The following is a 121,896-nucleotide window of genomic DNA, read 5'->3' on the forward strand; positions in this document are numbered from 1 at the left end:
TGCTGTTTTCCCTTCTACTATTCCTTAGAATTATGAATTCTAATATTTCATGATCACTTTCACCTAAAGCTGCCTTGCACTTTCAAATTCTCAACAAGTTACTCCCTATTTGTCAAAATCAAATCTAGAAAAGCCTCTCCCCTAGTCGCTTTCTCCACCTTCTGACATAAAAAATGGTCTCCAATACATTTCAAGAACTTGTTGTCATAGGCGCTGATTCCATGAGTGCTCTGAGGCTGGAGCACCCGTGGAAAAAAATAGTGGATGTTCAGAACCTACCCCCCACAACTGTTTGGCAGCACTCCTGGTCAGCTAATCGGGGGCACTGCCAAACAGCCCTTCCGCAACACTGCCAAACAGCTGATCGGTGGCTTGGGAGGGAGTTTGAGGGAGGGCAGAGGGCAGTGAGCAGGCAGGGGCCTCGGGGAGTGGGTGGAGCGGGAGTGGGAAGAGGTGGAGTGAGGGTGGGACTTCGGGGATGGAGCAGGCGCAGGAATTGGTGGAGCAAGTACAGGGCCTTGGGGGGAGGGGGTGGATCACCTCCTGGGAAAACGAAAAGTTGGCACATAGGCTTGTTGGACCATCTGTGCCCTGCTGTATTATTTTCCCGACAGATGTCTGGATACTTGAGGTCCCCCATCACCACCAAGTCCTTTTATTGGACCAACTTCTGTTGGTGAAAGAAACAAGCTTTTGAGTTACACAGAGCTCTTCTTCAGGTCTGGTGCTGAAGGGTAAGCTGTTCTAAGCCTTCTGTAATTAGAAATGAAAACTAAAGTCTTTTAAAGCCAACAAAAGTCACACTTAAACCGCTACAGTCACACAGTTGCACTGCTGCAGCACTGTAGTGTTTCAATGTAGACACTACCTGTGCCGACAGGAGGGGTGCTCCCACTGACGTAAGTAATCCACCTTCCCAAGAGTCAGTAGCTAGGCTGACGGAATAATTTTTCCGTCGAGCTAGCGCTGTCTACACCAGGGGGATGTAAGTTTCCAGTGTAGACCAGCCCTTAGTCTGATAAGGTTGATTCCCCCCGCCTTTCGCTCCTCCCATGCTTATGGTTTACAAATCTCAATACAATCTAACCCTCAATTGCCCACTTCATTTTTAAGTGGTTTCCTACAGTACGTTTGAACCCTTTATGCTTAACAATGTGTCCCAGTTTGTCATTAGCTTGGACACTCTGGCTCGTAGTTACCTACCCTCCCCAGACCTGAAGAAGAGCTCTGTGGCGCTTGAAAGCTTGTCCTTTCCCCCAACCAAAGTTGGTCCAAAAAAATAGTGTTAGCTCACCTACTTTGTCTTTCTCATATCCTGTGGCCAACTGGCTACAGCAACACTGCAAACACTAATTACTATTGTGCTTTTGAAAAGTTGAGGTGAACTGCAGGTATTTTGTTCTAAACAAGTGGTATGTGAATTACCAGTTTTCAGTGCATTCACTCATAAATTATAATATGTATATACACATAGTCAGTCTGGCTCTAAACATACGCAACTTCCCACTACACATGCAAAACAGGAGCAGGAAATTGGGCTGGGCAGGGGAACTATTTACTTCCTAAATACACACCCCTTGCTCATTAAATGGTTCAAATTTTGGGTCCAAGTACACCGTTCTGAATTTTGCAGAGCAGTACTGATTTCACAGGTCTTCGGAACAGCCAGACTTTCAGGATGTTTGGAGAGCCCAATGTGACTTCAGGTTAGATTCAACATCATTGTGTTACAACATTGCAAGGGAAAGATTTTGGCTCAGATCCTCAGAGATATTAGGCTCCTAACTTCCACTGAAATCAATCAAGTTAGATGGCCAAATATATTTTGAAGATTTGGGCCCTTGTTCCTTAGAGAAAGGGCAGAGCAAAAATGCCTCTATCAAGGGGAGAAGTAATGAGGGTTGCCACTTTTCCCTGCTTGACAAGACAAACTCCTGTATAACAACATGACAACTTAATGTAAGAATGTGGTGCGCCAAACATTGCTGTGTTTATTTTGCTTGATGGCTCAAATTGGTTATTTTCTGATCCTTTAACATCCTGCAAATTAGGATGCCAGATCACAGTTCACAGCTAATGCAGTCCCAGAAATGCAACCCTTCCTTGTTAGTAAAGCCTGTGGAACAATTGCTACACTATTCTGTTTTTCTGTGGAATATGTGAGTTTCCATTTTCTAATGGAATCTTTTTCATTGAGAGAACAACTCTCATCTGTCATAGTTTTATATTTGTTGAAGGACAAGAGGTTGCTGTTGTATTTACCTTGGAACACAGCATATGCATATAAAGCAGTGGTTTTCAAAGTTTTGTACTGGTGACCCCTTTCACACAGCAAGCCTCTGAGTGCAACTCCCCCTTATAAATTAAAAACACTTTTTTATATATTTAACACTATTGTAAATACTGGAGGCAAAGCAAGATTTGGAGTGGAGGCTGACAGCTCGTGACCCCCCATGTAATAACCTCGCGACCGCCTGTGGGGTCCCGATCCCCAGTTTGATAACCCCTGATATAAAGAGGGTGGCAAACCTGTGCTGTTAATGCATTACAGTAGGCTATAGTTGTTGGCAAGGACTGTGCCTAACCAGAATGTTGTAAGGGATGCTCAAGCTTGCAAAACCTACTCTGAACTGCATGGAAAGTTGTGGGTTTCTTTACAGCAGGAAAGAGAGGGTGTAGTTAACTCACTTACAGTTATTGACTTGCTTTGGGTCTCATTAAGGAAAATTGTGGCTGTACTGTTTTAAGTCTGACTGAGATAATGTGAAATTCATGCCAGATTATTAAGTAGTGTGTTGTTCGTTATTTGGAAGCAACAAACAGTGGATTTATTAGATAGTACCATTCAAATTATTTATTTTTCGCTAGGAAAGGGAGACCTAGTTCCTATGAAGGTATACAATTAAAACCTCTGGACTGAGCCTGGCTATTTGCCAAGAAGACCTCTTCATGGTCCTATCAATATGTTTGTCCTTCGTGATCTGCAATAACCCTTCTCCTGGGGGAGACTTGGCTGAGTCATGTCAAATGTCTGATAAGGATTCCATAGAGACTATCAAACAGGAGAGCAAAAAGAAAAGGAGTACTTGTGGCACCTTAGAGACTAACCAATTTATTTGAGCATAAGCTTTCGTGAGCTACAGCTCACTTCATCGGATGCATACTGTGGAAAGTTACTCTGAAACAGGAGAGTGTTAACTCTCTGTGTACACAAGCCACCTTTCAGTGTTGTCTGGCACTGGCAGAGTGTCGTATACCATTTCCTGATTACAGAAACTGTTGATGGGCTGTGAAAATCAAAACTGAGTGCCAGAAAAAGGTCTTCTTTTTTTGTCTTTGCAGGTGTGGAGATCATCATGGACAACTCACCTATACCACTGCCACATTGATAACAGATGTATTTCGTGAAGTTTGTGTTGTCCTTTTCTGAAGCATTTGGTATTGGTCAATGGACTGATCCAAGGTAACAGAAGGGCTGTTAGGATAACCCCATTGTTTGCAACAATGAGACAGTAGGCAGGACTCCACAGAAGATGCTCCCATGTGGCATGTTCCCCATATTCTGCATTCTTTGGGCTGTCCTTTGGGCGATGTGGGCTGGATGTGGCACTTTTCAGAGCCTAATTGCTCTTGGATTGACAGCAGGAAAGGAAAGGAAAACAAGGAGAAAATCCCAGGGGATATCTTTCCACCCAACCAAACAGGGAGAACAAAGAAGTATGATTTTCAATGTATTTTACTGATTTTGTCAGCAATTTGGAACCATAAACTACAGTTTTGACATGTAGTAACTGAAGCCTTACAGATCACCTTTAACAGATATTTTTAATAAGTCAGCAGCTTTTCAAAGAGCATCACTTCAACTTGGTAGATCAGTGTTTCTGAAGCAGTGGGTCATGACCTCAAAGAGGGATAGAAAAGGCAATCAGGGAGCAATAAGGCACTGAAAAATGTATTACAAACTAAAGCAAAGAAAATCTCACCCACACCCCCACAGTCCCCGTACACTCTTGAGTTACCTTCAATACTGAGTTACCTTCAAGACCAAGTAATCTCTTTCAACCGTTCGAAACACACACACAAATAAATGACACAAGCGTATCATTATTACCACCGACACCTTATTTGCTCTTACTTTTATAGCAAATGTAAGGGGGTTGTGAACATTTTTGACTTCGTATAAGTAGTCAACAACCTGAAAAGGTTGAGAAACACTGCAGTGTAACAATGGCAGATAGGTATTGGACACGTATGCATGGCCAATGGCATGTAATTGCAGCCTCTCTCTCCTTGCTGAACCTGTCAGGAAGGTATTTTGAGTATGGGAGGTTAAATTGTGCCTTCAGATTTGCTAGCAATTCCCACTGACTTCAACAGGACTTGCATGTGTGTATCTAAGGACAGAGTTTGTTCCATATAGTGCACCTCTGGGAATCTCCAAGGTACTTTTTTTCAGCTCGTAGTCTCTGAAAGGATGCCTTTCAGCACTGAGACTGTGATCTCACATGACAAAATCAATACTGTTATTAAGGAATAGCAACATGACAAAGTCCACCTGTCCCATGAAAGATTCAATTTACAGTGGTCACATAGCACAATGCACCTGTCACATGAAGCATTCTGGGTATAACAGCACCATGACACAATCCACCTGGTTCAGGAAACATTCCAATTAAGAGTGGTGATGCGACTATTCCACCTGCCACACAAAACATTTTGGGTGCAATAGCAACATGACACAATCCACCCATCACACAAAGCATTCCAGTTACAATGGCCACATGCTTTTCTTATTTTCCAGTATGTACTATGTAACCATATTACCTTGGGCTGTCTTGTACCCATTTGAGCTGTTGGACTGTAAGTTATTTGGGGCAAAGACTTGGTACATTATCTCTGTGTTATCTGTCTACTTATCTGGCCCCCATCATGTAGAATTTGAACAAATATGTACACCCCTACCTTGTAAATATCATGTCTGCTTACAGTGCTATATAACAATAACAGGCAGAATCTGCTACATAGGTTACCTGCGGCAATAGCAAACACTTTACTGAAAAAGAATGCCCTTTACTATGTTTATAAAAGCATCACCTACTTACATGTTTATTGCATACGCATTTGGTAATAATGTCTACAAATACACCATACCAAATACCTCCCTGTGTACTTATCTGGATGACTTCCTGTATTCATATACAAGTTTTTCAAAGTGTCTATATTTAGACAGATGTGGCCTAGGAACTCCAAGGTTCTAATTCTGACTTTGCCACTGACTCACTGTGTGACCTCAGGCAAGTTACTTCACCTCTCTGTGACTCTGTTTCCCCATTTGTAAAGTAGCTCCTAGGCACTTGTAAAGATTAATTATCTAATATTCAGCATGGGGTGTAAAGGAAGGGTGTAATTCTTTCACCCTAATTTGCTGTATTACTAAAACCTCTGGCACACAAGAGAGTGTAAGACAGGAAACCATCACAATGTGTTGCACTGGGAAATCTAAACCTAATAATTTCACTATATGCTGATGATAGACTCTTATATGTTAAATGCTCTCTTTTAGATACTACACATACTCCTAAAAATCATTTACTCCAGTCAGTGGTGACTCTTCTATGTAAATGTGTCTCAAAAACCTTTGGAGAGACTTCCACTGAGATGAATGTCAGGTAAGTATAAATGTTTGGGTATTTGGTTTGCTCAGAGAAATTTAGAGTTGACAGGCAAGATCTTCAAAAGGAGGAGCCTAAATTTAGGTTTCTAAGTCCATATTTAGGGCCCTGAATAAGTAGCCTGATTTTGATACACTGAGCAGCCAGCAGCTCCCCTTAGGAAAGTATGTTCTTTCCCCTTTCTATCGGCTAATAATTGCTTCCTCACCCTATCACACTTCCACTACATTAACAGGTTTCAGAGTAACAGCCGTGTTAGTCTGTATTCGCAAAAAGAAAAGGAGTACTTGTGGCACCTTAGAGACTAACCAGTTTATTTGAGCATGAGCTTTCGTGAGCTACAGCTCACTTCATCAGATACATACCGTGGAAACTGCAGCAGACTTTATATATACACAGAGAATATGAAACAATACCTCCTCCCACCCCACTGTCCTGCTGGTAATAGCTTATCTAAAGTAATCGTCAGGTTAGGCCATTTCCAGCACAAATCCAGGTTTTCTCACCCTCCACCCCCCCACACAAATTCACTCTCCTGCTGGTGATAGCCCATCCAAAGTGACAACTCTTTACACAATGTGCATGATAATGAAGTTAGGCCATTTCCTGCACAAATCCAGGTTCTCTCACTCCCTCACCCCCCTCCAAAAACCCACCCCCATACACACACAGACTCACTCTCCTACTGGTAATAGCTCGTCCAAACTGACCACTCTCCAAGTTTAAATCCAAGTTAAACCAGAACATCTGGGGGGGGGGGGGGGAGGAAAAAACAAGAGGAAATAGGCTACCTTGCATAATGACTTAGCCACTCCCAGTCTCTATTTAAGCCTAAATTAATAGTATCCAGTTTGCAAATGAATTCCAATTCAGCAGTTTCTCGCTGGAGTCTGGATTTGAAGTTTTTTTGTTTTAAGATAGCGACCTTCATGTCTGTGATTGCGTGACCAGAGAGATTGAAGTGTTCTCCGACTGGTTTATGAATGTTATAATTCTTGACATCTGATTTGTGTCCATTTATTCTTTTACGTAGAGACTGTCCAGTTTGACCAATGTACATGGCAGAGGGGCATTGCTGGCACATGATGGCATAAATCACATTGGTGGATGTGCAGGTGAACGAGCCTCTGATAGTGTGGCTGATGTTATTAGGCCCTGTGATGGTGTCCCCTGAATAGATATGTGGGCACAATTGGCAACGGGCTTTGTTGCAAGGATAAGTTCCTGGGTTAGTGGTTCTGTTGTGTGGTATGTGGTTGTTGGTGAGTATTTGCTTCAGGTTGCGGGGCTGTCTGTAGGCAAGGACTGGCCTGTCTCCCAAGATTTGTGAGAGTGTTGGGTCATCCTTTAGGATAGGTTGTAGATCCTTAATAATGCGTTGGAGGGGTTTTAGTTGGGGGCTGAAGGTGACGGCTAGTGGCGTTCTGTTATTTTCTTTGTTAGGCCTGTCCTGTAGTAGGTAACTTCTGGGAACTCTTCTGGCTCTATCAATCTGTTTCTTTACTTCCGCAGGTGGGTATTGTAGTTGTAAGAAAGCTTGACAGAGATCTTGTAGGTGTTTGTCTCTGTCTGAGGGGTTGGAGCAAATGCGGTTGTATCGCAGAGCTTGGCTGTAGACGATGGATCGTGTGGTGTGGTCAGGGTGAAAGCTGGAGGCATGCAGGTAGGAATAGCGGTCAGTAGGTTTCCGGTATAGGGTGGTGTTTATGTGACCATTGTTTATTAGCACTGTAGTGTCCAGGAAGTGGATCTCTTGTGTGGACTGGACCAGGCTGAGGTTGATCAACCTCAGCCTGGTCCAGTCCACACAAGAGATCCACTTCCTGGACACTACAGTGCTAATAAACAATGGTCACATAAACACCACCCTATACCGGAAACCTACTGACCGCTATTCCTACCTGCATGCCTCCAGCTTTCACCCTGACCACACCACACGATCCATCGTCTACAGCCAAGCTCTGCGATACAACCGCATTTGCTCCAACCCCTCAGACAGAGACAAACACCTACAAGATCTCTGTCAAGCTTTCTTACAACTACAATACCCACCTGCGGAAGTAAAGAAACAGATTGATAGAGCCAGAAGAGTTCCCAGAAGTTACCTACTACAGGACAGGCCTAACAAAGAAAATAACAGAACGCCACTAGCCGTCACCTTCAGCCCCCAACTAAAACCCCTCCAACGCATTATTAAGGATCTACAACCTATCCTAAAGGATGACCCAACACTCTCACAAATCTTGGGAGACAGGCCAGTCCTTGCCTACAGACAGCCCCGCAACCTGAAGCAAATACTCACCAACAACCACATACCACACAACAGAACCACTAACCCAGGAACTTATCCTTGCAACAAAGCCCGTTGCCAATTGTGCCCACATATCTATTCAGGGGACACCATCACAGGGCCTAATAACATCAGCCACACTATCAGAGGCTCGTTCACCTGCACATCCACCAATGTGATTTATGCCATCATGTGCCAGCAATGCCCCTCTGCCATGTACATTGGTCAAACTGGACAGTCTCTACGTAAAAGAATAAATGGACACAAATCAGATGTCAAGAATTATAACATTCATAAACCAGTCGGAGAACACTTCAATCTCTCTGGTCACGCAATCACAGACATGAAGGTCGCTATCTTAAAACAAAAAAACTTCAAATCCAGACTCCAGCGAGAAACTGCTGAATTGGAATTCATTTGCAAACTGGATACTATTAATTTAGGCTTAAATAGAGACTGGGAGTGGCTAAGTCATTATGCAAGGTAGCCTATTTCCTCTTGTTTTTTCCTCCCCCCCCCCCCCCCCAGATGTTCTGGTTTAACTTGGATTTAAACTTGGAGAGTGGTCAGTTTGGACGAGCTATTACCAGTAGGAGAGTGAGTCTGTGTGTGTATGGGGGTGGGTTTTTGGAGGGGGGTGAGGGAGTGAGAGAACCTGGATTTGTGCAGGAAATGGCCTAACTTCATTATCATGCACATTGTGTAAAGAGTTGTCACTTTGGATGGGCTATCACCAGCAGGAGAGTGAATTTGTGTGGGGGGGTGGAGGGTGAGAAAACCTGGATTTGTGCTGGAAATGGCCTAACCTGACGATTACTTTAGATAAGCTATTACCAGCAGGACAGTGGGGTGGGAGGAGGTATTGTTTCATATTCTCTGTGTATATATAAAGTCTGCTGCAGTTTCCACGGTATGTATCTGATGAAGTGAGCTGTAGCTCACGAAAGCTCATGCTCAAATAAACTGGTTAGTCTCTAAGGTGCCACAAGTACTCCTTTTCTTTTTACTACATTAACAGAAACATGAATAAAAGATCTGACATGAGATAAGGTGATTAGAACTGCTGTCAGTATTTGGTGTCAAGTGCTCAAGCACTATACATTATTAATAATATAATACAATTTTCTCAAATTTTCCAGGGAAATTTTTTTAGACAGTGGAAAGATTTTAGGATTCAAACTTTGTCAATGTAATGTTATTGGAGAACAATTTAATATCCCCAAAACTCACTTCTTTAAGTTCTTTCTGTTAGGACATTTCCTAGAAGAAGAAACTAAATTGAGAATGTCTGATGTGCCAAATTTTCAATCTTTTGGAGTAGATACTCTCCAGAGTAACCATCACCCAGCAGTAATTCATTTCTGATAGGGAAACATTAAGGGTTAGGATGAAAAAATATTAAGTGAGTGAGGGATTTAAGAACAGTATATACTTATTACAAGTGGTCAGATACCTGTGAACAAGTCCAGAGATCTTCCATGAATAAAGGATATGTGTATTAACAGAACATATGACACAAACAATAAAGACCGCAATGAGAAATGTAACAAGCATCAAGCTGAGACCAGAAGGGAGGATATTCTGTTATTATTAGTATCCGTACAGCAGGATAGATGGTCATGACTTTTACAGACAAATCGAGAAGACAGGAACTGAGGTGTACAGGTTGTAAGGAGCCCCTATGAGGTACTCAGAACTCTCACTGCTATAGAAGTCAATTGGAATTGAGGGCATTGTACACCTTGCAATAAGTACTCAAAACCACACTAGCCCAGATCCTAAAACCTTATGTCCACAGGCATTTCACTTAAATCTGCCATTGTTGTTGTAGCCCAGTGTAGATCCATTGATGGTAGCCACACTGAAAGCACTAGTGCTGACTACTAGCTCTGCATTCATACGGCAAGCAGGGATTAGACAATATGGTGGTGAAAAGGAAGGTGACGAACCTACAGTAGGTTCCACCAGTGGAATTGCATAAGTGGTAATGCAACATTGGAAGATTTTTAAGAAATATGCTAGTGAGGTCACAGCTTCGATTAGCCAAAATGAATCAAAGGATGACAAATAAAGGATTGTGTTGGGAGAAAACTAGACGACTCCAGAGTTACAAAAGTAAGAGATCTTGTGTTCATATCTTGTTGGTTCCTCTTTTTTTTTTTTTTTTTTTAGAAAGTTAAAATATTATAATGTTAGTTTGAGGAAGTCAGTCAGAGGGTAGAGGTGGTGGAATTGAGATTAGCATTGGAAAGCTAGTCAAGAGAAGTGAGTCGTGAGGAGGGATTTGGAGGAGGGGAGTGAGGTTTCATTGAGAAAGGTTAAATCTTTTTTTAGCTGGTGCTGAATATTCCCAATAGTCACAATCCACAAGTCTGTCTCTTCCTTCTCGGTGGGTCAGGCTAAACATCCAGGGAAGTTCTTGAGAAGCTATTCAGTGATGTACTGAAGCAAAGGATTGCAGCCATCTGAAGGAAGGTGGATTAGTGTGTTCTGGAGAAAAAAAAATGAAAATGAGCAGAATTAGTCCAGTCTTTTGATAAAATATGTAGCATGTGCCCAGATATGGGCTAACTGTAGGCCAGCATCTTTGTAATCCTCAGAATTTTGTACATTCAGACTGTGTTATAGAACTAGGGTCCAGAATTGGACTCTTAATCTGCACTCCCTGTTTAAGGCCAGAACTTAACTGTGGAATGCCCCTAAACTGTAGCTTCATGCTATCTAGCATTGCCTGAGTATCTAGTTGTAGTTTTTTGTAGAGATCTATTTTAAAGTTAATAAACAATTTATACAAACAATAATTATTTAGTATTTGGAAAGTGAATATTATGATGAAAAGTGCATTATAAATATTAGGGGGCTTATTCCTTCACCCACTTACTTCCCTGGTCCTTCTCGCATGAACAGAGAGCAACAATACCCGAAGTCCAAAGGTGCAAACAATTCGATGTTTATTGGGGTGAACTTCCAGCAAGCATGATTCCAGTTTCCTTCCTTAGTGTCCCCCTTCGCAGCGCTGACACCACAGAACCTTACACCTGTGTCCCTGTTCCCGTTCCTGCCCTTAGCCAAACATGATTCTAATTTCCTTACTCCCATTCCCTGTTCCCATCGCCCCGCCCCCACCCACTTCCTGATTGACTGCAGACTATATAGTAAAACTTGAGTTCTGCTTAGCTATACCTTAACCAATCATTTTCCTGAAATTTAACTAATCAATCCTAACATATTGTAACATGATTATGTAACCAATTATATCTCACCATCTTAATTAGTTTACACCCAGCAAAATTAATTATACAGCAGACAGAAACAATCACAGAACCAGACAGAGATTATACAGACAAACAATAGCAAAGTGACAAAACAATACAGAAGTGAGGATTTCACATCCCAGGTATTGATAACTGCGTTCTTGCCAGACAGGATGCTATCAAACTAAGTTTCCTTTTACATTTTCTAGGCACTTCCCTTTCTCTGGAGGTGATAGGCACTATCAGGACAGGCTTGTATTCCTAACAGCCCAATAGCACCTTATTTCAATGTGACTAGTTTGGAATGTGAGGATGTGACTGGTCGCTTCCCAGTTTATGGCTGCCTCAGTTGCTTAGCCAAAGGCCTTAGCCTAAGAACAGGGCCGCAGACTGTCACAGTAAGAGAAGACCCTTACACCGGCAGACAGTGATTTTGATTCTTTCTTTTATATCTCTATAACTAGCCAAGTGATAAGAATACATCTAAATTCTCAGAGTACAGGCCTTTACAGACAGGCCTGAATATCTATATCCTAACACTAAATGCAGGCACCACTGAGAATTTAACAGATTTACAGCCAAAAGCACCAACTGAATGTCTAATACCATGTCATGAATTGGAATTCAAGATACAACAGGGACTGGTCCATTATATTGAGATAAGATTAGATTTAGATGGACTTTTCTTCTGATTCTTCTATTAAAACGTTGAATATGTTCTAATATGCTATGACATTCCAGGGTGCAATCCAGACCAGTGGGGGGGCTGTCACCATCTGCCCTGTAACCTGTGGTGCCTCACAATGCTTTACTGCAGTAGATCCCACCTGGGTAGCTCATAAACAGCCTGCCAGCATGCAGGTAATACTCTGAGTGTCTATCTATAGTTGCAGCCTGTCCAATACATGCCCATTACACTCTGGCTTTCACCAGTCTTGATTACCACCTGCAGGATGACCCCAACACACTCCCAGTCCTGGATTTTCCCCAAAAAACATACGTTCTGCACTGTCCAGACCTGTGGTGGACAGAGCATATATATTCTGTCTCTTGCCCCTCTACAAGGATCAAGATACAACTTGCTCTTTTAAATGGACTTACCTACACAGTTCACAACACTGGAATTGTTTTGATTAAAGAATAAAATAAGTTTATTTAACAAAAGAAGATAAGATTTTAAGTGAGTACAAGTAATGAGGCTTTGAGGTCAGAAATGGTTACAAGAAAAATACAGATAAAATACTTCCTATTACTAAACTTAACAAACTAGACTTGGGTCAGGGTGGCATTCTTACCACAAGTTTTTCAGTAGCATTGATGACCAAATTTTACGTCTGGATCTACTCCCAAGGCCCAATGGCTGTTTCTTTTGTCTTCTTAGTTGCAAAAAGAGAAATGGACAGGGAGAAATAACTCAAGGTGTTTTTGCCCCTCACTTTTATAGTTCAGTCACCCTTTGAAATGCATTTTCCTGAGAGTGACCCCTAGATAAAATTCTTTTCAGCTGAGAGCAAGGAGATATGGAGTCTGGTGGGAGAAGAGATGTTATACAGTTGCTGTTCACCTCTGTTTGCTAAGCTGCAGATCTGTTTGTCTCTTGCCTTACCCCCCTTCAATGCCAAAGAATGGCCACTTGATAGGTGACGGCCCATAAGCTTTGATGACATCCGACTAGACAAACTTGTCCTTTGTCTTTGAGAAACAGGTGAACCTACTTCCCAGACTTGTCTGGTAAACACACTTCAGTCGTGATTTCATCTTATGTTCATAACTTTACATGTAATGTTGTTACATACATTTTGCCATATTATTGACCAACAAGTTATTCAGTTTTCAAAGTATACTTTACAAGGCATATTTTGTACAAAGATTAGTGTGCAGGGTGTGAATACATGGTGCATTCCATCATATATGCATTCCTCCAAGAAAAAATAGCACATTGTCTACATTGTCTGGTTTACATAAATTGGATTGTATTGATACATTTACTCTTATTTGCATTGCTAAAATGGAGAGAATGAACTATCTTGTATAGCATGAAAAAGGAGGAGCCATATTGAAACAAAAGGCATGGAAGGAGGCATTATAAGGGATCTTACATAGTATTATATTTAGTTGGAGTAGGAAGTTGGATTGTTTGTCACATGAGGAACAGGACAATGGTGGAGGAATTCTTATTTCCTAATGTGGAGGGATTAGTGTATGGAGTGTGTTGATGTGTGAAATTGACAACCAGATGTCAGGCAATTATTAAAAGGGACACAAATCCACTAACCCCTGTGAGACCACTGATTTCCCCAATAACATTTTTACCTGGAAACAACTGACATTTGGTTTCAAAATGATCCACTTTTTAAGGTTTTGATTTTGTTTATTCTCAAACAAACTGGTCTGTCAAGAAACACTGACTTCCTAATAGGCTATGAAAACTATTTGTGCTGACCAGTCACCTTATCAGGATTTCCACTGCATTGCACTTTTTATTTTAACCTACACTTGTTTTCATTTTCATTGACAGGTGTGTCAATATGATGCACATAGAATAATCATGAGGCTTCAATCCATACCTGCATCTGACTTTATAGTTGCATCTTTCTTCTTTGATTTTTCTATCTTTCATTGTAACTGTGATGTTTGCAACAAGCTGTGGCCCTTACATATACAGCTCCATATCCTGCTCAATGACAAAATTCCCATTCACTTCAATGGGAGCAGGATTGGGCCATGTTAGTCTGATGAGGGAAAGCATTACCTGCAGGGATTAGCAAAACATGATAAGAGAATATTGCATGGCAGAGCTGCTGATCATACAAAGGAAGAAATAAAGCAACATCCCAGCCTTGTGTTAGGTTTTCTCTAACGATGCATAAGAAAAATATCCCATTTAAAATAAATGTGTTGCACTTTTGCCAGAACTCTTGTGCTCCACAGAAGGCAGAATTTTCAAACACTGAATCTAGCTCCTCTGAGTACTGTATAGAAAAAAAGGAACCTTTAGAACTGGGCGAGCAGCACCTTATAGCCTGTCAGTAATGTCTGTTCTTTGCACACCCAGCATTTTATGGTCTTTTTTCAGGAAACATACAGGTGGAGATGTTGAATGCTGTGCCCCAGTTTAATGCTGTAGCCACTGCATGTCTGGACTGTGTGGTAATTCGGCTGCACAGAGAGGATGGCACAAGTACCACAGCCAAAGCAGTGATGCACCTTCATGAGTTCTGTCCTTGAGCTTTTCCCTAAGTCTTTCTTCTTTTGTTCTATGAAGCATCATCATAATAAACAACACATTGTCCAGCACTTTCCATCCAATAATTTCAATGCAGTTTATAAGCATGAATAAATTAAACAATGCAATCCCCCTGTGTGAAGGGTCAGTATAATTAATACCATTCAATAGATGGAGAAATTGAGGCACAGAGGAGGTGAAGATCTTGCACAATCTCACACGTCAGGGATAGAACCTAGTGTCCTGACTCCCCATCCTCTGCTCTAAAAAGCTGATCCAGCTCCTGTTGCAGTCAACATTAAGACTTGCATAAACTGCAGTGGGCTAGATCAGGCTGTGAGATCCCATTCTCACATAAACCTAGATCTGAGCCTATATAGAGAACTGCATACAAATGATGAGAGATGGGATGTAATGAAAAGCAAGTGATCACAGTGACATTTTGCACATATCTTGTTAGTTGTATGATTTTTGTTTGGATGAGATTTTGAAGGGGATAATTCTCAATTACCCAACTTGTTCACACTTCCCTGAAAAAAGTGAGATTTGAGGAGACTGAATGTGGTTGCATGCAGGCTTGGAGGAGTTTCAGTAGTTGGGGGCCCCTGTGGAGGAAAGCCTAGAGCTGATGAGGGTGGGAGACAAGCATAATAATGAGAGATGGTCATGTGGCTTGGGTGGAGTGAAAAGGGTAAAAAGGGAACAAAAAGAGCAGGTGATAGAATGAGGGGCATGCAATGTATTATTGCAGAATATAATTGTATTGCTGATGCATACGTGAGACTTTCAAAGGACTGTATAAACATCAGCTAATTAACAGCGTGGATGTATCTATTTTATCCATCATATCTGTCCTTATCCATCTTTTCTATCCCACTAATCTGCCTGGTCACTCATCTATCCATGGTAGGATGACCAGACAGCAAGTGTAGAAAATCGAGACGGGGGTGGGGAGTAATAGGAGCCTAAACCATGGTATTTCTAGTGTGCCCTTAACCCCAATGACTAAAGGCTTGGTGACATAGGGAACTTCACCAGCATGCTGGTACTGCCCTAGTTATGCAGTGTAACTACCCCTGGGCGGACACATTTCGGGGTGCATCCACGTGGGCAGGGATACCACTATAGCTATGGTGGTGCAACTGCACCCCTGTAGCTGGGCCCTCAACTTCCCCCAGGCCCTTGCAAAAGTTGCAGTGGTTGCTCTTCCCGGAGGGCCAAACCCCCCCACCGCCCGAGAAGGGACGAGGAACCCCGTGCCGGGCAGGCCTGCCACAGCGGGCTGAGCCGTGCGGGGCACTGGGCCGGGAGCATGCCCTCGGGCGGGCGGCTCCAGGGCACCGCGGGAATCCACGTGCCTCTCGCCGAGGGCCCAGGCCCCAGGATGTGCACGTGACACGGAGAAGGCGGGGCTGACTCCGACGCTCCACTCAAGGGCCTGGAATCCAAGATGGCCACCCAGGTGACGCCAAGACGACCGTGCTTGGACATGTGACGCGGGTCCAGCGGGCGACTGCCCCTCGCCCTATCCCGTGCGTGCTGACGTCACAGCGCTGGATGGTCCCGTGACCGGAAGCTGGCCAGGGAGAGGCGGAAGTGAAAGCGGAGAGGCTGTTGGCCCCATTAAAGCGGAGCCGAAGGGAGCGGAGGAGGAAGCGAGGCTTGGAGCAGGTGTCGCGGGGCTATTGAGTGCGGTGAGTGGCCGAGTTGGCAGGGCTGTGGGGCTCTCTTCTTTCCGGGGCAGGGAGGTGGGCCTAGGACCGGGGCCTACGGGCTGCTTCCCCCCTCGCTCGCACTGGGGCTTTGTGCGGGGGGACGACGGAGGCTGGAGGGGGTCCTCTTGGGAGGGGCTGGCGGGGAGGCTGTGACTGGGCGGAGGCAGCGGGCTCTCGCCGGGGTTTGTGTTGGGGGCAGTGTGTTGCTGGCGCCGGGAGCGTCGGCCCGGCGCTGCGAGCGAAGGAGGTAGCGGAGCTCGCTCCCGAATCGGAGCGGGCGGGGGGGCAGCTGCTCTCTCCCCCTTCTCTCTCCTCCCCTTCCCCCCCCCACGTCTTCTCAGCCTCGGGGAAGGCAGCCGGCTCCACCCTACTCTCTCTGAGGACGGAGAGGCAGAAGGTCCCGGTATCTAGCTCTAAAGCGAGAGGAGGGGCCCTGGGAGGCGGTGGCAGCGGGGCTCCTCCCTTGTTGGAGGAGGAGGGGGAGCGGGCCTGTGAGGGGGGCTTTCTCTTCCCAGCTGCGGGGACTAATGGGTGGGAGTTGATGGACCCGGAAGCTTATTCCTTTGTGTCTCATGCTGTGCCAGAGGAAGGGGCTCTTCCCTGATACTGGGATTCTCGTGATTGAGAACTCACTGAGCTCGGCGTTGTGGGGCTGACAGAAGTGGCGTGTATGAGGACTGAGACAGGCTTAAGAATTTCTTTCTTTCTCTCAGCCCTCCTGTGTAACAATGAAGCTTTCTTAATGCTTCAGAATCACTAATAAGAAAACTGATGTTTTGGATATAAACCTTTCCTGATCAATATGGATGCTGTAGCTAAGTTTAGTTCTTTTTTGTGGAAGAGGCTATTCCCTTCAGCCTTTCTAGCTGTCTGTATTGTTCATGTGTATTGTGGTCTCCATGAAAATCAGTAAGAGCTCAATTAGGATTCAGGATGAAATTTATGATAGGAAAGGTGTGTTTGTTTTTTTTTCCCTCTTTGGTCACACATAGCTACCATATTTTGTCATCAGATTCCTGCAAAGACTCTGGAGAGAAGAGGGGGACAGCTAGAGGCTAAGAATATGTGATCTTCATAAAGAAATACTATGATTTGCTTGACATATTACTCAGTGGACATAATTATCTTACTAGCAGACTGCCCTTAGTATAATTAATAACAGGACAACACAGACAGCTGAATAGGCTGGCAGTTATTGTGCAAGTAACTTCTTTGCATGTGTAAAGACTGATCCAATGATAGAAAGAATTAAACTAGATGCTAAAGTGCTGTAGACTGCAATAGTATCTTATGGGGGTAAATTAAGCATGATGCAATGCTAAACTTTTTAAAATATATAGAAGTTAATGAGGGACTTAAATATGAATGAATACCTAACTACTAGCATAATGTATTGGTTTAGCTGTATCTTAAAACAAATTCTGATCATACTGACTTGTTACTAGCTTTTTAGCTCAAGGCTAGTTAGTTGGAGTGTGTGTATATACACACACGTCTAAAACTCTTTAAGACAAAGTGCCTTGGTAAGACATAAAAACTTAAGTCAAACAAAGGCCAGCATGTTTAACTGTCTCCTTTGCATAACTTTTTGAAAACTTTTCCTGGTGGAACAAAGCTGCTATAACATAAGGGACTGTGTGCAAACATGTCAACTGAAAACAAGGTGTCACACATTTCTCCTGAACAAGAAGGAAGCTTTTTTGTATGAGAATTATAAGGGTTAAAGACTTAAATAAGACTGAAATATCCGTTTTTATGTCACTAACAACTCTATTGCGATAATGTGTCTATAGTGAACTGCTACCAAACACTAACAACTCTTCTGTGCTATGCAAATTGCAACTCAATCTCTTTCTTGATAAAGAAACGTAGATGGGGTAATAAAAAAAAGTACATAACCCAACCCGCTCTACTAGAGTATCTGAATTCATTTGTCAGGTTATGGCTTTAAGTAATTTTAGAACTAGGAGTCTTGAAGGTGCCACCAGACTCCTTAGTGTTTTTGAAGATACAGACTAACACGGCTACCCCTGATACTTAACATAGAACTCTTGTTTACAGCCAAGACAGCTAGTATTTGATTTAAATGCTTTACATCTCAGCTTGGCCTGTGCACTTTAAGCATGGCTGTCTGGAGTGTACTAACTCTTGTTTATAATCTGTTGGAGTGAAGTTTGGTTAAAGTAGGTAGGCTACTGTGTATTCACTGTTTAAATCAGTAGTTCTGCCATGCCCTCATAGGAAGAACGCATATTCTGTCTTTCCCTTGTGACTTCAGCAGCTGACTAAACACATGACTTGCTATCAACAAACTAATAATACTTTGTCTAGATTTGGTGGATACTTTGCATTCTGAACTTTTCCTAATAAAGTATAATGCTTAAGCACTTAAAATGTAATCCCAAACTTCTCTTCCACTTGCACTGTTATAGTCTAATGCCATTCCAGGCTTCTAGTTCAGAAAGGTACAAGATTGGATTAAGTTGTAAAGCCATACAACAGTCTTTAGCTTTGCCAACAAATAATCTACTGCAACTGCAGAATCTAATATATGAAGATCTTCAGAAATTGTAATCAATTAGGATGATCAAGAAACACTTCTCAGACTCTTAAAGTACAATATAACAGATATGCTTAAGGCAGAACACTAGTGTATTTTTAAGCCATGCTTCACAATATCTAATGTAACTGGTCACACTGGAACAGCTCTGAAATAAATCTAACTAGATTCTCCACAGCTGTTGGGGTTTTTTGGTGTGTGTTTCTTTGGTAAGTCAAAGTGGGTTCTGTAGCTCAATACCTATTTGCTTTTGGACCATACTCAAATGTCCAAGGACAAGAGTGCTTTTGGACTCTGAACTTCAGTAGCAATTTTTATTACATCGTCTTGTGTGGACATCTCATGTGACTACCTGTTGGGAACAAATTTATGGACAAAACTTCTTTGGGGAGAGCCCATTGTTGTGTGACACGATATAGATAGCTTCAGTTTCTAACTTGTATTAGACTCTATCTCTCCTCCTGGGGTAGAGGAGAATGTCTCTTCCTAGTAAATTAAGTTGCAGAATATTTGCAAATGTCATGCTGTGAAACTTTACCAGTCCAAAGGTAAGACACTGTAAGATGCAATTAAGTGGGGTGTACACAAGACTGCCTACTTAACTGCTATTGGAAGCAGTTGTTCTGACAGACCCAAATTGTTTTGATGTAGGTGGCCTACAAAGCCTGGTCTAAAACTAAAGATTAAGGAATAAGGCAAAGGATGCCACCATACTAAGATGCAAGGAAAAAAAACTACTGATTCTCTAGAATGGTGGTGGATTACTGTGTAGCAGGATGCCAAGAAACTTTAGCCTATAGTCAAAGCCCAAACTATACAAAAGTGCATCAGTTTAATTAAACTATTTTGGAATCTGTTGTTAAAAGGTGAAGTTTACACACAATGTTAAAGTCCAACATAGCTATGCTGGTTATATTTCCTCCTACCCATTCATACCCCTGGCTGATAGAGCTATGCTGACCTAACCTCCAGGGTAGAGACAGATAAGAATGCCTCCACTAACCTAAGTACTTTTGCTCAAGGATGGTGTTTTTACACCAACTGGAAAACCTCCCTTCAGTCAGCATAGATAGCTACGCTGCCGTAATATAGACAGTCTATACTGGCATAGTTTCTGTAGTACAGACATAACTTTTAGTCTATAACCTACAGTATACAGACTCTGGTCTAGCTCAGGCTTTTTTGCCAAAACTTGGTGTTTATCACTGGGTCCCATTACCAGTGGTAGAATTCTTTCCTAGGTCAAAAAGCTCAGGGCTGTGACTTGCAGAAAGTAACACTCTTCCCACCTCTCCCTAAAAAGCTTGCTTTCATTATGCAGCCAAAGTAGGAAACATCAAGTGCAGCTTAAATTCAGTAGCCTGTACCAAGGAAAGCATGGTGCAGACAAACACTGGAGCAGTTGCAGTTCAGGTACAAGACTCTGAATTGACATGAGTGGCAGAAGCCATAGAGCATTAATGGCTGTGCACAGTAGACAACCTAGCATGCATTTTGGTGGTGGTAGTGGTCTTCAGGCGCTGGCTTTACAGTTAAAAACTGTGCCCTAATCTAGCTAGCCAATGGCAAAGCTTCCTGAGGAACAGGCACTTAGCATATGAAGAATACGCTACTTCTAAAAACATTGACTTCAAACACAACAATATATTGGTAATCACTACTGTCAACTATTGTTTAGTGCTTTCTTTCCATCTGTGGTCTTCTAAAACAATGATCTCTTAGCCACCTGCCTCTGTCAAGGCTAAACTTAATTTTTTCCTGTTTAGAGAATAGCCATTTTAAATTTAGCCTGGTCAACTTAAAGATTTTGTCTGTCTGGTCCTGTTAATTGCATAGTTAAAACTGACAGTTGATAAAATACTATCTTGCAGCTAAATGCTGGAATAGGGCATCTTTAAACAGTTGGAAGCATGACTTATTGGAAGCTGAAACCTGTCGTAGAGGAACAAGTACATTTCTAAACTCTGGCTAAGAAAACCTAGTCAAGACAACGTACAGGCACAGGAACCAGTATGTTTCTAAGAAATACAGACAGCATGTTTTTGTCACATGTTGGATTTTCTTCCCTGATGTTCCCTAATTCAGACATCCTTGCTGATCTTGTGCTCCTTTTTTGAGCAAGCAGCTCTTAAGGTTCACTTTGCTGCTACATTTTCTGCTCAGCACAGATCTGCCTCAGTGATGTCATTGTTGCTGTTAGCCTAGTGTTCCTGTGAGACTGCTCTATCGCTTCTACAGCCAGGAATGAAAAGTTCTATGCATGAGGCAAGCTGTTTCTCAAACAGTGCTTTTGCTAATGCATACTTGCAGTGATGGTGAGGAAAGCAAGACTTTGTCAAGGCTACAGAAATGTCAGTTTATAGCTAATCTCATGACCTTGGGTTTTGTCACTGGGGAACCTTTTCTTAGGGAGCACTAGCTATTCTCTCAGTATAATCTTCATAAATGCAGCTTTCAGTGAGACAAGATTAAAGTAAACCTTGTACAAAACTACAACATAAATCCCCCTACAAACTATTTGGGGATGGTAAATGAGGTTTTTTTGTCTTTTGCCTGTACATTTTTATAAGGGATGTTTTTACATTGATTACCTCTTTATGGCAACAGTTTGCCTCAAAGACGATGTAGGGATCAAAGCAGTTGAGTTCCTGTCTCACTGCAGCAGTTTGAGTAGCTACAGTCCAAGTTTCAAGTAACGGGCCTCACCACAGATAATGGAGCCACAGGGCCAGAAGATGAAACTGGCACACTACTAGCACTGCACTTTGTGTGCACACACTACCTGTCTTCAGCCTCTCGGATTCCCTGATGAAGTGCAGCCTTCCATGTAGCCTGTTAGTGGCATCTGCCCATGCTGCTTGCAAATGTGTTTGAACCAGAGCTTAGTCAGCCCGGCGGTCCTGGAGCATCTGCAGGTCTCCATGCAAAAGATCCTTTGGAGTGACTAATACAACATTTTATGTAGCTACACTTGTAGCTTTCTCTAGGGTTTGGGTTATATGACCCATATTTAATTAGCTATTAATACTAATAGCTGAAATATTCATCTGATTTGAGATGGGCATGCATGTTTTTTGTGAGGTTTTTTTAACATTACTGACAAATGGTGGCCATGTTTTCCTAGGAAAACATTACAAATTCCTTGTGGTACCAGATTTGAGTGAATAAACTTGAGGGAGCTGATTTGGGCCTGTAAATATAAGCAGTAAGAAACTGAACTGACAAACACCGAGGTTTAATTTGGCTAATTTAAAATAAGCATTCCTGGTAGTCTGTGTTATATAGCAGAAAGTGTTAATGAAGGTTCTGTTACAGAATCTTACAATTTTTAAGCAGTACATTTTATACTTGTGTACTAGGCTTTAGACAGGTTGGTTTATTTGGCTTTGGAAGGGACCGGATAACAATATTTCCATTCTTATTAGTTTTTATTGTACAAGTTCTTAGATGCAGTTAATAAATATATCTTAGTACTGTGACTTATAAGGGAAAAAAATCAAATGAAGAAATGGGTAGCTGCTAGTTACCTAAGAACAAGATGCCTTCTGTTATGGCTGGGTCTCAATCATTCTCATTTAGCTAAATTGAATGCTTGGTTTTGGCTTTTTGCCAAAGTGTCTTGCATTGGAGCACACTTCTGCTGCACCTGAGCTAGTGGGGTGAGATTAGTAAAGCTGCATAGAATTAAACTGATTTACAAAGTAAATGACTCTGAAGCTAAAGATTTCTTTTCAGTAAGAAGTTACAGCTGTCCTTGTTCTGATATGTTAATCTTATGTCACTGGACCATTTCACATTAAGTTGCCTTGGCTGGCTCCAAACCTGACTACTTTCAGGAAAAATAAGTAGGACAAAACCTTAACTGTCAGTGTAGTAACTCTTCTGGTGTAGCTGCAGGTTCAGTTTTGTATAGCTGGCCTCCAGATCCCTTGAAGGATACAAGATTACTCTTCTGAATAAATATAGTGTCCATGTCTTCCTCTGTTGCTTCATACTGCAGTAACTCCCCTGGTTCAAGTGACCCAGAGCAGGGCTTCTCTAGAATATACACAATGCAGCAAGGGTAGACCATTTAATATCAGGGTGTGGTATCTTACTCCACAGACTGGTAGAATGAGAGGTAGACACCCAAGTAAAAAAAAGCCACTGCTGCTTAATTATACATTTGTTTCCCAGACAAACTCCTTCCTCTTCTAATTAAGAAGGGTTAGAGGGAGGGGAGAAGAACAGTGAGTAACTTGAAGGTGATGTGAAGAGGAGTCAGTGCCCTCACTTCTGTCTAGGTGTTCCATGCTCATCACTGTGGATCTGAGTACCTTATTTGCTTTGGAAACACTGTTCAGATCTTCTTGATGTCTCACTTCTACTTCCTACCATTAGAAACCTCAGTGTTTTGTAATGCTATCTTTGAGGCTTTCTTGAAATACTCATATGTATTTGCAGCCGTCTCTTCCCTTGAAGACTCATTGGATATGCCTTTGCTAACAATAGCTTGCTTAACTCAAAGGCCTGAGTCATAAATGGAAGGAATCACCTTTATTTCTCTCTCCAGTCAGGTTTCACTATTTAGTTGGATTCTAGTCTTTAAGATAGAGGTAGACAACCCATGCATGTCATTGGTAGGCAGGCCAGCACAGTTTTAAGACCCTCTAGGGCCTCCTTTGTAGCATAGAGGTTAAATAGAAATTTCTTCTGTCATACTTCCACTCTTAAGGTACTATGCAGTGTTGGAAATCTAGAGGCTAAACTGGAAAGAAATCCAATTCCTTTGCAATAGATAAACACTTGTTAAACATCTCAGCAACTTTAATTCTCTGTAGTGTCAGCCTTCAACTCATAAAACTTTCCCACTGATGCTACCAGTTAATTTCTTCTAGTGAAGAAACTAGTGTTGACATGGCAGGTGGTGGTGAACACTCTATTGTCTAATGCCACCTAAACACCAGGTTTTAACCCTCATGTTGGCACTCCTGCAGCCTTGTCTAATCTAGAAAGGGATATCCTATTTTCCATGGTGGTAATACCAACTGGTATAGGCAAGACCCTAGTGATGCTCTGAGGACAACTCTAATCTAGCCTTAAGGATGGATAGGGGCTCAGTCTCAGTCATTTTAGTGTTTGGTTCTGATTCGGCCGGTCTTGGGGCTTGTCCATCTGGGCAAGTGATACTAGAATAAGCTAAGGTGTGAATTTAAACCAATATAGCTTTACCTGCATAATTCTCATGTAAGCACTTATTCCAGTGTGACTTTTTTGTCTCTGGGGAAGGGGTTTAAGCTGAACCAAAAAAGGCCACTCTTGTACTAGAATAAATGCCCACATGGGAGTGATGCTGGTAAATCTTCCTGCATAGAGAACACCATTAGCAGTAAACTTGACTCACGGCTTGGTCTCAAGATCCAGAAATGCATTCAGGAAACACTTTTCTCCCACATCTTGTAAGACTTGTGGGAAGTGGAGTCACTTCAGGTACTAAGGTGAGGGGTTTTGTAGAATACCCATTGAAGCAAAAAGCAGGTATTGGGTGCATCGTGAATGGAAGATTCCACTGGCACCTGATCTCTTTAAGCGTTCTGCAGGAGGAGGAGAAAAATGCCACCACCTGGTGGCATGGCAATGTACTGAGCAAGAACACTGCTGGTGAGGCTGACACTTAACCTAAAACTTCCTAGCAGTTTATTTTGGGAACAAGGATGGGGACTTATTTGAAATTAGCTTCCCCACTAGTTCAAGGACCTGGAGAATGGGGAAGATAATCTCTTCTCACTAGAGGTAATCCAGGAGAAGGAGCTATCAAGGACTAGGAATAACATTGGAGGAGGGGGTGGAATCCTAGCACCTTTTCCTTCTAAGCAGCTGGGGCGAGGCTTCTCATTAGGTGTTCCTCATAAGGGGAGGCAAGGGTGGGGATGGGGTATGGCAACCCTTATCTAATATCAGAGTTTGTGCGTAGCCTTGCTAAAATTGCTCATTCTGTGTACCCATCCTAAAATTGCAAAGACTCTCCCTCACCCTTGTAAGATTCTTCTCCCATCAGGGAATGTCTATGCTGCAATTGGGAAAAAAAAAAAAAGCACTGAGGCTTGGAGCCAAGATCAGCTGGCTTGGGCTAAGGCTGCAGGGCTAAAAATTGCAGTGTAAACATTTGGGCTTAGGCTGGATCCAGGCTTGAGACCCTTCTCTCTTCTCTTCCCTTCCCCCCGCCCTTGTGGGGTCTCAGAATCTGGGCTCCAGACCAAGTCCAAACCTCCACGCTGCAATGTTTATCCCTGGAAGTCTGAGTCAGCTGACCTGGGCAATGGGTCTCGTACTGCAGTGTAGAAGTACTCTATCTTTTTGCCTCTGGCATATTCCATCTCATTGACTGAGACCTTTGAAATCTTGTTTGAAAACCCCCTGTAAAAGTTGTGCTGATAGACATCCCTTGCTGAAGAAAATCTTCTATGGTGGCTTTCTTCAAAAGGAGTAGCTTTTATTGGTATTAACAATCCTAAGGATAGCAGTTGTAAATTTTTTGGATATCAGGCAAGGCTGACTTACAGCATTTGCTTTCACAGTGAGGGAGTTTCAGGTGATTAAACATGCTGAGCCCACACATGATGCTGTAATTTCAGGCTGTGCAACAGCCTGAGACAAGTACTGCTTCTATGGACACCAAAGGGAGGGAGCAATGGCAGTAGGGGAAAACACAAGGCCAGGAGGAAATAAAAATGTAATTGGCAATCTGAGTCAACATGTACAGAAACCAATCTGACAAAGGGACACCAACTTACATTATCCTGTAAACCAGCAAATTTCCCTGTTTAACTCAGTGTTTTTTGTTTTTTAATCTAATGTCTCAAGATTTAGTTTTTTGGGTTGGACAAGTCTGTCTAGTCAATTTCACTTCCAGGTTCAATGTTGAAATGTTTACAGTATCTCCAGTTTTTTCCCCCTGTCCTTTTGGATTGCAAACACTCTTATTGGACTTGAGCCTTTAGGCTCAATTTTAGATTTAATGTCCCTAAAACTGCCAAATGCTTCATTCAAGCTTTCACTTTTACACTTGTCCATAATCCATAAGGTTATGATTTTGTCACTTCTTTTAGTAAGTCACAGGCAATAACCAGAGGTTCACAGAAGCCCATGATCTGTCTGACTTTTACTAAAAATGAGAGGGGGCACAGCTGATTTTTTTTGGCGGGGGAGGAATGACTAAAGCCCAAACAGAAGCGGGGGGCACAATTCCCAGCACCCACAGTGGCTGGGCACAGAAAATGTCATGGAGATCTCTGAAGACACAGTCCATGACCTCAGACATAATCTTATCCTTAATCCACAGTTTTAACAAACATGCTCTATGGTGCAGTTTTATATTTGACTCTAAAATAACTCAGACTTTTGTGCACAGCTAATATTGACCCCCACCCACACTGTATTTGGAGGGCAGCAGAAAGTATATTTGAGCCATGATATAATTTTGTTTCTAAACTTTCACAACTTTGAGACTAATCACAGGTGCCACGTCCTCAAGAATTCTGTAAACTTCAAATCCTGGGTGTCAGTTACAGGGTTAACTGCACCTCTTCTCTTCTGGTTTCTTCAAGTACATCCCCCTGGGGCCTCACACTGAAGTCTCTCGATATGTAGTCACCTGATTTCCACACCAGGCTGCAGCTGCAGTCCCCTATGCATCAATGATTTTTATCTTGGCAGGTCTGACTTGTGTCTAGGACCTAGGGTTCTAGTCCCCTGTGACAGTGGTGTGTAGTAATGAAACAGACTTCTTAAAGCATAGTATTTAGAAGCAAAGCATTTTGGAGAAAGTGGATCTTAAGTCAGCCTGTATGCAGGGCTACTTTATCTACTTACTGTCTACCACTCCTTGACGGTCACCCGATAGGCCGACAGCCTAAAGCAGAGGTGGGCAAACTTTTTGGGCTGAGGCCCACATCTGGGTGGGGAAATTGTATGCAGGGCCAGGGCAGGGGAGTGTGGGGTGTGGGAGGGGGTGCAGCAGGGGGCTCAGGAGGTTGGGGTGCAGACTGCAGGAGGGAGCTCAGGGCAGGGAATGTGCAGGAGGGGTTCAGGCTCCAGCCTGTCACCACTTACCTAAAGCAGCTCCAGGGTGGCAGCAGCAGCACCACTCTCAGAAGTGGCCAGCACCATGTCCCTGCATGGCCCCTGGGGGAGGAAGGGGCACAGGGCTCCATGTGCTGCCCTTGCCATGCCTAAGTACCTCCCCCAAAGCTCCCATTGGCCATGGTTCCCCATTCCTGGCCAATAGGAGCTGCAGGGGTGGTGCCTGGAGGCAAGGGCAATGCACTAAGACCTGGTTCTCCCCCCCCCCCCATGGTGCCAGCCACTTCTGAGAGCAGCAGGAGGCCTGTGGCACCATGGGGGGGCAATCCCGTGAGGCAGATCCAAAGCTCTGAGGGGCCAGATCTGGACTGCAGGCCATAGTTTGCCCACCCCAGTCTAAAGTCAGGTTTGTGTGTCTCTCTCTCCCCACAACCTATGCCATCTGTCTCCTCCTGAGATGGTGCTTTGACTGCTTTGTCCTCTTGATCTCTAGTCTCCTGGCCTGGCAAAGCAGCCTTGCAGCTTCTGACTGGAGCCTGGAAGTTAAGCCATTGTCCTGTAGCTCCCCCCAGTGTAAGTTGATTTTTCTATCACTATTGTGTTGTCATGCTTGCCTTTTCCTATCAGTCCCCTGTCCCACCCCCTTCCCCCATTAAGCTAGTTTAATGTTTGTACGGGAAAGTCTAAATGTAATTTTATGAATACTATTTGTATATTTGGTATTAGATGGAACTGCTATGTATCTCTAACTTGTACACAAACATCAGTACTTGCTATTTGGTATATGGCAAATAACTATCAAAACAGAATAGTGAATCAAGTCTCTTCCTAGTAAAGCAGGAAATTAAAGTTAAATGTGTTTGAGTACTAGATAAGACACCCTGCCTCAAGGAACTTACTAGATACTTGCGAGTAATTCTCTTGGAACCCTTGAAAAAGCTACACTTTAGCATGCCTTACCCATGATGTACAGACAAACTGACACAAGTAGTTGTCCAAAGTGAAAAACCTAGTCCTGGCTCCCATCCTGGCCTCTAACTACTGGACTCCATGATCTCTTCAGGATATAATATACTGAGAAATAAATAACATCTTAAAGTAATGTTGTAGCCATGTTGAAAACTTGTCCCTTCCACTCACAGAAGTATCAGCTCACCCACATTGACTAAGATGACATTCCTTTAAATGTCCACAAGAAACTGGCCACTGGATTGACTTAAGATAGTGTGGCTGAATCATAAGTTACAATGGCTTCATTGCTGCATCTTTTCTGAGTATTGGCTTCTGAAACCTGGTTGGTGGAACCCTGAAGGATGTTTTACTCTCTGTAAAACAAAGCACTCCAGCAGCATGTCTTGCTATCAGCATTTCAAAAGCTGATAGGAAACTGAGGCTCTAGACTAACTGAAAATTGCAGTAGTTTTAACCTTTCTCCCAAAACAAGTCCACTGATCACTTGTTGACCCATGAGGAGCTGACTGGTCACATGGTGCTAGCTGCTCATTTTCAGCTGTATCTATGGGTGTCTAATCTGCAAAGAGGCTGGCTGCTCCTTGTTTCCAATTTCCTCTTTTTGGGACTGGAGCTGCCAGCTACCAATGGGCAGGGGGGGAAGAGCACACTAAAGGGAACAAAACAGATGGGTAGTAATATTTGAGAGGGGAGGTAGTCTTTGAAACACTGAATTAAAATGTGGCCCATATCAAATCTTAAACCCAACTTGGTGAAGCTTCTCAAATTATCAGCTTTCTCAAAACATGCTTGATTCATATTTTTGTGCTCCTGCTCATCAAGAGGTCTATCTTTGAAGTCCTAACTAGCAAAAGGACACTCAATTCTACAGAAACACACAGTCCACTTAAAATGCCATTAACACTTCCTGTAATTTGGGAGACTTAATTACTTTCATATACATCTGACAGGAAGCTGCCATCTGTTATTGCTACTATACAGATACATCTGAATGCATAGACACCATCTGAGGTGCTGTACAAGCATAGTGAGTTCCTCAAGGATGGTACTAAATACTTAAGTGTTTGAAGAAAAGCTCAAAGTGAGGTAGTTTTGTGGTAACCATGGCATAGTAAACACTTTGCTTGTTGTTTAAGTTTAAGGAGCACTTCTGCCATCCAAACAGTAGCTGTTAACTGACTTAAATGTAAACTCAGGAGCCTCCAAAAGAAAGCTCTATCTTTTGGCTTTAGTTAAATGTGTAATTGTAATGGCATAACTTGTTCCATAAGGGAAACTAAGTCTAACTGTTGTAAATGATGCCTGGAGGGTACTTGCAGATGAACAGAAGGCATTTCCTTAACATGCCTGCAAGAAGTGTTTTTTGCTCTGTGGACCTCTGGACAACGTTTTCAAGGTAGCTTATAATCCATTTAAAAGTACTCTGTATGCACAGTGACTCAATAGGGTCAAGGAATGTTTGCCTGGCCAGAGATCTCTAATGCCTGAGTCATAACAGAATAAGCAAGGCTGTACCTAATGCTTAACTATGACATGCTATTCTGGGCGGCCAATTAACTGCATCCCTTACTGCATCAAATCATGTCATGTGGATCTGCTCATTCAGTTAGATTTCTTGTATTGGGCTCTCCACTTAATGGCATCAAAACTGGATTGGTCATAATGGATACCACATCCTGCCCAAAACCTCTAAATGCATGGGTCAGACTAGCTGCTGTCTTTTTAACAAACAACCAGTTAATTAGTTCAATCACTAAATTTGCTTAATCTCTAAACCATGTCTGGTTTAGGTCACACTAACCACCTAACATGGTTAAATTCTGCTGCAACAATGTGTGGTGGTAAAGGTTTGTCCTTTGACTGAACAGCTACCATCAAGTCTAGTTCTGATATCTAGTGTCAAATGAGCATCTGAACTTCAGATGTAATTTTTATTCACCAAAAGGTCACAATTTGCATTGGTTGGTATATGTTGAACCCATGGTGGACTTTACTTCCGACAGCACATTTCAGAATAGAAAAAGGCACTTCAGTTAACCCACCAAGTAGAAGTATTAAATTCCTGAGAAATTGCTTTCTTAGCTACCCAGTTAGCAGCAAAGTTATGCTGTTCTCTTGAAGTATTATAAATAGACCTCTTTCATGGGGGGAGGTGACCAGGCCTCTGGATATCTTGCCACTTCTAGGATGGAGTAGTGGGAAGTTGTCACATTTCAAGCTGAAAGAATGCTTCAGGACCATGGGTGTCTACTTAGCTTAGATCTTTTATTCACAAAATCCATACATACTCTTTCCACTTTAATTTCTCAAACTACTTTCCTTCATGCAGAATGTCATGACTGGTGAGTAATAGAAATCTCTTGAAGTGGATACCATCCTCTAAATGTTTAGCTCAACTTCTGAGAGGGAAAACAAAGACATTTCCCTACACTAGCCCTGGAGTGGAAGAGTTTCAGTATAAGCCTTGACTGCAAACATTTGCTTGTGAGGTTTTATTGGATCACTTACTGAAATACTAACTTCAAATAACCTGGCATAATTCCCAATTACTCTGCTACCAGGACATCTGCTGGGTCAAAGATCCCATAGTATTCCTCTACAAGAGCAGAGGTGTTTTGCTGGGCTGTTCTGGCCACATCAGCCAGGATGGATACCTGTACCGCTGTGCTTCCTAGCTAACAGAGCACTAATTAAATAGACTACCTATTACACTAGCTTCCTCTTAACTCTGTCCATTTTATTCAGAGGTATCAAAGAGAACACTTGTACTGTTCAATCTGCCCCACACATTATGATGGTCCTTTTTTCCTCTGCTGTTTAACACTTGCTCACCCACTATTTTCTGCATCCTAGCCACACACCTAGAACTTAAAATTTACCAGAAGATTCATAGTCAGATGGCTTAAATGCTCTTTGCCACCACTGAAGATATAGTTGGGGAGCAACTACCTTCCCTCTTTCTGTTGGCTGGCAGGGGGCAGGTAAGGGTTCAAACTGCTCTGGTTCTAACCCTTGTATGATCATCTCTACTAGTAATGCCCAAGGCTATCTTTTCCACACTCTGCAGAAGGGACAAGCACTGTTCCACTTTCAACCTCAGAGCTTCCTAGCTATTGTCATGAATGTCCCTGCTACTCTGCCCTCCATTTTTGGGCTGTTCTTGGCAGTATTTTCAGTTTCTCCACACTTCTACTGCTTGGAGTGGAAAACTGACAAACTGGTAACTTTGCAGGTTGGCAACACTACAAGCAACAAAATCCCTGGGACTCTTTTCAGACCTTAAGACAACAGCAGTGCATTAATTACACAGGTCCCAATTGAGAGCTTAGACTTGGCTGGAGCTGATAGCTTTCCCAGGAGAGTGCTTATTCCTTGCCCTGAAGATGAACTTTTCAAGCCCCCTCATATTCTAGGGCTGAGGCTCTCAACCATTCCAGATTACTGGACCCCTTTCAGAAGTCTGTCTTACATACCCCAAGTTTCACCTCACTTAAACTAGTTGCTTATAAAAATATGAAAGTGTTACAGCACACTATTACTGAAAAATTGCTCTCATTTTTATCATAGAATCAACTTGAATATAAATATTGTGTGCAGCAGAATCAACAAAGTAACTGTCTGTATGAAATTTTAGTTTGTACCGACTTCACTAGTGCTTTTTAAGTAGCCTGTTCTAAAACTAGACAAATACCTAGATGAGTTGCTGTACCATCTGGAAGACTTCTGCTTACCCCCGAGTGTATACATACCTCTTGGTGAGAACCACTGTTCTGGGGGAAACAGCCTCCTCACAGTAGTACAAGGCAGACTCATCAAACATCAGTGTGCACTACACCTGTTAGACAGTAGACTACTGTAAAGGTAACTGATATGGATGTTTTGGGGCACTGCCATGTCTCAGCTTGTGCATCCATCCAGTTGATTATCAAGTAACTTAAGAGTGTTAAGTGAAAGTTAGAGAGGTTATGTGAGCATCTCTAGGGCATCTTTTTAATTTGATGTAGAGATGCATGTTTAAACAGCTGGTCCTGTCCCTGAGGACTGGAAACAAAAGGAAATAGTCACAATGGTATCATCTCATGCTGCCTCTTGACAATTGCAGAAGAATTTCTAATAAGTTGCACTTTAAATAAGCACTTATATTTCCTCTAATGACTATTACTACAGAATGGTATATACTGATTGGAGTTGGAAGAACACAACTTCCTAGGTAACTTCTAACTCTTCTTGGGAACTATCCAACAGTTTTAGCTATAAAGCTCATCTGGCTTTTCTGAAATCAGAACTGGTAAAGACACAGCTCTGCTCCTTGCCTGGCTAGTAGGTTTGAGCTATGGGGTTTTGTTTTTTGAGGAGGGAGCACTGGGAGACTGAGAATGTAGATGCCTGGATTATGCACATTTCAGTGTGGTTTTTAGATTTAGCCTCCAAGGCTGCTGGATCAACCTGTGCTCTTGGGAGGAGGGAGAACTTCCTAAGTCATGAATAAGGCAAAGGATTCTTGTTTAGAGTACCTAGTTTCCCTAGCAAAGATTAAGCCACCAGAAAGGAATGCTGCTGACTGGTTTAGTGACTGACAGGAGTTTTCAGATGGTCTCCAAGAATGGCTGGCTGGAGCCAGTAGTGCAAGAAATGTGAATATGCTCTCCTACAAGATAGTAACACTATTAGACTTTCTTCTAATGAGTCATTTAGCTCTAATTCCTCACTAGGAGGGTCTACACATTTGGTATAAAAAAATTGGTATTCAACTTTTCACAGCTATCAGGCTAGAAATGTTATCTAGACTGGATAAATAGTCCAATTGCCCAATGTAAGAATCTCTCTTCTTTGGCCTGCATAGGTATTCTGAAACTAACTTGCTTATCCGGCCAGCAGTCATCTTATAGAACAAGACTTGCAGACAAAGTTTTCAGGAAGCTGCTTTAGAATAGCAATTGATAGTTCTTCCATTTCTACTATAAACATACAGCAGACTGTCTCTTGTACGCTCTAGTTCTCTAAAGGTAGCAGGTTCCTGGAACCTACTACCACTGACTTGTTTTACCAATCTTACATAGTGGTACACCTAATCTGAACTGGTTTAGGTTTAACAGGTTCCCTTTAGTAAAGGGACTAGTTCATGCTATGCTTACCTTTGCTTTGACTAAACAAACACCAATTCATCTGATTTGGGTAACTGGCTGACCAACATGGAGCACAGGCTGAGGAGATCTTCTGGAGAGGAAGAGAATCCCTAAGGATTTGCCACTATAGCTGAATTGGCACTCTCTCCTTGCACAGATGCAGCTTATGCTGGCTTTTAGTGGTGTAGATTATACCAGTTCCCCAAACAAAAGCTTCTACCAGCAAGAGTGCTTGTGCTGGTATAACTGAGTCTCCATCAGGGCTCTTCCCAACATAGTTATATCTGTGGGGTGGCTCTTCACTAGTAAGTGCACTCTCTCCTTCTCTTCCCCCTCCCCACACCACACCTGCTAGACCAGCAAAACTAAGCCTAGACAAGGCCTAAACTAGAGCAAGTCTGCAAAACTACTCTCCAAATGAACATGCTCTTGACAATACCCTCAACAACCTTCCTGCATTTTTGAATACAAAAAACCTACTTGTCTTTGAGGCTATTTCTACACTGGCAATTGAACAACACCTCTCCTCTTTAAGAGGTGGTAAACCTCTTCTCTTCTTCCCCCACCCCAAAAGACAACATTTTGATAAGTGCCAATGTGAACAGCGCATTATCAGGAGCATGCTCCTACTGACAACACACCCTGCTTGTTGTGGGTGGAAGTTGTGGGGGGGGGGGGGGGGTTGTCAGTCAGCTCTGGCAGGAGAGCTGGCAAACAGCAGCTACGCTGCCTGACTTGTAGCAGCACAACCATGTCACTAAAAGCTGTGTAGTGTAGACCTATCCAGTGGGAGAGACTACACTGTGTTTTGGGTTTTGGTTGTCCTTGGGTGGAGGGGCACTTTGCTGCTTGAAGTGCTTTAACAAAGCTTTGGTTCTGAGGCTCTCCATAGCTTTGAGTAGATTAATGATTGATGGTGAAAGTCTATTTGAATGCATGTTTCACTAAAGTGAAGGTAGTTTAAGAAGCTGCACCTTCACAATCATCTGCCACAGATTTAAAAGATAACACAAATATCCTAAAGCCTATGTTAATACTAAAGGCACAATATCAAATTTAGCTTGGAATAGCCTTTGTAAAATCTCTCAAACCTTTTGGAAGAATGAATGTCCCATAGAAGGCTTTCCATAATAGCTTTTCCATAACACTACAGCACTGGTATGAGAACCTGCTTAAGCATGCAACTCCTTCCATATGAGGATGTCTTGCAATGGGACAAACTCAGTAAATTTGAGAAGAGAATTGAGGTTAATTGCCCAGTATTGTACAAGAAGTCTGTAGCAGAGCCAGTAAATAGAACTTGGTCCTATGCATTAATTCTACAACATTCCATTGTAATAAAACAAACTAGCCTGTACTTACCCAATGCCACAGGATACAAGGGAGCATCCCTCATAGACCAAGGGTCTCTACTGACCTGCCCACAAACTGCTTAAGGCAGGGTGGCCAGCCTGAGAAGGAGCCAGGATTTACCAATGTACATTGCCAAAGAGCCACCGTAATACATCAGCAGCCCTGCTGATCAGCACCTCCCTGCTCCCTCCCCACACTTCCCAATCAGCTGTTGCATGGTGTGCAGGAGGCTCTTGGGGGGGAGGAGGGAGGGAACACCAGGCTCATGGGAAGGGGGGTAGGGCATGTAGCCAAGCCAGGGGTTGAGCAGTGAGCACCCCTCAGCACAATGGAAAGTTGGTGCCTAGACAAGGAGCTGCATATTGACTTCTGAACTATATGTGGATCTGGAGTCGCAGGTTAGCCACCTCTGGCTTAAGAGGCTTCACAAACTAGATTCAATCAGCCAGATGGCTTGTGAAAGGCAGCATGAGCTCAGTTTAGCCTACTGAAAAAAAGGCTTTTGTAATTAGCTTGGAAAGTAGGGATAGTAGTTCTGGATCAATGGACACCGGCCTGGAAACAAAACTTGCTGATAAGAGATCAGGGCAGCAGAAAAAGTTGCTCCCTAGACAGCAGGCTGTCTAACCTGAGGGCCTTGCTTTCAAGAGATCTAAGCTAGTCACGCTTTCTCTGGGCTAAGCCAGAAGTCATCTTAAGTTTAAATTCAGATGTTTAAAGTGGAACTAAAACAAGGATTATTGTATTAACAGTCTCACAGGTATCCCCAAAGACAAGAGAACTTCCTCCTAAGGTGCAGAAGGGTGAAGTTTCTAGAAGCTATGCCTCTTCAGTCTTGGACATAGACAGGTGCCTGTTCCAAGTGAATTGTATCCCCATTAGGCTGTGGCCCAAGCAAGGGGAGAAACAGACTGAGGAAGACAGCACAGTTGGGAGGGGCTGTCAAGATCATCTATACCAGTGTTTAAAATCTCCTTTCATACACCATGGCAGCTCCACCAATCATTCTGTAGAAACTGCAAAGCAAATCTGGTGTAACCCAAATAAGGTAGAGCCACCTGTTACTGCCATGAACAATAAATGGAGCACAGGAATTTTGATGGTCAAGGCAATAAAGCCACAGTTCTGTACCCTCTTCGTGCTCTCCTGGCCTGCTTGTAGCAATCAAACACCAAACCTGGTCAAAGGCTGAAATTCAGTGCACCAGGCACTGACTACATCTGAGTTCAGATGGGTTCCGTATGGCTTAGCTATAGCTTTCTAAAGCTGTCAGTTCATGTTTATGAATAAAGGACCCAGCTGCTCAGGCACAAGTAGCAGTGATGAGTGCAGTCTTCAAAGAATGGATATTGGCTTAATGTCCTGATCGGAATATAGCAGGACTGTGTCCATGCACAGGGTACTCAGAACTGTCATTTTCTTAGAAAGATGAAGCACATCTTAATCTTTTTTTTTTTTCTCCCACCAAGCAAGAGGGATTTGTCAGCTGCAAAACTCAGTGCTACAGATCTCAACGCTCACTGTTCCATATAGCTTGCTACCTTCCTGGGCACCAGAGCCATAATACTCAGCAGTTACTTCAGACTGGTGTAGATGAAGTTTGAATGGAAACATTCTAGAATATGCAACTGAACTTGATACCCTGTTGAGTCTAGCATTCTAGATGGTCAGTCCCTTAAAATGTCAATTTCAGTTTGGCAGTTGATATTAAAACACTTTGCATCAGAACTTCACTTTGCCACTTTGAGCAATACAGCCTCCTGATCATTGAAATGCCAATCCTGACTAGTACTTAATTTCTGAAGGTGAGGTGTCAGCCTAGCAGTTCCTATGTTGTCCAAAGCAATTCATAACATCTTCAATAGCAGAACTGGAGGGCTCCTAATAGAGCAGTAAGTCAAGTCACTCTACAGCTAGAGTGTATACATAACTTTCTAAGTTACTGGGAGCTCTACAAACACCACTTACTCTACACACTAATACATCTGAAGTGGCAAAAGCTGCCTCTAAATGCCAGGAAAGTGTATTGGCAGTGATGCTGAACTTTCCAGTAAGAGTGAAACTAACTGTATAAATTTGTTTACTTGTAGAATTTACTTTCAATTTTTTGAAAACTCTTTCCTCTTCCTAGAGAAGTGAGACTCAACAGTAATTGAGAGCACACCAGTAAGACTACTTTGTACATGAATCTTTACAGAGATTCAAGTGGCTTTAGAAACCAAAATTGGCTTTAGCCTAAACTGTGCCATACAGTTGGTTCTCTGCAAGCTGGTACTTCAGGGTACTGTCACCATTCTGAGGTGAAGAAAGTTGGGTGGACTATAAGGCTTGAAAAATCAAATTTAAAAATCAGTATCATGAGTGAAAGTTCAGATTTCACATGGCTGCCAACTGCTGCAGTTTTCCAATGAAGGGAGGTGGAAGCCAGCATCCCAGCTTCCACCTCCCTGCTGTGGCTGTTTGGGGGGCACAGCAGCCAGCCCTATCCTTGGGGTGGAGCAATGATTCATCTCCAGGCTGACTTGTCTGACCTCGTTTGGGCAAGGGATCAAGTCCTAGCTCACTCAATGTTCAGCTCCAGCCCAGCGGCTGCTGTCAAGCCAGCAGGGGTTGGGGGGGGTGGGCTGGGAATGGTGCCACACAGCAGCACCCATGAGACCCAAAGACACCACGGAGCTCAGCCTGAGCTCCATTGTTACTAGTCAGCACAATAGCAAGCACCACTGCCATTTGTAACATAAGTAGGTGTCATGGGGGATCAAGGTTGGGGGATGGCTCCTGGTCTTAACTCCTTGCTAGCTGTTGTAGCAGTGTCTTCCTGGGTGTGACCAGGGGTAGGGGCAGCAACTCCTAACAGTCACACTGTCAGGGCTACTGGACAGCGCTGTATAGTGAGGTACCCCCTGGCCTGCAGCCCCTTTCTCCCCCAGGATTGGACCAACCAAATCCATGACTGGCCCCCGCCCCACAAGTAGCTGGGGCCTCATGGGGAGGTGGAAGCAGGGATGCCTGCTTGTCTCCTTGCTGGGCACGGAGGAAATGACAGTATTGGGCTAACATTTTCTTGCAGTCCATGAAATTGTTACTTACACAGGGCCTTGATTGTAAGGCACACAAGTCTGTTTGCATAGTGCTGCTGAGTGGTGTCAACAAGAGTAAACCCCTCTCTTGCTAAGAGTATTAAGCAGTTGACTGCTGGTCAATGGCAAATGACATCAATGACTGCTCTTCAAACTCTTCTTCCAAATAAACTCTAAAAATCACTCCTGTCACTTGTGAGGAGTCCAAATCTCAGGTCCATCCCACATTTGTCTCTAATGAATTATACCATGACCTGTTCCCTACATTGAGAACTGTGTGATTAAGACTGGATCAGAATCTGCTGTGACACTTACTAGAATGATTGATTCAATGCAAGCAGTTAACCCCAACAGAGCATCCTTGCCCTGAAAAGGGCATAATTGGATGAGGGGGAAAGGAGCTCTAAAACTGGATGAAACATGAAGATGAGTAACTTTAAAGTTTAGCTTAAAGTACTCCTTTTTTTCCCTCTCTAGAAAACCTATTGAGAAATGTATAGGCCTTGGCAGAATGCTGAAATGGTGAATTATGGGGTGCCCTCTGGCTTTGTGGGACCAATAAACATGTGATTGTTCTGCAGCAGTTAGACTTTCTATAAACACAAAGCAGTACTGAATCTGCTTAAACTGGTTTAACCCAGACTTCTTTATATTGTGCTAGGCCCTACTAAGCCTATAATCTAGATGAGATAACAGGTGGATGTAGACAGATGGGGAGCACAAGGAACTGTGGTATACAGACAAGCTCAAAATGGCAACAGTGAGCATGCCCCCATCTGTGCTGTGCTGAGAGCAACATTAAAAATGCCATTAAGGCCCCTAAGCTAAATATATAGTACAATCCCATCAATACTGGGCAACCAATGAGAGCAGTGGAGCTAGAGCAGTATCTAAACTTGGGTCCTCAAACTTCTTCTAGCCTAGTGAAGAGGACCTCAGAAGCAGAATTTCTATCAACTGTTCAGCTCAACAGTCAGTTACTCCAAGTACACTATAGTGTATTAAAAACATGATGCCACAGCTGACTCTTCTAAGAAGCTTACAGTGGGGGGAGTCCCTTTCAGTAAATTGACCCTTAGCAACCATTTTTGCTAAAACTTTTTTAAACATATTTTAAATGAAATTGAAACATTCTTGCATGCTAGGATTTGGTTTTTAATTGCATTGGATTCTCATTGTAGGTGAGGGGATGGGTGTGTTTTTGGTTTTGGTTTTTTGCAGAGCGGTTTGTAACCACTTTTCCTAGCCTTAGCATAGGCTGCTCCTATTGAGTTCCATTGCTCAGTGCCCCACACATCCTAGTGATCTAGACTACTAGTACTGTTTCTATCAGGATGTTCAACTGGAAAGTTCACCATCTCAGTTCTCTTGCTATTGCATGTGTCCTCTAACCTTACTCTAGAACACCTAATACTTCCCTCTTTGCATGACTTACCTAGAAATAGAACTCTAATCTGTACTGTCTGTGGTCTCTCAAGGAGACTTGACAGGGACAAGAAGCCCCCCTCTAACTGGTGCCATTAGGCTACACTAGCTAAGCTCAGCACTACCAGGTGAGTCAGTTTGGGCCAACATGTCCAAAAGAAGCCAGACTGGATAGTCTTATAAAACGTAGTGGGGGCTGTAGCTCAGTCTACTAGCAGAGGTGGGCAGATGGTCTATGCCTCACCATTTATACGAAGTTTATGGCAATCAAAGAGGCCTAAACCAATGAGCAACCACTAATTAGTAACTTGGTGGCCAAGTATTAATTGTACTCTAAAGCTCCAGAAGTCTCTGGTTGCATTTAAAACTTTCAGGGATATAGGATGTTTAAGCTTGGAGAGTTTCAATTCCAGGTTAACTACTTGACTTAGTTTGATAACAATGTGCAGTCATTTCCTCATCAGAATGATGGGAACTCTTCTCTTTCCTTTTAGTTTGAAAGATGACTTCTAGGAAGAAAGTGTTACTGAAAGTCATTATCCTTGGAGACTCTGGGTAAGTGGAGGAGCCTTTAATAACTTAATGTAAACAACTTGTGTCCGGCTGAAGTGTCCCATAATGTGGCTTGCAAATGCTTGTCCTTCCCTAGGTTGGATCAGTGAAGTATTGGAGTGAGATGGATATTTGAGTTGTGGAAAGCAGCTGACTACTATACTGCCTTTATGGCTTTAAGGACACTTGACAGCCCCTTGTTCCCAGTGTTTGTCCCCAATTCCGTATTTAGAAATACTGGCAATCTACCGTATTGCCGAAGCTTCTATGGTAACTCAACTTGGTAAAAATCTTCTAAATCTGCATTTAGAAATCTGAAGTCTTATTCCTGGGAGTCTCCTAAAGCTTTTACCATCTCATTGGACAATGAGGAATTGGGTCCTAAAACAATTAATACTAAATATACTGTGCTAGCCACTCCCTTGTTATCTGGGAGTAATGAACAATACACAAGTGATACCTTGAGCAAAGATGTTAATTTCAGCTTCCTGTTAATCAGTGAAGCAGATGCTTCTTTGTTCTTGGATTTACTGCACAAACAGTAATTTGACCCTGAGTCTCATCAGATAAACAAATCTGTCATGCCACCACATACAGCAAGTTGCTGAACAGAACACTTGGTAGCCTTGAGGGAGTGGTGGTAACCTCTAAGCTGGTATATCTGGGAGAATCTCCACTCCCTAGGCTACTTCACTAAGCAAAGTATGTTAAGGTCTTATGTCTCCACTGGACATGATGAAGTTATTTGGCTACTGTAGCAATACCATTCAAACTGCTTTGTTCATCATGTTAGATTCCATTAGCTGTTTTCACTTCATAACCTGAAGGGACTTGAGGTGTGAGAGCAGTATAGCTACTTTCTATTGGAAGCCAATCCCTGCCACTTGTCTGAAGGCCTAAAATCATGTCTGGGGGGGTCCCTTTGTGGTGGGTACTATCTCAACATCCAGTGCACTCCTTTCTGAAGAATAGAATCTTCAAACTGGCACACCTTCCCAGGGCAGGGGAGAGGTACAACAAGCCTATGGGGGGTGGCTGCAGCATGGGGCTGTCTGGGCCAGGGCAGCAGAATCCACAGGAGTCTCCAGTGGACACAGACAGGAGAGCTGCCCTGCTCCAGTTGCAGTCTGCTAGATTTCATACATACACTCCCTGCTGCTGCCCTCACTTGGACACCTGTGGCCACAGCTCTGAATATTTCCCTTCTGCTGCATGGGGCTAAAGAGCCCTGGTCTGCCCCAAGTGGTTCTTTGGGGATGGGCACCAGCCAAGTCCTGCTGCTGCTCCAGGCATGAGCTACCCACTCACTCCCCAGTGTTTCTCTGTCCCTGGGAAAACTTTCCCTGTGGAGGGAGGGGATGATGCAGCAAAAGTTTAGCAGTGTCTGTCCTAAAGGAAAAAGAAAAGGAGTACTTGTGGCACCTTAGAGACTAACCAATTTATTTGAGCATGAGCTACAGCTCACTTTATCGGATGCATACCGTGGAAACTGCAGTAAACATTATATACACACAGACCATGAAACAATACCAGCAGGACAGTGGGGTGGGAGGGGGTATTGTTTCATGGTCTGTGTGTATATAATGTCTACTGCAGTTTCCACGGTATGCATCTGATGAAGTGAGCTGTAGCTCACGAAAGCTCATGCTCAAATAAATTGGTTAGTCTCTAAGGTGCCACAAGTATTCCTTTTCTTTTTGCGAATACAGACTAACACGGCTGTTACTCTGAAACCTGTCCTAAAGGAACACTTCCAAAAGTGCTTGCAATTATTCCCTTTCCTCATCAGAACCAAATGGGCTGGTTGAGCTTACACAGCCTGAGAAAATCTCTCTAGCTCAAGGAGCTTCATAGTCACTTCTCCCATCCACAATAATGCAAGTGTCTTCTAAATGTCCCGCTCGCTGTGATCAGGCATTTGGTCAACATACTTCGGAGTGAAGGTCCTGGTGCCTTAATCCTGATATTAAATAAAGCAAAAACGCTTGGACTGAATCGCTTATCGGTAGCAAAATGCTGTCTGCAGAAATTATTTCTTGATTAGTCTTGCCTCATTTTGTCTCTTCCTACAGGGTGGGGAAAACCTCACTCATGAACCAGTATGTGAACAAGAAATTCAGTAACCAATACAAAGCTACAATAGGAGCGGACTTCCTGACAAAGGAGGTGATGGTGGATGATAGATTAGTCACAATGCAGGTAAGGATAGCAACTGAGCTGCTAGCATCTCATCTCTTGTTTACTTGCCCATTTTAAGAGGCTTTCACAGCTCAGATGTAAAGTGCTCAGGAGTGGGCAGAAGTACACATTCATGCCAAATATAAGCAGCTGAGGTCCAGCATTTCTGTGCTCAACTTCACAGTAATTCCCTGCATGTTGGCTCAGGATTGAATTAACTGCAGGTGACCCTTAACCATAATGATCCTACAAATATCTATGCTGGCTCCTTGGATCTTTGCATTTCTTAGCTACTCTTCTCCCTTTGGCCATCAGTTTCTAACCACCTCCGATATTAAATGCAGCTCCTCAGTTGCATTTAAGGGACAGAGGGAGAAGCCTTTCTCTACATCTTGTCCCTTGAGAAAGTAAAGACCAGGGGAAGGCCTCAAGCTGAGGCCTTCACATGGTGGGGAGTTCTGAAGGCTGGCTACAGCCAGCCAAAACAGAAGGCCTAGTGGCCAAGCAGAGTACAAGGGTGGCATGAAGAAGACACTATCCTGGGCTAAGATCCAAGAACTTTAGTTCAAGATACAGTTAGCCCTCTTAAATGGGAGGTATCCTCACTTATCCAGTTATCAACTGAATAAATCTTTCCCTCATGGGAGGGAGGAGAAGGCAGAGTACTTGTAGAGCCAGGCATGAAAGGCCCTTTGAAGGAATTACTCCTTTCTCTAGCAGACTGCAGATTAGTCACATAAGTCTAACCTTCTGATTGTAAGACCCTGTCTTCAGTGGCCTAGAAAGTAAGTTGAGGAGACTTATTTACCAGCAGTTCAAGCCAAAATAGCTTCCCATCCTACATGGAGGAGCAGTGTAAGCAGGACTATCTATGCAGCCTAATAACACCAGTGCTTAGTTGCTTTGGGTGTTCAAACACTGCTTTATTTGTGTATGGGACACTTATAGAGCTGTTGGGTAGTATTACCACCAGGTCCTGGGCTGGAACACTGTCCACTTGGTTCCTTAAACACACTAATACAAGGATGCCCCAAGAGTAGGATAGCATGTCTAGCCTTCTAGTGTATGCAGACCCTTAATGTTCTAGGCTAGAACACTACTGTGGTCAGAGTGACTGGCCATGACATGTTTGCTTTTTTCATACACACAACCTAGGCCAGTGGTACACCAACTTTTCCAGTCTTCCTTCTCCCCCTCCCCCTGTACCACCACCAACATTAACAGAATCTGTCTGTACCCCTCCTCCACTACTGCACAGCCAAGGCTTCCTCAGCAGCAGAGCTTGGGCTGAAGGCAGAGCTGGGGATGGGGGAGGAGCGAGACTGGAGGTGAAGCATGACTAGAAGCCTGGCACTCCCTCCCCACTCCCTGTGAAGGTTGGCCCAGGCCCTGCTTCCTGTCTTCCAAATGTTCCTCTGCACCTCCCTAAGGAGGCCTACCCCCACAGTTTGAGGATTATTGACCTGGGCCCCTGACAGGGGGTGGGGGCTAAGAGGGAGTGTGCAGTAGATTTTGAAACAATCGGGGTGATGGGTGGACTATCTTCTAGAATAGAACACAACTGGCTTAACTCTTCCCATACCCACTGATCAGGAATATTGATATCTGGTAACAGAATTGCTAGGTCACTAGTCCAGTCTCTAATACTGGTAACTAAACTGGATCTTCTGTAGGAAGATTCAGTAAATCCCCCCCACCCTTTTGCTGAGGGGAAGCCCTTCCCTAGTGTCAGCTAGTGATTGGCTTACACTCTGAAGCATGAAGACTTGTACCCCTTAACTTCCTATTCTGATGATTTTTATTGACTTTGGGTAAGCTTCTCCAATTCTAATCTCTTCTTCAGATCTAAAGAGCTATCAAAGGGAAATATCTACTGGAAACTCTAGTGTTCTGTTGAAATACTCCAGGGGGTAGCCCTCTAGTATGGCTGCTCTGCTGTGGACAACCTGGCCACCCAACCTCAAATGGGCTAAAGCACAGAACTGCCATCATGCTTGACTTTTCCCAACTTTGCTGCAGATTTTGCTGTTTCTTACACAAAAGGGAGTGGGGCAGGGAAGACTTCCCAGGACTCACTTTAACAAACTGCTGTTGAACTTCAGCTTGCAATTAAACTCAAACCAGCTGCAGACAGGAATTCTAAATGATCAGAACTTCCAGCTGTCTTGGGGAAACAAGAAATTGATTGAGTCTGACTGGAAATCACTCTAGGAGCAGGGGGGGGAGGAATTGAATGGTAGGATATTAGTGCATAGAATTCCTGACCACATCACATTGGCTTGTAGGGAAACTACTAGCTTGTAGAGTTGTCTTAGCTTGTTTTTTGCTGGTTGCTTACCTATTGGTAGGGTTGAAGTACATGGTGAAACTTGTAAAAGATATACATGAACATATGAAAGCACTACTGCATTCTCAAACCTAACACATCTGTCTGAAAAGCCTCAGGGGAAACTTGCCTTCCAAATAGGATTCAATGTTGCTCAGATCTAGACTCACTGTGGCTGCCTACTCCTGTATCTCTTGTAACAGTGTGATACAGATGGCTTTTGAAAGCCAGGATATGTATAATCTCTTGACTATCCAATCCCAAAATGTCACTTAGTTTAAACTTTCTTGATGCACTGGTCTAAATTTGAGACAGGATTCAGAAGTTTGATACAATTCTGAAACTGCAGTAGTCTTGCCTCCTACAAGGAGCTAAGGGCCTTTAGGAAGGGCCCGTTTTGCTCAGCTTATAGTGACTTCTTGCACACACCATATGTGCAGGAGATGTAAGGGAAAGTCCCTAATTTCTCTCAACCAGCCTCATGGCAGTGTTGAGGACTGCAGAATTCCAAGGGGCATTGGATAAACAAATATGCTAGATCCCCCAATTTAAATGGCACTAGAGCTGCCCCAAGACCCATGTCAAGTCCAGTAAGTAACTTCTGTACTAACTTGTCCCTCTGCTTTTTCTATAGATAAGAAAGGTTGGCAGAATTCCAAGGGGCATTGGATAAACAAATATGCTAGATCCCCCAATTTAAATGGCACTAGAGCTGCCCCAAGACCCATGTCAAGTCCAGTAAGTAACTTCTGTACTAACTTGTCCCTCTGCTTTTTCTATAGATATGGGATACAGCAGGACAGGAACGGTTTCAGTCTCTGGGTGTGGCCTTCTACAGAGGAGCAGACTGCTGCGTGCTGGTATTCGATGTGACAGCTCCAAATACATTTAAAACCCTAGACAGCTGGAGGGACGAGTTTCTCATTCAGGCCAGTCCAAGAGATCCTGAGAACTTCCCTTTTGTTGTGTTGGGAAACAAGATTGACCTAGAAAACAGACAAGTAAGTCTCAGTAGCTTTCAAGAAAGGCCACTGTATCAGAGAGCTTGTCGGGATAATTCTAAGAGGCAGCTTAGTCTTGTCCAAAGCATCAGGGCAGCTTAGAGTCACCGCTAACACTGTTTAACCTGGGCCCTTGTGAAGAGGGCTACCCATCTGTCCTCAACAGAGCCATGCATACATTCCCTTGGAGAGAAGGGGCATAACATTAGAGGAAACATGAGGCAGTGGTTCAAGAAGTGCAGCACAGATGCTAGTTGAGTCTTATTTAGCTGCTCCAAGCCATCTCAAAGACTTACTCCATGCAGTTCCAGGTCACCTCTGGCTTGGTGAAAATGTTGCTGGTCTGTCTTGCGTGCTGTGTGGAGGAAAGGGGTGTCCATTGTGACTGTAGGGTTCATAATATACCTAAAGCGGAGGCTTCCTCTGAGGAATCGGGGGCAGGAGGGGATGGGCAAACCTCCTTCAGAATACCCTCAAGCAAAAGTTCAATCTCTGCACTGAAATCCCAGCCATTATCAAGCAACTCACTGGGTTTTCTAAAGCAGTTCTCTTGCATGTTGCCCATGCAGTGAAAGTTAGGACGTACATTGTAACATCCAGCATATACCTGACCCTTTGAGTCCCAAGGGTTGGGGGCAGTTGGACTATGCAGATGACTCCATAGTTCTTGGAGAACTGATACCAAAGTGCTAGACAGTGGAGTTAATCTAGCTGCATTCTAAACAAAATATCTGTCACTTGCTCCAGCTGTAGCAAAATCTTACTGCAGTTAGGATTCAAACTGTGTACCAAATTCTCCACTTGACGACCAACACTGGCAGAGTGCTCTTTGCATAGATCAGGGGTGGCCAGCCTGAGAAGGAGCCAGAATTTACCAATGGACATTGCCAGAGACAGTAATATGTTAGCAGCACCCACATCAGCTCTTCTCCTCCCCCCCGGTGCTTCTCCTTCCCTCCCTGCACCTCCTGAGCATCTGTTTCGTGGTGTGCAGGAGGCTTGGGGGGGAGTAGCAAGGGCATGGCAGCCTCAGGGAAGGGGTGGAGTGGGGGCAGGGCCTTTGGCAGAGCCAAGGGTTGAGCAATGAGCACCCCTTGGCACACTGGAAAATTGGCACCTGTAGCTCCAGCCCCAGAGTCAGTGCCTATACAAGGAGCCACATATTAACTTCTGAAGAGCTGCGTGTGGCCTTGGAGCCACAGGTTGGCCACCCTGCCATAGATGAAGGTGGTGATTGTTCCCTGTTCCTCATACAGGTTACCACAAAACGAGCACAGGCCTGGTGCTACAGCAAAAATAACATCCCTTACTTTGAAACCAGTGCCAAGGAGGCCATTAATGTGGAACAAGCTTTCCAGACAATTGCACGAAATGCACTTAAACAGGTATGATATGAAGAAATATCTAGCACCCTCTAGTGGCTTTCCAGTCAACTCTGCAACCAGAATCTAAGCTGTTCATGTTGCATTTAAGCTAATGACACTTGCAGGAGACGTGCTGAATTTGACTTCTCTGCATCAGTATCTGCCCCTTCCCAAAGGAGTGTGCCAAGTCAGCACTTGCCATCTTTGGTGTCTTCCAGACTTGGTGTCATTTCCCTACTCCTCCTTCAGGCAATCCTCTTCCCAGCAGAAAGCCACCTTCCCCAATAGCAATCTAACACTCCACACTACCCGCTTCCCTCAGTGGTGCAGACCTAGCTGAGAACAAGTAAAATCTATAACTAGTGACTCTCTTCTCTTTTCTTAGGAAACAGAGGTGGAGCTTTACAACGAATTCCCTGAACCCATCAAACTAGACAAGAATGACCGAGCAAAGGCCACTGCAGAGTCCTGCAGCTGCTGAGATGGAGATGGAGGGGTTGAGCACAGTCCTTCACAAACAGATCACACTTAGGCCTTCAAACACACAGCCCCTCTTCTGTGTAAAAACAAATGAAATAAACTCCCATCTCCAGCTGCCAAAATCCTCCCCATCTACCATGAGCAACTGTAAGCCCATTCCCTTACACAGAACTCATCCATGTCCCTACATCCTTCCACATCACTTCATGGTAACAGGCCTTTCTCTTAGTTTAAAATGGAAATTCTTATGTAAGTTTGGAACGTAAGCTAATTCAGGTGTCCAATGGAAAGACTGTTTACAGGTAATCTGTGTAACAATTGACATACATTTTTAACTGTCTTGTGTTCCCCTGTGAAGGCTGCAACTGGAAAGGCTGATTACCCATAGTTCATCGCAAGCTCAGCACTCAGTCTAATTAGGTTGAGTTTTGTATGTATCTCTGTTAATGCTTGTTACTTTTAACTAATCAGATCTTTTTACAGTATCCATGTATTATGTAATGCTTCTTTAGGAAAAATCTTATAGTACATGTTAATATATGCAACCAATTAAAAATGTATAAATTAGTGTAAAATTCTTGAATTACATGTTTAAGTACTGAAACACAGATTCACTAGAAAGTGAGGAGGACTCTGAAATGCAGTGTGCTAGCAACAAAGTCTAGATAGAGGCAGTATTCTGTACAGTAGAAGCAAGAATTATGTAAACCTTTTTATTGACTTTGAGAGCAGAAAAAAGCTTCATCTCCTGGAAAATCTGTCTGGCTTCCTTGTCTCTAAATTTTCAGAGGATGTGCATACTGGATTATTGGATGCAAAAAATTAAATACAGCTATCAAATGTTCATCTTGTTTGTTCACCTTCCCTGTCCACTAACTTTTTTGCATTCTTTGCAGAACATTAAAGTCTGAGGTGTTCCAGTAACTCCCACCTTTGTGGAAGGAGCTCATCTTTCCCTTTCCTGGGTTGAGGTGGTGATCCCTTGACAAATGACCTGGAATATAAATCTTTCCTCCCCTTGTGCCAACCACTAATCTGGAATTTTTGGTATGGGGAAAAACTTGGTTGTCCCCTCCGTTTCCTCCTCTTTTCCCTAGTCTTTGTTCTTGCATTTGTAGCTTGCTTCAATGGAACACTTCTACCCGTTTTCCAGAGGTCTACATTCTAGTACGTAGGCTAAGCGGTTGTGACAAACATGATGCCAATAAACTTAACAAGAACAAAACTTGGTGGTGGTTTTCCTCCCTGTTTCTGATTATCTTCCCTATTAAACTGTCTCCCATGCTCTGTAATGGGAACTCATGGAACTAAATTAAAGTGAGCCCTTCCTAAATGAAGGGCCTTGTCTCCCACCCTTTATTTCCTCTCTATAGAGAAGAAAAATCAGCAATGATCTCTGTAGCTTTAAACTCTTGAATAATGGAAATGAGCAGGCCTTCTAACTGCTTGATAAAACTCCTAGAAAAGGCTTGAGAGGAGCTGTTGTCTAGAGACTTCAGCAAATGATGGAACAGGTTACAGGGAAGCTCCAGCTCTAATTGTCCACTTGCTGTACAGCAGATGAAGCAGAGTTCTCTTCATTGTACCCCTGGTGTCCAGTCCTCCTTGGAGCCCTAGGCAGTTCCTGTAAGATCATGTTTGCATTAACATAACATGATTGGCTGATACGCAATCCCTGCATGATGGTGGTGCTCTGCAGAGCAAGTGGTGTCTAACTGCTACACCCAGGCACTCTTCTGTCTGCAGGAAGAAGTGTTGCACTACACTTCAGTGCTGTGGAATCTCCTTGACACTCCCCTCTCCTGCCATCTTTGCATGGACTGTTAGCCACAGTACTAGCCTACTGTTAAAGACAGATGACCCAAGTCAAGGTCTTGGGAGTGGGGGGGGAATAGGGAAGGGCAACCCAGATCTACTACCAGCTCCAACTGACTTTTCTCTGCTTCAATATCTACAAGGTCTCAAATGCCACCATTGGCTTTTTACACTGACTAATAAGAGAACCCACACTAGGGTTAAAGTGAACGTTCTAAGCTTTGGCAGCTGGTCACAATACTCAAGTTGCAGAGGGAGGACTATGGCTTAATATAGCAAGCAAATGTAGTGTGGTGGAAGAACTCTTTTTGTTGGGGAGAGGGAAGGCTATATCCCTTTTCCCCCTGCTTTACAGATAAAGTCTGGACCAAATAAAACTGTTTGTGTGGTGAGGAGAGAGGCCAGTGTCAAGGCACCCTTAGTTAATCCTAAACAGCCCAGAGCACACCCCTGCCTCCTGTAGCTAGCAGCATTTAAAGCAAAGCTGCTGGCTGGAGCTCACTTCTGGTGTAGGAAGCCTCTTAACCCTACATCCAACTCATCTGCACAGTGAGACAGCATCCCCCCTCCACAACTTTGCCTGCTGGTGCACTATTTTTAACTTGGAGACTGAGGGACTCCTTCAGAACTCTAAGCATCTTCTCCTTTCTAGGATGGCTAGAAGTGTGCTACAGGCCACTCCACAATTCCTCTTAATCCATTACAGTACTTAAATTCTCTGAGAGCCTGTGATGGTGCACAGCTCTCTCCTGCTGCTCTTTTCCATAGTGCTGAGTGCTGCAGTGGCAGCACCCGTGCCCACCTTACTTGGTAGAACAGCAAGGATTCTGCTGGCATCTAAAGACTAACATTTATTTGGGCATAAGCCTTTGGGTTTAAAAAACCCATTTCAGATGTGTGGTGTGAAAATGACAGATGCAGGTGTAAATATACTGGCACACGAAGAGAAGGGTACAGGCTAACATGCTACCTCTTTGATACTTTACTTGGTAGTGTAGACTGCACTGGCTACATACAAGGGCCATCTGTTCTATGTCCTCTACAGCAGGCACCTTATGTGCTAAAGAGCCTTCAGGTGGACCTAGACCAAGGTGTCCTGGGCTCAGGATGCAACTTGTTTCATAGCAGAGTCAAAAGGCAGAAGAATGAAGCGAATCTCTTCTCTCAGCACCTTATGGCCTGGCTGATGGCGGCAGCCCAGTGTTACAACAACAAATACGTTGCAAAGGCTTTAGGCTGGTCTGGGGGCTTTCAAAATACAGGCCCTTCATGGGCAAGAGCTACTGCTGTTAAGTCAAAGTAACTATTAAACAGTCCTGCTGACTGCCACGTGTTCCTTTCTAAAATCTTCCCTGGTCTCAGGCATGTTCTGCTAAGCCCAGCCTTCCTGCATCTCTCCAAATCCCACTTCAAACCATCTCTGTCTCAATGTCTTTCCTCTCAGTACTACCTTTGCTTTAATTTAGTCTCTAATATTTACATTGCTTTGCATAATCTAGACTCTGTGGGTGCTAGGTAAGTCAGCTTCTGGCTAGGCTAATTTCTCTGCCCTGAAAAAAGCAAGACTTTTTGCCCAATGAGTGGGAACGTAACCATGAGATGCGCTCAATAGGTTATGCAGCCCAGCAAATGTTTTTGAATACTTGTGGGGCTGCTGACTGCCTGTAATACAGTGTTAGACACTTGCCTAGTCTATTGAAATGTAATTGCTGATCAGCAATGGGAAGGGCATGTGCAGCTGTTCATGCGCACAAATAGCAGAAGTGCTGTTGGGCCATGACCTCCAACCCTGGGCTGGGCCTGGAGAAAGGGGCTAAGGGATGCAAGTGATAAGGCTTGCTTGGAATGAGCAGCTGCATGTCCTTTCAGTTGCTAATAGATGACACTGAAGTTAAAACTACCTCAATTGAGTTATTTTTCAAATAACTCAGGAGCCCTCTTATGTGGGTCTCTCCTTAGTCTCAAATTAGATTCTGCTGTCTCATTTGAATGCCAAGGGCATTTCAACCTCCCTGAACCACATTGTACACTGTGGTTGGTCATAGATTTAAGTCCAGAAGGCACCAAAGAGAGCTTTTCAATAATGCTTCACTGTTTGATTTATTACTTGTATTGTAATAGCATCTGCTAGCCTGTTTGTATCAGGGTTTCATTGTGCTAAGTGCTGTACAAATATAGGAAGACTTTGCTCCCATGCTGCTCGGGACAGGGATTAGCTCATTCAGCCCCTCTCAAGCACTTGAATAGTATTTGATACTGCTTCTAGTCTAAAGAAACAAGCCTCTTCTGTAGTTCTGCTAGTGTGGAGAAAAGGGCAGCGATTGGCACACCTAAACGGCTACCTTCCTCTATTCTAGTTCCTGATGCCTCAGTCCTTAATAAACCAAAGTTCAGATCTGCACTCAGACACCTATTTTACCATGTACAGTTTAACATTTGATTTAGTGCCATGTTTGGATGGGGAAGCACTCTTAAATGTTGGGTCATGGGTGGAGTTGATCAATAGCCAGACCTCCCAGGGCTGCTTCATTTGTGAGCAACCTGTGCAACAGTGACATACATTAGGTGGAGTGAATGATTTATAGATCTGGAGCAACAATCTCTACTTTATTTGCCCAGTGCTGCTGTGATTTGCTGGTGGCCTTGAATTAGAAACCAACACTGAGGAGAATCGGAACGTGTGGAAAGCTCCAACGTCCAACAAATATATGAGAGAATTTCTAGGGGTCATCACTCATGTGTGCCAGCCTAGAAGGAAGCAATGCTTCTGAGTTGTTGGGGGGGGGGGGGGGGAAGAAGTTTGGTTTGAGGACAGGTACATGTAATTTAGGTTTTCTGAAGAAGAGGATTGGTGAGGAGGAAAATGATTCTGATCTCAGCTGTAATATGGGAGACAAAGTTACACTCCATTAAGCTGCCATCCACAGAACAGTTGTCTCTATGCTAGCCCCGAAGTTTTGTAAGAACAGCTGTTAGCAGCCATCTAGCACAGTTTCTGTAGTATAGCTGTGTTATGCTTTAAACGCAATCCAGGACCATAAAGGTCAGTGAAGCTGTGTCTAAGAGATTTTCAGCTGTAGTGTGAATCCTAAAGTGCCAATCCACAAATGGCCCAGCAACAGTTTCAATCCAGTTTGGCTGGCTGGCTGAGGACAGGGCCTATAAGGGTATGTTTACACTGCAGCTGGAAGTGAGCCTCCTAGCCCATGTCAACAGACTTCCACTGGTTTGGCTTGAGCTAGCACATTAATAATAGCAGCGTGTGGACACTGTAGCTCCAGCAGAGACTTGGGTTAGTCACCTGATCTTCGACCCACAGGGTCCGGTGGGCTAGCAAGCCTGAGCTGCTTCCTGAACCACAACATCCATGCTACTATTTCTAGTGTGATAACTTGAGCTGAGCTAGTCTGTGTACCCAGGCTGGGAGGCTCACTTCTCAGTGCAGTGTAGACATAGCCTGAGGGTTTGTGTATGCCAGACTTTGTACTATTCACTGCCCATGAGTATGCCAGCTGGGAAGTTTTTGTGACCAGCTGATGGGTTGAATGGGCTGCATTTGGTCCCTAACTCTCTGAGCTTCCTTTGCTTATAAAAGAGCAACTCCGTAAATCTTACTGTGCTGGTATTTGCTGCTAGGGCTGCCATTCTTGTGGTTTCACAAAAGTCTTGCAATAGAGTTTTTCTTAAAGCCTTAGGTCTGGAGTGATGCAGTTAATGTGAGAATCTCTTACATTGCAATACCACGTTTCTAACCCTCATGGTTGTGAGGGCAAGCCTGGAAATGTGACTCAAGTGTATCCCAGTGACTGGGTGATCTGGCGATGGACTATGGGGGTAGGCGTCCCTGCCCTTTAAGCACCTGAGGTGTGCAGGGTGCCAGTGTGTTGCCACACTGGTGTTAAAGGAGGTTTTCAGGAGAGTTAAGCTAGCTCAGTTGAGCTAACTCTATTGGAAAACAAAAACACCCAATTGTTTCCCTAGGCCAGACAGGGCTGTAGAAGGTGGTCATTAGACTGAGCTGGGCAGTGGTGGCCCTTCCCTATTGTATCATGGTATCCCCCAAGGTGGCTGAACATGTCCTGTCGTGGCCCTCTAAAGATACAAACACTGAGTGAGTGGATTAGCCAAATGCAGCTAAAACCTGATGCTTCAAATATCAGAGGTGGCCCAGGTCCTGGTCCCACAACTGTGGCACAGGAAGTGGGGCTGACACTGCTTGGCTTGGCCTGTTGGCTAGGCTGAGAAGGCCTGGGCAAATAGCAGGCTGCTATGCCAAGTCACTTTTTCTAGTCATTTACCAGCTTCTGGCTGACACAAGCAGATAAAGGAAAAGGCTCAGTACTGGGAGGGCGCAGGCAAGACTCCATCATCCATCTGCTCTCATATGCACCATGGGGCCTGCACAGCGGACGGGGAGCCAGGAGACAGGGATGTTATTCCTAGCAGGGTAAGTCTCTGTGCTTCAGTGTCCTCTGTGGCATGCCACAATCACCCCACAACAGGCTGTCCAGGTGAATTCATTGATGGCAGTGAAGTGCTTTGAAGATTACTATATTATGCTAACCAGTGCTCGGACTCCCTCCCTTCATGACTCAAACACGGAGATCTGACTCCACCAGTAGGCTGGGATTCTGGGGATCTCAATCCAAACCAAACTCCAGGGCTCTATGCCAGCATCACCACTGTGTGGACAGGCCCTTAGTGGCTTGCAGGCAATGGGAGGGGAAGTCTCAGGAAATCCAAAGGCCTGTCTCCCTGCCTGCCACGTTCAGATGCTGCTAAAGGGCAAGGCATAGAAGCAGCAACAGCTTGGCTTGTGCAAGGAGGATTTGGAGAGGCTGTGAAGGAAGTGCAGGCCTAGCAGCAGGAAGCCCTGAGGGGGAGCAGGGGCAGGAAGGGGCTAGAGCAAAAGGAGAAGCCAAAGGGCCCTGGGAGAAAGGAAACCCGTGAGAGCCCCTGTCCCCCAGGCAGGTCAGTGCAGCTCTGGGGGAGGGAAGTGGAATTGCTGCTCCTGGGCCTGCGGATGGGGGGGGCGCCAGGAATTGCAGCTTGACCCTTTAGCTATAAAACTACACCCACGCCCCCGGGGCAGGTGAATTCGCTGCCCTACGGGCATGAGAGAGCAGGGCTCCGGCCACGGGCGATGCTGCTCTGGAGATAGACGGGTGAGCCGATGCCGGATCGCAGCCCCGGCACAGCTTCCCACTGCTCCCTCCCTGAGGCAGCTGGGTCGCGGCGGGGTGGAGGCGCGCCGGCGCCACGGGGGTAGCGTTCCTGCCCTTTAAGCCCACTGTGGTGAGCTGAGGCGTTCGCATCCCGCCTGCTGCCGCTGCTCCCCCCAGTCCTCTGCTTCGGGGCTTCCCAGCTCCCGCACCGCCTCATGCGTAGTCACGAGCCAGTGTTCCACCGCCATGGAGACGGTGACGTCACAATGCCTGGGGACCCAGGTGGCCAATGCACAACCTTCCAGCCTCCTCGGTGGTTTGAGTGTCAGCGGAGGGGCACAGGAACACCCGGCTGGGTCTGGGCACAGCCACAGGGCTGTTCCCCAGCTCAGCGCTGAGTGCCTGGCTCAGAGCAGCTCAGCAACTGGGTATCTGGAGAAGGGAGTTTTTAGCAGCTCCCAGGGCGGGAAGGGAGAATCCTGCCTGAGATGAATAGCTTTTGCCGGTTATGTTAATCTGTAGGGAGGGCACTAGATAATATTTCTACCAGCTTAAAGGGATTTTCAAACAGCTATTTATGTCTCTTGGCCTCCCGGGAGGTGGGTAGATATTATAGCCCCATTTTCCAGATGGGGAACTTGAGGCACAGCGAGGTTGAGTGACTTGCCCACGCAGAGTCAGTCAGCAACAGAACTATAACTGAGCAGTCCTGACTCCCAGGCCCCCGCTCTAACAACTAGACCATTGCCAGTTGATGATGGCTGCACCTCTTCCTCTGGGTGCTACCGTTTGATACTGTGGGTGGGTGAATCCCAAGAAGTTCACACTGAACTCAACTCTCAACCTGCATCACAACATCCGTGGTGCAGGGATTGGAAGCTAGTGCTCCTGAACTCCATCACCTGAGTAGCAGTAACAGGAAGGGGTCAGCCACCTGGTGAAGTAGCCAGCTCAAAAGAGCCCTTTGCTCTGGGAACCCATTCCTAGAGTGCAGGGCGGAGAGAGACTCACATATTTCCATCCTGTGCACCAGGACTGCAGGCTTTTCTTGCAGGCAGCATCCTATTGCCATGTTTGTGGGACTCAAACTCCATGTCTGGGTTCAGTCTGATGGAATCCAGTGTGACTAGCGCTTTCAGTCTGAGACTTTGATGTAAACATTTCAGCCATCCCCTCCCAATTAGCTTTTCTCCTCTATCCTTTTCTTTGGCATGAAGCAGATACTTGAGCTGCCGCCAGATATTGTTTAGGGTACTGTCCTGCTAGCCAGCCAATTATTTGTATTGCAGTAGTGCCTAGATGCTCCAGCTGAGATCAGGGCCCTATTGTGTTAGGCACTGCACACACACACACACATAGCTACAATCCCTGCCCGAAAGAGCTAACTATCTCAGCAGACAAGCTGGAAAAAGGAAGGATTATGATGGGGGGAAACTGAAGTTTAGAGAAGTTAAGGTCCAGATCTACAAAATGACATACTTAGGCATTGCAACACTAAGTGTTGCGATGCCTAACTTTTAGGCAACTAACAAATCACTGGTACAACAATGGGCTCCACAAACCCTGAGTTAGCCACCTGGGCTCCCTATACAATGAATGGGAAAAGTCAAGCAGCTTAGAAGGTGAGCCAGGCAACCCGCATGCTAGAGGCGGCTGCCTAAATTAGCCACTGGGAGATGTTGATGAGAGGGGTGTGTCCTAAACTCTGTCCCTCACAGGGTCTTCTCTTCTGCCCTTAAGTCAAGTCCAGGCTGCAGGGAGGTGCCTGTTTTTGCTTGTGAATCACGGCGTCAGAGGGCTTAGGTACCTTAGCCATTTGTTACGAAAATGAGTGAGGCTCCTCTCTCATTCATAGGTGCTGGAACTAGGGGGTGGTGCTGCACCCCCCCTGGCTTGAAGTGGTTTCAATCATATATTGGTTTTACAGGTTAAAGTGGTTTCTATCATTCACAGGGTTTACAGTTTGGTTCAATGGCTCTCAGCGCCCCCACTGTACAAATTGTTCCAGCACCCTTGCTCTCATGCCACACAAAGTGGCAGGGGGAGGAGGATCATCCTTATAATTTATGTCAGTGATTAGGGTATTCACATGTGATGTGGGAAACCCTCAGTTCAGATTCCCCTGCTGCCTGATGAGAATGGATCTCCCACCTGGACTACAGAGGGATTCTCACTCTTTCTCTGGCCCAATTAATATTTAATTATTCAGTTAGTTTATTTAATTAAAGTGGAACAACTTCAATTGTAGAGATAGAGGGAGACACATCAGACCATTCCATAGCCCAGGCGCTAGGGTACTCACCTGAAATCTGGCAGATCCCCATTCAAACCTCTTCTCACCTGGCAGAGTGGGACTTGAACTGGGGATCTCCCACAAACTGGGTTTGGGTGGGCCCAAACCACTGGTGTACAAGTTATAAGGGAGGTCATTGCCTTGTCTCCCCACAAACATGGCTGTTTTGCGTGGAGTTAGGTGGCCTCTGAGCATGCCTACTGGCTCAGGCCCCACAGGCAAGCTAGGTGCTCCTCTAACAATCTTCCCCGATTTGTGGGCCTCAGGGAGGAGCGAGGCATCCAGATGCCTCAAGGGAGGCAGCAGTGCACATCCCCAGGTGCAGAAAGATATGTGCTGAGAGAACTTTTACAGTGGAAAGGTAAAAAGAAAAGGAGTACTAGTGGCACCTTAGAGACTAACCAATTTATTTGAGCATAAGCTTTCGTGAGCTACAGCTCAATTCATCGGAAAGGTAGGTGCCTATAGGCCTCCGTGTCGGCCATGTGGGGGTTTGTGGAGTGCAGTAGTGCCTAAAATAGGAACTTTGCCACCGACCTGCTGAATGCAAGTTAATCAGGCCCAGATCCACAAAGGGACAAAGGGGGACAAAGGGGCCTGAGTCAGGAACTGAACCCAAAACTTAGTCCCAGTCTAAAGCCTTAACTGCAAACCCATCATTCTTCTCTTTAGGCTTTTGATTACTTATTATTGTTGATGCAACATGGACAGAGTGAGCAAGGATCTGCTAATCATTTCAGTTCTGGCTCCCATCTCAGGTTACTATTGCCCATACAGAATGTCTGCTGAGCAAACCCTAGCAGTACTGGATTGTCCCCATTTTCTTCTCTGTCCCTCCTGCTACTGCCATGAACAGTGGGCAGTGTTAGCAGACCCCCAGCCTCTGGCATTTTTACTTCCATGTCCTCTAACTGGCACAGGGTACATCCAGATAACAGGATGATAAATGCTGTTCAGCCAGGCCTTGTGGTCCACAAGTGCCTGGGACTGCCTCTTCACTTGGATAACTGCATAATTAAGGACAAATCTAAATCTAAATCGAGTTGCTAAGATTCCCCATAGTCAATTCCATTGTTATTGAGAGTCTGTGCTAACTGCTTTTGTTTGGGAGCACTGAAGTGGGAGCTGGGTTTACGGCCTGATAAGGCATTTATTTCCCACTTTCTAGCTGGGCTCAAAGGGCAATTGAGGGGACTTAGTAGAGAAGTCTGGGTGTGTATATAGGATATAGCTGTGCTGCCTTCAGCTGATAATTGTGGGTTTTGGCACATGCCCATTTTTAAGTGGCTCCATCTCTGCTGGGCTGTGGTGGAGGAGAGCTTATTAAATACGCATTTTCACCGTACATGAAAGAAACGGATTGATAGCTCAGGAGGCTGAGTCAGAGGTAGCACTAGAATCTGGGAAGGGAAATTGCAGAGTCTTGGTACGTCACGACCCATTTTCCTGGCCTCTCTGAAAAATCTTCACACATGCAAGGCATGGAGCCAGAGATGCTGGTCTCTGTAGATGCCTGGTTTCTGCCACAGTCACAGATAATGCACCCAATCCTGCAGGATGCAGAGTCCATTTACTTCAATGCACGCAGGACCGGGGGGCAGTGGCTAATAAGAGCTGAGTGCATTCACACAGGATGAGGTTGAAAATAGCCATGTCAAATGTCAGAACAATCAGCTGTCACCGCCCCCCGGATTGTCAGGAGTTGAAGGTTGGGGCACAGATCATGGGAAATGTCATTTCTCCCAGATTTGCAGTGAGGTCGTTGGGGATTGGTCCTGCTTTGAGCAGGGGGTTGGACTAGATGCCCTCCTGAGGTCCCTTCCAACCCTGATAGCCTATGATTCTATAATTTGCTCTGTGATTGTAATGTAACACTATTCTGACAAGCTATGGTCGTAATCAGAGCTCAGTTATTAGTAATACTTTGCTTTTCTTTAGTGGCCCCCCCACTAGGAACTGTCAAAGTATGTCACGAACATGTAATAATAATATTTAACTCCTACATAGTAGTTTTCATGACTAGAGCGCCAAGTGCTTTACATCCTTATCCCCATTTTACAGATAGGGAAAGTAAGGCAAAAGGTGGTGAAATGGCTTGACCAAGGTCGCCCAAGAAACCAGTTGCAGAGGTGTTCTGAATCCCAGCTCCGTATGCTGCCTCCCTTGTGTGTATGACTTCAACTACCAATGAACTATTTTTAATCTGTAGTGTACAAACAGGGAAACTGAGGGATGGAGGTTAAGGATCAGCTTTTCAGAGACTGTGAGCACCACAGCTCCAAATGGAGTCAATGGAAGCTGCAGCTTCTTAGATGCAAGCTGAGTACCTGGAAATCAAGGCACACAAAATTAATGGCTGCTTTGAAGAGAGAGAGAGTGTGTGTGTGTGTGTTTTGACCCCATAATTTTTCAGAGGGATATGACAGCTAAATAAACGCTGTCAGGGTTGGAACTTGATATACAAGAGCTTTACTGATGTTCACCAGTTCCCAGGGATGCTACCAGGCTTAATTCATTAGTATTTGTAAAGGAAGTGATCCTGCACTAATTGGCTAGAGAATGTATTTAGCATTATTAGCCCAGCAACAGATATCTTAGGGACATTTCCCACCAGCTTACTTTTGCCTCTTCGGCCCCATATTTCTTCAGCCATGGCTGAAACAGGGCCTAAGAAGCTCTGGTGCCAAGGGCACAGGCTGTGAGGGGGGCCCTTCTCTAATGCCCCTGCCCTTAAGGCGTACACATCTCCGACTTATGGGAGAAAGGGACCTCAGCTCTCAGACACAGACTCACAGGCTGTCCCCCACAAGCTCCGTCAGACTAAGCACAGATCCATTTATCCCTAACCTGTTGTGGGATGCAGGGCTCAACAAAGCTTCACTTTATCTGGAGACAAGTAAGGGGAGGGGGGGAGGGAGGCCAGCAGTGGCAGTGGCTGAGCCTGGCTGCTCTCCTGCTTCACTTTTGGACAGTACCAGTCTGTGTATGATGGGGCATCATCTGAGATCTGATGCCTCATACAGTAGTGTGCTGCATTCAATCACAGCAAGAACAAAGGTAGGAGGGCAGCAGGTACAGCAGACCAAGCCTGAGATAGCTGAGTCCATCAGAGAATTAGAATTTGCTATGGAAAGAGAGAGGGGGAAAGTGCAATGGGAACTACAGGAAAGAAGGCTGGGTTTAAGGGAAAAGATTTTTTTTTTGGCGGCGGGGGGGGGGGGGGTGTTTCTATGTGCAGAGGAGAGTGGAGCGGAGGTGAGGCAGGTGGTGGGTGGCTGTCCCCTGACAGCAGAGAAGGGAGCAGAGATCGGTGGTGGGGGAGGCAGGGGAGGTGTGTGGGCGGGGGGGGGGGAGGAGGGCACAGATGGGAAGGGAGTGGGGAAGGCGGTGGGGCAGATGGGAATGGTTGTGTGTGGGGGGCAAACATGACAGAGACATAAGGCAGTGGTGGAGGCAGTGTGAGGGGCTGACAGGAAGGGTGGGGTTAAAGGGAGAAGATGTGGGGGAGAGGGGATGGGGCAAGGGAGTGGAGGAGGTAGTGGGGAAGAGGGAAGGGAGGCAATGGGGGGCAGATGGGAAGTGGGGAGAGAGGAAGGGGGCAGACAGGAAGCGGGAGTGGAAGGGAGAGGGTGTTGGGGGCAGATGGGAATGGGAAAGGGAGATGGGGGAGATGGTGGGGCAGAAAGGCAGGGGCGGGGGTGGAAGGGAAGGGAGCGATGGTGTGGGGGGTAGATAGGAAGGGAGTGGGGAGAGGCGGGGGGGGGGGGAAGAATTATCAGTATTTGTCCCGCTGCTGGAGTGAGTGGCGGGCTTTGGGGGACCGGACGCTCCTCCTCCCATGTACAGGGGGTTCTGGGGGTGGGGGTGCAGCTGAGGAGCGAGGGACGCAGGTTTCCCTTGGCCCCCCCGTTTCCAGACTAGAAGTGGGGCTGACAAGACGGGCGTTCCGGCGGGACCTCCCCCAGTTTTGGCAGCAGCGGAGGGGAATCGCCGCTTTCCCCAGACAAGACTCTGAGCCGCTGTAACTCCGCACCGCCCTGCCCCGCGCACCGACTGACGCCCACCTGCAGGGGCGGCGGGCGGGGAACAGAGCTGCAGCCCCCGCGCCCCCCCCCCACCACTGGTCCCCCCCCCCTCGTGGCATGGGGGCATCGCTCAGCGGCCCGCTCCGGATTCTGGTCACCGCATCGTCCCCTGCCCAGGTGGCTCGGGGGCGGGCTTGGGCGGCGGATGCGGGCAGCCTGCAAAGAGCCGCCCGCCCCGCTGCACACACGCCCCTTCCTGCGGGGGAGGCGGTGGACAGTGCCGGTGATGTTCTGCCCTCCCGCGGCCCTAGCCCTCTACATCACCCCGGCCCTGCGCCCGCTCCTGACCCGGACAGAGGCGGAGGTGCCCCAGGGCCTGATCCCCCCGGCGGGGGATTGGCTGCTGCTGGATACGCAGGGTCAGTGACCCGCTCCCCAGGACAGACGAGGGGGCGTCGCCCCCTCCCAAGGTGACCCAGGAGGCAGCGATCTGGCGGGGAGATTTGGACATTGCCCGCCCACCATCCCCTGCCCCACGCTGACACAAAGGGCTCAGCTCCGCCCGCCAGAGTTTGTTTCTTAAAATATTTTTTTTGGTGGGTGGAAGAAGGGGCATGAATTGTGATGAAATTTTGGGATGGGAATGGCGGGGGAAATCCAGCCGCCCCCCCACGGGGAGCCGCCGGGGACGGGAGGGGCGCGATCTTTTCCTGCGCGGTCCCCCTTGCCACTGCAGCGCCATCGGGGAGCCCGCACACAAGCTCCGGGCTGCCGGGGGGCATGCATGTCGCCCCTTCCAGTGGGCATGGGGCAGCAGTATGCACAGACACCCGTGCGAGGGGCGCGATGTGTGTATGGGGGGTTAACCCCTCTTTCCAGAGCGACACGCCTGAGAGCTCCCCCTCTTTCCGCAAGTCCCCAACGATAAAACCCTTCGCCGCACCCCCCCCCCCCTCCCCGAGATTATCTGGGACGCAGCCCCCGGCCCTGCACACGCAGCCCGCCCTATAGCAATGATCGAGGGCTCCTGCCTCCCCGAACCCCTGTATTTTAATATAGGTCTAAGCAGCGCCTGCCGGGGGGGGGGGGGAATCTAACCACCCCAGACACAAATTGGGTGACACCGCTCAACCGCCCGGTGGGGTCCCTCTAGCAGCGGGGTCCTGGCCGCGGAGATCCCTGGCGTCTCAGAACCTCGGCCCCTCCATATCGGGCGGGGACCCCCCTGGAAGCGTCTCGCTTGCTCCGTGTTGCTGCTGCCGACCACGTGAGGGCGTCCAGTGTGTTAGTTACAACAAATTATCCCTGGGACAGAAAAGCCGCCAGGGATCCCCGCCGCCCGCAGAGGGGACCCAGCCCAAGACCCCCCTCTTCGCTACCCGGCCTGTGGGATAGTGCGGCTGGATAAGTCCTCCTGGGAGGCCCAGACCCCCCTATTCGGGGCGCCCCCCTCCTCTGTCTCTCCCCAGCATAGGGTGTGCTCTTTAAATCGCTTCTCGGGGACCTTTCTCGGGCCCAGGGAGCCCCGGCTGCAGGGCAGCGGGGTCAGGCACCGTCAGGAGCAGGGTTTTGTGGGGCCGCCTCAGCGCTGGGTTGTAGGACCTGGGAGCTAGAGCCCCGCAAAGGGGCTGCAAGAAGCACAAGTTGGAGCTGGCCCTGGCCCAGGCTGTTGTTGTTCTCAACGTGGTCCGCTCATTGTGCATATAAAGGGCTGCCTCGGAGCCCGCCCAGGCAGCCAGGCGGATTGCAGCTCTGAGCTGGAGCGGAGCGAGCGGCCCGCGCCTGGTGCTTCCCCACTGACGCCTGCGCTAGCGAGCAACCAGCCAGCTCGGCCGGGGCGGTCCCAAGCAGCGGCCGCGAGTCCGTGCACTGATTAGCTGCGGCATCGATCGGCGTCTTCCCTGCAATCTGAGCAGTCCCAGCCAGCATGTCGGTGGAGCTGGAAGAAGCCGACCTGCCTCTGACTGAGGCGGAGGAAGCGCCCCTGGCCCCGGAGAAGAAAGGTGGCGCCAAAAAAGCGAAGGGCGGGGGCTCGTCCCTGTCTCCCTCCAAAAAGAAGAAAAACAACAAGAAGAAGAACCAGCCGGGCAAGTACAGCCAGCTGGTGGTGGAGACGATCCGCAAGCTGGGCGAGCGCAATGGCTCCTCGCTAGCCAAGATCTACAATGAGGCCAAGAAGGTGTCCTGGTTCGACCAGCAGAACGGGCGGACCTACCTGAAATACTCCATCAAGGCGCTGGTGCAGAACGACACCCTGCTCCAGGTCAAGGGCACCGGCGCCAACGGCTCCTTCAAGCTCAACAGGAAGAAGCTGGAAGGGGGCAGCGAGGGGAGCGCTGGCAGCAGCGCCCCCAAGTCCCACAAGAAGGCTGCAGCCTCCACCTCCCGGAGGGCGGACAAGAAACCGGCCCCCAAGAGCAAGAAGCCCGAGAAGAAATCTCACAAGAAAGGAGCCAGCAGCGCAGCCGCCAGGAAAGACAAGGGCAAAGCCAAGAAGGCTGCCAAGAAAGCCGCCTCCCCGGGGGGCAAAAAGGTCAAGAAGTCTGCAAAGCCCAAGGCGCTGAAGAGCAGGAAGGCATAAAGGGGGGGGGGCAGGGCGCCCCCATCGCCCCACCACGCTGGGGCGGGGAGAGAGAACATTTCCCCACCCTTCACCCCACCCCCCCTCCAGCTCCCCAGCCATCCAGGGCTTTGAGCCCCAAGACAGACTCTGATGTGAGGACAGACCCAGGTTATCCGCGTTGTATTTGTATTGCCGGCCTCGCTCTGTAGCCGTCGCCGCGGGCAGGGAAACGGGGGTTAGGGCTGCCCCAGCCTCGCAGCCCGTCACCCTTGTTTTCTTACTTGGCACCCCCCCCCCCCCCGCAGGTTTCTGCTCGCCGCAGCCCCATATTTACAGGGCTAGGTCCCGCCCCCCCCCCCGTTTCCATAGTAGCTATTTTTCATGAGCGTCCTCGCTTTTATGTTCCCTGCTCCACCCCCGGTAGGGGGCGATGCCACGTGGGTCCCCACGGGTCCCGGCACCGCTGCCCTGTTGCGGGGGGGTGGTCTTTTGGCCTACTTTAGAATTTTTCGAACAGTGACCACGCCCTCTATTGGTTCTCGCCCTGGCGCCATGGAAACGGCCAGTTAGGCGCCAGTTCGCTATAATGGCGCCTGGGTAGCTCTTAAAGGGCACCTCCCCCCCGTTCGGTGAGCCGCATCACGGCGTGCGGGCAGTGCCTGTGCGGAGCCAAGCGGGGCGAGGAGCTGCCCCAGCAGCGGGGCTGTCGCAGCCTTGGACCCATGTTGCGGGGTGACGCTGGTTGTGCGCGTGGCGGGGGGGGCGGCCTTGCCCATTGCGGCCCTCCGCCCCCACACGGTGTACCACGTGTTCGGGATTCAGAGTCAATGGCCTTTTTTGTTGTTGGTCAATAAATTGTTCAAACCTTTGGTTTGTTTTCTCCGTCTGTGCGGAGGGGAGGGGACGGGCGCGGTGAGCGTGCTCGGGGGGTGGACCGCTGCTTAGCTGCGGGGGAATGGGAGCGGGGGGCCGTACTGAGGCTTAGCGGGGGGGGGGGGGGAATGGGCTCGGGGAGCGGATCGGTGCTTAGCGGGGGCGGAGGGAAAAGGCTCAGGGAGCGGATCGGTGCTTAGCGGGGGGGGGAATGGGCTCGGGGAGCGTATCGGTGCTTAGCGGGGGGGGGGGGAATGGGCTCGGGGAGCGTATCGGTGCTTAGCGGGGGGGGGGGGAATGGGCTCGGGGAGCGTATCGGTGCTTAGCGGGGGGGGGGGGAATGGGCTCGGGGAGCGAACCGGCGCTTAGCGGGGGGGGGAATGGGCTCGGGGAGCGTATCGGTGCTTAGCGGGGGGGGGGAAATGGGCTCGGGGAGCGGATCGGTGCTTAGCGGGGGGGGGGGAATGGGCTCGGGGAGCGGATCGGTGCTTAGCGCGGGGGGGCGGAATGGGCTCGGGGAGCGAACCGGCGCTTAGCGGGGGAGGGGAGGCGAATGGGCTCGGGGAGCGAACCGGCGCTTAGCGGGGGGGGGGGGGAATGGGCTCGGGGAGCGTATCGGTGGTTAGCGGGGGGGGGGGGAATGGGCTCGGGGAGCGTATCGGTGGTTAGCGGGGGAGGGGGGGGAATGGGCTCGGGGAGCGAACCGGCGCTTAGCGGGGGAGGGGGGGGGAATGGGCTCGGGGAGCGTATCGGTGCTTAGCGGGGGGGGGGGGGGAATGGGCTCGGGGAGCGTATCGGTGCTTAGCGCGGGGGGGGCGGAATGGGCTCGGGGAGCGAACCGGCGCTTAGCGGGGGAGGGGGGGGAATGGGCTCGGGGAGCGAACCGGCGCTTAGCGGGGGAGGGGAGGCGAATGGGCTCGGGGAGCGAACCGGCGCTTAGCGGGGGGGGGGGGAATGGGCTTGGGGAGCGTATCGGTGCTTAGCGGGGGAGGGGGGGGAATGGGCTCGGGGAGCGAACCGGCGCTGAGCTGGGGGGGCTCTGGGAAATTTGGCGGGAGCGGGTTGATGCACTTGGCGCGTCCCAGCGCTGCAGGGGAGACTGTCGGTGGGTGGGGTGGGGAGAAGGCGGCTGCATGTGTGGGGCCAGCAGCCCCGGTCTGTACGCCGAGCATGGGGAAAACAGCCTGGGGGGGGGGGTAGGCCCTGCCCCTCCCTATGTTCTATCCATGCGGGGGGGGGCGGGGCTGTCTGTGTCACGGTGCAGGTTCGAGCTCTCCTCCTCTGGTGCCCCCCTCTCCTGGGGTGCGGAGCTTGTCCCCCTACGGCTCCTGCTTGAGCGTCCTGTCCCAGCTAGCTCGAGGCTGGTGTGAACCGGTTTAAATCTCTGCCCTGCCTGCCGGAGCCAGCCGGACCATTTCTTCCCCTGGGTCGGGTCCCGTCCCCTTCTCTCCGACGCAGGAGCTCCCCCTACGATAGAAACGAGTGACCCTGCTCTGCCCCCTACCCTGTCCAGCTAGGCCTGGAGCAGCTGGCTGGTGCCAGGGGCTTTTGGGTCCTGGGGGGGCAGCTGCTGTCAGCTGTGAGCACCTTGCAGTGGCTGTGTCCTGGGCTGTGGGTTCAGCTCTCCACCCCTCCCACTGTCATTGGAGCTGTTTGCTCTCAGGGAGTGTAAGAGTAGGGCACTCGCCTACACTATGCTCCTCTCACTGGCCAGACAGGGGAGCAAGGGCAACAGCAGCAGCCCTGAGTTTCAGCCCTAGGCTTAGCTGTTTGTTTGTTTTTAATGTTTATATTATTTCACAGCTATCTCCTACTTGATCGGAGAAGAAAAACAACACATACTCTTTCTCTCCCTCCCCCCAACTACTTTTTCCCTAGGGGTGATGGTTGCCAACACTCCCAGAATCAGGCTCCATCAGCTGGAGGCTACTGAAGCCAAAACTTTAGGCCACTAAAATTCCAGTGGCACAGCAGGGCGCAGAGGCTCCCTGCCTGCCCACCTGCCCTGGCACCGCTCCTGGAAGTGGCTAGTACAGCTCTGCAGCCCCTAGGGGTGGGGGAGATGAGTCAGGGCACTACCCCACCCTGAGCATCAACTCTGCAGCTCCCATTGGCTGGGAACTTTGACCAATGGGAGCTGTGCCAACCACTTCTGGGAGTAGCATAGGGCTAGGGCAGGCAGGGAGCCTGCCTTAGCTCTGCTGCATCTCTAAGAGGGGCCACCCAGAGTAAGCACTGCCCAGCCAGTGCCTGCATCCCACTCCCCTACCCCACTGAAAGTGAGTGAGGGGGTGGGAGGGAGAGAAACAGGGCAAGGGTGTTTGCACACTCTTTAATTACACAAAAAGAAAAAAGGAGTACTTGTGGCACCTTGAGACTATAGCACTGTAGCGTCCAGGAAGTGGATCTCTTGTGTGGACTGTTCCAGGCTGAGGTTGATGGTGGGATGGAAATCATGGTGGAATTCCTTAAGGGCTTCTTTTCCGTGGGTCCAGCTGATGATGTCATCAGTGTAGCGCAAGTAGAGTAGGGGCACAAAGCATAAGGTGCCACAAGTACTCCTTTTCTTTTTGTGAATACAGACTAACACAGCTGCTACTCTGAAACCTGTAATTACACAAAGCCAACCCCTTCCCCCAAGGCTCCATCCCCATCCCTTTTCTTTCCGAGCACCCCCATGCCTGTCCTCCCCCTCCCTCCTAGCACTTCCTGCACACAGCTGAATAACTGTTCCAAGGCTGCAGGAAGTACTGGAAGGGAGGGGGAAGAGTTGAGCAGCAGGGCCAAAGGCCCCAGACATGACTCTCAGACTCCCGTTTGAGAACTGCAGTGCTAAAGCCTCAAAAGGATGGCTGGGTCTGAGGCAAAGCTGCTCTTTGGCATAGGTGCCTGTACAGCACAGATCGTTAGGCCCTTACTTGCGCCACGTTTATCTCAACTACAAACTACTGAAAAGAGGGCCTAGGCTCAATGGTCAGAAAGAGCCCACGTGCTTCCAGCCCTTCACTCACTGTAAAGTAGGATGACACCATTGCCTGAGAGGGGAGTAGGTCAAGTTTAGTGACACTTTAGAGTAGTTCGTGCAGCTCTGCTCCCCAGGTGGGACAGGTAGGAAGAGAATATCCTCCCCCTGGTGCCAACCCCCACTCCCACCAGGTACCTGCACAGAATCCCAAATCTCCAGCCCCTTATCTACACCAACATTTGTGGCACAGCAGGAGCATAAATGCAGCATGGCTGGACAATGTAAAACAAAGGCTACTACACAGAAGGTTGTTCACATTCACCTTTAATTCAATTAAAGAGAGGTAAAGCCCAAGCTGACTTGACTGCTGGATAATGCAGCAGCCCCACTACCACCATCTTCAGCTCAGTAAACTGTATGCCTTTATGTTCTAAGCACAGCTTTGTATACCTGGGAATAATCTTTAAAAAACTAGGGCTTAGATTCACACCCATGCTCCCTTCCCACAGCAGCATCATACTCTGCTAAGCCTAGGGGCAGACGTCACAGTAAGCATAACTTCTTATCCTTGTAAAGAGTTCACCCAGCAGCCACACAGTAAAGTGGGGCCTGATGCCCTTTCCTCATTACTTTTAAGCAGGTTTCAGAGTAACAGCCGTGTTAGTCTGTATTCGCAAAAAGAAAAGGAGTACTTGTGGCACCTTAGAGACTAACCAATTTATTTGAGCATAAGCTTTCGTGAGCTACAGCTCACTTCATCAGATGAGCTGTAGCTCACAAAAGCTTATGCTCAAACAAATTGGTTAGTCTCTAAGGTGCCACAAGTCCTCCTTTTCTTTTTACTTTTAAGAAAGACTTTACAACTGTAACAGCCAATATGGCAACATTTGGATTTGTCCTCTACACTACCATACATGTACAGTATTTGCCTACATGGTCCCCATCAAATTGAGTGGAATGGATTGTAGCTTGACTTCACTACCTCTATAGTTGTGTCTTCACAGGCTATGTTTTAAGACTTAGCCTATGCATCTTACTCAGTACTTTTGCACTTCACTGATTAATGGTTCAGTGTAACAGACTCATTATTCCTCATAAAACATCAAGGACATCCATACAAAGTTTCTTAGTTTGGAGCCCAGGAACAACACAGAATGGTTTTTCTATGCATTTTTCTTTTGGTAAGGTACAGGCAGCTTGACATTTAGTCTACAGCTGGCCATTTACACCCAACACCAGTAAGGTTGTTTAAATGTGACTTTTCAGAGATATAAGCCAATTGCTTCAACCTCTCCCTTCAGGAGCAGAGCCAGAGCACCTAAAGAGGGAAAGCCAGAGAGCATAAGTAGCAAGCTTTAAGCATCTCCCTTCCTATACTATAACAAGGCAGAAGAATTGATGCACAGGAAGAACTGCACTCATCTCTTGCTATAGCACTGCTGCCTCCTCCTCCTATCTACTTGGGTTTTTAATCATGGCACCCGGGAAGATTTCATTCCAGCCCTTTTATCCCAGATCCTTTCTGAGCGGCAGTCTACAGAAGCTGTAATAAAATGCAGAAAAAATAAAAAGTGGGTGGGAGATATCTAGGAAACAGAAAAGATGAGTGCAGGACACCTACCCCAAATCTTATGTCCAACTCTCATAAAATTTGGGGTTACATGACCTCTACCACATCAAGAATATACTGCAACAAGCAACCACCTTGCATACTGTAAGAGGGACAGCTGTGCACTATTACCGTAGAATATACACTTGTATACAAAAGTAGGTTCTAGTCAGGACAGACTGGTCTAGGAAAGGAGTGCGAGAAAGCAAAATGAAAAGGCCTCGTAGTGTGGCTAGCAGAAGAAAAGTCTCTTACCTCTAGCACTTCAAATGGGTATCTATGGTCTCCTGTAAATAAGTGTCTTCCCTTGCTATAAGCTCCAGGCAAAAAGGGAGCCAGTAATCATTAAGTGAAGGGAAGCACAGTGTTTGTGTCAGTAGTCAGAACTTGTTTGAGTGTAACAAGCTTTCAGGATCTAAGGATCCTACTAGAATCTGGTTTAGGAAAGACTGTGGGATAAAAATCTTCAGAGGCCAGCTCCTGCAGCCAAGTGTTCCTGGAAATTAGTAGCACACCCTTCTTTTGATTATGAGTGATAAGGGCAGAAATTTTTCATTAGAAATTCATCTCCTTTCTAACCTGGAAGACTATAGTGACCAGAGGCCGAGCAACATTACAAGAGTCAAGAGAACAAGAGGGATTTTTAGGTAGACCACTGAAAGTTCTGTGATTTGAGTTTATTTTTATTTAGGCCTGTTTAACTCTGATCAAAATTTTGGAGAAAACATATTAAGGATTCAGCAACCCTATTCCTGGTCAAGTAAGAGGTAAGGAGCTCACAATATCCACCCAAGATGTTTTTCCTCAAAACCAGGGGAACCAGATGAAATATTCCTGATATTTAAGGGCTAGTGTACAGGGGAAAGTTGCACCAGTTCAACTTTAAACATTTTTAACTAGTGTAGTTAAGCCAATACAAACCTCTACATGTTCACTTAGTCTTGTTTGAGAGTGGCTTATTGCACTTTAAACTTAACAGACTAACTAAAAATCAAAAGAAGTCACTCTTACACCAAAATAAGCATGTCCACAGAGAGGTTTACAGTGGTTTAAAATTCACATATTAGGTTATGCTGCTACAGCTTCCCCATGTACACCTAGAAAGCCACATGAGAAAGCAGCAATAATTTAAAGACAAGCCACTCCAACTCCCCTCCCAGCCCACCTGTCAGGCCATTCCTGTATAATATATAGAAGGGAAAAAGCCTAAGAGGCAATGCAAACCCAGTTTAAAAAACAAAAATAAAACCTTTGTGATTCATCTTTGTGAACTTAGTCATCACTCTTTTCTGCCAAAAAGCCCTAGCAGGCAAGTGTGTCATAAAAAGGACTGGATGGCTTCCTGACTAGGCACTCATTTCATCTCTACATCACTGCTTTAAATCTAGCCAAGGTTAGTAGTAGTTGTAGAAAAAAAGGTTATCTGATAACAGACCAATGAGCCCTTGGAAATAAGCTCAGAGTTAGTACTTTCAGTCCAGTTCATAGTTTTATTATTTGTGTTCCTGACTGGAACCCCACAGTTCTAGGCAATGTGTGTGTGACAGCCCTTGCTCCAAAGAACTTATAATCTAAAAAGATTTGAAGTTCTGGGCCGTCAACAGAAAAGCAGAGCTCGCTGGATGTACAGCATAATTCCTTTCCAGTTTCTCCTTCACTTAACGACCCTGCCAGTTTCCCTAGTGTCATAATGACTAAGGGCCCCTGATTAAAGCCATATAGGAAATCAGTAGAAACACACCCACACACACCCACCCCCGCTAGGCATCAGCAAACATTGGGAAAAGGCCTAGGCGCTTACCTCACAGGAGCAATCCTCAGCAGAGGCTGCACTCCCCCCACACCTGTAGCAGTGGTTCCTCTAGGCAAGGGCAGGCCCATTGATAGGACTGCACAGAGAAGACAGTTACTGCAGTTACACATGGAAACCCAAGTCATGGGTCAGAACTCCATTGTGCTAGGCCTTGTACCAACAGAACAAAGAGTTTACTGTATAAAGACAAGAGACAGCAGCTGGAGACAGACAGGGGAAGCACAAAGAAACTATACAAAACTTGCACCATCACTGGCCATGGTGTATACAATCTGTGGGCAGACAGAACTGCAGTCTGCTACACTATTGGAGCACAGAGGCCAAGAAAGTGACTAGGTGAAAATCACCCTTCCTAACTCAGTGTAGCTACTCCCCTTATGTCAGAGCCCTCTGATTTACAGTCACAACTCGTGCTCCTTGTGGAGCAACTACACAGAAGGGGTGTGTGTGTGTGTGAATTCTATTCTATCAAAGCTATCAGCTAAATTCTGATTACAGAATATTTGTAATTGACATGCAGAAGAACACAGCTTGATTTTCAAATCCCAGGTGGAGTTGCAAGGCTAGTGGATATAAACCTGCAATCACGGAGAAGTTAACACACAAGAGATTTGCTAGGTTAAGTCAGTCTCTTCAGTCCAGTCTACTAATGCAGCTTTCACTTTTATTACCATCTGCCAAGGTTATTGTGGTGCTATAAAAGCACCACATTTAGAAGCAGGTCTGGGGTAGTTTCCTTAGTCACTAGGGCCCAAATCCTCAAAGGATTACAGTGGCAGTTGGGTGCCTGAACACAATGGGAACTAGGCACCTAAATACCTTTGAGGATCTCAACCAGGCAGTCAATGGTCCACCAATTATTTGACTATAGTCAAATATGGTCAAGTATTCCAGCAAGAATGCCCTGGTATAGGCACCAGACTACCTTTTAGACTGTTTTGCATTCTCCCCCCCCCCCCCCCCGAGTTAAAATAATTTGGGCTTATCCTTAAATAGTTATGCCTAGTAAGTTATCGGAGACCATGAAGTCTTACTGTTTTAATAAATTAGTGCTTTCAAATATTTGACTTACCCAACCCTAATCTGGGCCCAGATGACAACACAACTTTTTGCAGAATTAAAAGGACATTATTAATTTGAAATCTAATCAGTTTTAGAAGAGTTAGAAGCAGTTTCAGTTGCCAGACCTCTCCAATTCCCTTCCGATAATTTGTATTTTTCCTGTTAATAGAACTTTTCTTCTCCCATGTTGCTATGCAAAATAGCTTCCTGCATGTATTTGTGGGTAACTGTGCATAAAACGCTGCCAAATGCCCAAGGCAGACTAAAGGAAATTGAGGAAAACATTCTCTCCCCTCTTTGAGCAATAAAGAAGATCTCATGGCAGGCTACCAGTTGAAGTCACAATACTATAAAAATCTGACAGTTAAAAAAAAGTAGAAGTTTTTAAAGTAGGTTTGGATTCCAAACCTTGCACAGTATTGTTATTTGGACTAGTGCGGACTGGGATGGAGTTTAAATACCCACAAGTAAAGTGTACCTACCTATGCTAAAGCCAAACCCCAGCTAATAAAAAAACAAAATCACCTGCTTTTATCAACTATAATAAATATATCTGTTAAGAACACATCGGCCTGGCTTCCACTGGATGCAGGGCACAAGAGAAACTAAAACTCTTTCCTAAATTGAAATAGCCAAATAGATGGCTAGTCATGCACTTCTGACACTTACCTAGAATTTGACAGAAGACCCAGCAGTGGGTAATGTTTTCATTACTGCCTTTCTTCCTCCATTGCCAGGTTTCTAACCCCCATTCCTTCAATTGTTTGTTACACACATGTGGCATCCTATCCTAAACTGTACGCTCTTTACAGCGGAGACAACCTTATTTGTGTTTGTATAGTGCTCAGAGCGAAGGGGCCCCAATCCTTACTGGTGCTAGTGGCATACAAATAATTAAGTTCCTCAATATCTTCTATTTACAGGCTCTTTAAAAGACAACCACTGTTTTCCCCCCCCAGCTTGCCTGCATCCTCTCCAGGGGTGCTGGAACAATTTGTACAGTGGGGGTGCTGAGAGCCATTGAACCAAACTGTAAACACTGCATAGGATGAAAACCACTTCAGGTGCTGCACCCCCTGGCTTATGGTCCTCTCCCCCTGCACCCTTCTCCACCCCCGCCCCCACTTTTTCAATTTCCTCCCCATCCATGGAAGAGAAAATCAGGAATACAAGTCTTTGCAGAATCACATCCTAGATGTCTCCTGGCATATATATTGTGAGCTCTCCACCTAAGTACAAGTGGAAAAAGGTATATGAAACTTAGCTCCTGTGCAGTGTCTCAAGCTTATCATCAGCCAGCTGAGTAAGTGTTCCAGTCCAGCTTTGCTTTTCCTTGCAGGTGACACCTTCTGAGGGAGATTCAAGTTTCTTTGCATTTGCCTCATTGGCTGGGTCATCAAGTGACTCTACATTACCAGCAGCGGGGAGAAAAATTTGGAGGATGACTATTATGTTTGTTCACACAGACAGGCAAGGGGATCAATCTGGAGTGAAAAAAGTAAACATAACGTCTATGGCAACGGACTGGGATTGCTGGACTAAATCAGATCTCTTTCCCCATCCCTCCCAGGAAGACAGAATCCAAATACAAAAAGTTACTGACATAAAAATATCAGCCTGTTTCCTCAGATATGACAATTCCAATGCAAGCAAAAGTTAGGTGATGTGGTGATAACAGACAGCAAATTTGACATACATTCAATACTGAACCAGTTTAATCAGATTTTGGGTTTGCATTGTTCTTTTTTTCAGTATCACAAGTTCTGCATTTTCTAAGAAATACAAAGCAATCTCCTTTGAGTCGTACAGAATGCTGGTCCTAGAGAAACAAAAGAACACAAGACACTAAGATAGAGACATTTTAGAATCTCCATTCTCTAAACAGCGATTTGTATCAAAAGAAAAATACCTAATTCTCTCCCTCATCCACCCCAGTATGGCCTAATGCTCAGTTTACAGAAGGAAAAAATCCAAGTTGGTCCCATGCAACAGCAGTAAGATACAGCTGCCCAGAAACAAAACGGTTTCCCCCAGGCCTGAGGAGGGGTGAAACCACAGAATATCCCAGACAGCCAGTATCATATCAAGTTTACGTCTCCATTATCACTAAATCAATACTCTAGTAACATACCTTTTCCACATTCTACAATGGAGTGAAAAACCTCTTCATAAAACCACTTACAGGCATCCAAATTCATCTATTCTAGGGAATATAACTGAATCAGAGCAAGTTACTTCATCTACAAAATTAAGAGCTGATTTGATAGGTGGAACACATGCTATTACAGCACAGACACAGTTGTCCATTGCACTTTAAGAAGATTATGAAGTTCCACTGTCCAACAGCCTAGACACTGCTACATGCACATGATTCTATCAACCTTCCACATAAACAAGCTGCCCTCACAATAAGGAACAAGATTGCTCTTTATACCAATTTCTATAAGATCACAGCTACTATGTGTCACAGGGACTGCTAGGCTGACTTTCATGCTCATACATTATCCAAATAGCCATTTAATAAACCACCACATTAACTATATATTTGCTTTATGTAAATTATAGGTTTTTAAAAAAAAGAAACATTAATCCATTAAGGAGGACTACAGTTAACAGATGTATAACTAGCACTTCATTTTAAGAACCAGAAGTAGTGATGAACAAAAACACTGCATGTCATTATAAAGTGCAATTAGGGTACAAGTGCTAAGTTCTCAATAAAAATAAGAGGTTCTGCAACATAAAGCTATTAATCGGATCAAGAAAAAAAAGGGGGGGGGACCAATGGCAGCTTCCATTCCCTGCCAACGGTCAACTCATGACCTTGTAATGCTCTTTTAGAGTATTTTCAAGTGCACCCTTTCCCCCAAACCATACAGGACCACACTAATGAGAAATAACTAATCCTACTAGTCCACTGAGTGCATGAACTCAGCCAAACAGCTACAATAAGGTGACTTTGCAAGAAGGGATTCAAAACGTAACCGGAGACCCAAGTTAGGGCTCCTTTACAATTGATGACATTTTTGCTTATACCACTGGACAAAACAAGACTTGGTATCTGAATGACTAGTTCCTCCCAGAAACACACTTTTTTCACATTTGGAAAGTCTCCTGGCCTCACCACCCTCCTTGTACTTACTAAGTCCATTTCTGATCACATTTATGGGGATGTGCAGCAACAGCAGGTAAAATTATCACCCTCCTCAACTTCCCTACCTCCTGCGTGGAGCAAGGTGAGAAAGTAAAGTAGATCATTCGTGCAAAAGTTAAGCAATAGGGAGAGATCACCCTCCATGATTCTCCCACCCCCAAACAATATCCAGGTAGAATACAAAGGAAACACATGGTATCTTCGGTTACATCCACAAACACAACATAAATAAAAAGAGCATCGACCAAGCCCAGTCTCTTCCTGCTCCAGGCTGGAGCTTTCACTGTGCAAAATATTTTCCTTTGCAGTTAGTTACACCTTCCCAAAGGGAAAAAGAAAAAAGAAGGGGGGGGGGGGAAGAGAGAGAGAATCAATTCTTCCTTCTCCCAAACACTTCTTCCCACGGAATGTGAGCAGGTCCAGAACAGCAAGCCACCAACCCCACAGATGCTGCTCTGAGAACAGAGTTGTTGACCAGCAACCCTGGAAGGATAGCTTTGCAGCCGAACAGTCCAGAAAGCAACCTAGAAGTACCAGGCAGGGTGCTGGCACCTGGGCAAGGGCTTTTTTATTCTTATTATTACTATTTCAAATTCAAACTGCTTCCTTCCTTCGTTTCATACCTCCCTCCTTGCTGGGGGCTGGAGAGGAAGAGAAAGAATCACAGGCTCATTATCATTCTGTAATAAGAGCTACGACCTCCCCTGCTGCCGGACGGCAAAGCTAGCACATGGGGGGCAGGAGGGCAGTGCCCCCCGGCAGCAATGGGGGGGGGCCGGGGGGGAGAGCGGGCACACGGAGAGGATACGAGGGGAACGCCAAGGTTGGCTGCACCGCATCGCGGATCGATTGACTTCCTGGGCATGCGGGTGGCTCGGGGCTCATTTCTTGGAGCTCTGGGTCTTCTTGGGCAGCAGCACGGCCTGGATGTTGGGCAAGACGCCGCCCTGGGCGATGGTCACCCCGCCCAGCAGCTTGTTGAGCTCCTCGTCGTTGCGGATGGCGAGCTGCAGGTGCCGGGGGATGATCCGGGTCTTCTTGTTGTCCCGGGCGGCGTTGCCGGCCAGCTCCAGGATTTCCGCCGACAGGTACTCGAGCACGGCAGCCAAGTAGACGGGTGCCCCGGCCCCGACCCGCTCCGCGTAGTTGCCCTTCCTCAGGAGCCGGTGCACGCGGCCCACCGGGAACTGCAGGCCGGCCCGGGAGGAGCGCGACTTGGCCTTGGCTCGCGCTTTGCCGCCGGATTTCCCTCGGCCGGACATGGCGGGGGGGACGCGGCGCACAGGGAGCAGGGGCCGATCCCGGCGGCTGCCGGCCGGGAGGAGAGGCGCCGCGCCGGTCCCAGGGCCTGGGGAGAGGGGGAGGGACACAACAGCGTTACAACGCGCAGGCCGCGGGGCACTACCCGCCCCGAGGGACCGCCCCGGGAGCCGCTCGCCAGGGCTACAACGTGCCCGGGCTGCAGCGCCGAGAGGCCCGGCGGGGCCGCCGACCTGCACCCAGCCCGTGACATGCCCCCGCCTGCAGCCCCCAGCGAACCGCCCGCGCAGCAGCCATGCGCAGCTATTAAAATAAACCCTACGGAGGCTGAAACCCAAGGCAGAGCCCTGGCCCTCACCTCTACACTGAGCCCGATCCGCCCTGCCAGACGCCCGCAGCTGCAATGACAATAATGCTCGTAGCCGCGAGCGGATATAAATCCAAGCCCAGGCGGCCGGCCGCTTCCCATTGGCGGCCGCGGGAGTCGACCAGGCTCCCATTGGCGGATATTCCGATCCCTGATTTGCATAGGGCTCGCAACGCCCTATGCTCGGATTCGGATGAGGGTGGAGTGGCAGTCGAGACGCTGGCTGGGCCGTCCGCAAAGGGAGCTGCTGGTGAAGCATATTAATGTGCAGCAACAGCAGCTATAAGGAGACGGGATCTTTGACTGCCTCACAAAGCGATGCACCAGGGAAAGGATATTTCTTCCCCTGCTTCGGCTATAGTGCTTTAAGTAGTCACGTGTCGCTAGTCTTCTTTGGCCCCTGATCTGCTCCATATGAGGCTCCACGCTTGAATTCACCTTCCAGTCCCGCTGTAAACACCAGTACCTTGCACTGCACTGTGCCCCAATAGCTCTGGGGCTCATGGCTGAGCCTCTCTCTTTTTATGTACAATATTCCCCTCTCTTCTTGCCCATATCACTTGGGTATTGGATTGGGGCAGCAGGGGTGTCACAGGCAAGAAAAATATCTCCCCCCCTCATTGTTATGACAAATGTGGGCAGGTAGCTTTTGTGCCAGGGCAAATGACTACTGCTCCTGTCTTCCAGAACAGGGCACCCTAGCTGTGTAAGCATGGAACTAAGAAGGAGGAAGCCTCAAATTCTAATTGCAAATCTAATACTGCCTCACTCTAGCCTTTGGCACCACTTTACCTCTCTGAGCATCAGCTTCCACAGCTTTAAGACTTTCCCCAGGGCTGCTATGAAGGGTATTTATGGACATAAGGCCCACATATACATGTGGACCACTTAACCGTGAATTAAATGTTTATAAAACATTTGGAAGGGCTGTATCAGTGTTAAATGCTCTACTAGGAATAAACATCAGACACAAACCTGGCTGTATGATCCAGACTCTGGCCCCCGTTCAACTGTGCTATTCCGACCCACCATCAATTTTGGGTTGCTCCAAACTCCAGGCTTATGCTCATGATCAATACAAGTGCTAACGTGGGTTGAAGCACACCCAATGGAAGGGGAAGCAACCCGCCATCAGGTGCCTATGTTACGGTAAAAAGAGGAATGTGTAGATTACCAGTTTTAACAGCTGTAAGTACCACCACTGGTACCTGTCCTGCTCCTGCTCAGGGATGAAGAGCTTCTGCCTGCAAAGCAGCAGGACTCTGAAATTGAGTGTTTTTTTAAAGGTGTGCCAATATAATGACACTGTAGACCACAAATAGAAGGGCAGCCAGTAGATCACTGTCTTCCTACTTGAGCAAGCTGTATTTCCCCTAGGGGAGTGCCACAGAGGAGCAAGCAGTCTCTTACCTTCTCAAATATTCTCAATAAAATCAAGGACAATCAGCAAAATACAGGGGATCCCAGTTCTCTTGTTGGAGATCCCAATATTGGTAGGGCAGATCTGCTATCCAATAATCCTTAGGTTGTGTTTACATTAGCCCTTTTTCCTGCAAATAAATCCCACCATTTCTAATACTGGTGTAATTCCATCACTGGGAGTCCTAGTGTACAGCAGCTGCATCATCATATAAATCTACATGACACGGTGGTTAAAACCCTAGTTGCCACTGCTTCTACCAACTTTTTCTATATTAGGGCTCCCATTTTGCTACCACCTGTGGGGGAGTGTGAAACTTTTCAGAGAAAGGGCTAGTGGAGACATGGCCACATTGTCCGTCTTTGATCAAACCGATAATGCCACTAGCTGCCCTTCTAGAAAAAGGCCTATTGTCTCACCGTGCAAACACCTAAGGAAAATCTCATTTCATTTCAGTCTCCTGCTACCGTAACAGGATGGGCCTTTTCCTTTCCCAAAACTAATAAATTTCCCTGTCTATTGGCAATGGGTTTGCAAGCCCCTGGTTTTAGTGCTAGGTTTTATACTCGCATGTAAAAAGAAAAATTCCTCATTCCTGAGAGACCAGCACTAAGAAAAACGATACACTTGTTTTCTGAGGTTACTGACACAGCTGTTGACATAACTGGGAGGGGGGGGATTAGGCCTGCAGAACTGGCATTTGGCTTTCAACAGAAGGGCTTCATTTGAAGTATATGAGCTTCAGGATGAGATTATGGTACCAAGTATGTTCATTAAAAAAAATTTTTTAACAGTTTCTGAATGGAGACACATTTGATTTGGAAATAGATATAAGTTTAAAGGTGTTATTTAGAGAGAACAGTATATAAATATAAAGATAGTTATTTAGTGATAACACTTCCAGTGCTTTCTACCTGCAAAATGCTCTACACATAATCAGCCCTTATGAGTGTTAGGGGGAAGGATTATTCCGCATTTTACAGATGGGAAAATTGAGGCAGAGAGGGATTATGAGTGGCCCAAGGCAATAAAAGAGTATTAGGAAGAGGATTAGAATTCAGGTATTCCTGATTGCCAGGTCTATATTCACCTCATGCCTCCCTCCATAGTAGCAACAGTGAGTTTTACAACAATTAAATGCATGCTTGTGACTTTTTGTAGAGTCTGTTCTGTAATGGTTGCTGTCTACAGGCACTACACTGAAGAGGGGCAGCGAAATCATTCTGCTGAGAGAAGAAATGACTTGGCACGGGAAGAAATCTATTTCTCACTTTCTGCATGTTGCTTGCTGAAGCACATAGATGGTGCTGAGACAAGAGTTTCAGGGACCACAAATCCAGCCCTCTGATTCTTCCAGAGTCTGGAATGGGACTGAAATTAGATAATACATTATTTTGTCTTGAAAGATTAATGATGGCAGTAATAGGGAAATAGACTGCAAAACTGTTTCTGGATAGTTTACATTAAGCATAGACAAGGGGAAACCCTAAATCCACCCAAACTACCGATCAGCTAGCAGGAGACATTCCCTAGCTCCTCCAAGGTGTCAGAAATGGGGCTCAATGGAGCATTTCCCAATGAATGTAATGTAACGGGTTACCGTAAGGTTCTGATATATCTTGGGATACAGTTTGATATCTTTAAAAGAACTCATTTCCTTGCCGTATGGATTTGGTTCTCCCCCATTTAATGGTATCTTACCATACTCCTGTTCGACACTCCAAAGGCTGCTGCTCAACCGCCCATCCCTCAAAACTCTCCACAGCAGCTAAGAAGCATCTATGGAGCTCCCTTAGAACAAATCATTTCTGAGTGGAGCCATCAATCTGCCTTCTGAGAATATTTTAATTTGTAAATAAACTCTTACCTCTTCAGGAACTTTAGCCAGCCAAAAGTCTTACAGCTCACTGTACTCTATGAAGTCTCTTTTTGCAAGGGTAAGGAAGACACATTATTCACATTGCTTGTGGAGTGGATGATTATGGATTGATAACAAGTATAGAGAGACAGATACACACAAGGACACATCACAACAAGCCAACTGATCGCTTTTTATTTTCTACAAACTACTATTTCAAACACAAATAAGTGATGCTCTCCAGAGAGCACCCACATGCTAAGGTCTTTGCTCTAACATTTGACTCTCACTGTTTGTTCAAGTCCCAGACCAAAGACAAAAAAATACTTTTGTACTTTAGTGACAGTCCAGTGATCTACCTACTCAAACGAGTGATTGTTCCCTCTCTGGATCAAGGATTCAGAAAATACTCTCTAAATCTTAAAATCCTATTAACAAAAAGATTGCACAAACACTATGGCCAAGACAAGTTTTCCCACACCACTCCCCACAAAAAATAATAAAGCTAAGAGTTATGGCTGCCACAGAAGACAGATTAAACCCAGTAATTCCCAGGAACCTGCTCTCTAAGGTCATGCCAACACATTAAAGCTTGTTTTTCAGTAGTACTGAGTACCTGCAGCTTCTATTGACTTCATTTGGAGCTGTGGGTGCTCAGCACTTCTGAATATCAGGACTTTCTCTTTAAATTTACCAGTGTTGCTACTGTCAATGTGAGGTCTGGTGTAGACAATATGCTGCCATTTTTACCATTGTGTCATCTAACCCTGCTCTGAGCAAGGTTAGACAACACTGGTTAAAATACTGATTCATGCCTACATTATAACTACATTGTAACAGTGGGAAATTTGAGGGGATATTTCTAGTGGCTTCCATAATATTATAATACCACTGGGGAATGGTTTTCAAAGCAGCCCTTGACAATAGCACACAGACTCCTTAAAGGCAGGTCAGCCTGTCAGAAATGGGACAGACAATGAGCATGGAAAAGAATTTAAAGGTAAGGCCACTTTTTAGCTTTCACCAGCAAAACTGACTTAACAAGGCATTTCTCTCTTACTCATACCCCTCCCCATTTCCATAATAGAATGCTTCCTCAGTTTTAAAAGGCACCTGTACCTATGGCACTTGCTTCCAGGATCCTGAACATCCTCCTTTCCGCATATGACATCAGGATCCCACTGTTCTGGAACCCTTATGCAGAGGCCCATACATGTTGCTGTGCCGACACAAAGCAAGGCAGTGTTAGCCCAGAATTTCCTGGCCTTGGGAATGGGTCTCTGTCTCTGATTTAAATTCTAGTTTAACATAGGTTCTTTTTTTCATTTTTCAGCTGCAGAAGTTCTCAAGCATCAAAAGTGTCCAAAATAATCTGTATAGAACAGACTATCTAGGAGAATTAACACACAGGAGAACCAGCTGAATACAATGACAGGAAAGAATTCCATGCAGTTTTTCTGTTCCTCACCCAATGGGAAGAGCATGGATTGCATTTAAGTGCCTCTCTCACATGTATTTGATCCATAGACATTCCCAAGGCAGGTCAGTGCCAACCACTGGGTTGCAGTGAAAAAGTTGGTGGGAGGTGAGCATTGCACATTAAATCTATGTCCCTGCTAGTGGAAGACAAGAAAGAAAGTTTTAAAAACCAAACACTGCTCTCCTGAATCAGTAAACCATCAGCACAAGAAGGGCAACAAGCTACAAAATCACATCAGTGCTAAAGAGATCACGTTAAAATGCTCAATGCAACAGGTCACAGGAGTCTCAGTACCAGTCTGCAGGATCTAACAAGCTAACACGCTGCATCTACTTAGGAACTCAGAACTGAAAGTCAGTTCATTGAGTTTTGGGCTTCTTTGCACAAGGATCCCCCTCTTCCTTCTTCAGCCACTGGTGCATTAAGCCTGCACTGGTTCTCTTGGGTGCAGCAATTTGAATGAACTGGCTGGACCATCTGGGCAAATCACCTTCCTCTTTCTTGGGAGACTTGTTTTTCACCCAATCCAACATCATTTTGCTGCTAGTGCTGACTTTGGTTTCCTGTGAGGACAAATTACAATAAGAAAAATAAGAACCACAGAAATAGCTGGTCATATATGCAAGGCACATCAGAAAATGCCCACATGGGTACCAAGTCAATGAGCTGGGTCCAGTTTCAGAATGGGGAAGATGCAGCAGCAGCATCACTCCCTACAGTTACACAGCCTTGCAGAAAGTTCCCGTGGAAGTCCCAGTCGGATTAATCCTAAATGCCATTCAGGAAAGAATATACCATATTAAGCAGAGTGATCCCGACACTATACATCATGGTTTATTTCTGGAAGAGCAGGAAAAGGAATGGGAATCCTTGAGGGGCCTTCACTGCAGTGACCCTCTCTCCAACTGAGGATGGATGGCTACCTTTGGGAACATAAGAACAGCCATACCAGGTCAGATCATAGATCCATCTAGCCCAGTATCCTGTCTTCTGACAGTGGCCAATGCCAGGTGCCACAGAGGGAATGAACAGAACGGGTGATCCGTCCCCTGTCACCCATTCCCAACTTCTAACAAACAGAGGCTAGGAACATCATCCCTGTCCATCCTGGCTAATAGCCATTGATGGACCTATCCTCCATGAACTTATCTAGGTTTTTTTTGAACCGTGTTATAGACTTGGCATTCACAACATCCTCTGGCAAGGAGTTCCACAGGTTGACTGTGTGTTGTGTGAAAAAATACTTCCTTTTATTTGTTCTAAACCTGCTGCCTATTAATTTCATTTGGTGACCCCTAGTTCTTGTGTTATGAGGAGTACATAACACTCCCTTATTTGGGAGTCTCTCAGAGCCATCCTGAATCAGTTAGAAGGGGTAGATCAAGAATCTTACATGGCATAATCTACCTCTCATCCTCAGGCACTGAGTGAGCTGCCAGCCGCTAATAAACAGCTAAACAAAACATGTGATTTATTCTCTTATATTCTGTGGCATGCCCCACCCCATTTGTTAAACTTTTGACTACCTTATTTTTTATTGCATTTGTAGCCCATTTCACAACTTTGATGCATGATTTGCATGCATGATTCGCATGCATGATTCATCCTGTCATATAAGATAATAAATTTGCATGCTAGGATCTGCAATCTGTATTTACATTTTACTTCAAACATTCTATTTTCCCTTTTGTCACTAACAACAAAAACAGCACCCCCAAGCCTGGTGCCCCCTAAGCCTGGCACCCCAGGGGGTCGCCTGAGTCACCTGCCCCTAAATCTGGCCCTGAGTCTACAGCCTCCATTTTCTCCTCTGTAAAAGGCCCTTCCAGGCTGAACAATCTATGCATCTATGAAAATGGGTATAAATTATCTACCTCGCGGGCAGGATTAATTCATTAATGTTTGTAAAGAGCAGCAAAACCCTCAGCTACAAAGTTAGACAGAGGACAAAGTACTATTCTATTTATTATTATTAAACAGTATTATGGAGGGAAGTGTGATTTGTGTCAACCACCAGATCTCACCGTCTTTGGTCCCAACCCAATGGGAGCGAGGCATTCTGGTGTATTGTTTCTGGAATTGTTTACTATAGTGGAAACCGGGTGGAAAGCAATGTTCTCTGTGGAGTGGATGAGCCTAAGGGCTTCCTGTGTTGATACCTCTGTAAAGTCCAACCATTTCCTGACGGCCTCATCCCCATCCAGGATAGCTGGCATCCTAAACATGGGAGGAGATGCAGAAATCTTAAGTCCACATAGAGACACACAACTTATCCGCCACGTGGCAGGACTGAGTGATTTGGGTGAAAGCCAAACTAAGATCCAGAATTAACATAATCCAGATTCCAGCTATCTGGGGATACACTGTGTTGGCAATAACTATTAGCACGTTAACAACTGGCTTGAAGGCACACAGACCTAATTTCTGAAGACGTGAGGAAAGGACTAAGCAATACAATGTTTTTCTTTGAGGCAAACAGTGTACTAACTTCACCAAAGCAGCCTGCTTCCCCAGAGGAGGCAAAGGGTCTGTCAATCACTAGGCAGGCCTATGAGCAATTTAATTCTTATTGCTACCAGCAAGGAGCCAAACACAGTGATTTATGGCAAGGGCAAGATTCAGTGACCTGAAAAAAGTCAGTAATGTTCTAATGTACTTCTCTAGGGGGATCAGGTAGAAAGAGCATGGAAGAATTTCTGGCCTATATGTTCTTGGCCACCAAGGCTATGTATGTAGGGGAATACAGTCACACTACCTGCTCCACACAGCACAGAAGTAAAAGGAAGGTTTTCTGCCACACACTCGCCACTAATCTCTGCCCCCCTAAACTTTACAATCCACAGCCAGTCATTCTCACTTGCCTGTTATGGATATCACTTAAGCCTTTAGACGCATCTACTGTGATAATGGTGTAGGTGTATAATGCATCCCCTCCATCAGGGGGCTCCCAGCAATCGAAAATCCCAGCCATGGTGAGTAACCTCCAGCCTTTCCACTCTTCATCATCATCCTTCCCATCTGCCTGGAAAATAAAGATACAGAATGATCACAATCTTTCCTAATCTCCTTCCTATATTATGTAATTTCAATACAAAGATATTTAAAGGCTATCTGATGCCTCACAGAAAACACACAAAACCAGTGTAGTTCAGCTACCCATGCCTCATCTGCTATTTTAATTACTCTTCCCTATTTCTAGGGCTGTTTACACAAAAACTTTATTAGGAACTTCATCTTGCATTGATACTTTTCCCCCCTCTCAAAGTCATATTCTCCACCTGTGCATTGTACACTGTTACTTTGGAAATGATTGTGAGGTCACAGGAGATGAGAAAGGATAAGCAACAGTAGCAGATAAGATCTTCGATGTAACAGATTACATTTCCATGAAAAAATAAATAACGAAAGCACAACAGGCCGAAAAGAGTTTCTGAGATTATTCAGAACTCTGTTCTGTGAAATTTTACCAAGGGCCATTGACTTCAATGGGAGCTCTTTGTGCTCAGCACTTCTAAGGATCAAGCCTTCCGTCAGAAGAGTGATGGGAAGCACACTGTAGATCAAAAGGCCATGCACAGACTGCAGCTTTGGGTGTACCATCACATATTACAGCAACAGTTCCAAACATAAGAGAAGCTAATCTTTCTGCATTTCAGGGCTTTAATATACAGGGGATGACTACGTGACAGCGGGACATCTTCCATCACTGCCAAAGCCCTCTTTCCACCTGCCTGGAAGTTAGGCCTCACCATATATTTAAGCTGCACTGCTTCCAATATCCTATGCCTGAACCTCAATCATGAACACAGCTGGAGTGAGCAGGAATTTATAAAATAAACATGTTTTTCTTCAGGATAAGTGACAACTAATTAATATTTCTAAAGCCTTTTCAAATCAGAAAGTGCTATATCTCATTGCTGAGTATTAAAACAACATTGTTGCTGGGAATCCAGTACCATTTCTTGCTTGGGCTGTGGGAAGTAAATGAAATAGGGCTGCTTCTTTCCATTGTGCTGCTGCCATTCATAGAATCCATCTGCCAGCACTACACAGCGCCTGCCCTTTACCAGAGGTCCCTTTGGAAAGAGAAGATTTGACCACGTCACAAATCAGAGCAGATGGCAGCTTGGAAGGTATTAAAATAAAAGGGTTGTTGGAGTGGGAGAAGGAGGGGAGGATAAGGCCATGGTTGAAGTATAGGGAACACATTTCTTTATAACACTTTTTGTATTCTATAACTGATCCTCAAATGCATAGACATTAAAGCTGTAGGTCCACACTGGGGTTCTGTTCACATAAAACTATGCTCTGCTATCAGGGTTTATGCCACCATTAAAAGCTCTTGATGAAGTTAGAGCCTTATTATGTAGATAATTCCTGTATATGTGTTTTATACATAGTAATCTGATAGTGTCCCATAACCACCTAAGAATTAAAATACATTAATACATGGTGGTGGCAGCATGAGAACTCCACACTAGCACAAGATGGAAATCTAGTCATTCTATTCCACTCCATTCAGGAAGTCTGATTTAGTTTTAAATATGTCACTGTAGTAATTGGCACTCTGTCTACTCCCTTTCATTAATATCAATGGGAGATAGGCACCTAACTACCCACCACACACCAAAATTAAGTTGGAGGTATTCTACAAGTAATACTCAGGGTAATTCTGAGAGTCTCTAATTCACTGAAGGTTATGAGCAGTAAGACAAAATAATCCTTCATGTTCTCACCTTCCATAATTTAGAGCGTGACAGAACCCCCTCTTATAGACTCCCACCAAACAGTACACCCACCTACCGGCTGAGGGGGGCAGGATAAGTCTACCTATGGAGCTCCTTGTGCTGCTGCTCAATTGGCTTAACAGACAAGCTTTCTATTAATTTTAAGTAGTATTTTATTCCCAAAGCTTTCTTTCTATAGAACCAATGTCTTTGTTTTCTCCAGCCTGAACTGTACTTGAACCAAATAGCACGTTATCTTAAGGCCACCTGGTCAAATACAGCATGCGAAAAGCTATCGTTTGTTGGGTTCTTCTGTTTCAATGAAACTGAGATGCTAGGTTTTACAGTGTGTCACTCAGAAGGATTTATTTTCTGTGCAACAGGGTGGTGGTGGCCAATTCTTGTTAGGAAGAGGCTTAGATCTCTGGTTTACAAGTCATTAGTAGCACTGCTAGGAGCTGATGATTATAAAATCTTCCCTCTCTCAAGACTCATTAAAAGCAATAATATTGTAAACTTACCTTGTAGGAGGGTTTCTCCATCATGGTTTCGCTGCAACAGTTGGAGGTTTTATACTGCATTTTGGAAGGGTCAGCTTCTCTAAACCAGGCTGGGACCAGTCCCCAGCGCATAGCCGCAAGGACACGCTCAGAAGAGTCAGCATCCTTTCACATAAAATAGAAAAGCACCTCATGCCAGTGCACAAGACAGGAGCAGACAGCAAATTACAAAGTAATCAGAGCATATTGTAGCTCTCTGCCTTCTCCATTATATAGTGGAGACTACAACAGATCACAGCAAACTCACTCACTACAACTAGTGGCAGAGAGCCTAACAAGAAAAGAGGAGCTTACAGATAACTTATTAAAGTAATATCTTACATTTTAAGAAGAAAGGTTACTTTCTGACAAGAAAGAAACTTTTAGTTGCTGTTCTGCTAGTTACTTTTCTTGGCAATTCTATCACTTCTGTTTTGTATGGGTGTGAGAATATACTCAGTGCTGATACGTGACTGCAACCGAAAAATGATTCAAAAGTAATCAGTAATTATTACTCCTATGAGAAAGTCATTGAAAATACGCAAGGGATTAATTTTCAGACCCAGCAATATGCAATATGGCTATTTTTCAAAAATAAATATAAACACCACTGGTTATAAGGAACATTCACTATATAATACAATATTTGCGTACAATAGTAAATTTGCAATTTTTACTTCACTAATACTATTCAGAGATCTTCCACTCTAAGCATATTATACATTCTGTCCTACCGAAAAAAGTCCCAGCAACATCATCATCTTAGGGCCTTCCCCAATGTAATGAATAATTATAAAAGGACATTGTTAGGTTCCTTAATCTTTTTTATTTAAAAAAAAAAAAAATTCTTACAAATGTTACAAACAATAACTTTGTTTTAATAATCTGATCATTTTTAAAGTCTAACTTACTTTCACTGTTCACATTTTTGCATTTTTTCTCAGTTTGGACAATGGAAACAGACTGTGGGTTTCACTTCTGCTTCTAGTCAAATTCACTTTCTGATTCTCAGGTGCCAGCCAAAAGCTGCAATGTTTGGGTGGCTAATACCACAGGAAAATGGTTTGTTAAAAAAAATGTTCCCAATGAACAAAACTACACAGAAACATTTCTATTGGCCTTGAGTTTTGTAAAACCTTTCAGGCCTACAAGCAGAATAGAAAGCAGCAAAGAAAAGCACAAATCCAATTGTTTCTGCTTCAACATTGTAAATAAAGTGTGTCACACTGTTCCCAAATAGTGAATAAGCATGGAAAGTAGTTTAATAAAGACAACTGTATGATCAGATGTTTGCTTGTGCTCATAGTTAGGCCTCTGGTATGCTTGAGACCACTACCTATCATACTGGCCAATACCATCTCATTGTTTCCTTGTACTCCTCCATCAGTCTGCCTACGCCCATCTGTTGTCTCTGGTCTTACACACTGATTGTAAGTTCCTTGGGACAGGGACCATCTTTTCTTGTTCTATGTTTGTATAGCACCTAGCATAATGGGGTCCTGGTCCATAAATGGGGCTCCTAAGCACTACAGTAATACAAATAATAAATAGATATGTTTCAAGCACCATCTTTTTCTGCTTTGTGATCTCATCAGCTATTGCAGGAGAATTGTGGAATTTTAAGTATAGTATTTAAGCAGAAAAGTAAATGAGGAAGTAGTTTTCAAATGCTGTGCAGGTGTATTGGGTTAGAATGATAAAGTGTTAATATTTTTAATTTTCACCTTTAAACATTTCTGGTTCTACAAATCTAAGTAGTTGTAACAAATACCTAATTCCTGACATTTCAGCAGAACTTAAAATACCTTTTTACTGTAGAAGTAGGAACACATACGGCACTACTAATACAGCAATCATGTGTACTGAAAAGCCTGAAGTGTCAGTATGAATTCCTGCAAAGCACATACTAGCAGTAGGAGTCTGGAAATACAGAACTAGAATTAAACTACTAAGGCTTGGAGAGACCGAAAACTGTAATGCTCCAAAATATAAAGATATTTATATCAAACTGGTCAAGTACAGTTGTGAAATATACAGTTAGCTCCCTTCAAACTACAAGTCATTGTATAGGATGCACCATAATGCGTGCTAAGTATTTTGTTTTGCTTGAAGGTTACCTTCTCGAAGTGTCGTCGGGAAACCAGAACAGGGCTGTTGGACTGGGGATTCTTGTTGTAGGAGGGGCTGTATTTATCAGCATCTCTCCATTCAGGTTGTCTTGTTCTACCATGGTTATCACGGTACACACAGGCCCGACGGATACGATCTGCTCCCAGAGCGCAGGCCGTGCGCCCACACATTCTTCACAAGTTTCCTAAAAGAAGAGGACATTATATGCTGTGGAACAATGGCCTCAAATCTGATTTCAGGTGACAAAGCATGAACACATTTCACCTTCACACTGGACACAAAAGGAGCTATTTACTACATGCACGTCTTCCCCTACCACTCAACCCCTTGTCCACTCTATGGCAAAGTGTCAGGGCTTTATTATTTACAGAGCCCAAAAGTGTGCTGGATATTGTAAAAAAGCCACTAAGACTTAAATAATCTAAGTAAACATACAATGAACAGATGAGAGAACAAGAAGCGAGTGATTGAAGTGTCATATTTAATGCACACCACGTAGTTCGATGGGCATTCCCCCATACCTTTCCCCCCATCTATGATGTTAACACTTCTTTCAGTGGGATGACTAAGGATTGCAGTTGAGTAATATTCAGTGGAGCAAGGGAGGCTGGGAAGACGCATGCTCAAAGTTATCTTTAATTGTTACATGGTGCTTAGATAGAAGAAATAGGTGCCCTGGAAAAAAAACAAGACAGATTGGTGTTCCTGCCCACTATGTCCACTGAAACAGACCCCTGGACACAGGCTGGGGGAAGCCCTTTGTTCCCCTGTATTTACTTTAACCATACATCTCAATCTACAGGAACCAGTAAGTCAGGGGAGGCCCCAGGCAGCACAGCTCTGGGAAAGGGGGAGTGGGAATCTCTACTCTGGGTCACTGGTTGTTGGACTGGGGTCTCTCACTGTAAGAGTGATTTGAGGGCCTGCATGGTGGAACATGGAAAAGGGGGTCCCCTGCCCAGAGAGAGAGGGATTTGGGGACCGCTGCCCAGAGGGAGGTGGTCAGGGGACTGAGAGGGGTTGCTGGTGTGGGGAGGGGGAATTGTAAGGGAGTTCCTGGCTGGGAAGGGGGCTGCAGCGCTCCTTGCCTGGGAGCTGTGGGGCTTCCTGGTGGGGGGAAAAGGGGCTGGAAGAGCTCCCTTCCGGGGGAGGGAGGCTGCAGGGGTCTCCGGTGAGGGGTTGTTGGGGGGGGGGTTTCTGCCCAGGGACTGAGGGGTCTCCGGTGAGGGGCTGTCGGGGGGGGGTTCCCGCTCAGGGACTGAGGGGGTCGCCGGTGAGGGGCTGTCGGGAGGGGGGGCGGTTCCCGCCCAGGGACTGAGGGGGTCTCCGGTGAGGGGCTGTCGGGAGGGGGGGCGGTTCCCGCCCAGGGACTGAGGGGGTCTCCGGTGAGGGACTGTCGGGGGGGGGCGGTTCCCGCCCAGGGACTGAGGGGGTCTCCGGTGAGGGACTGTCGGGAGGGGAGGGAGTTCCCGCCCAGGGACTGAGGGGGTCTCTGGTGAGGGGCTGTCGGGAGGAGGGGTTTCCCGCCCAGGGACTGAGGGAGACTGACTGCGGGGAGGGGGGCTGCCCAGGGGTATGCTGGCCCCATGGTGAGTTTCTATTGGGCCCGCTCCGTCGCCCAGCCCAGGGTGGGTCCCGCTCCCGCTCACCCGGCCGTTACCGACACCTCAGCCCGCCCGCTGCAGCCGCCAACAGCCCGGGGGGGGTGGGGGGCGGGTCCCAGCCGCCGTCTGTGAGTGGGCGGCGATGGGCACGTGACGGGGGTGCTGCCGGCCCCCGCCAGGCTCTGACCCGGGCACGCGGCCTGCTCCACTGACTGGCGACGGAGCGGGGCGCGCGCGCGCCTCTGGTCCCGGCTGGCTCCGCTCGCCAGGGGGTGAGCGCGGGCGCAGCCCCGCCGCAGCCAGGCTTCTCCCTGCCCGCGGGCCCGGGCCCGGGCCCGGGCCCAGCCCCAACTCCCCGGGGCCGGGGCCCGCCGCAGAGAGGGCTGGGGCTTTGCCGGGCCGGGTAGGGGGGAACTAGACGGCAAAGGTGAAAAATCGGGAGGAGGGGGGCTAATAGGAGCCTATATAAGAAAAATACCCAAATATTGGGACTGTCCCTATAAAATCGGGACATCTGGTCACCCTAGGGCTGGAGGAAGGGCCGCGTTTGGGGGCTGTCCAGGGCGGGGAGGGAAAACAGGGGCACAGGCACCTCTACCTGCCTTCTCTCTCTCCAGCTGTAGGCCCCCAGCTCTGCTCCGCTGCGGGGCTCTGGGCACAGCCGGGATGCACTTGACAGTCACAAACCTGCCCCCAGTCGTGCTCTGCACAGGCACCCTGTGCAAAGGACCGTGTAACCCCCTCAGTCAGGCCGAGCTGGTGAGGCCATATCATCAACCGCCCGAGCTGGCGGAATGAGTGTTCCTGGCTCCCTGCCCTTCTGTCAGCTGCACATCTCTGGCAAAGACCCTTCCCAACCAAACCATGGCCTCCGCTCATGGCCAGGGTCTGTGTCCGCAGGACACGTGGTCAGCTACCCACTCAGCCTTGTGTTTTGCTGCAATTCCCCTAGTGCTGCAAGACGGGAAATAGGACCACTCTAGTAAGAGGAGACACAGAGTTCATTCTCCTAGCTGACAGACTACTGCAGAAGCCTCAGGGCTAGCACTGTGGGTTGCACAGGTGCATGTGTTGCCCTATAGTGGCCAAAGCCTCAGGACCAGGAGAGACAAAGGTTTGTTTAAAACAAAAACACAAAAGTGGGAGGCTCATGCAGAAGGTGATGAGTAAGGAGAACTCCTTGAGTATTAGCACAGGATATGGTGAGCCCCTCCAATAGGGCGGTGGGAGAAGTGAACAGAAGAGGCAATGACAAAAATAGGTGCTACCCTAGATAATCACTCTGTTAAAGCATGCAAGACCGGCATTGTCTATGACAATCTCCCTACCAGTTGCACATGCCTTGTCAGTCTTGCAGGAATGAGTTGGTGCAATTAGGCCAATAATAAATTATGTAAATTCCATCAGGATCTTTTAATACTTTGTTTAATGTTACATTATATGGTGACACTTTGCATAAAAAAATACAGGCAGAGTAGAACAAAGATCAATTACACATGCTAGAAGCAGACATCTCTCCTGTTTTCCCCTTAACTCACAAGTTAACCAAAATGATGACTCCAGAGAGGAATGACAACAGCTCTGGTTGATATATTACACGCTGTTTGATGTTACACATCACCATATTGCTTCTTTCATATTCAAAAATCTAACTGGTCACATTTCCTCAGGATACTTACAGCACACCAAAAATCACATAATCCTCTACCACTTATACAGTACGCTTTCAGGGTTAGATCTAAGAACAACTGAAAAACCAGTTACTGATAACTACGGGAATGTGAACAGCCAAACCAGTTATACACAGACAGCGTGTTCAATTGATTTACACTTTATAGAGACTATTTCCTTCTGACAGGGTTATGCAAAACTAGAGCTAGGCACTTATTTCCCATTCTTTGACTGAATATAATTGCAAGCCAGCCAATCCCAACCCACTGTGTTGAAGGGTAAGTACCCTGGGAGAAGATCAACCTGTCATTTTCCATGAAGATGATAGCGGAAGACAGCCAAGTTCTATAGCCTGCGGGAGAGGGAATAGTATTATTTTATTTATTTACCGTGTCCTGTTTTTAAGGGTCTTTTAAAGACAAATATACTAGCAAAATTAGTGATAATTAAAAGCACACTAATTTCAGATTCCAAGTGACTTAATGGGTTTGATACAGCATTACCATGATAGGAATGGTTAAAAAAGGCTTCATTGGAAACACAGGACCTCCAGACTGCAGAGTCCAGAAACTTGGTACTAAATGGGCTGATTCTTCAGAGGGGTTTATAGATTTAAGTGAAACTGAATGCTTCCTAAAACCTCCTATCAGGGCATAAAAACACCACAATTTTATTTAGAAAAACCCAAATAACTATCCTAGTTTTACTAATGATAAAAAGCTGCTGTAGTGAATGTGATTCCAATTCAGTGTCCAGAACAGAGGGGAACCAAGAAAACCAAGAGCATTCTCCCTTTATGTCAGAGTGCAGTCTCAGAAAGATAGTTTAGCCAACCGAGGCCATGATTACGTCCACAGGAAGCTCTTCTCCACTGCGGGCTGTGACCTGCATTGTTACAATGTCTGTTAGGACAAGACGAGAACGCACCAAGAGGTCATGGCCACCCCGAAACACACCTGGAAACAGAGAAGAGAAGAGGGAAGAGAATAAAGTGCTTGAATGCCACTCGCTCATCCATCAAATTCTAAGGATACTCATGTGGCTGGAGCAAGGTCCACTCTCCAAAGAGCATCAGCAGAACATAGTCCAAAAAATCCCCAATGCAGCTGGATAGTTAAAAACCCCACAGTAGCACATTATAGTACCCGGATGAGTTAGTCACTAGTATAAATCTTTCAAAACCCGACGGAAACACAAATTACATTTATATTTTAGACTCAAATGGGGAGAAGATCAAGACATTTCTGATAGCACCATCAGTTTCTCACCCAGTATGCATTTTAGTTTAACATCTAGAATTACATTCAATTTGTTGCTCAAGTCCTCCTTGCATCTCCCATAGGATACCTCAGTTCACCTCATTCTGGAAATCCAGGGACTCCCACAAAGGTGGGGGTAACAGCTTCCTGAAGATCATGCAGGGCAGTTCTGAACTCAATTCAAACCATCCCAAGGGATTGGGCTTGTCCCCAATCCCTATCCCCAAGTAATTCTTCTGATCCCAACATTATCAGCTGCCTGAATTTGAAGGGATGAGGAGCACAACAGAACAGGTCAATGAGTGTTATATGAGGCTGTAGCAACTGGGCGATAGGCTGTGTACTAGCTGGGCTAACATCCTGAACACTACTATTCAGTCTCAAAACAGACAAATCCCTGTGTATCCCCGGGGTCGCCAAGAGTGCCACATAAGGTGGGGCAGAGATCCCAAAGGAGAATCCCAACAGCTTACCTGCCAGGTACAATGTGTGAGAGTTCTTGTTGTCTGGCACTTTATCCGATCGCTCACACGGCTGCATCCCCAGGAACTTCACAATATTACTGACTGCCTCTGTTAAAAGAAACAACAGAGCATCAGTTTCATGGGTTTATTTAACATCATTATTTTAACAGTGTCCAAAGGTATAGCAAGGCCCTACTCCCAATACAGAGAAGAGATGTGGTCTCTGCCCGAAGGGGCTTAGAAAGTAGCTCTTCACAGCAGAGAGAGCCTCCATATGTGTTAGTACAGGGCCCAGCTCAGCGGGGCCCTGATCTTGAGAGAGATCTTTGGATACTAATGCAATACAAATCATAAATAATAATTTTGTACATGACACAGCAAGGGTGCATGGGTAACAAAGGTGAGCAGGAAGGAGGATATGGACAGCATCAAGATGACTGCACAGTAACTCAGCAAGGATAGTGCACAGCAGTGGTAGAAATTATTTGAGGAGATAAAAGTGGATAAAATGAAGGAGGAGACAATGAGCTTCTTTCAGGCCTTGCAGGAGACATGGGTCTTCAGGAGGGATTTAAAATAAGAGAGCGTTGTAGCTTTGAGTACCAGTTCAGGGAGGGTATTCCGTGCATGAGGTGACATGGAAGACAGCACAGAAATAGCCAAAGAGACAATGGACAGCAAATTAAGGATTAATCCCCATCAGGCACTGCCGATTAAAGGGAGCAACACAAAACTGCATGATGAAGGCCCAATATAAAAGTACCCCCAGAAGCTGTCACCCCAACAGACTTCAATGGGCTTTGGAAGAGGCCCAGATAGAGTCTTTAAAATTAATAAACTGAGTGTGAGGATGAGAACAAGAGAGGTCATTTCAGGATCCCTCCTCCTCAGCTTCATATTATATCTATGGTTTACTCCTCCTTCCTACTTCTGGGCCCTAAGGTGCAGCCTAACTCCTCCTGTGCAAGGATGGCTAGAGTTAAGGCTGAACCATGTTCCAGCTTCTTGAAAAGGGTGTTGCTCAAGACCAGTGTGAGGTGCTCCCTTCCTTCCTCATACGCCATTCCCAGTCCCCAAAGGCTCAGGATACTCAGAATGTAGGATGTGTTTCCATCACAACAATGACCAAACTAACATGGTTTCTTTTGAAATTAAAAGCAGCTTTTTGTCATGAAAGGCCAATACTGTGCACAACAAGACACATCCAATTCTATGAACCTACACCAGAGATGAATTTGGCCCATCACAATCTTACTCAGAAAGAGGTCTGTATTGGACCTTAGACCTGAACTACGACTCCAATTTCAGGGTGTAGAACTAGACGCCCAAAGGAGCCTCCAGCAGACCAAAGGGAGCCACAGCTCTAAGGGTATATCTATATTGCAGCTGGGAGGTGTGATTTCTGCATAGGCAGCCTGACTTTGGCTAGCTCAGCTCAAGCTAGTGCGCAAAAAATAGCAGTATGGATGTTGCAGCAGTGGCCATGGCTTAGGCTAGCCTCTCAAGCTCAGACCCAGGGGGGTAGGGGGGCCTGGACTTGGGCAGCTAGCCCAAGCCACCACCAGTGCTGCAACATCCACGCTGCTAGTTTTAGCATGCTAACTTGAGCTGAGCTAGTGCGGAGTCTGTCTACCTGTGCTGGGAATCACATCTCCCTGCTGCAGTGCAGACATACTCTAAAAGGCCAGAGTTCAGACTGCCTCTTCCAAGCAGGTAAATGCTAGGAGTTCTGTGGGGCTCAGAGACTTCCTTACCTTCCAATGTTTTAATGGTGGATAAAGTGAAGGTCTCTTCCTTTTCAAAGTCATCACCCACCTCGTCCCAGGCTGCTCCAAAGTTTGGCTTCAGAACCCTCTGGATGTGATCAGCTACCGTTACCTCAATGTCTTCAAGCTGATAGAGAAAGAAAGTTTGACAGAAATAAGATAGTTCTTGTTGGGGGAAAGCTATAGACTTGGCTCACTGCAATCGAGTAAAGACTGTGACATTTACTTTTGATCACGGATTTTCTCAGAAATTAGCTTCCTGTCTCCCTTCTGATTTATTTGAGCAATGATATTTTGGTACAATCTGTTTTGATTGGGTATTGGAGTTGGAAGAGCTTTCAGCTCTTCCATGCCCAGGGTTTTATGATGGGACTTCCCATTCCGAGCACAGCTCTCAACCTGCCAAAGATCAAAATGTTTGAGAAAGATCCAAAAGAAGGGACCACACACAAATAAAATTTAACCAAATAGAGGCAGGTGCTTGGACTAATGCAAGGTTTACATTTCTGGAATACTGAGAAACTTCTCTATATTTTGCATCCCAGCTCATCATTTCTGAGATCAGTAACGCACAGTGAGAACCTCATGTCCAAGAAGAACTGACCTCAGAGTCCATAATGGAGAAGGGTACATGCCTGCATCTGAGACCTTCTCAGGAAGTATCATAGCTGATACAATCCACCACTGAACGTTAGGCGAGCTGAGCCGTTGGTGTGGCCACATTTATGGGAGGTGGAACTTGCCTCATCAGATAAGCCCATCTCTCCAGTGCATATACACCTGGAAACACTCCTCTGCAGGGGTATGATCAAGATCCCCTCATAATTCTAGTTTAATTAATGGATGGACTCTGGTTGCTATTTAAAATTGCTCAAGTGCCGTAGCAGAGAGGGATGAGTGTCTCGTATAACCTGGCACAGAGTAGGGTCTAGCGTCCTTTGGAAAATCCTCTCTGTTCCCTCTGCTTGGACAAAGCTCCACCAGCTCTTACTACAGCTCATGCTGACTTACTGCCCAGTAGTTGCTACAATCAGATACTCAACAGTGTCTGGTGAGGAAGGGGCAGGGAAATACAGGAGCCAACAGAACAGGTTAAGGTTCAGACACATCACATCTTCTACTCCAAAAGGCAAACAAAGTCACCCTGTGTGAAGCGACCAAATCTGTTGGCTAAGCTCAAGATAACTTTTAGCTCCCAATGAGCAACAGAGACCTCGGCACAAAGATTGGTTTTGTGCTCAAAAGCTGTCTGGATATAGCAGTAGGCTCAGACAGAAGCCCTTACACAGAACCCTAATACAGCCCTTGTCTCACTGCCAAAAGGAAGGAGCCAAGGTTCCCTTCCAGGCTCAAGAGCCAGCAATGGAATTTTCCTGGTACCAGAGTCAGACTCTGGCCTATGAAGTGCAACGCATTCAGTGCAAGAGCTGGCCGAACAGCCTCCATTCATTAAAGCAGCTACCGTGTTGGTGGAGCCCACTGTCCTGTTCTGAGCATTGACAGGTTATTTTTAAAGTCAAAAGCACTTGTTCAAGAACAGAAGGAGCTTTATTTACCCTCCAACAGAGAGTTCTAGTTCACAGGAGGGCTGCCCAGGCTGCCCAAGGCATGAGTAGGAACCATGCCAGCTATTCCACACAGCTTTGACAACACCCTTCATTCCTGACGCGTGACACAGCATGCTAACCTAGGGCAACCCAACCTGAGGGAGACACCACAGCCTCTATAAAGACAGATGTCCAGTGTATCCATGTATGTGCATGAAGAGTACTCATAGGAAGGTACTCCAGGTTAGGTAGAGTAAACCACCTGTCCATGCTAAGATTTTACAGCTTATGAAACTCAGAGCTACATTAAATTTGTGTCTTGGTCCCAACAATCAGAAGAGCAGCTGCAGAGACTGGGGAAACTCATGACAAGGAACTTCCATCTCTCCATGGGAGGAACCCCACACCCCTCTTTACAGGAAGTGCCCAAAGCTTCTGTGGCCAGATTACATTTCAGAGGAACAGGCTATTGGTGCACAGAAAATTCAAGGGAAACAAAAGCCCCTGGACCTACTGAAGCTCCAGGTGTCAGATCCTTACCACGTACTCATCCTCATAGCCTTCATCGTCGGCTTCGCCAGTGTTTAGGTCACAATCCTTGACGGTGAATTTCATCATGCAGCTGAATGTACAGGCCACTGGGGAGCGAGGTGGCAAAGGAAAGGCTCACGTTACCATCTGACATGCATTTCTCTTCATGGGCAGGAGCGTGGTGCAGTGTTCAAAATAGGGGACCGGAAGAGTTCTGGGTTCTATCCTCAGTTCTGCCACTGAGTTGCTGTGTGAACTTGGTTGCTGTGTGAACCTGAGTTGCTGTGAAGAACTTCCCCTCTTTGTGCTTCAGTTTCCCAAATGTGAAATGTATACAATCTATCTATTTAGATTTAGTAAATGATTATAGATACAGTGGGCTGTGAGAATTGTTTGTAAAACACTGAGATCCTTAGATTAAGTTTTATTATTCTTCATGGGATGATCTCAAATAACTTTAGGAATGCTCATTAAATAAGCCTCACTGCCCCTGTGAGATACTCAAGATATTATCTAGGAGTCACTTCACCTACCACTGAAATGCTGTCACCTCTGCATTGCAACACAACAGCTGATTAATACTTCTTTACAAATTAAGACAGGTAGTGATGAACCATCCCAGACGAAACAAACTACCCAGTGAACAAAAAAAGAGGTATAGCAGTCATCAGTTGTGTTACTACAAAGAAAACTAAATGAGACTGAAGCATGGAGAGAGGCCATTTCACTTTCTGATCGGTGAGGGCATAAGTGAGCTGGAGACTCAGCCGTACCCATTCTAGAAGGCATTCCAACTTCTATCTACCTACTGTAGGTACTTATGTGGCCCCCGTTCCCATAGTGTCTGAGTGCACTACAAACATCTTATAACATCCCAGGGAGATAGAGCAGTATTATTATCCCAGTTTCACACATGGAGAACTAAAGCACAGAGACACTAAGTGATATCTGTGGCAGAGCAGGGAACTAAATCCCAGTCTTCTGAGTCCCAGGCTAGTGCCCTCACCACCAGACCATCCTTCCTTTCTTTAGAAGTTGCCTGAGCAATCTCATCTTTGAGTCATAATATCCATTAAGGGTAGTGGTAAGGGCATTTCCAGTGCAACGGGTGTCCCAGGCCTATGCTGCAGGGGAAAGACAACTACTTTTAAGAAATTAGATTAGGCAAGGAAGGAATTTAGGCTCTGTTAGTGTGGGACCCTCCAAATGTAGCTCCCACAGACCTCGTCAGTAGCCAGCATCACATTAATTGTTACGTTCACGCCAAGCAGTCTTCCTAGTGTCTGAGAAGAAGGGAGACAAAGAGCTGTGCACAGCCTCACTCTGAAATGCTCTGAAGCAAGTTAACCTAGGAGAAGAAGTGGGAAGAATTCTTCCAGGAGGGGAGCCTTGAAAGGCTGTATCGCACAGAGTGGTGAAAAGAAACAGTACTCAGTGCTGTTGGATGGTGTGCTCACTTACCAGCTATAGTAAATGGCTTGTACATGGGGCAGAGGGTGTGGGGAACACAGTATGGGTTATTTAAGGGGAATGGCAATCTACGAGGACAAGCTGCTTACCTGCTGTGGGGTCCTCTTCAGGCAGCGCCACCAGCGTGTAGCAGATACCAGGCTGGTTATACAATAGGCTTTTGGCAGGTATGTAGCCAATGACCTCATACCCCTCTGTCGGCTCCATCTGTACCGTGACGTTCTCCAGGATCTGATCATTCAGTGTATTTGTACAATCAAACTACACAGGGAAAGAAAGGGAAGCAACAGCTTGAAGCCATTAATGATGGACATAATAGGAGATAGTGATTCAGGCAGAGGACTTGCTCAGTATGAATTTTAACACTGACCGCCTTTTGCAATATCTAAATACAAACCTAAATACAAACTCTGTTCTACTGGATGTTGACTTGTGAAGTCAAAAGACCTTCCTGTGAAGGTTTATTTAGACATGTACCACGTAGAGAAGCTGGCATTTCTACTTTTTCAGCTGAGAAGTTAAAAACCCCAATGGATGCAGAAACCTCTGTAAACATTTAATAGGAAAAGAAATTTAAAATAAAAACACACTGGCCTAGTGGCTCGATCTTAGCCTTCTGCCTGAGAGGAATAGAGGGTAGTTCGTCTCTTTCAGTACAGTATTGTATCTTAGTGCTTTGTGCAGGGCAGTTTTAAATGTCTCCAGAAAGACAGCTTTCCATCACTTCCCCAGGGAAAGTATTCTAAGATCTTCACTATAAGGAAGGTTAGATTGACATATATATAGCCTACATTTTCCTTCCTCAAAATTTATTACAAGTGCAGTATTTCAGAGCTGAGCTGGAGGTGGCCCTTCTAATGGCTAGAGCAGAGGAGGGGGAAATCAGGACACCTGGCTTCTATTTAGGCTCTGCCACTGACTCATTATGTGACCTCAGGCAAGTCACTTCACCTCTCTGTGTGTTTACGTGAGTGTAAAATGGATGTAGATAATGCATGTGTCTCTGTAAAGAATTTCGAGAGCCTCTGTAAAAGGAGTTAGGTAAGCATAAAATATGCACACTCTTCATAAACTAACTAGCTGCAAAACTCCACATGCCCTTGGCCACTTGGAGTCTCAGATGCCCAGGTGAAAAGTTGCACATGCATTATAAAGAATGCCTCAGACATAGCAGGAACGTGCCTAGGGCATAGCCAAGCAATACAGAGGGAGTATATATATTATTCATGGCTTAAATGAGTATAAGTCCTCTCTCCTCTTGACCTATCTTTCTGTTGTAACCTTTTCACACTGTCAAATTAAGGAAGCTCCACCCTTTCTTGACCCTGACTCTGAGGCCTCTGGTTGAGGAACATTTCCCTCCCACCCCATAAACAAAGTAGCCCTCCACAGTCCACATACACACTATGAATGAGAACAGCACCACCTAGTGACTGTGTACACGCTTTAGATCAGAGGTGGGCAAACTATGGCCCGCGGGCCACATCTGACCCGCGGGACCGTCCTGCCCAACTACTGAACTCCCTGCCGGGGAGGTTTACCCCTCACCCCTCCCCTGCAGCCACGCCGCCGCGTGGGCAGCGGGGCTGTGTGCTCCTGCAGCGCAGAGCGGCAGCATTTCTAGCTCCAGCTGGGCGGCGCAGTTGCCAGACATGCTGCTCTGAGCAGCATGGTAAAGGGGTGGGTAAGGGGCAGGGGATCCCAGGGAGCAGTCAGGGGACAGGGAGCGGTTGGATGGGGAAGAGGACAGGGAATGGGGGGAGGTTACATGAAGGGGGTCCCAGGCGGTGGTCCCGGAAGGGGGCGGTCAGGGGACAAAGAGCGGGGAGGGAGGCAGGGGGCTGGATAGGGGGCAGGGGCCAGGCTGTTTGGGGAGGCACAGCCTTCCCTACCCTGCCCTCCATACAGTTTTGTACCCCAATGTGGCCCTTGGGCCAAAAAGTTTGCCCACCCCTGGTTTAGATATACAATATGCATACATGCTTAGGTTAAATTCAGATTACTTGGGCCCAGAGTATGGAAGAAGCGGTCTCAATACCATTTACCTCTGCTACATATTATGAACTAAACAAGACACACCACTGGGAAGAAACAGCCCAGTGGGTAATTAACAATTAGGAGATTATTTTCACAACCCTGTAGCAGCATCCTACACACCTGGAACACCATGTGGTTGACAAATGTGTGCTTGGTGCAACGGATCACGTACTCAGTCTCAGATTCTGTAAGAGCCACAGGCTCTGGAGAGGACTTGAAGAGCGGGCCCAGCCCTTTGAACTCTGGGATAGCTGCCAGTTGCTCTAAAACAGAGTTAACAGAAAGAAACACTTCTTTTTCCGAACTCCCAGGTGTCAGATAGCAGGTCTCATTCAGAGGCTCTAAGAAGCACCTGTTAAGTCACCTGAAAGTGTTTTAGTAAAGAGCTACCAGCAACTAAATATATTAATTAGGGCATTAAAATCTAGCACCAAATTATTTCTTTGGACATGCCACCCATTCACTTAAGTAGAAGCCAGACACGAGCATGCCCTGAAGGTAGAGCTGGATCCCAAATATCATATGAGTGAAAGTGCCCAGAACTTAGAGAGATTTCAAAGCTCAATTAACTCCTGCTCATCTCTGTAATAAAATCACTGATCCAATACTGTGCAAAGGGATAGATTCAGGGTGAATGTGACCACTCTGACAGGAGCAGTGAAGGGCCCCAAACCTGGTCCCAAGGTGTGCATGAGCAGGGGGAACATGAAAGAAAGCAAAACACCACACACATACAGGAATTAGGGGCTTAGATCAGCCAATCTCCAAGGCCTGGTATTGATCGGTTTTTGAGTGCACACATTCACCATTCCTGCTGCATTTATAACCTGCAAAATCAGAAGTATTCTTGGCCCTTCAAGTTTGGAATCCCCTCCAGATGAGGGGCATAGGAATTGCCATATTGGTTAAGTGTAGTGGCGCATCTAGTCCCGTATTCTATCAGTGGCTAGTATCAGAAACGTCAGCAGATATGCAAGAAAAACTGCTGTGGGCACTTGTGAGATAACCTGCCCTCAGGAGAAGATCCCCTAACCATAACACCACTCATTAGAAGTTGCTTGAAGCACAACGGTCTATTTCCCTTTCATGAGGGTCAACTCAGATGGTGAAAGACTACAGGATTTAGGCAGGCTCAACAAATCACATGACCGCTACGTCCGCATCTCTTCCCCCTACACAAGGTTAATGAGAGATGTCCCACATTCTGCTTACCTTGGAATATTTCTTGCCTTGTTGCTGCCACTTTCTCTGGCTGTTTGACCACAGTGATAGGAATACTTTCTGCAGGGACAGAAGCAAAACAGGATAGAGAAATGAATTGAGAAGATCACAAGCTCACATGCAGAAAACATCTTGATTGGGACTCCTATAGAATATGAAGGAAGCCCATTTTTTGTCTTGCTACAGACTCCATTACTCTCACCCCCAAGTAATGCATCCTATTGTACTCAAAGTCCTAACCTTCACTTCCAAAATAGCTTTGGAACAACAGTAGCTTCAGTGAGGATTATGAGCAATTACTATTATTAGCAGGAGGATTACAACAGAATCCTAATCTGGGAGCAACTGAATTTACAGCATGGACTTTACAGAAAATAAACACCCCAAAATTCAAACAAGATGGATCTTAACAGTTCATAGCATCACACAAGCTGGAGAGAAAGACGCCCATGAGGTCCCATACAGTCCATCTCCTGAGGGGATGTTGGAAGCAATCAGCTTTAATACTGGAGAGGACCGCCCCCTGTTATTCCGTGGGTACCTGTTCTTTGTTCTGTGATGAGAGCAGTTGCCAAAGGAACAGATTTCAGGTCAAAGGGTTTCTCAGAGGGTTCCAGGGTATACTGCTGCAGTGCCCTCTCCAGGCCAGGAATAGATACTGTCAAGCCTGAGGAAAGAAGGGAGATCACTGAAGTTAAAGCAAACACCAACTCTGTGAGCCATTGAGTCAGAGTCCAACTAAAATCTCTATCTCTGCTCTTCTTAATTGGCTAGTGCTGTAGAAAGCATACGTATCCAGTGTTCATGCACTGGACACACTGAATCCAGTATTTCTGAAAATACTATGAGGACATTTATGCAAATGATTATCATCCCCAGAGCAAACCTGTACGCTACAAACATCTGGAACACTTTTGGCAATTCTATTGTAACCACATTCCTCAGGGCCTGAATCTGGGTCTCTGATGCACAGCCATCACTGCACTACAGCCTGAGAAGTCAGCCACCCTACGGCATTCATACGAGCAGATTTGGAAAGGATAGCTGAAATGCATGTGTCCTTCACATCAAGAGGTAACCTACCAAATGTCTTTACCTGCCCTTACCATTCATGCAATTACTGGACAATTGACAGATTTATGACAGTCTGAAGGATGTTCAAGCTCCCTGGAACCAGTCTGTTCCCTAGGGACCTTGGGTAAAAAACATGCAGCTTTATTCTGAAAAGCCTCCACATTACCATTCAGGATGTAGCCAGCATTGAGAGCTTTCTGCTTCTGCTCCAGGACATTTAGGTAGAACGTGGCTCTGTCTCTCACTTCATTATCATCATCCATCACGCACCTGAAGGCAAGCCAAAACCCAGCTGTGAGCACTGTGAATGTATGCAGAGGACTGATCTACCTTGGTGGTGGCCTAAAGAAACTGAAAATATGCACTGTAGAATAGAGTTAGTTGTGGCACTGGTGATCATACTAATACGGCAATAAATAAATAAATAGTTCACCTCCCTCTGACAGCCATTCTGGGCTTCTCAGATTAATTTTGTGGCACTGAATGCAACAGCAATATTAGAACCTGCCATGGGAGGCAGTGTTCTATATACCCGATAGTGGCTCTAGGACTCTGCACCCAAAATACTGTGCCAGTCCACAAGTCTGATTACGTTCTCTCAAGTGGGTCAGGAGCTCCAATATGTCAAGAAAATCCCAGGTTTGTCCAAACATTTAAATTCTTTGGCAGAATCTCTGAAATGTCTGCTAGGACAGAGCGCAGACTATGTAGCTCACCTTTTCAATAACACTAAGATGCTGGGTAACACATCCTCGTTCTGGGCTCCAAATTTAGCCAGCGCACTTACTGCACCTGTAGCAACAGCAAGGAAAACAGGATCAGCTGGCAAAGTTAGCAACTGGAAGTTCCCTCTGTTTTGTGATCTCACTTTAATGCAACAGTTTTACAGACAAAAGACAAAACGAACAGCAAATTTTTTTTTTAAGTTAATCAGAAGCAGGAAGCCTTCCAAAACAATCAGACGATACAAATTACTCAAGATAGTTAAGTCCAAAGCAGACTGTGAAGAGTTACAAAGGGATCTCACAAAACTGGGTGAGGGCAACAAAATGGCAGATGAAATGCAATGGTGATAAATGCAAAGTAATGCACATTGGAAATCATAATACCAACTATACATACAAAATTATGGGATCTAAATTAGCTGTTATCACTCAGGAAAGATCTCGGAGTCATCATGGATAGTTCTCTGAAAACATCTGCTTAGTGTGCAGCAGCAATAAAAAAAGCTAATGTTATTATCTATCCCTTTCCTAATGGCTCATAAGAGAGAAAATACCATAATGCCACTATATAAATCCATGCTATACCCACACCTTGAATACTGCATGCAGTTCTGGTCTATCCATCTCAAAAAAGATGCATTAGAATTAGAAAAAGTATAGAGAAGGGCAACAAAAATGACTCTGTGAGGAGAGATTAAAAAGACTAAGACTGTTCAGCTTGCAAAAGAGTTGACTGAGGAGGGACATGATAGAGGTCTATAAAATCATGAATGATGTGGAGAGAATGGGGAAGTGTTATTTACCCCTTCATGTAACAAGAACTGGTGGTCACCCAATGAAAGTAATAGGCAGCAGTTTTAACAAACATAAGGAAGTAGTTTTTCACACAGTGCACAAACAACCTGTTGCCAGGGAATGCTGTATAAGCCAAAAGTATAACAGGGTTAAAAAAAGAATTAGATAAGTTCATGGAGGATAGGTCTATCAATGGTTACTAACCAAGATGTTCAGGGATGCAACCCCATGCTTTGGGTGTCCCTAAGCCCCTAACTACTAGAAGCTGGGACTGGGATGGATCACTCGATAAACTGCCCTGTTCTATTCACTCCCGCTGAAGCATCTGGCACCAGCCACTGTTGTAACACAGGATACTGGGCTAGATAGACCATTGCTCTGACCCACTGTGGCCATTCTTATGTAGAACACAGAGCCAGGCATAGTTCAGCAAAGTGCTGGCAAATCTTCCTCCACCCATCTCAACCAAAACCTGCCCACTGTGTATTCTTCTACATGGAGACCAGCACTCCTGCTAAGGGATGTTGGAGTTTTCTTACTATGGACAAAGGGTTGTTAGGGACTAAGCCAAGTGCCAAACTGTATTTGAACTCATTCCACAGAAGGTAAAAAGCAAGTGGATTAGCCCACTGAGACCCCTTTACTTGAAGTTCAGTCACAGAAATTTACTCAACCTTGAAGGACATGTATCTTTCTACGCCTGCACCTTACCTGCACGGACCTCCTCATGCTCCAAGACGACCCTGTTGTAGATGAAGCGAATGTATTTTGAAGGGTTATTGGTCTTGGGTCCTTCCTGCCCCAGCAGGTGGAGGATACGGGTGGCCAGGACAGTGAACTCGCAGTCCTCAATGAACTCGCACAGGTGAGACAGGCCAGTCTCTTTGCTCTCAGAGTTTTCCTCAATGATGCTGATGATGCAGTCCACAATGGCTCGCTTGTACTCAAAACCGCCCTATGCAGCAAAGGCCAGTGAGAAAATTCAAAGGAGGCCAGAAGTTCTAACTGGGAATGTTAACCAGCCAGGGAGGGATTTAGTTAGACAGAGACATCCGTGACTGCTGTGTTTGAAAGGAACTGGGTAGCAACACTGCCCCACTCTGTTAGGTCTGCTCAGTGCACTGGGCCACTTCCAGCTACTTCCACGTGTGTACTGCACCTCAAAAAAATTGCACTGCCAGAACCATACTGGGTCCAGCTCTTATAAACATGATGAGAATTGGAAGCACATCACAGCCCTTAGTTTTTCAATGGGACTTTGGAGTTACTTCTGTGCTTACTTAGGAGCTGCTAATATTCAAGGTCTCTGTGCAGCTCACTCCAATTAGAAAACAATTACAAACACTCCAATTAAAAAAGCAAGCCTTAAAGAAGGGGCTGCAGCTGAAGGGTTTACATCCCTTTTAAGAAAAGCCCCATTTTGAGCCACTCTGCTGCTAGAATCATTACATAAAACAACCATATGGGGGGAAAAATAATCCCTCTTCCCACACCAGACAACCAAGTATGAATCACAAAGGCAATACATTAGGTATCAAATCAACCACTGCAGGGCCAATCAAATACAATACATTGGGGGGGGGGGAAGATGAAAGATCAGTATCTCCCCGGCATACCCTGCAACTAGCTACTAAATACACATAAGATTACCTTTAGATGTTACTTACTCATGTTCATTCTGAACAACGGGGGATTAAACAGAGTGATGTCCTCTTATAATTTACATGCATAATTGTGGGTGCTCTGAATATATTAGGAGCTACATTGGATGAAAGAGCCATAAAATTGAGTGGTCTGAACTCTGAAACCATATTTCAAAATTATACCAGCCACCCAGGCACAATCTGCACAAATGGAATATTCTATTTTCAAAGTACAAGATAAGAGGTCTTGGTATGATCCAAAATGGGAAAATTTAATAGGCAGAACATGATCATCATAACTGACAGTGTTAATGCCAGCTGGGTAGCAGGCATATGTGGAGTCCTGAGTGCTATAGGAGATTATTTAGAAAGGGTTTCAGAAAATCTCTAACAGTGCCTTTATGAAATTCTGTATCTGAAGGCACACAGAGAATGGCTTCAGGTATGATCCCTCATTGCAACAGCAGGGGGAGCAGAACTAAAATAGTTTTAGGTCATCTGATAATGGATTTTTGACACAAGACAAGGCTTCTTAGAATGTAATGTCAAAATACAATGGGCAACAACAGAAGCTGGTTCAATGTTATGCAGACATGTAATGCCAGTGGATCTCCTGTTACATGCATTTGCTCTGAAAGTTAATAAAGCCCAGCAGCAGAATCCCACTCATGCTTCAAATCAGATCATGGAAACATTGATAAATAGTTTTTGATGTCACTTTGCAGACAATTGTCACATATCAAGCTGGCCATTTCTACTAACCATGCTTACACTGGGATTGCAAGCTTTTCACCTGCTACATAGCACTTGCCATATGGCACTGAATACGACAGGGCCTCATTCTGAAGGGGGCCTCTAGGTGCTACTGCAATACAAATAAATAATAACACAAAGTAGCTGGCCAGTAGCCTTACCTCTTCCCGGAGCATAGTGAAGAGGAAATTCATGAGGACTGCATGCTTACGTGGGTACTTCTGACACAAGGCACTGATAGCCTGCACCACCACAACCTGACCAGGTTTAGAAACAGTGCATTTAACAAGGAGAATTCTGTCTTATTTCAATTTGTTTTTTTCTCCCCTCCACATGAATTTTAAGCTGGACTGAGAAGCCCAGGAGACCATAGCTCTCTCTTCATCTACAAGATGGGTAGCATGCACTGGAGAAGCAGCCACAGGGATGAGAGGGGACTCCTCTCTCCATGCACTAGTTAGTCCCTGGAGAAGGCTGGTAATAGGGCCCATTGGAATAGGGATTTAATTACTATGGGTAGTCTCCAGAACAGAGCCTACTAATGGCAGCAAGTTACAGAGACTGTGGGATACTTTGGGGATAGGTCAATACCATCATCCCCTTGCACTCAAGTCTCCAGCAGATCTGCAGTCCAGTCTCTGGAAGTGAAAGAGTGGTATAACCTAACCCAGATTTCAGAAGGCAAGCGTACACAGAGAAAGACAAAGGCCCAGTACAGTTCTCACTGTGGGACACCTTCCATACCTTGAACTCATCTGAGATTTCTGACATGAAGGAGGAGATCTGCTTCATGAGCCGGTCAATGCTGCTCTCACTGCCTGTTTTCAGCAGCGTGGTGATAGCCAGCGTAGCGATGCTGCGGTTGGAATCGGTCACTAGGTTCTCCAGGTCCAGGTTACAGGCAGTCACAGCAGATGGGTGCTTCATGGCAACCTAGTGAGGAGAAACAATGGAATTAACTGACTACATGGAAAGGGCCCAGCTGACAGAACCAAATGCTATACAGACCCTATACAGCACTCAACCTGTCTACCAAACCAAATATAACAGGTTCTAAGAAGCCATCCCAGATAAGTAACTCACCTGAGGGCAAAGTTATCAGCTCTGTTCTCCCAAAGAAATATGCCACCCTGCTGAAAGACAGACATTGGTAGCATGGCCTTTAAATGCTGTGTGTCCATTTTCCTGCTCTCCATTTATTAAGGCTCAGGCCCTATCCATTGCCACACAGGAAGCCAGAAGTCCCTGCAGGGGCTCTGAACTTCAGTTCTCCAGGGACCTCAGCTCTGTACAGTCTTTGGAGCCAGGCTCAGACCAGCCACTACACAGACTCTGTAGCTCTTCCCTTTGGAATTGAAGGGAGCAAAGTAAAGGCTATGAAAGGCTGCTCCAGCCCTTGCACTAGAACAAAAGTTGCTATGAGGACAGGGTGAGGAGGAGTGTAAGGATTTGGTCCCAGTCGCTTAACAAGGAGCTGCTTCATCCTAAGGAAAGACTTGGAGGCGTTGAGGGAAATGCAGTACTGCACAACACCTGAGATTCACTGTCACTAGAGACCACTAGTCAGTGTGATTTGTTTTTCTTGTCTGATGTGTTCCTGGATGTTTTTATTTTGCACAGAAAGCAACGAAATAGAAACTCTGGTTTCCTGATTTCAAAATACTTGCGAACTGTGTGTGGGACAGGAAGGGAGGAGAGTAAGAATGATAGAAATCCAATCTTTACATAGCCTGGCCCCCTTTTTCTTCTTTGGACCCTGGACCTGGGGGGGGTGGGGGAGGGGTCTGGACCTCACCATCCAGGGGAGGTGAAAGATATTCAAACTCCTAGAACACTGAATCTTACCTTGTTGAGGGTGCGGACAGCTGCATATCTAAGAGCTGCTTTCGGGGAGCTGCAGAACAACTGTAACACTGAAACAGCATCAAATGTAGACATTGAGAAATCGATGAACCAGGAGTGCCCCACACCCCGCACAAAAAGATTCTGATTCACTGTTAGAACAACAGTGAGCAGGAAATAATTGGAAGCTCCCTGGATTTACTCTCTCAGAAACATAGGGACCCATGGAAGGTTAGCTAGTCCAGTGGTTTTCAACGTGTGGGCCGCAGACACCTGGGGGCCCACAGACAACACCTAAGGTGTCTGCGAAAGGTTGTCGTTACCATAGAACAGTGGTTTTCTACATGTGATCCACTGACTATGTCTAAGATTTCCAAAGGGGATCATGTTTCCATTTGAAATTGAAAATCACTGAGCTAGTCCGTCTCCCTCCATTCCTTAACATCACTAAAAGGTGTTCATCAAGCCATGATTCGGAAATTTCTATCTCCATTCCCTAGTCGATCTTCCCATTGAACCTTTATTTCAACTGCTACTTAAACCCATTTTTTCTTGTTACAATTTAAATCCCATTCTATTCCATGTGTTGTTGGCCAACAAAGAACACGGTTATTGCAGATGCAGATCTCCTACACACACCTTCCCCAGAGCCCAAATGCATCATCTCAGTGAGCATCTGAACTCCATGGGGCTGGGAAGCTAGAGCTCCCAGGTTGCTTCAGAATCCAGGTCTCTCACAGAGCTGCTGGCATGTCACAAGGTAAAAGGATTTTTGTTGTTGTTGCTAATTACAATGAGCCTGCATTGTAGAGACACAGACCCTAGAACAATCCACACTGAATGCAGCAGGCAAACACTTTCTAACATCAGCAAAGATATATACAGGCAATAATGACATCTCAACAAGCTTGAGTACTGATAAAGGCCTTACATCGCAGGGTAGCCAGCAAATGCAATTGTCATAGGCCCACAATCCCCCAGTTACACCCTTAAATAGCACTAGAATTACCAGACACGGCAGGTGCCAGCTCCTTGGCATTGCAGCTAGGCAAGTTAACAATGGCAGAAGCAGCTTCATAGACCACCATCTCGTGTTTGTTTCTTAAGCAGTTCTCAATGAAATCAAACAAGGGGCTGTCATGGCTAGGAGACAAAGTCAAGAAATTAAAAAGAGCCTTAAGCACTGGGAGGACAGAATGGGCTGGCAGAGAAGGAATGGCTCTCGGAGCTACTAGAAGTTGCATTTTATGAAAAAGAAATATGACTGTAATCAGTCTGTGTTCAGCTAAGGCTCTGTAGTTGTCACTATGCTGCACTAATTTGCATTGCAAGGATAGAACTGAGACCCTCCTACTCCAAAAGCATAGACCCCTCCCTGATGAACTAAAGGGGAATTTCCATTAGCTGTTAGACATATAGGGCTCATGACAATCAATAGTGCAGTTCTGGTGCTATCCAGAAGAGGGCAATGATACATACACACTAGCCACTTAATTACAATATGATATGGAAAATCAAATGAAAGATTTCAATGAAGTGTGAGAACCATACACAAGGGGATAGCATAAACATGGAAGCAAAGTGTCAGATCACCAAACACCTGGATTAGACACAGATTGTCCAGTTACAAAATAAAAGTGACAGGGAATCACCTCCCACTCCCTTTTCTGTACTATGTTTTAACTATTAATAAAAGGAAAGGGGTTGCATCATGTTATATGTTATTTCTTAAAGGTTTAAACAAAACCAGATAACAGGACAAGCCTGTAAGAGGAGATTCCTCAGATCCCATTTTTTAAGTCTTCCAATATGGCAACACAACTTCCTCACCTTCCAGCCTCTTCCTCCAGCAATTTGCTGGCCACTCGGATCATCATACAGTAGGCAAAGGGCGACTTCAGGCCATGACGCATGAACTTGCTGAGCATCTTGTTGACTGCCAGACGGTCATTCTTACGCACGTGGTAGAGTAAGCCGAGGGCATGATACTGCGCATATTAGCAAAGGAGAAAAGAAAGGGATTCACAAACCACATGCTATGTTATTTATGCATTTACTCATCTATGGCCCAGAGATTGTACAACTGAGCTTGGAGAATACCAAAACCCCTGATCTGCTGCATGTACCCTAGGGTTTCTTACCTGCACCATGATATTGTCACTGGAAGCTGCTTCCTGAGCTTCATTCACCCAACGTTTTACCACGTCGAAGCTGGTCTTCAGCAGATGCTGTGGGCACAGAATAACGCACAAGAAAAGAGTCCATCAAGGTCCAGGATAAACTAATATGAATCAGCAAATCACAAAAACAGCAACAACCCCCATCTTCCTCAGCTTGGGTTCTGGAGAGACAATGATACAGTCCTACCTTGAAGGGGTGTTGTGAGCACTATTCATCGACATTAGCACACGGAGGACAAAGGGAGAATCTTGATAATGATGTATTTATATTCCAGTAATTCCCTGAGGCCCCAATCAGGATTGAAGCCCCACTATGCTGGGTGACCAACACGCCCCTCACCCCCGCACATAAAGCCTCAGTCCCTGCTCAGAAGAGTTTGCCACCTAATTCCAATATTGTCTCAGTTAAGCAATTTCAAATCTACTTTACAGAAACACAAATCACCAGGGATTTCTGCTTTCCCCTGGCTCCAGTCTCACAGCTCTCATTAATGAGAGGAAGAAATATACACACCACAATGGAGGAGAGGTGCTGTGTCTGATGTCATGACACCTCCACAAAGCACCATGTAAGCTTCCTGCCAGAGTGACCACAAATGGGAGATTTCCTGGCTGCCAGGCTGTTCCTGCACAAATGCTATGTCTCATCGGGTTCTGATCCAAGTCCAGTTTTAAATCTGAGACCAAATTCTGCAGACTGACATTCAGGGTAAATGCTATCCATGGGAGATGTGAGCATTACAAAGGAACATGGGTCAAAAAGCTAGTGCACCATGAGTAGGCCCTGTAAGCTTCCTCCTCCTATTATGCCTGTTTCCCAAATGGACCAATGCAGGCCCACAGGGGCTATGACTCAGTGTTGTCAAGTGTGTCCTAATCAACCATACTTCATATTTAAAGAAAAAATTTCTATACTGAAAAAATGGCTCATATTTTAACATGTGAAAATACTAGACACTGGAGAACGTGCTGCTCAGCTCCCAACACAGAAATTTGTTTCCTGGTTTAAATGGCCCTCACACAAATCCTTGTAGGTGCATACGTACCAATGACGACACCAGGGCAGAGCTGGACACACTGGGCACCTTGTCCACAATCGCCTGCTTCATGTAGCGCTCAATGGCCTGCAGCATGGTACTCTGCAGAGAGGGAAAATAAGAACCAACTCCTTTGAGGAGTTACAAGGAAAGCTGACAAGACTGCAAGGGGGACAGAGAGAGGGGAAGAAAAAGGAAAAGCAAGGCCAGATATAGGATGCAAGGGCAGAGTTAGGAGGGCCAGGCATTCAGGACCAAGAAGATAAGGGCCCAGCAACACGCAATCGCCTGAGTGGCAGCTGGCACTTACATCAGTGATTTGGCAGAGTGCTCTCACAGCAGGGCCTCGGTAATTGTCGTCCTTCCCAGTCATATCTTTGGTTAAACTGTATAAACGTGAAGGAAGTTTTTTAGTATTGCGTAATTTACCCACTAGTGCTATAAAAAGCACACATGCAGCGTTGCACATACCAACACATGGGCACTGGATTTCACAGCCAAAACCCACAACAGGAGGGTAAGAGGATACGACAATGCTGCCTTCAGCCTAGTCCTGCTCTGGTAGGGAAAGTTTGGTCACAAGAGGAATGACAGGAGCCCTTATGCCATTCAGATCACCTCAAGAGACCAAAACACCAATGCAACTACTTAGAGTTAAAGGCTAGAGTAATGAAGCATCTGGACTCCTTTCCTGAACATCCTGCCCTTGCCCAATGCAACAGGCTGTGTTTGGTGCAAAACTACATGTGGGGGAGGGGACTGACAGTCCCTATACGTGCGGGCTGATTTCTAAATGCTGCATGGGGGATGTACCTTTGCAATTCCCATCAACTCTGTCATTAGTGTCTCCCACTGCAGCAGCCTCCTTTTAGGTCAGGACTTCCCATTGGGAAATCAGTGGTCCAGAGATGATGTGTCAGACAAGGCTTGGGCCCAAGTCATGGGGTACGTTAAGCAGCGCCCAATGAGGTTAGAACAATAGAAGTCATATGGCCAAATCCCTACCTACCTATTTGGCAACGTATCCCCCAGAGAACACTTCAAGACCCTGAGAAACGTCGAAGGGCTCAGACAGAAAAGCAAGAGTTAAAAAATAGCCCTTTACAAAAGAAGGTGGTCAGATACCACGGTGTGGGCACAGCATGGGAACCCAGAAAGACAAACCAAATACACAAGGGCCTGGCATATGGCATTTGCTGCACTGTCAGTTCACATATATTGTTAGGATTTCAGTGCCTATATTTCAATGGCCCCCTTTAAACAAGAGCATTTCCTCAGCTTCATACCTCCCTTCAGGGATCATAGCTATCTCTAGATGGCTAGAGAAGACTTGTTGGAAGGAACATGCAAATAGCGGTGAAAGGAAAGGGGCACCTCAGCGAGGACTCACCTACTGGTCACAATGATGACATCCTCAGAGATGGAGGACATCTCTTTGATGGTCAGGTAACACATCCTGCGAAGAGTCGGCTGGCAGGTAAAACAGGCAACACGAGCATTAGCTGGCAGCACGCCAACCCTGGCAGGGTGGAGAGAGTTGCCAACTCTCATGATTTTATTGAAAATCTGATGATATTTGTCATTTCCCTTTAAATCCCAGCTCCTGGAGCCAAGCGATTGTGAGAATCTCAGCTTTCATTTAAAAAATAAAAATAAAAGGAAGGGTGAAATCCTGCCCCCGTTGACATCAATGGAAATTTTTTGCTTTGTGGTGCTCGTGGTTACAGAGACAAGCTTGAAAGTGTGACCTGAGGGAACTCTCAAGGCTCAGAAACAGGAAGGCCAATAACAAGAACCAGACTTTTTTTTAAAAAAATCATCAGATTTTTAAGCCAATTTCAGGATTTTGAGGCCTGACTCATGATTTTTGAACACATGTGATTGGAAATACTGGATACTCTGCTGCTCATTATACCCTGTAGGGAGTCACCAACAGCGTGTTTGCTGCAGGACTGTTCAGAACTGCAGCACCCTTTCTAGTAAGCTACTGGTGTGGTGCTAGTTCTTTGCCTCCTTCAGGTACTGCTATGGGCTGAGCTACCTCAACAGGAAGGAAGGTCACTTTATCATGGGGCACACAGCAAGGCAGACCATCATCTATTACATATTAGTACAGTGCTTAGCACAAGGGGGCCCAAACTGGATATAACTTTCAGGGACTCCCACAGTATAAATGTTAAATAATAAAGGCAGTTAAAATGGAAGAGCCCAGATGGATGGTGAAGCCTGATGAGAGTCTCTTATTCAGATGGTTTGGTTACGCAGAAAGCACACATTTGGAAGAGCTGGGAATGAAGGGATGGTCAAGAAAGCCATCTGCACTTGGTGACTCTCTGAATACTTTATGTGATAGCACTAGCCATTAAAAAGTTCATTTGCCTTTTATTTTTGAATGGGAAGGTTCCCAGCCAGGAAACTGAGTCACCTTTTCCCTTCAATATATTTGTCTGTAGGTTGTATTAGCATTAGCTGAAGTGCTATCTACCTTGATATTCAGCTTCAGAACCTTTGTTCAGGTTCTCGCCCCCTGTAGGAATCTCCCAAAGAAGCAATTCTCTACACACAGACTTTACGGAAGTCAAAGCACACTATGGAACTTTTAATGTGCAGCAGCAGGATCCACAGGGCAGTACGTGGCAAGCTAAGGTGCTCTAGATTCACACCCCATCTTGCCGCGCAAAAAGTCTTCATGTAGACAAGCACTAAGTCACCAACGAGCAACAGGGAAAAATGAGGCACTACTAAGATGTCGGTAATTAGAAACAGATGCACTTCATAATAATCATGTGCATGTGGGGGGCATGGATCAAGTGGTTCTACCCAGGGGAGAGCAGCATGTCACAAAAAGAGATAGCTCAGGGATGAGGCTCTCACCAGCATCATATCCTGCTAGACAAATGTACACACAAAATGTGTAAGTATAGGACTTACATCATTGGACTGGAACAGCTTGGTCATGGCAAAGAAGGATTCCGTAGCTTCCATCACACCCAGGTGTTCCCCCTAGAATGGGCAAAATAGGGACAGAAATTCTTATTTACAAAAAAGCAGTTTTTGTACAGGTTAAAGGTTCCAGGACAACAGACTATTTATCCACAGAACAGGTACAGCTTGGGTCATGACAAGGTGAGTTCCCCTCCAGTGTGCCTCTACACAGGCAAGGAGGAACCACCTTCAATGCCCATCAATAGGGCCCTATCAAATTCACGGCTGTGAAAAATGCGTCATGGACCACGAAATCTAGTCTCCTCCATGAAATCTGTATCGTATAGGGTAAAAGCATACAAAAGACCAGATTTCATGGGGGAGACCAGCATTTCTCAAACTGAGGTCCAGGCCGAAAAAAGGATTGGGGGGGAGGTCGTTGCACGGTTATTGTGGGGGGTCGGAGTGTTGCCACCCTTCCTACTGCGCTGCCTTCAGAGCTGGGTGGCCAGAGAACGGTGGCTGCTGGCCAGGTGCTCAGCTCTGAAGGCGGCACCCCACCAGTAGCCAGACAGCAGTACCATACCATGCCACCCTTATGCGCTGCTGCCTTCAGAGTTGGGTTAGGACCCCCCCCAGTTACAACAGCGTGAAATGTCAGATTTAAATATCTGAAATCATGAAATTTATGATTTAAAAAATCCTATGACCCTGAAATTAGCCAAAATGGACCATGAATTTGGTAGGGCCCTACCCATCGACGCTAGAAATTGGCCTGCGTGGCCCCCTGATGTGGCGCTGAAAGTGGTTTAATTGCTGGTGTAGGTGGAAGAAAACCTTACTCAGCACTGTGACAGAAGCATGACAACAACAGTCAGCAACAAGCCAATGTCCCGAAGGATGAGAGGGGAGTTCAGACTACATAGCCCATTCAGTACTCCATCTCAGCTGAGATGGCTAATAAGGGGCCAGTTAGGTCCAGATTTTTTAAAGTAGTCAGGTACCTAAAGATGCAGATTAGACACTGAATGTGATTTACAAAATCCCACTAGGCACCTACCTGCTTCTTTAGGTGCCTAAATACCAACCACTGCTATGTGGATACCTGACCACTAGGAATTGGATTTAGAACCAAGTTGGTCATCAAACAGCTATAAGACAGTAACTTCCAGTTGCTACCAATCTGTGCATTTGTTTTTTCAATCCCCATTCGATCACTCCAGAACTCTTTGGGCCTTGAGAAAGTGATAACTTACTGGAACAGCTGTTTAAGTAACATTTCATAAGGCACTAGTTAAAATTAGCAGGCAAGACTAGTTTATAAAAGAAAAATGTTTAAAATCTAAAGAACTCCTAGCTCACGTTCTCTCCATTACCTGGTTTATGAGGTACAGAATCTTGGTGAGGATGTGAGCACATTTCCGAGGGTTTATGGGCGTCTCATTAAACACCCGGGCCTAGAAACAAACAAAAGCATGAATAAGAGCCCAGAAGACAGTCTCTGGTTTATCTAACACAGTGTGTGAACTGAGTCACTGATGCAAGTTACAGACTGGATATTTTATTATTCTTTCAATGACTTCCAATCAGACTTTCTCAGTTTGGGACAAAAGAGATGCCCCCACCTTCCTAACAACTATCCCTACTGACTCACCATGGGATCTGAAAGCCACACTGTGATGATAAAGGTTCTATAGGCCAAATTTCAATCTCAGCTACACTCATGCAACCCCATTTTAAGAGGAACAATTCTGGTGCCGATGCACAAACCAGAATAGAATCCAGCTCCCTCTCTCAGAGCGGAGCTGTTTCTGCAGGGCTAACAAGAGCAAACAGTACTGATGAAGTGAGCTGTAGCTCACGAAAGCTCATGCTCAAATAAACTGGTTAGTCTCTAAGGTGCCACAAGTACTCCTTTTCTTCTTGCGAATACAGACTAACACGGCTGTTACTCTGAAACCAGTACTAAAAATGTTATTTCTATCACTGAAGTGAATAGATATAACTCTGAATTGCAAGGAGCAGGTCTGCGGACAAAAAAAGAGGCCTTTAACAAAAAAAAAAAAGGTCATTTGTCAGAGCAGAACCACCCTTTAAAGGCAAAGACTGTCCAATAACCAACCACATCCTGTTTTTTAATTTCCCTATCCTATTAGAATTTTAGGGCACCCAAGGCAGATTCCCCCTTAGTAAGAAGGATTGGGAAAAACTGGGAAAATCTATTCTTCCTACGGACAAAAATACATCCATTTACAGTTTACTAACTCTTTTCATTGTTATACAAACAGGATCCAATTGTGTCCCCTCCAAAAAAAAAAAAAAATCAATGGGAACTTCTGCTTTACTATTTATTTCAATGCCAGCAGGATTGGGACAAAAGTGTAGTTAATTTCTAAAGAGCTCTAACTTCCTACCCCAGAGAGGAGACTATACCACTGAGGATGTTCATAGAAGACATAGGATTTTTAGAATTTACCTCTTGCAACACTGCACTTTTCTCCAGGTGCTGGAATGGGTTGGAACCTCCACCTGTAAAATAAGATAATTAACAAGAGTGATCCCAGGAATTGTGCTATGTGAAAAGACACTAGAAAGCCTCCCTTCTGATCATACCTTTCTTTTACGCCTACAGCTTAAAATAGCTTAAACATGAACTCACTTTTCAGAGAATTTTCCTAAAACATGAAGTGATTGTTATTGTTCTTCTTGGCATTACAAACTGGTCAACCTTATCCCCTCCTCAATTGGGGCTTCCTATAAGTTCTCCCCACCTTGCAGCAATTATCCATCAGTTAAGGAAAACTGTATGAGACTTTCTTCAGAGCTAATCAATGTTACTCCTAAATGGGCCAGAGGAGGTTGTTGAATATAAAGAGCTCCCACTTTCAGTCCCCAGGTCTCAGAGGACTGCCACCTATGGGAGCAAATGATCAGGCCCAGAAATTAAACCCAGTGTAGCAACTGCCATAGAAAACACTAAAACACCAGACTGTGCGAATCTGGAATACTTTATACTTTGCATTATAAAACAATCAGAGAATTCATCAGTAAACTATATTTTTGGCTATACAGCTAATTAAAAAAACCCCAAGGCAGTGAACTGGAGAGCTTGGAAAAAGTGTATTTAATCATTCTGTTTAGTAGACTGCATGCTACTTTCTAATGAAAAACAACAAAAAATGGGTCTGGAATGATCAGAAGGCAAGAACTTCAATTATGATTAGTATCTAGTCCTCATTAAGTGTTTATTAGTGAACTGCAGCCTTTCATAAGCTGATAGCTATTGATAAGCAAATTTAATTAGTGCCTAACCTCAGTGTGGCCCACAGGCTGTATACAGCCCATGAAACTCCACACTGCAGCCTATGGCCAGGTCATGTTTAATACAGAGATGCTGCCTGGAAAGAGCAGAGGTCCTGGCATGCAATGATCTGGACTTGAAACATCACATGCTGGGCTCAGTAGTCTTTGTAAGAATCATCCCTAAAGACAAGGTTCCTGCGGTGTTTGCGTGCAGCAATGGCTCCAAAATGCTCAAAGTAACATAAAATGCATTATTATAGGGTTGATTCTTACAAAGACTACTGGTCCGAGTTTGTGAGTTTCAAGTTCAGATCATAATAGAGCATTGCATTCTGCTAATTCTTATGTAAATAAGATGCAGCAATTAGGCTCAGAATAAGTTACAAAGACAGTACCCTGTACCAAAGCTTGGACACTTACATGTTGGAGTGGGAAAAGAAGAATGAGGAGTGAGAAGGTTAGCAAAAAATTCCAGTGTGTACATGTGCACATGTTCCAAAGAGGGATCTGAAAAAGCACTCCTGGTAATTTTACTGGCAACTACATACAACTAATTCTGCATCCTGACAGCCACTCTGACCTCCTCTATTTGTGATTCTAAAATCTGCCATTAACAACATCACCATAGATTACTTCACCCTTCTCTAGCACCTTTCATCTAAGCATCTCAAAGCACTTTACATATTTTGATCTAAACAATTATCCCTATTTTAGAGATGGTGAAAACTGAGGCACAGAGAAGTTAAGGGCTACACTTCCAAACATGGCCTCTGTTTTTGCGTGACCAACTTGATATGCTCAGAAATATTACAGGTCTAAAGTTGGGCACCCAAAATTAGAGTCCACTTTTGAAAATATGTCCTTAAGTCACTTGACCAAGACTACATAAGAAGTCTGTAGAACACATTGGGATAGAACCCAAACACCCTGACTCCCAGCCTCAGGCGTGAATCACAAGAACATCTTTTTTGTGATTTCAGGATTCCACATAAAATATTAATCTACCGGGTCAGTAAATCAAGGGATGAGCTACTGCACTTCAGATTGTTCTATCCTGTACTCTTGCCATTTTCAATGTGCTCAGTGGAGCATCACAACGATTAGCTTTTGGACTGTCACCTTGTGCACGTGTAGGTAACCTGGATGGAGGAAGAAGTGTGCAGGGATGCTAGAAATCTTCATTTAACACAGAAAAAGGGAAGGGGAAATGACCACAAAGAAGAACAACAAAATAATTTAGAAGGTCTTCGAAATTGTCCAAGTAGTAAAGATGGTTGGGTAAACAAGGGCTTCTGTTAATCAGTGGGGAGCAAAATGAGGTGGTAGAGCCAAGGCAAGGAAATAAAGGACCACATCTTCGACTGACCTCAGCTGCGTTTGCAAAGTTTGCATGGGCAACCAGATGCACTTACAAATGTTGTGGATGCAGTTAAGGAGACCTCCCTGAAAAGGTGGCCAAAAACAGATTCCCTCCTAAATGATCATACCTTATCAAGTACTGAGATGAAGAAAAGATGCAAAGGAAGCCTGGGATAAAGCCGAAACCTGAGCAAAGGGTTTAACATACATTAAAATAAAAAAGTAAAGACATTCCTGGAAGCCACACATATGCAGAGATACATCCCTGAGACCAATCACTCAGATTATTTTAGAATTAAATTACTAAAATTACAAAAGGAGCAAGTTATATTACATGAATGGCCCAGAAGAAAAAGAGTTTCACGTGAACTTGAAGAAGATACCATGAGGTACAAGCGAAAACTCAAACACCTATCTGGACAGGCCTTCTGTCCAGCACTGTCATATCCAGCACTGATTCTATGTGGATCATGCAGCAAATATGATACAGCCTTCTCCTTTTATCCAGACACTGCTCCTTTGTTAAAGAGCAGCAGATGGAGAAGCAAGCAATGAATGATTTGGCAGAGCTGCTCCAAAATACCTAGAAGCTGCACCTGTGCTACTCAGTACAATGTTATGAAAGGTCCTGCAACATAATTTTGAAGACAATATTTTAAAGTCACTTTGAGCATTTCAGAGTCACTGCTGCAGCAGTCATCTTGCTAAAAAGAGACAACATGCGTGACACAAACACTACTGGAGAGACTATAAGCCAGTTTCTAGGCTGCTTTAACGCTTGGTTTGACAATCAGGAGAATTTTTCTCATATACATGTTTCTGACTGTGAGTAATGTATTAATGTGCAGAACAGCTCAGGTTGCTGTGTCAAGTGAAGGTGGTGCAGCTCCCTGGACTACTTCATCATCCTGCGCTGGCATGGACCAATGAGAACCTAATAGAGATTTTCCATTTCCAGATGCTATGGTCCAGTCTCCTATGCTGTGTGACACTCAAATACTATGTAAATGATATAGATCAAGTTTGCCCAATAATCATTTCCACAATGCTTACCCAACCCCACCTTTCTGTTTATATTGTGCTCATCTCCATGCCATCTGAGTTCCAACCCCAACTTTTGTATCAGTTCATCAATATTTTACTCTACGGCAATTATCAGGAGATCAATATTTTACACTATGGCAAACACGGTCTCCTGAAAAAAAATCACCGGCTTTACATTTACATAAAACATCTTGAACAGCAATCTACACACAAATAAAGCAAATGTGGCTCTAGGCAAAGATGCTGCCACTAAAAGGACACAGAGGTTGCTTTATAAACTTGCAATTGGTACATCAGAATATCAACCATACATTTTTAAAAGCTACCAACACAGAAGCCAGGCGGGCCAGTGACTGCTTTGGGCGACAAAGAGCCAGGAGACAGGCAAAGGAGAGAAGAGGAGGCAGAGCATGAGGGGACGGGGTAGTTAGGGTTTCTCTAGATGTCATTTCAGGGGCATCCTCCTTAATCACCTGCCCCCCACTGTGCAGCTGGCTTTGGGACATCACCGCAGAGCAATGGGTAAACCAGGACTCCTATAAATCCGTGGGGCGCAAGGTGAGGTGAGCAGGCCAGAAAATAAAGGCACCCACAACTTCATCTGGCGTCCTTAACTGGGTGGGCAAAGTTCGCATGGGCAGCCAGAGCCCCGGGGGGGCGTTGCGGGCAGAGTTAAGGAGAACGCCTGGAAAGGTCACTAGCCGGGGACACCTCACAAGCCGAGACCCGGGGCAAAGGGCTGGGCGGACGCTGAAAAGCAGCGCCCACCCGTGGGGCCGCGAGGCCGGGCACGGAGACCAGCTCGGGACGCCAGCCGGCGGGGAGCTGGCCCCGGGCAGCGCGGTCGGGTCAGGGGGCAGACAGAGGGTCCCACGTCGACACAGCCCCCCCAGGACGAGCCCGTCACACGCTCACCGGCCTCCTCATCCTTCTTGTCAAACTTCTTCAGCATCCTGCCCGGGGCTGGGGGCGCGCGGGGGTCTCCAGCCCAGCACCTCCACTTCCGGCCGCGGCGCCGCTTCCTGCCAGCCTGTCACTGGGACAGCTCCGCCGGGCAGCGCCGCGCACGCGCATGCGCATGCCGGGCTGGAGGCTGCTCGGGGTGACGTGGCTGGTGGTGCTGGGCGATCGCACTGGGCGCGGGGGGAGGGGGCAGTGACTGCGGGATCTAGAGCCTGCGGGGCGGGGCGGGGCGGTGGCTGAGGGGGGCCCAGAGCCTGGGGGCAGTGACGGGGGGGGGCGGTGGCTGAGTGGGGCCCAGATTCTCGGAGCGGGGCAGTGGTTGAGGGGGGCCCAGAACCTGGGGGCGGTGACGGGGGGCGGGGCGGCGGCTGAGGGGGGCCCAGAGCCTGGGAGCAGTGACGGGGGGGCGGGGCAGTGGCTGAAGGGGGCCCAGAGCCTGGGGGCGGTGACGGGGGGCGGGGCGGCGGCTGAGGGGGGCCCAGAGCCTGGGGGCGGTGGCTGAGGGGGGCCAAGAGCCTGGGGGCAATGATGGGGCGGTGGCTGAGGGGGGCCCAGAGCTTGGGGGCAGTGACGAGGGGGCAGGGCGGTGGCTGAGGGGGGCCCAGAGCCTGGGGGTGGTGACGGGGGGCAGGGCGGCAGCTGAGGGGGGCCCAGAGCCTGGGGGCGGTGGCTGAGGGGGGGCCCAGAGCCTGGGGGCAGTGACGGGGCGGTGGCTGAGGGGGGCCCAGAGCTTGGGGGCAGTGACGGGGCGGTGGCTGAGGGGGGCCCAGAGCCTGGGGGCGCTGACGGGGGGCGGGGCGGCGGCTGAGGGGGGCCCAGAGCCTGGGGGCAATGACGGGGCGGTGGCTGAGGGGGGCCCAGAGCCTGGGGGCAATGACGGCGGGACGGTGGCTGAGGGGGGCCCAGAGCCTGGGGGCAGTGACGGGGGGG

The 121,896-nt window shown here is 45.9% G+C and overlaps 5 protein-coding genes across 8 annotated transcripts; 2 read left to right on the forward strand and 3 right to left on the reverse strand.

The window, feature by feature from the left end:
- The first annotated feature begins 16,010 nt into the window (after positions 1-16,010).
- RAB7A (RAB7A, member RAS oncogene family) lies at positions 16,011-47,479 on the forward strand. 2 transcript variants are annotated; one of them, XM_077822352.1, is made up of 7 exons: positions 16,011-16,136; positions 27,272-27,351; positions 39,229-39,289; positions 41,359-41,485; positions 44,573-44,791; positions 46,048-46,176; positions 46,541-47,479. In XM_077822352.1, exons 3-7 carry the CDS (start codon positions 39,237-39,239, stop codon positions 46,634-46,636), a joined length of 624 nt encoding a protein of 207 aa, XP_077678478.1. In that variant the 5' UTR covers positions 16,011-16,136; positions 27,272-27,351; positions 39,229-39,236; the 3' UTR covers positions 46,637-47,479. The 2 variants fall into 2 exon arrangements, with proteins under 2 accessions (XP_077678478.1, XP_077678477.1); XM_077822351.1 differs by lacking the exon at positions 27,272-27,351.
- Positions 47,480-61,648: 14,169 nt separating this feature from the next.
- Positions 61,649-63,365, forward strand: H1-10 (H1.10 linker histone). The gene has a single exon (XM_077822384.1). It carries the CDS (start codon positions 61,861-61,863, stop codon positions 62,512-62,514), a length of 654 nt encoding a protein of 217 aa, XP_077678510.1. The 5' UTR covers positions 61,649-61,860; the 3' UTR covers positions 62,515-63,365.
- A 9,150-nt stretch (positions 63,366-72,515) lies between these two features.
- On the reverse strand, positions 72,516-75,634 carry LOC144267722 (histone H2A type 2-B). Its single transcript, XM_077821952.1, has 2 exons — positions 75,591-75,634; positions 72,516-75,320 (listed from the first exon to the last, which is right to left on the reverse strand). Exon 2 carries the CDS (start codon positions 75,232-75,234, stop codon positions 74,854-74,856), a length of 381 nt encoding a protein of 126 aa, XP_077678078.1. The 5' UTR covers positions 75,235-75,320; positions 75,591-75,634; the 3' UTR covers positions 72,516-74,853.
- A 3,416-nt stretch (positions 75,635-79,050) lies between these two features.
- HMCES (5-hydroxymethylcytosine binding, ES cell specific) lies at positions 79,051-89,470 on the reverse strand. 3 transcript variants are annotated; one of them, XM_077821787.1, is made up of 8 exons: positions 89,403-89,425; positions 88,275-88,428; positions 87,741-87,937; positions 85,606-85,749; positions 84,314-84,433; positions 83,219-83,379; positions 82,382-82,574; positions 79,051-80,920 (listed from the first exon to the last, which is right to left on the reverse strand). In XM_077821787.1, the coding sequence occupies exons 3-8, from the start codon at positions 87,921-87,923 to the stop codon at positions 80,717-80,719; spliced, it is 1,005 nt and encodes a 334-aa protein (XP_077677913.1). In that variant the 5' UTR covers positions 87,924-87,937; positions 88,275-88,428; positions 89,403-89,425; the 3' UTR covers positions 79,051-80,716. The 3 variants fall into 3 exon arrangements, with proteins under 3 accessions (XP_077677913.1, XP_077677912.1, XP_077677914.1); XM_077821786.1 differs by lacking the exon at positions 88,275-88,428 and having other exon boundaries at positions 89,403-89,470; XM_077821788.1 differs by lacking the exons at positions 84,314-84,433; positions 88,275-88,428 and having other exon boundaries at positions 89,403-89,470.
- Positions 89,471-90,765: 1,295 nt separating this feature from the next.
- On the reverse strand, positions 90,766-121,053 carry COPG1 (coat protein complex I subunit gamma 1). The gene is made up of 24 exons (XM_077821155.1): positions 120,919-121,053; positions 116,774-116,826; positions 115,674-115,754; positions 114,304-114,375; positions 112,763-112,842; positions 111,683-111,758; positions 111,382-111,474; positions 110,297-110,383; positions 109,986-110,143; positions 109,165-109,298; positions 108,159-108,226; positions 107,058-107,246; positions 106,475-106,570; positions 104,629-104,872; positions 103,114-103,189; positions 102,564-102,667; positions 101,865-101,990; positions 101,315-101,383; positions 100,223-100,365; positions 98,155-98,326; positions 96,605-96,702; positions 94,506-94,644; positions 92,761-92,859; positions 90,766-91,984 (listed from the first exon to the last, which is right to left on the reverse strand). Exons 1-24 carry the CDS (start codon positions 120,953-120,955, stop codon positions 91,854-91,856), a joined length of 2,625 nt encoding a protein of 874 aa, XP_077677281.1. The 5' UTR covers positions 120,956-121,053; the 3' UTR covers positions 90,766-91,853.
- Between the last annotated feature and the right edge of the window lie 843 nt (positions 121,054-121,896).

This window comes from Eretmochelys imbricata, chromosome 7, assembly GCF_965152235.1.
Source record: "Eretmochelys imbricata isolate rEreImb1 chromosome 7, rEreImb1.hap1, whole genome shotgun sequence".
NCBI lineage: Eukaryota > Metazoa > Chordata > Testudines > Cheloniidae > Eretmochelys > Eretmochelys imbricata.

What these genes read in the sequence shown, in the direction of transcription:
- RAB7A (XM_077822352.1), top strand. Translation starts at nt 39,237, where the DNA reads ATGACTTCTAGGAAGAAAGTGTTACTGAAAGTCATTATCCTTGGAGAC. An exon ending in ATAGATTAGTCACAATGCAG is followed by an intron (nt 41,486 to 44,572) that starts GTAAGGATAGCA and finishes CTTTTTCTATAG; the next exon opens with ATATGGGATACAGCAGGACA. An exon ending in CACGAAATGCACTTAAACAG is followed by an intron (nt 46,177 to 46,540) that starts GTATGATATGAA and finishes CTCTTTTCTTAG; the next exon opens with GAAACAGAGGTGGAGCTTTA.
- H1-10 (XM_077822384.1), top strand. Translation starts at nt 61,861, where the DNA reads ATGTCGGTGGAGCTGGAAGAAGCCGACCTGCCTCTGACTGAGGCGGAG.
- LOC144267722 (XM_077821952.1), bottom strand. Translation starts at nt 75,234, where the DNA reads ATGTCCGGCCGAGGGAAATCCGGCGGCAAAGCGCGAGCCAAGGCCAAG.
- HMCES (XM_077821786.1), bottom strand. Translation starts at nt 87,923, where the DNA reads ATGTGTGGGCGCACGGCCTGCGCTCTGGGAGCAGATCGTATCCGTCGG. An exon ending in TGGAGAAACCCTCCTACAAG is followed by an intron (nt 84,434 to 85,605) that starts GTAAGTTTACAA and finishes CTCTTTCCAAAG; the next exon opens with GGACCTCTGGTAAAGGGCAG. An exon ending in CACAGCCCAAGCAAGAAATG is followed by an intron (nt 83,380 to 84,313) that starts GTACTGGATTCC and finishes TTTATTTTCCAG; the next exon opens with GCAGATGGGAAGGATGATGA.
- COPG1 (XM_077821155.1), bottom strand. Translation starts at nt 120,955, where the DNA reads ATGCTGAAGAAGTTTGACAAGAAGGATGAGGAGGCCG. An exon ending in CACTCTGCCAAATCACTGAT is followed by an intron (nt 111,475 to 111,682) that starts GTAAGTGCCAGC and finishes CCCTCTCTGCAG; the next exon opens with AGTACCATGCTGCAGGCCAT. An exon ending in ATCTTAGTGTTATTGAAAAG is followed by an intron (nt 102,668 to 103,113) that starts GTGAGCTACATA and finishes GCTTGCCTTCAG; the next exon opens with GTGCGTGATGGATGATGATA.